This window comes from Lissotriton helveticus, chromosome 11 (genome assembly GCF_964261635.1).
Source record: "Lissotriton helveticus chromosome 11, aLisHel1.1, whole genome shotgun sequence".
Taxonomy (NCBI): domain Eukaryota; kingdom Metazoa; phylum Chordata; class Amphibia; order Caudata; family Salamandridae; genus Lissotriton; species Lissotriton helveticus.
In genome coordinates this window covers 1170337200-1170481378 of record NC_136072.1, presented here as the reverse complement: position 1 = coordinate 1170481378, position 144179 = coordinate 1170337200, and positions in this window count along the sequence as shown.

Here is a 144179-nt window from a genome sequence, read left to right as displayed (position 1 = left end):
GGTGGGGGCCATGTGCAAACCACTCCAACCTAAAATTCAGACAGTTCTGGTCTGGGAAGCGCCTAAGAAACAGACCCACGTCAGACACTTGCATGGCCAGACTAGGTACTACAGATGATTTGTTAAAGGTTGTGTTGCCATTGTGGCACCACTGAGAGCACTTACATCTAAGAAACAACCCAGAAAAGTCAGCTGGACTGAGCTGTATCGGAAGGCCTGTGCCACCCTCAAGAAAGCTTTGTGGTCAGTACTTGTCCTAAAGGCATTTGATTTCAGTCAAGTGTTCATGTCCAGATGGATGCCTCTTAACATAAGATTGGGGCAGTGATGTCAGAGGTGAAGGGTTTGGACCAGGCTCAGACATTTGCCTTCATCAGCAGGAGACTTCCCACCAGTGAGCAGCGTTGTAGTGCTTTTGAGAGGGGAGCATTGGCTGTGGTTTGGTCATCTGAAGAGGCTGAGACCACACCTGTTTGGGACTCACTTCAGACTGACCACAGACCTCTCAGGTGCCTTATCCAGATGAGAGGATAGAACCCTAAACTGTTGAGGTGGTGCATTCTCCTACATAGTATGGCCGTCACAGTGGAACACAGAGCTGAGACTGCCCATGCCAGCACAGATGGCCTTTCCAGGTTCTCCCACTCAGATGATAACTATCAAGGTGTAGGTTAGTTGCTTATCTCCTTTCGTCTTGAGTGGGGCCATGTAATGAAACAGCTCTTTTTTCATCCACATTCCTCACAGTGTGGCTGTGGGTGGGTGTGTCGCTGTGTGTCAGGGGTGTAACACAGGCCCCAGCGGTGAGGGGGGGTCCCTGAGCTGCACGGGCCTCCTCAGCACAACACTCAGGCCCAAGAGCTCTGTATAAGATCCGGAGTGGCGGCCCCTCCGTGTACGTGGCAGGGGGGCCCCCTCAACTTTACGTACGCCATTGCTGCGGGTGGGTCTGTTGCTGTTGTGCTGTGTGTCTTTAACTTTCAGTGTCTGCACTAGCAACCAGGGGACACTAACCCTAACGAGCTGCAGGGCCAGGAATGCCTGCCATGATGTTTCAGTGCCAAGTCTTGGCGAGATGCAGCGCCAATGAGGAGTGGAATGATGATGATGGGTCACCACAATTTGTAGCTATAAAGAAAATAGTCTGCCCATGAGGGTAAGATGTGTGTGTGGGCAGGGGTTCCATTACTCTGTACCTCTAAATGACTCCCCAAGTCTTCTAGTTCACGTTTCCATTGCTCCCGACCTCTAAATGACCACCGAGGTCTCCTGGTTTAGGAAGAGGCCACGTTAACCTCTCACCTTTTCTTTGATTTGTGGTTTTGGCTCACGATGGATGCTTCCCGCAATGCATTCTGGTCTCTGAATCCTGTGCAGTGATGGGGGCATATTAGCAAGGCGGGCGATATGGAATGATCGCCGCTTTTGCTGCCGTTTTCGGCCGAGATGCGGCGATAATTTCATCGCCCTATTATGTCGCTACCAGCAGTTAGCGACAGTTTGTAGGCGATAGCGAGCGGTTTGGGGCCCGCTTTGCATGTCAGCGATATTTATCGCTAATGACATGCAAAGTGGGCATACCCAACCTGTTAGCGACTGAAAGAAGTCGCTAACATCGCTATCGCCTATTATCAACGCAGGCGTAGTGATTGAAAGATTTGCGCTAAGTGCGAATATCGCTGAAAGCTAACACCTGCTCAGACCACTTCTTAACCTGTATATCCAATGGGAGGAGGATATTCAGGTTAAGACCCTATTGGCATTAATGCCTGAATATCGCTGGATTTCCGGCATTAAGCCGCTATCTCCAGATATTTTGTCACATTTTAGATAAACGTTGCTAATAGCACGTTATCTCTGCGATAAAATCCGGCGATGCGCAGCGATATAAAAATGTCGCTAAGCTTATTTAGCGATAAATATCGCTAGTTGTTGATAATATGCCCCATGTTTCGTGGCATCCTTTTCTGGACTTCTTCGTTGTTCTGTATTAGTAAATTTCCGCCTCCTTTTGTGCACAGCAGGACAGTTCCTTCTGCACTTGCACCGCTGGCCTCATGCCGCCGCACTTTGCCCAGCACTTAGCATTAGTTTGTGTCCAGTCAGCTCACACTCTTCTAGACATCAGGCAAGACTGTTTTCTAAACTCCTTAAATACTATTAAATGGTAGCTTCACTCTGCAGATAATACGCCAGATACACGTCAAAAACAGGACGAACGGCTCTGTCTGAGGCTACAATAACTGAAATGGGTCGTAAAGATTTTTAGGGGTGATTTAAATGTTACAGAAAGGATGAAAGTTCTCGAAGACATTTTAACGAGCTCTTCGCCCCCTCCGCTCTCTGTGAGCTGTGACCCCGGCTGCTGCATTAAAGAAAAGACTATCTTCAATGTTATGCCTTGGTTTCGTTACGCAGGAGTCGCCTCGGGGTCGGCCAGCCTCCAGTGTTTCAATAAGAGGCTTTTGCTGAATTTCACTCATTGTCGAATCCCGGCTGGAAATCCCGATAATTGCACCCCGCTGCTGCCTTTTAAAACTGTAAAACGTGGAAGAGGGGAGAGCCGAGTGCAGCGTCAGAGCTCGGCGCGTGATAGCTGTTGTGTCCTGTAGCGTGATTAGAACAACCCAGCTAATCGGCACTAGGCCTGACACGTGACCCTAGGAATAAAGGAATCGGACACTGGGAATTACTTTCTGGCTCTCCGTGCGCCCGTCTCAGAATACCGTACGTGCGTGCGGAGCCTCCCTTTATTATACCAGGTCACATGACTTCAACACTGCACGCCCCTTACGCCAGGGGCGGATCATGGGCCCAGAACATAACATTCCTCCTAAAACAAGAAAAATTCAAAGATAAACTCAAAACAGCTGCAACCCTGCAGTCTCGATAGACAGTCTATTGCAATAATCTTCATAGACCTCGAGTCCGCTTTCCGAAACCACTATCAACGAGTAGAACACATTACTGAACCCTGTGCTCAATACTGATACATAAAACAGTCTTACGTGAGGTAATCGCGTAGTCGGCAGGAAGGCGTCGGGTTTCTTCTCAGCCTTTGATCCACGCCCCTCTGGCTTGAACAGTCTGTTTCTGGGGCGGTGCTGGTCTCAGGCGCCTCCATGTCGGGCTCCTCCGGATCTGACACCCCTTCCTGGGCCTCCGCGCCGCCCTCTGTCTCCTTGATCACCGCCCTCGGAGTGTTACTCTGGGTGACCTCGAGACTAGGCGTCGGCTTCCTGCCTGGCAAGTCCTGTGCAGTTTCGGTTTCTGTCGACAGAGTTGGTGGATCAGAAGCTCTCAAACCCCCATGGAAATGTTTAAAGTGCGACACATTCCTGGTTACAGTCTCTCTTCCTCGGACCACAGTGATGCGGGTTCCTTTCACACCAATTACTCGCCATGGTCTTCTTTCATAGTTCAACCGGAACTTTCCACTGGTCACCCTGTTGCGGAGAAGTACCACATCTCCTCTGCTGAATTGTGTCACCATGGCTCTTCTCTTTTGGCTAATTTTAGCAAAGGCAGTCTTTCGTTTGCGTGCAATTATTTCTTCATTCGCGGTTGCTGGTGCCCATTGGGGATGGTGAGGAATTGAATCGGGTATGATCCGTCCCATCAAGAGATGCGCCGGGGCTATCCCCGTAGTTGAATGTGGGGTTTGCCGGTAGCTGCGGAGAAAGGTGAAGATGGCCATTTCCACGGACTGTCCTTTGTCATGGGCAATGCGAATCACTTTATTGAGGGTCCTCATGAAACGTTCCGCTTCTCCATTCGCTTGTGGCCATCGGGGAGTGATTCGTCGATGCCGAATGCCTAGGGATGATAGATAGGTGGCCAATTCCTGCCCTTGAAATGGGGGTCCATTGTCTGTGCGGATTTCACACATGGCCCCATGTGTGGCAATGATCTTTTCTACTTTCGGGATTACACACTCGGCACTGGTGCTGGCTATTATTTCTACTTCGGGATACTTAGAATGGTCATCAATCATGACCAGCGTGTACTTTCCATCCGGAAGACTGCCAAAGTCCATGCTGACCTTCTCCCACGGCTGTTGTGGGCGAGGTTCCACGGCAATCGGGGCTTCACGAGGAGCTTCCCCGGTCACTTGACACGCAGCGCATGTCTTCACCGCCTGCTCCACCATGTCATCCATCAGGGGAAACCACACCTTTGTCCGTAAGCGTGCCTTGGTTTTGACTATTCCTTGGTGGCCTACATGCGCTAGCTGTATTACTTGATCAGTGAGGGCTGAAGGTATCACCAAACGATGCCCCCGCAGAAGACATCCTGCTTCATCCTCATTGAGCTCCTCCCGGACATGATACAGGCTCTCCATTATTCTCTGAGCCTCAGACGTGAGCATCTTCCACCCCTCCTTGGCCCGATGCCAGTTCGTCATGTGAATAAGTTCTTTGGCCCTCTGGAGGCATGCATCCTGTGCTGTGGCACTCACAATGTCACTGATAGAGATGGGACGAGGGCAAGAGCGCGCCACCACCCACCTGACATAGGCCTCCGTTTCTTCAGCTTCCTCCATCTCCTCGGCCGAGGCTGGTCTGGGATGTCGGGACAGATAGTCTGCCGGGTTCCTTGCTCCAGGCTGATACTCAATGGTACAGTTGTACTCCTGCAGTTGGAGCAGCCACTTCTCTATGCGAGGCGGGGGTTTAGATGAGGTTCCCGCAAACAGAGACAGCAAGGGTTTATGGTCGGTCACCACAGTGAATGGCTTGCCATAGATGTATAGGTAAAAATGTCGGCACCCCCAATGAATGGCGATTGCTTCTTTCTCAATCTGCGAGTACCATTGTTCCGTGTCCGTGAGAGATCTGCTCGCAAAAGCAACAGGCGTCCAGTCGATGTCGTCCCTCTTCCTTTGCATGAGAACCGCTCCCAGTCCAGCAGGCCCAGCATCCACTGCAAGAAGCGTGAAGTTACGTGGGTCAAAGAAAGCGAGAGTGGTGTTGTTAGACAGAGAATCTTTGATGTCTCGGAAAGCTTTTTCTTGCTCAGGTCCCCAGTGCCAGGGAGTGGAGTCTTTGGTGAGATCCCGTAGGGGGAGAGTGAGATTAGCCAAGTCTCTGATGAACCGGCCACAATAGTTGACCATGCCCAGGAAGCTCCGGACTTCAGTGACGGTCTGCGGGGGTGGCGCATCTTTAATGTCTTTTACTTTGTCTGGATCCGGGTTGACGCCATCGGCTGAAAAGATGTATCCAAAAAACCCTATCCGGTCCCGCAGGAATTCACACTTTTCTCGGTGGAGCGTTAGCCCCGCGTCTTTGAGTCTTCGGAATACTTGGGCCAGCCTTTGATTGTGCTCCGGGATGGTGCGGGCATGTATCATTATGTCATCACTGACATTTATCACTCCAGGTATTCCGGCAATTAGCTCCTGGATGACATTCTGGAATACCTCCGCTGCACTGGAGATTCCGAAGCTGAGCCGAGTGTATCGTCGAAGGCCGATGTGGGTGGAGAAAGTAGTGATGTTGCGCGACTCCATGTCCAACACCAACTGGTGATACCCTGATCGTAAGTCCAGCTTGGAAAACCAGCGGGCACCTGCCATCTCTCCGATGAGGTCATCTATAGTGGGCGTAATGTGACGGTCCCGTTTTATGGCGGCATTCGGGAGGCGCATGTCCACGCAGATCCTGACCGCCCCGGGTTGCTTCGGTTTCCGGGTGACCACGATGGGCGAGACCCAGGGGGTGGGACCCGAAACCTTTTCGATTATGCCCGCCGCTTCCAGTTTGTGGAGTTCCTCTTCCACCAGCGGCCGTAGATGGAACGCAATGCGGCGGTGTCGCAGAGCCACCGGCTGTACCGTTGGATCAATGTGTAGATGAATCTCTCGACCTTTGAACTTGCCAATGCCCTCAAAAAGGTCCGGGTATTCCATGAGGAGATGTTGAACAGATTCCTCATGGACCCCAAAGGCAAATGTCACCACACCCAGGTCTTCGGCCGCTCTGCAACTCAGCAGCATACCTTGGCCTTCTTCCGACACAAAGATGTTGGTTTTGATGGTCTTGTTCCCATGGCGGATTACTGCTTTGAATTTCCCTCGAATCTTGAGAGGGGTGTCTTGCCCGTATGCGAAGACTGTAATGGGGGTGGGACGCAGCGCCGGAGGCGTGGTCATGGTCCTGTAGAGGGAAACACTCATGAGGGTTATGGATGCGCCCGTATCCACTACTGCTATTAGATCTTGATCCGCCACCTGTATGGCGCATTGAGGCAGTGGCCTGATCCGGCGGGCAGCGGTGCCGATCATGTGCACCTTGTGCACCGACCGTTCTTCTTCTTCATCGTCATCCATATCACTGTGACTCTGTTCCCCCTCCGTTATGGCCTGCACAGCGGGGCGTGGTTTTCGGAATTTCTTCGAACGGCACACCTTTTCAAAATGATTTTGCCTGCCACATCCCGAACACCGCTTACCCCGTGCTGGGCATTCTGCCATCTGGTGTCGCGGACCTCCACAATAACCACATGACTGTCCCGACGCTCCACCCTGAGTGGGCGGTCTCTTGTGCCACTTGGTGGGTGTGTGTGTCTGTATCTTGTTAACCGGTTCCACTTTGACCGATGCCTGCAAAGCAGCTTCCATGTGCGCAGCCCTAGCTTTGGAGAGTTCTTTCATGCGGCCGAGAGTCAGGATGTCCGTCAGCGGCTTGCCAGACTCCTCTAGAATCCGTTCCCTCAGTTTGGCCGACGCACATCCTTGTATAATTTGTCCCCGAATCTCCTCAGTGGTATCTTGAAACCCACACGTGAGCGCCAACCTTTTGAGCCTAGTGTGATATGTGTCCAGCGATTCCTCGGGCAGCTGGCGCGCTTGTCTGAACACAAATCGTTCATAATCTTGATTGGCCATGGGCTCAAAGTGGGCATTGAGGGCATTAATCAGCGTGTGATGAGTTCTGGGGGTCGCCTCCGGGAGGGTCCGAGCAATGGAATGGATGTCCTTGCCGCCGAGATGTAACACCATGGCCCGTTTCTGTTCCTTGTGCGTTTTCGTAGCTTCGAAGAATACAAGGAGTCTATCCACCCACTCCTTCCATTTGGGAGCGAGCGCTGAGGGCGCACCCTCCACCACAAAGGGTTCAATGGGTGGAATCGTCGCCATTCTCCCGGTCGTGCCGGACAGGCACTCCGCGCGACCACCTGATGCGTATGCTGAAACAGGGCACCGCCCGGATCACCGTGCAGATGTGAGCTGTGCGGCGCTAGGGTTGGAAGTACCTACTCGACGTTCATGCACCAGTCCACTCCTCCCGGCGGTCCGCGTGGGGGTGGGGTCCGCCGCACGGCACGAGCACCACGAGCCGAGGAACAGGCTCGCGGCCGCCACACGGGGCAGAAGGCAGATACCCTCACCCAGCGAAGATTCAGCAGCCACCCTCGTCGCCAATTGTTGTGTCCTGTAGCGTGATTAGAACAACCCAGCTAATCGGCACTAGGCCTGACACGTGACCCTAGGAATAAAGGAATCGGACACTGGGAATTACTTTCTGGCTCTCCGTGCGCCCGTCTCAGAATACCGTACGTGCGTGCGGAGCCTCCCTTTATTATACCAGGTCACATGACTTCAACACTGCACGCCCCTTACGCCAGGGGCGGATCATGGGCCCAGAACATAACATTAGCGTCCCATGGTGCAGCAGGTGCAGCGGCACCGGTGCCAAGAGGGCCGAGGGCCCCACTGAACCCTGATCATTGATATATTTTGTAATTCAAATGGCAGTCAATGGCTGATTCCCTTCCTTGCACCGGGGCCCAGGTCATACTGGCTACAAACTGCTGACAACAAACTCTTCTCTCTCTGAGGATTTCAGACAGAAAACGGTTTTTCGTGCCCCCTATACCCAATCAGAGGTGGACTGGCCCAAAGGCAACATGGGATACTTTCAGACCACGCAAGTGTTCCTTGAAATGCTGGCAGGGCTGGGGAAAAGGCAGTAATATCACACAGTCTCTGCCAGGCTTTTGCACACAGCCTGACATGCAATCTGATTCAACCCGACTGGCCTTCCAGTGGCGGGCTTGGCGAGTGACTGACTCTGCCCTAGCTCTGCTAGCCTTTCACAGGCAAGCCTGACATGGGAGTGACTTTACCAAACCTCCAGTGCCCTTCCTGAAAAGCGCCTGACGCGTGCCTAACTTCGCCACAGCTGTAATGACCTTTCAAAGGCATGTTTGACACCCGTCTGCTCTGCTGTCCTTCCATAGTTCAGTTTTATGTGTATCTGATGTTGTCACTGGCCCTTTTACTCATAACTTGCTGCCGTTTAGTTTGAAGGTGGCAGCTAGGATAACCAACTGGCATGGGTGCAAATTCAGGACAGTGAGTGCAAAAATTCAGGACAAAAGGTCAAAATTCAGGACAAAAATGCAGGACAGAAGGTCAGAATTCAGGACAAAAATTTGGTACGAACAGTGGTCGAAGTGGGGGGAAAAAAGTAGGGGAACTGTTGACGGACAATCAGAGGGCGGGAATAACCCATGGATTGGGTCAGTGGGTGGAGTCAGAGGTGTGGCAGAAAGAGCTAAATATCCCAATTTACTTGTTTCCCATTTCACTAACCGGTTACAGCTTATTACGTTATTTAATTTAACCAATTTTATTTAAGGTTTAATATTATTTATTGACATTAAAATACATTCACAAAGTTGGATACCTTTCCAATCACAGAATGTGCCAAATATCCTTAAAAGTGGAATCGCAAGCAATTTGTCTCCCAGCCATAGAGTTTCTGTCATCAGCTACTCCCTTTTTCCACAAGAGCAGTTCAAACATGAATGGCAAAATATTCTAGTTTGCAAACGTTTTCCACATAATTACGGCTCTGCCATATTTACCACATAATACATCATCTGCTGCATGATTTGACGCTTTTAACTAATAAATTGTTTAGAGCTCAAACGGATCAAAAGTTACTAAAAAATGTGACTTGTGCTGCTGTGAAGTGGAGGGCCCTTTGCAGAGGTTGACTGGTCACCTTTCTCACTGTTGCAGTTGTATGTTCCACTGGTACTAACAAGGAAACATCTCTGCAGAGACTGTTAGCATGTGTAAAAATGTCAAAATAATAAAGTATCATAAAATTTACAGCACCGCTAATACCAGTGTAGGGTGTCAGAGAACTTTACATCACACATATTACACAGAGACAAGCAATCATATGTGTGTAAATCACTGTATAGGAAATGTTACATAAGACAAAGGACTACAAGGTGTAGGAGTCACATGACAACCATACTAGTTAGCAGCATAGTTTAATAGAGATTGTTCTGGAGATATACAAACTCAGAATATAAAACGTAATACCATGGTTGGGGGTTCTCTTTAATAATCAGAATTGATTTCTACCCAAATGAACCCTATTTTGCAACATTAAGATAATCAAAGACTTGTGAAAAAAAACATAACGCTCTCATTTAGACCTTGTAGTTTGCATGCAGCTCTTACATGACACTTAATACCTCAATGTTCTATGTTAGGATTTTAACTTATTAACTGCAAGTAACAAAAGGGTCTCTCTTACAAAAGCTGTAACCTACTGACCTATTTACATTATGTACACTTTGTGATCTGCATGGTACATGTTCTTAGCAGCAGGCACATTAACAGTCTGTGCTTCCTTTCCAGGAGTTAAAACACCCACTAGACATAACACCATCTCACTCTACTAAGTACATAAAACACTGGAGTTATCATGAAATTGTTATTGTTGCCGAAAATTGTTGGAAGCCAGGTGGGAGTCAGCGAGTCCTTTTAAAACCATATTATACTTGCAAACACAACGCCCCTACCTGAAGTCGGCACCCAGTGCGGTCGCACTGCGCTGGAGCCTCCGTGCTCAAGGGACCTGTGACCTCAGTGACAGAGTCACTGTCGCTCTAAGGTGTGCTGCTTCATAGGCCTGCCTGCCAGACTGGAGGTGAACTTCAGAATGAATTGTGGTGGACAGGCCTTCAAGGTTACCCCACACTTGTCACTGCTAGGGTCCACCAGGTGGTGCTGAGACACCAGAGCTTTTAAGATCTTGCGGTGCCTTCTAAGGACTAGCATTGGAATGTGCTCCCCCATGGGGGAGTAGTCTGATGGACTGGTCGTGACGGCTGAACCTGGTTCCCCAGTTCCAAATTCAGCAGCTCTTACCATAATGCCACATCCTCTCCAATGAGAGAAACTTGAACTGCACTGACCCGCTATAAACACCTGGATGTGACTCAATTCAAATTACACACTATACAAGAGCAGTATGCTGCCTAAAAAAATTAACAACATCCTCAAAAAAGCAAACAGTCATAGGGAATGCAAGATTAGGTAAAGCATGTGAAATGTAAGCAGGAACAACAGGGTTACCTTTTTCCTTTTACACTCATTATTCAGAAATAAGTGAGTGCCTTTGCCTGAAAAGTTAAGGCCATGACTACAGGGCCCAGAAGGGACCCTTTTCAATGCCCATTGCTCATATCCTTACAAAACTATACAATAAATACAATATCCTTACAAAACATAAGCAGTATGGTTTAAAAATACCACATTTGTGAACACACAGCCACTGCACACATTTTGTTTTCCAATTCACCCATCAAGCAGATATTTCAGTACCTCCAGGTATAGTGCACTTGAGTGGGAAAGCAATGTTATTCAAAGAGAGACTAGAAAACAAAAGTAGCGCTTCACTGGCAAACACTGTAAAGTGGCGCTAATGTGTTTAGGTGTTAATGCCCTTTATTGAAGTCTCGGTCGAGACAGAAAGAGAGGGGACAAAGAGAGGGAGGGAGGTGGGGCAGCTGCCAGCGGCAATAGAACTGGACACTGTCCTTGTCTTTTCTAGGCACAAGGAAGGAAAAGACAGTCCTTTTCCTTTTCTGCGTGTCCTCAAGTGCCGAGTCTTGACTATCGGCCTTGGTGATTTCTGCCATCCGGGACGCATATTTGAAATAAGAAAGTAGGGGAACGGACTTGATAAAATTGAAGAAGTAGGGGCACGCCGTGCCCTGCCGATCCCGCCCACTTCAACCACTGGGTACGAAAGATACGTTTTGCATAAACATCAGAGGAAGTCGCGCAATAGTGCATAAGTAAATTAACAACCAACACGAGCACAAGTCAAAATAAGTTTATTTTAGGTTGAGAGAACCTTGCACTCACTGCGTCTGTTGTGTATGCGAGTGAAACACACCTGCGTTTGCATATAAAAAAAAAAAAGTGAATAAAAAGATCACAGCTGAAGGCTTCTCAAATCTTACATGCCACCTCACCCCCACTGGAAAAAAACACCCGACCGAAATGCTGTCACTGGGCAGAGAGGGCCATTATCATTCTGTATGTGATAATTAGGCCGACATACAGAATGATAATGGGCCTGATAGCAGTCTGTTCCAGGTCCAGGAGGGGCTGCTGCAGGCCACTGATCACAGCAGGAGCGTGAGCTGGCCCCTGCAGTGAGAGTTACAGGCTGCTCACGCCAATGTCAGAAATTACCGACAAAAGGCATCTGTGGAAGAAACCCTTATGGACAACAGACAAGAGGCCCAAATTACGGGCACTCTGTGAAATTTACGGACGGTTGGTCACCCTAGTGGCTGCTCGCATGGTGGACCCAACAAATAGGCGAGGTCTTCCCAGCTGGAGGGGGAGGGTGTCAATGGCAACCGTACAGGCGAACCCGTCGTTCACGGCGGAGTGGTCCCACCCTTCTACCGTTTTTCAAACTTAAAGAATGTCTGTCAGGCTGAGCAAAGGTCAGCCTGACAGACACGCTTCATGTTCCGGTCCGGTGCCCAGGTGCTTTTCATGTGCTAAATGCGAGCGTTCCTGGCTGCATGAGCCAAACTTTTCCAGGCTGAAGATTTCACAGCCCTGTGGGCGTGACTAACCCTGGGCGTAGTGGGCGTAGTGGGGCTTCGCGAAGCTACGCGAAGTGCGCGAGACACTACGTCCACCTACGCACTTCGCGTAGCCCCACTACGCGCCACCCGCCTCCCTCCCGCCCTCCCTAAATACTTAAATAACGTTTTAGAAAATGATTAAAAACCACTTACATTGTCCGCCGCGTCCCCGGGGCTCCCTCTCGTCATCGCGCGATTCGCGCCGCCATCTTGGATAGTAATGCGCATGCGCGGCCGCCCGGACAAGGTAAATGGTTTTTAATCATTTTCTAAAATGTTATTTAAGCATTTAGGGAGGGCGGGAGGCGGGCAACTGGCGGGCAACTTCGCTACGCCCGCGGGGTGGGCGAAGAGTTGCCTGCTACGCCTACTTTGCAAATGACGGAGTAGGCAACACTACGTCCACTCCGTGGGCGTAGCGAAGTGCTACGCCCAGGGTTAGGCGTGACCTGCTCAGCCCGGTAAAGGGTTTCCAAGTTCTCCACCTCATGGTGAGGGTCACTGAAGTATTCTGACATATGGGCTTCAGATATAAGTGATCAGGAGAGGAGTTGTCCTAATGGCTAAGGCGGTCGACCTTGAATCTGGGGAACTATGTTCGAGTCTCGGCAATGACGCTGAACATCCTGTGATTCTGGCAAATCACTGAATCTCCCCATGCCTAACAAAAACAAGCATTTACAATGCAATGGTTTCGGCATTGTTAAAGTTAGAGCTATTGGCATTGCTCATGACGTTATTTTTATTTATGTTTTTGTTTCTAAAACATATAAATAAATGGCATTGTCATTTACAATGCCAACAGCTTAATCGCTCGCAAATGCGAGACCTATTGCATTTGCACCCACACAGAGAGCCACACACACAAATCCACCCACACACACACACAAAGCCACCCACACACACACACACAGCCACACACACACACAGCCACACACACACACACACACAGAGCCACACACACACACAGCCACACACACAGAGCCACACACACACAGAGCCACACACACACAGAGCCACACACACACACAGCCACACACACACACACAGAGCCACACACACACACAGAGCCACACACACACAGAGCCACACACACACACACACACAGAGCCACACACACAGAACCACACACACAGAGCCACACACACACAGAGCCACACACACACACACAGAGCCACACACACACAGAGCCACACACACAGAGCCACACACACACAGAGCCACACACAGAGCCACACACAGAGCCACACACAGAGCCACACACACACACACAGAGCCACACACAGAGACACACACATACACAGAGCCACACACAGAGCCACACACACACACAGAGCCACACATACACACACAGAGCCACACACACACACAGAGCCCCACACACACACACACAGCCACACACACGCACACACACAGAGCCACACACACAGACAGAGCCACACACACACAGACAGAGCCACACACACACAGACTGAGCCACACACACACACAGACAGAGCCACACACACACAGACAGAGCCGCGCACACACATATCGTCTGGGGAGTATTGCCCTAAGGGAAAACGCAACAGCCAACACATTTTAAATCACATTTTCACCCCACTAGAAAATCACTTTAACCACTGGCTTAGAGAGACGGTGGGAGAGAGACAGAGAATACGGTTTAAAAAAAAAGTGGAATTTCATTTTAGCATGAATTTAAGTGAAACTGTGTGCTACTGACATATGAAGCCTAGGATGGAATTCACAAAGAAGTTTGCCCTTTCACATTAAATTGCAAAAGTTTAGAAGAGTTTAGGCTAAAGTAAGATGTGATTTCACTATTTACAATGATACAATTTCTAACAAAATGTTTAAAAAAAGAAATTAAAAAGTGATTTAGAGCGATAACAGCGACAGGACTGTTCATACTGAAATGTGAAATTAGAGTAAATGAGATAACATGAGGGTTGTGTGTTTTTGTTGGATTAGCCCGTAATCTTTATAAGGCTGTCTGGGTCCTTTTACTGGTTTATGGTAGAATTATAACACCTACTGCCAGCTATTACCACAAGTCATTTATAAAAATGGATGAGTTTACCACAAATCTAAACTATTCTATATCACACATATACTAGGCAGCCTCAAAACCACAGAGTACAACCCCATCAATTCAGAGAGTGCGCAAAAGTTCACAAATATCTTAATACAATGATTCTTGCTAACCCTATCTTATTTTCACAGACGTTTTGTTTTTAATAGGTAGGCATGCTTGAGGCCCAAAAGGAAGCTGCTATTCTACTCCTTCCAGAGCATCAGGCACGAAGTGAAGAGCATGAGAGGAGAGCAAGCACAACCAACGAGGGGGCAGGGGAGCAAGTACAAGCAACGAGGGGGCAGGACAGCAAGCACAATGAACGAGGGGGCAGGACAGCAAGCACAACGAACGAGGGGGCCGGACAGCACGCACAAGCAACGAGGGGGCAGGACAGCAAGAACAAGCAACGAGGGGGCAGGACAGCAAGCACAAGCAACGAAGGGGCAGGACAGCAAGCACAAGCAAAAAGGGGGGGCAGGACAGTAAGCACAACCAACGAGGGGGCAGGGGAGCAAGCACGAGCAACGAGGGGGCAGGACATCAAGCACGAGCAACAAGGGGGCAGGACAGTAAGCACAACCAATGAGGGGGGGCAGGACAGCAAGCACAACCAACGAGGGGGGGGCAGGACAGCAAGCACAAGCAACAAGGGGGGCAGGGGAGCAAGCACAAGCAACGAGGGGGCAGGGGAGCAAGCACAAGCAACGAGGGGGCATGGGAGCAAGCACAAGTAATGAGGGGGCAGGACAGCAAGCACAATGAACAAGGGGGCAGGACAGCAAGCACAACGAACGAGGGGGCAGGACAGCAAGCACAAGCAATGAGGGGAAAGGACAGCAAGCACAAGCAATGAGGGGGGGGCAGGACAGCAAGCACAAGCAACGAGGGGGGGCAGGACAGCAAGCACAACCAACGAGGGGGGGTCAGGACAGCAAGCACAACCAACGAGGGGGGGCAGGACAGCAAGCACAACCAACGAGGGGGGGCAGGACAGCAAGCACAACCAACGAGGGGGGGGCAGGACAGCAAGCACAATCAACGAGGGGGGGCAGGACAGCAAGCACAACCAATGATGGGGGGGCAGGACAGCAAGCATAACCAACCTATTCCACTCCCCGTAGAAGGAGCGAGTCAGTTGGTATCAGTTTATCTGTCTCCGAAGTCGGACGTGGGGATGCCACGAGACAGAGAGCCCGGCGGCAGCAGTGTGATGTATTCCTATAGGTTCTGTATCGATTCCCCTATTCCCGGCCCTGTACTGGTTAATACTTAACTAGCAGCCGACCCACGGTGCAAAAAAACGTTATCTGATTAAGCCACACCACGGCACAGAAACGTGTTATCTGATTAGGTAATAACGCATGCCATCTAATTAGACAAGCACTATTCCTCCAGCCCCTGATAAGGCATACGGAGTTCTCAAAACAAATCAAACCTATGACAACCTGGGAAAATCCCTGCGGCCATTGTTTTGATTTCACCGAGAACTTCAGCAAAAGAATGTGCGAACAAGCCCGTTCGTATGACATCCTTATTGACGTATCGATGTCCATCCTTACGTCAATCTCGACACCTTACAGGTATAAATATTACCGACATTGCCTTAAGCAAACACACGCGGTGGTGACGAGATCGGAGCAGCGAGACGCGCTGAGGAGCCCAGCAGAGAGCGAAGCCCACACGCGCTGCCCCGCCTTCCTGACGCGCTGAGAACGAGACGCTGTTTTTCTCCTGCCGAGAAATCCAGCTCCGGCGCTTCCAAGCAGCCCTCGCAGGCAGCTGGAATATCAAGACCAGAGACGAGAGATACCAGCCCTCAACCATTCTAGATCTCAGGTACAGAACTGAACAACCCCTTGCAGAGAATTCTTGAGTCAGTCACTTGGCAAAACAAACTTAACTTAAACTGCTACTTATCTACTCCCGCCAACGTATTAGGCTTAGGTCAGGTACACTGGGGTAGGCGTGGTTAGAAGCACCAGTTGAGTACGATTAGTCAAATGTATATATGTATGTATCTATTTTATCCATTTTAAAGTATCATATGGCTCAGAAACCATATCAATGCTTTTACAGTATTATTTTATAATTCTGTTTCTACTGTATGCACTTTACTTAACTACAAGTATTGCAATAATAGCGATTCATTTCTCTTGTATGAGAAAAGAGACTGATCAATAAATAACATCTTTTATTGAACCACGCCGATCTCTTATTTCTCTACAAACTGGTGAAACTAAGAATGCACGTACTGACTGAGTAAAATAAGTTGTCTTTTGTTTTCACACGACTCTAGAGATACACTCTTGATTGGGGGAGAGCAAAGTTGTCATGTTCTATGGTTGTCAGAAACTAAATCCCTTCTTGTCTATCCAGGGAAGTTAAACTCCTCCTTGTCTATTCGAGAAAGTTTCTAGTGAACTCTGAGCTAGCTGGCAAAACCAAAAACTTTAAGTCTAATATCGTCAGTAGAAGACCTAGTTAACCTCTGCCCTAGATCTATACTATTGAAGATATTATTCCAATGCGCAGAGCCTATTGGGATAATAGGAACTACACTACATGGCGCCCAACGTTTGGATAGGCGATAAAACTAACGCAAGACATTAGAGTAACTCAGTCGTGCTTTTTCACACAGAACCCCTTTTTTCCCATAATACTCCAAAGACGTCTGGAGTGGGTAAAAGGTCATATCCGCCAAACCTCACAGGAGGAGACTCCTATGTATGCTTCTTGGTTTATTCAACGTTGAAGGATACACTGTTCCAAAATATTGTGCATCTAATCTTTGTTTCCATAGAAACCTGATCTGCAAACAAACAGAATAACCTTCCTGTCAGTAAAATGGTAGACAGTGATGATGAAAGGGAGACAGCTAGACTAGCAGCTGAACTCGTAGCAGCTGATAATACTCTGCTACAAAATGACCCGGATATAAAACTCATCCCGGTCAACATAAGAAAATCTATAACTTTAAAACTTATAGAAAATGGACTGACATCGAGAGGTGGTACAGTCATATTCGTAATTGAGGCACACGAATATCGGCAGACAGAGGTATTCTATTCATGGATAAACTTTCCAGCAGCAAACGCTGTAACAAAAGAGTTCCACTATTATAAGATAGAGGAACCACCGGATACTTACACTCCTTTCGAGGAGGTAGAAGTACCACTCAAATTCCAAGAGCACCTGCTCTTGTTTGATGGCGCCCTAAAACATAATAATCACATCACCAGGCTCGGTCCACTAGGTAGACCAGGAGCAACGTGGCCGGTCCTAGCCGGATATACACCACATCCAGACATTGAAGAAAGGTCTGCACCAGATCTTTTAGCACAGCTAAAACAACTAATCAAAATACATAGACAATTAGTCCAATATGTAATGCGGACTTCAACAATCCAACCAGCAAATAAAATTCCACAGCTGACCACTCATCAGGTTAACACAAATAAAATTACACTACAGAACATACAGTCCTGTCTAGGTAAAGTACCCGCAAAACGGGAACAAATACCTTTCTGGCTAGCACAAAAAATCACTCAAATAGAGGCGGTGTTTCCAGACACCACCCCTGTAGATAAACACAGGATTCTGACTATCTGTCTTCCAATGGGAATCGCACCACACGTGGAGGACTGTGACACTTGGGGTACAGTCTTTGCTTCCATATACACAAAAACACATGGTGTACCATCCATGTCAGTAATACCAGATGTGCTAAAACAAATTCAAGATGAATATGGTCCAGAACCCGCTTTAACTCTCGGTATGAAATTACTGAAGGACTTCAAGCAGGTCTCGGCTATATTATTAGCCAACATAAAGGGAGAAGCAGCAAACGTGGCGATCCGCCAAAGGTTAAAAGAGACAGATATAGCAGACCAACCAACTGAAATTGCCAGAATCATAGAGAAATCCTATGAAGAACTAGGAAGAGATAGTCTGGGTGGAATACCGGTAAAACCTCAACTGATTGAAAGTCCTGAAAAGATATTTATTAAAAATAATTTAAACACTCAAAAAAAGAGCTGGGATGGAAACAAACAATCCAATCCTAAAGAAAAAAGATTCCAGTCCAGAGGAAGGTCTCCTCGGCGGAGAGAAAGATCTCCGAACCAAGGACGCAGGTCTCCCCAAAGTGAGCCCTCTGGGAATAAATACAACCTTAGAAATAGGGATAATCTGAAGAAACCTGATAGATATCAAGATAATGATACACGTCCCTCTCAATCTTTTCAGACTTCCTCGCAGAAATCGGAAAGAAGAGGACGATCCGAACACAGGGAAGAGCACGTCAAGTCCAAAGACAAGGAACCTGCTCATCCAAATAAAAAGTTACAATTTCCAAAAAAGAAGGTAGCCAGTATTTAAAGTAATCAAAGATGCCGAGAATACTGAGGACACAGCTGAAAAACGGAGAATGGGCTCAGACAATGCTAGACAGCGCAGCAGAAGTGAGCATAGCTCGCAAAGTCCTTATGAATCATCTGGAGACAGTGGACACGAATGAATATATTCAAGTGGAAACTGCCGACACCAGAGTTAGCAAACCTCACAAAATATATGAAATTACATTGCGTATAGAGGGGGATAAGACTAGAAAAATAAGGGGACTATTTTGGGATAATCTCTCCCAGTGCTATGACATCCTTCTAGCTGAGAAAGACTGGCCACCAGAGTTTGTCAGGGAGTGTCCTCATGGCGAAGAAATAATTATGCCTGCCTTCTCAAATCATATTCCAATTCATAAAAAATATACACTTGCTAGAAAGTGGGCAGTAGCTCAAGCTCCTGCTTTATATAAAAATCATGTGGGATGGGATGAGGACTCTCCTCCTCACAAAATCCAGTTAAAATCACAACCTACTGCACAGAGGCAGTACCCAATTAAGCAAGAAGCTAAAAAACAGGTAAAAGAGATCCTAGATCAACTTGAATACCAGGGGGTGATTGAAACTTGCACCTCACAAATGAACAATCCTTTGTTTCCTGTCTCCAAACCAGACAACTCATATCGTCTAGTTTTGGATTACAGACACCTTAACTCATGTTGCAAAACCTTTGCAGTGCAAATCTCGCATAGTGCTGCACTAATGAATAACATAGTGCGCAAATAATACAAAACGACATTAGACATCTCTAATGGATTCTTTTGTTAAAATATAGCACCAGAGAGCAGATATTTGACTGCGTTCTCGGTAAATGGCTCGCAAAAAAGTTTCTGCCGTTTACCCCAGGGGCACAAGAATAGCCCAGGATTATTCTCAAAGAGAGTAACAGAATTACTACAAACATACGATGACGAGGCATTATCATATGTCGACGACATTTACCTAACAGATGATGACTTGGATACTCACTTGAAGAGAGTGAACACCATAATACTTGGGTTCGCAGCAGAGGGTTACAAATTCAACTTTAAAAAATCAAGAATTGCCCATCTAACGGTCCTGTTTTTAGGATATGAATTATCAAGTGAAGGCAAAAGCCTGGCTGACAATTTCCTAGAGAAATGTGCTGTACTCCAAGCTCCTAGAACACTAAAAAACTTACAATCAATTCTAGGCTTCCTAAATTTCGGAAGAACATACATTGCAAATTACGCAGAAAGGATCAGACCCCTTTATGATCTAATAAAACCAGATTTTAAAAGAATCAATTGGACTCAAAAACACACAGAAATGTTGAGATCTTTACAAACAGACATGCTAATTAAAACAAAATTAGAAACACGTGATAACTCACGCAATCTTGTGATTCGAGTCATCCCAGGAAGATGCGGATTCACATACCTGACCTCTAATGAGGGAGAAAAGGTACCAATTGCATACAAATCACACTTGTACACAGAAGCTGAAAAGAAGTTCAGTATTAAAGACAACATTGTTCATGCAGTTCAAACGGCTATAGCAAGAGAAAAAGACAACGCCGACGGTAGACATATCACAGTCAGAACAACGGAGTCAGCCTTTGAGGCATTAACAACCCCATGTAATTTACCAAAAACAGCGTTGAATCCAGAATGGATACAATGGGTGAATTCAATTACAACGGACAAAGTAAAATACTACTTTGATCCATAATTAAAGGAATTAAAATATCTAGAATATGAAATAATATACCCTCTGCCAATCGACATTCTGCCTTTACGACAGTACGCCTGTGTAATACATACAGACGGGCATGCTCATCCCTCAGTTTGGGGAGAGCTGGCTTACAAGGCCACATGCGAAATTGTAAAAGAAGTGTGGCGCGGAGGTAAATTAAGACCTCTACTTACAAAAACACACTCAGTGGAAAATAATTCAGAACAACAAACTGAAATAATAGCGTTAAAAATGGCGCTAGATAATGCCGATCGCGAATTCCCGACACTTATTGTGTGCGATTCATATTACTGCGTCAAATCATACAATAATGATTTACAGAAATGGATTCAAAACGGTTACAAAGATGACACAGGTGCAACAATAAAGCAAAAAGTGCTTTGGGAACAAGTAGCTCTTTTACAGAAAGAACTACCAAAAACTCACGTGATACATTCAGTGAGTCATCAGCGTGATGGCGTTCACGTTGCAGGGAATTCATTGGCTGAGAAAGCCACAACGGCAGCAATTGAATCGGCTTCCGTAGTCAAGAAAAAGCGTACAGTAAAACACATTGACGGTGAAACTATGCTGGCGGTGAAAACGTCATCAAAAGGCGACTGCTCAGCACTACCGATCAACTATCCACTCAATTATACATACATAATCGATGCAACCTCCGTTACTTTTGCTCGAATCCCTGGAGTGGGGGATAGAGTGATTCCAAACACGGACAGGAGAGGCTTGTTAATAGCAGACGCGCATATGGGTGAGGGTCTCAGACACCTCAAACTAAAAGATTCCCTGGAAGAATTACAATCAGTGTACTGGTGGCCAGGTATGAGCCTGCATCATCACATCTTTGTAAAGAACTGCCCAGACTGCAATAGAGATCGCAGTGGCGAGAGAAACGGTATATTAGCATGGCGTTTCACTCCAGAATTGATCAACAATAAAAACTAATGCCTCCAATTAACATATAAAGACTAGTTTCCACTTGCGATGTAGACCCAAGCACTCGGCTGACGTCTGGACTGTTATATAAAGATTTGCGAGTCTATAATGGCATATACGCTAGAAGCATGCTACGTTTGGCTGAATGTTTTTTCTTCTTGCCCTAAAGCGTATGAAAAACATGGCCAAATGAGCATAGCATAGCGAGACTCTTCTCACTTCCTACCTGAGGGAACGGGATGGTGTAAAGAAAAAACCAAAGGCATAAAGCAATCTATAACAGCGAAGGTATTAGGTTCGGGAGCTGGGTGGGTCAAACATCTAATAAGTGTCCAACGTAGTCTAAATAACCTGCCAAGAAATTCTCTGAGGGGATTCAGTCCGTACGAACTATTGTTTGGAACTAGAATGATGGTCTTAGATCTTGACAGTCAGACTTCAGTGGTTAAAGAAAAAAGCTTTGATATCAAAGATCGTTTGGCTATTTTACAGGACTTAAACGTAACAAGGAAAGACCTGAGCAACATAAAGTTGGAACAACAGCCAAGGACCACTGAAGAAAAACCACCTGTCCCAGCAAGACCTGTCTGGATTCCAAAAGTCGGGGATCTAGTCAGAGAAAAGATCGCGGTAAAGAAGGAATTTGGGCCTTCTTACAGAAAATCAGTTCCTGTCTTGTCTATCAACGGGACAAGATCAGTAGTACTACCGCCCCTTGCTGGTAAAAAGGAGAACCGAGTTGTATCCATCGACCTGGTTAAACCACAATCATGTGGCCGATAACAAACAGTAGGCCAAGTGGACTCCCGATAAGTAGTAGAACACCAAGGTTTGCTACAAACACAGAGGTTCAATCTAAGAGGCTACTCACGTTTGAAATGCCAAAAGAACAACAAGGTCTATGCAACAATGCTATGGAACTTAAACCTCTAAAAACCCAAATAAAAACATTTAGCAGAGACACAACAATCTACAATGAAGTAATAAATGACTATGCTGCTGCAACAAAACACACGGATAAAGCAAATATCAATCCTGAAGCTATTGGAACAATAGACAGAACGGCATCCGGTTACTTCATCAACTTAAGCGATTCATCTGAAAACCTGAGTGAATCAAAGGAACAAACATCAACAAAAACCTTTAAAGACAAAGCTAAGGAACTTTTTCAACATCTGAAAGAAACCTATCTGATTTCTCCATGGATTGAATTCTGGGTGGCCTTAGGTGCACTTATCCTCATACTTTGGCTCATCATAGTACTATGTTTGGGACACTTCATTGAGGGAAAATATGCTAAAATGGACACAGCAAGCCAGAAAATCAACTTGGTCCTCAAACCACACGCGTCTTCACACATCGAGAAAAGGGAACTTTCTTCAGTCAACTTCACAGCCAATCCTATACCCGGTGGGGTAGCATGGGACAATACTGATTATGAAATCTATGGTCCGGTTGAAATCCTGAAATATCCACACCAAATCAAGATCTCATTGAGTGACTTTGTAAAACCAAGCTCAGTTGCTGATGATTGGGACGTTGAAAGTATTAATAATATGATGTCTGACCTAGTGATGTCTGCTACATTTACAAAACACGATTATTTGCAGGGTTCGTCTAATTATGATAAGATGTTCTGCTATAATCACTATAGTAATCATTATCTGCATAAATCTGCACAACCTAGAAATGTTTTAAATTATAATCAATGGGAACACTGTGCAACCCCTCCAAAAGGTAGCTCAAGAACTTTTTATGACAAATATTCATATTTTTCAGGGTTCAACACAAGTAATGCAGAAACATTTTAGTTCAAATTATCAAACAAGACAAGTACAAAGACCATGCTTACAAACACTAAATTGATATATTCAGACTCATTTTTTGAGCAAATGAGTACATTTGGTTTTGAATACTGGGACAAAAATGTTGAAGTAAAAAGTGTTTGGGGTACAAAGGAATGGCAAGTACAAGGTATAGAATCATTGTTTAGAGCCTGCATGATCCCAGAACAAATGATATTTTTGAATGACACTATTCAACAAACTACCTGTCTTGGCCTAGCCAAAATCAAAGATTTAAACAAACCGTCTATTCCAAAGCCAACGATAAACAGTAATAGCTCGACAGATGAGGAGATAGACGTAAACCATATATTAAGCCAAAACAGAACACATCCAGATTGGAAAGAGTGGTTGATCTGGCCCACAGATACTAATAACTGTCAAGACAGATTCCTGAACAAAATCCAGGGGTTCAAATTGACCAGGCCAGACCCTAGATATTCCCAAAGACAACACCCAGGGATAATTACCACGTACAGTGTGGGCAAGCTCTGCCTTCAATGGCTACAAACATCCACACTGGCAGAAATTAAGCAACACCTAACTTTACTTACTGATGGTGCTGACTTGCGTGATTTCATTATGAGACCACGCAAACAGCGTCAAAAACGCTTCATAGCAGCCTCTGTGTATGCAGCTTATAACGAAGCCTGGAAAATAACTCAAATTGAAACATCAGAGAAAATACGGGAAATTGACCGTATTCATTTGGAAAAATCACTTTCTGTGGTGGACAATGGGTTAATGACTCTGTCCTCCAGAATATACTCCTTGGACAGCATTGTGTCTTCAGCAATCGACATAATATCGCAAGACTTACTGTTATTACAACACGGTCAGTCCCAATTGCGTTCTATTGTACAACTTGGCTGGACGTTACAAAATCTGCGTTCAGGCTATGTGCCTTGGCGTTTAATCAACACAACGCCACTGTTCAATATCTTTAACCTTACTGATAAACAAATCAGTATGGCACAGAAGGGTGCTGATTATACAATCCTGAGCATTGAGAAACTCGAGAGATTACCATTGACAATGTCAGAACGACCTGTCAGTGAGTGGATAATACATGGAATAATTAATATTCCAATATCTACTTTCAGGTTTCAATACTGCCAAAAATATATACAGGCTGGCATGTACGAAAAATTGGGTAAAGGGTACATTAAGTCAACATGGAACTTGCCCTATTCACACGCGTGTGTCAGTAATAAAGGCCGGAAAGTGTTTCTTAGTGGCAATAATTGTGCCATGTCACTAAGCGGTACACTTCTGTGTAATGGTATTAGTTTACACGGAGCCTGTGAAGGGTCCTCAAATAACCTTTCATGTCACCAGCTAGGCACACCTGCGACACAAATAGAACCATTCTTTAGGAAACTATCGAACGGGAGTTACATTATAATCGTAGACCGCAGATGTTGTAGCTTGGTGTCTGGAGTAGCTTATCTCATAACTACGACTGCGAAGGTCATGTGCTGTGAACGAGTATTGTTCCCCAGCGCAATGCCAGTCAGGGAGGCAAGGTTATGGCCGAATTTGAAAATTTCTTCCATTAGAGTTGATACTTTAAGCAGAATGAAAACCGTGCTCCTTCAGACGCCTACACGGCTCACGTCATCAAAAGAAACGTATGATCTCCAAGTTGCAAGGACAACGGCAGAGATTCATTCATTGTTATCAACTAATTCCCCCATGCATTTCGCAGAAATCCTGAACGAAATCTTAAATATTTCTGATACCAGTGGAGTCTCAAATGTATTTAAGACAGTGTTTTCAGGGGCTCTAACACCATTTAAAGCCATTCTGGGTATTTTTCCAGACTTTGTCCATTCCGTCTTTGGTGGACTTCCTCTCCTTTTGGGACTAGTGGCAGGAATCCTATTTTTGATCCTGTTATTTCGCTATGGCAAACCGTGTCACAGACAAAACACCTGCGACAAGGGAAGAAACAATCCTAGCCATTGGATACCGGGACCAGATATCTAGAATCCTTGGACTGTCCCGGCTTAGAGACCTGAACATGACTTGGTTTCTTTCGTTTAGACCTATGTGGCAAAGCTGTGTTTTACCTGTATTAAGGTGCTTGCTATGCGGAGAAGAATGCGTGTTAGACACCTGTCTGACGCTACAATCGGATGCGCCAATGGATGCAGAAACTTTATTGGGTCCGGTTACGGCTCATGCATTGTGCTGTCCCCAGCGGCTACCAATCCTGATGACGGCATTGGTGGAGACTTCACCACTACGATTAAGGGGTAGTGAGGTTCAAGATGAAAGCAGCATCAATCAGGTACGACCTTCTGTCAGCTATGCTGATCCAAACATCAATGAAGGCAATCATGCTCACGAATGCATGGTAACATCTTTTTCCGAGTTAATGGAACTTTCACAGGAAGCTGTTGACAGCTTTTTCGAGAGTCTAAATGATATGATGTTCTCACCAGAGCAGAAATAATGACTTTTGAACAAGCCAGCACAAGGCGTTCCCAACACCCTGAATTTGGCCTTCAACTTTGATAATAAAGTATCATGAACAATTTTCTCCAGTTTACGGACAGCGGAACATTATTTTTCAGCGGGCCCAAAAATATTTTACAATTTTCGGGACACGTATATTCTGCTTAAAGTTGAAACTATTCTTAGAGAACTATATTTCTATTTTAGGAACTTTAGAGTCATTAGCTGCCCTCTGGCCTGTTCATAAATATATTTTATTTTGTGATGAAATGGTCTCGCATTTTTTTTTCTTCTGTATTAAGAGCCATTTCATGTGTAATTTTCATATTTTATTAATAATGATGTATGAATATGCGTAATTTATTTAGTATTGTTATACTGCTTGAGTGCATATAATGCATATATATATCTTTTCGTATATTTCATGTTTCAAAATGCATATGGATGTATTTTGGGGTGGTACGGTATACACATGCTCTACTAGTGTATTTGCTATGCCTAGATCTTGTAAATATGGACATAGTCAGCGTGGAGTGGGTGTGATGTATTCCTATAGGTTCTGTATCGATTCCCCTATTCCCGGCCCTGTTCTGGTTAATACTTAACTAGCAGCCGACCCACGGTGCAAAAAAACGTTATCTGATTAAGCCACACCACGGCACAGAAACGTGTTATCTGATTAGGTCATAACGCATGCCATCTAATTAGACAAGCACTATTCCTCCAGCCCCTGATAAGGCATACGGAGTTCTCAAAACAAATCAAACCTATGACAACCTGGGAAAATCCCTGCGGCCATTGTTTTGATTTCACCGAGAACTTCAGCAAAAGAATGTGCGAACAAGCCCGTTCGTATGACATCCTTATTGACGTATCCATGTCCATCCTTACGTCAATCTCGACACCTTACAGGTATAAACATTACCGACATTGCCTTAAGCAAACACACGCGGTGGTGACGAGATCGGAGCAGCGAGACGCGCTGAGGAGCCCAGCAGAGAGCGAAGCCCACACGCGCTGCCCCGCCTTCCTGACGCGCTGAGAACGAGACGCTGTTTTTCTCCTGCCGAGAAATCCAGCTCCGGCGCTTCCAAGCAGCCCTCGCAGGCAGCTGGAATATCAAGACCAGAGACGAGAGATACCAGCCCTCAACCATTCTAGATCTCAGGTACAGAACTGAACAACCCCTTGCAGAGAATTCTTGAGTCAGTCACTTGGCAAAACAAACTTAACTTAAACTGCTACTTATCTACTCCCGCCCACGTATTAGGCTTAGGTCAGGTACACTGGGGTAGGCGTGGTTAGAAGCACCAGTTGAGTACGATTAGTCAAATGTATATATGTATGTATCTATTTTATCCATTTTAAAGTATCATATGGCTCAGAAACCATATCAATGCTTTTACAGTATTATTTTATAATTCTGTTTCTACTGTATGCACTTTACTTAACTACAAGTATTGCAATAATAGCGATTCAGTTCTCTTGTATGAGAAAAGAGACTGATCAATAAATAACATCTTTTATTGAACCACGCCCATCTCTTATTTCTCTACAAACTGGTGAAACTAAGAATGCACGTACTGACTGAGTAAAATAAGTTGTCTTTTGTTTTCACACGACTCTAGAGATACACTCTTGATTGGGGGAGAGCAAAGTTGTCATGTTCTATGGTTGTCAGAAACTACATCCCTTCTTGTCTATCCAGGGAAGTTAAACTCCTCCTTGTCTATTCGAGAAAGTTTCTAGTGAACTCTGAGCTAGCTGGCAAAACCAAAAACTTTAAGTCTAATATCGTCAGTAGAAGACCTAGTTAACCTCTGCCCTAGATCTATACTATTGAAGATATTATTCCAATGCGCAGAGCCTATTGGGATAATAGGAACTACACTACAGCAGCAGCGACAGTCCCCAGTCCTTTAGAATGACTCGGAGTACGGGGCCGGTGATCTAGTGGACGGACCCTTCTGTCCAGCACCGTGAAATTGGTTCATAGCGGGACAGGGAGGGTAGTACTTCGGGACGACCACCTGCGGCCACCTTCCCACGCGTTCCCTTGGAAGCGGGCAGTGAGAGATGCGCTGAGCTGCGCAGAGAGGACGAGCGAAGAGCCGCCGACGGGCCACACACCCCGGGAGCTGAGGACGCACAGTAGGGCTGGGGGAGAGCAGGACCCGGAGACAGCAGCACCGCACAACCGAGGGACTCCGGGGCATTGGATGAGGACACTGGAAGATGGGGGCACCTGCACTGGAATATTTTAGCACCAGGAAACAGATTCCTTTAGATATAAAATGATCTCACGTCAGTGGGTCCAGTGAACAGTGGGACTCGGGCACACCCCTCTAGCAAGAAGTGCAGATGGGGTCACCGTGACTCGGGGGTACAGAGGAGTCGGACGCAGTCGGGGCCGGGGGACTGGAACAGCAGCACTCTGGGGACGGCCACTCTTCCCGTTGGTGGTGCTTAAACAGCCGGGCAGCGTTACACACGTGCTGAGCGTTTAAGAAAACAAACACATGAATGGTTTAGGCGCTAGGCTCTCTTTGGTAGCAAGGAGGTGCGCCCCCTATATGCGGTGTGGGCATTCACAGCCCTGGTGAGCACAAGCAACAAGGGGGCAGGACAGCAAGCACGAGCAACGAGGGGGCAGGACAGCAATCACGAGCAACGAGGGGGCAGGACAGCAAGCACAAGCAATGAGGTGGGGCAGGACTCCAAGCACAAGCAACGAGGGGGGGCAGGAGAGCAAGCACGAGCAACGAGGTGGCAGGACAGCAAGCACGAGCAACGAGGGGGCAAGACAGTAAGCACAAGCAACGAGGAGGGGCAGGACAGAAAGCACGAGCAACGAGGGGGGGGCAGGACAGCAAGCACGAGCAACGAGGGGGAAGGACAGCAAGCACTCACCGGAGGACTCGGCAGCTTCTCGACTTCTTCCGGCATCAGTCGGGCTGAAATGGCTTCAGCAAAGCGCCGACATTTTCAGATTCGGGGCGTGGTTTTCGTTCTCTCCTCTTCCCATTGGCTGGAAGCTAAAATTCCAGCCAATCGGAGGAGGAGAGAAAGAAAACAAGAAAGAAGCTAAAAAAACGCCCCCGAATCGGAAAAAGACGGGGCTTGAACGGAGTGACGCCTCTCTCCTCCAATGGCTGGCCTCCGTTTAGGAACCCAGCCAATGGAGAAGAGGGGCGGATTCAACCGCACTCTAGAAAACATTAAATCTCTGACGAGACTGTGCAAGCGCAGCCGACGGTCCTCGAGGCAATTTTCGGCGGCCCCCTCGAGGCAGAATCGGCGGTAACAGAACCTACCAGCGTCGGATGTTGTGAGGCTCCGGCGGAATGTATTTTGCTCTCTCGGGAGCGTCTGCACTGGCCTTTCTCTGCTGCAACTTCTCCGGGAAGAAAATCCAGCGAGGGCTAAGATGGCGGCCGGAGTCCACCTTCGACGAGAGACGGCTCGACCCCTCTGAACAGCGTGGACTCCACAGACGCTATGAACACACCGGCACCTTGAGGAACGCAGCGGTGAGCCCCACAAAGCGTGCTCGGGGTTTCTGGAGGCAGTGGGTTCTGCGGCGCTGTGCATCCTCATTGCCTGACCTCAACAATCCAGCGAGGGACAAGATGGCGGCCGGAGCCCGCCCGTGATGAGACAGCCCGACCCCTCTGAGAGACATCGCTGCTACTGACACTCCTGAACCTTGAGGATCCTAGAGGTGAGCCCCGCGAAGCGCGCTCGGGGTCCCTGGAGGCGGTGGAGTCTGCGGCGCTTTACATCCTTAAATGCCTGACTTTAATATGGCGGCCAAAATTGCCCTCAAATGCGCCTGGAACTGAAGCTCCGTGTCCACCCTGCTCTCCAGGCTACAGAAGGGATTTCTTCAGCACCACACTCCGGAATAGAGAGCGTGCTCCAGCGCCGGATTTTGGTTGGAGGTGCATGGGCATAATATCAATGCCCTAACTTGTGTAGCTGGCCCTAAATTGGAATTTTTGGTTGCAAACACCGGTGAGCAAGATAGCGACTGCCCCCGAACTGTCTGGTTGCGGATCACCCTTAATTTTAATTTGTGACTTTGCCAGCGGCTGGTTGCGGAACCTTTACAAGCACCCTTACAAGCAGGCATCAGGCCGGACAGGGTACTCCTATAAGACTTGGTGAATCATTTGACCATTTTGCGGCTGTTCTCAGCAGTTTTTTCCCTGGTCCCCGACCCGTCATCTTGTCCATTCCCTCGTCTTTTTACCCTTTTCCCTCTTTTCCCCCTTAAGGATCCTCAAATGTTTCTTCCCCTCTCTGTTTTGCCTTTTCTCCATACCCTTGAATCCCTCCCACCCTCCCTTGGTGTTGTGACTACTTCCCCCCTCCTACCGCACTTAATGGAACTCTGCCCGAGGAAATCTACTATGTTTGTATATTTATGTATATAGGGATAACTCTAATCACTAGTATAGGCAGTAGACCTTTGTACCATCTACCATTCTTAGAATATATCCATCCATATCCCTTCCCTATGTATATAGAGATAACTCTAATCACTAGTATATGCAGTAGACCGCTGTGCTCTCCACAATTCCTTTGTGACTCTTAGAGTATATCCATGTGTATCCCTTCCCTATGTATATAGAGATAACTCTAATCACTAGTATATGCGGTTGACCTTGGTACTACCTACCATTCCTATGTGACTCTTAGAGTATATCTAGTCATATCCCTTCCCTATGTATATAGAGATAACTCTAATCACTAGTATATGCAGTAGACCTTTGTACTATCTACCATTCCTATGTGAATCTTAGAGTATATCCATTCGTATCCCTTCCCTATGTACATAGAGATAACTCTAATCACTAGTATATGCAGTAGACCTTTGTACAATCTACCATTCCTATGTGACTCTTAGAGTATATCCATTTGTATCTCCTCCTTATGTGACTTTACATCTTGTACATTTGCAATTTTTTTCTGTTTGTATCCTTTATGTAACGCATGTAATCTAAAGTCCTTATGTTTCTCAACTGGTTCTTATGTAAAGCGCTCTGACACCTTCGGGTAAAGTTCGCGCTATAAAAAAATCGCATAAATAAAATGTAACGTAACTGATGCTATGTAAAGCGCCCCAATACCCTATTCGGGTCAAGTTCGCGCTATATAAAACTGCAAAAAAAAGTGCCCAGGGCTAACTGTCCATCAGTGACAATTCACAAAGATAGGGACAGGGAGCAGAAAAAGAAGGCCCAGTACCCGTGCTCCCAAGCTAGCATATCAAACACACAGAAAGGTAGCTGCTCCTAAGGAGGTAAACCGTCCCATTTGGCTACGAATTGTCTTGGAGAAGAGATAGAAGAGTGGAGTTGGCTCATCTAAGATGAATAGGTCTCAGGTTGGATATTATAGGTAATGGGGAAATTTCTCAAATTTGAAGGGTTGCCTTCACACACCTGTTAAGGTGTCATGCTTCATCATAGGGCGTTTGTGGTCCTCGTGGGGTTGGAACTGCAGTCCCCGACTGCCCCGCAAGGGGGCTCTTTAGCGGAGACCTTTTCAAAGGAGAATGCCTCACTGGTGAGTGCGAGTGTGTATGGAAAGTGCAAGAGAGGGTTAAAAATACTGTGATGATGACCCAAAAGGTAATTTATTCCCGGATCTGATCCGGTATGGTTAAAATCAGAAAAACAAACGTTTGACCTTCCACCAATGAGAAAGGGTAGTCTGATTCTAAAAAGGTGAATAGTGATAAAGGTCATGGGGTCGACATGTTTCACGCCCTGGTGGTCCAGACAGGATCCTTGCATTTCTTCAGGACTGAAAAAAGTTATGAAGTGATTGAGCATCAGAAAGATACAGGGATAAACGATAGATATATACCCTGTAGGACAAGCCTTAGTTAGACTAGTGGTGGTGTTGTCTGGAAATCGTATTCCACAAACACCTCAGATTAGTTATCCAACCTAAAAGAGACAATAGAGAGAGAGAATGCATTTGTAAGTATAATGAAATTAAAGGTAAAAGTGGCTGGGGGACAGTGCTTAATTTGCAACATAATAATTGCAAGGGCACTGACCAGGAGGCCACTTCAGATTGCACCACTATGGCTGCCAAAGACCGCACGGAAACAACTATTATCCATCTCTATTGTCTGCAAGTGCGACCGTTCAGATTATTCCAGGTCCCCAAAGTTAAAGGAATGGCTGGAGAGGCAGGTATTAGTAGTTTAAATGTATATTGTATCGATAAACAACCGTTGTTCTGCTCATCTGTAAAGCAAATGAGCAGCGCCACCATGTGGCAGAGTGTCATAAGTGTGGTGATGACAATTAAGTGCTGAGCTTCAGAAACCAATTAAGTGCTGGTGTCGAGTACCAGAAACCACAGGCTCAAATTAAGCACTGCTGGGGGAACTTCTTTAGCTGGGCATGAGCGAGTCCTTTCAGGTGGGCCAGGGTGTGTTCAGAGTGGGCAGCAGCCGCATTTCGCTCTGGTGTTTGGGACGTTGCTTAGCAGCGAGGGGGAGGAGTCATGTGTTACTTTAGCCTTCCTCAACCTCTGATCCTATTTAGCTCAATACGGAGCGTCAGCCTCGCAGACGGGCGTCACAGTTTTTTTCCAAATAATGCTATGTGATCATAACTGATATGCTGTTGATAAAATATAATTTATAATTATTTTTTAATATGTTTTTATATCGCTGGGAGCCTTCTGCTACACATCGCATGCTGGCTGGGACACCGCTGGGTGCGTGTCAAGGCATGCCATATGGCCGACAGGATTAGCTCGACACCGGCGGCCTACCTGCTGCCGCCGCCCCTCTCCAGCGAAGGAGGATGCCTTGTTTAGTGGGCTCCATCAGCAGACCAAGGCAGGCAGATGGCAACCTGCACCCCACCCAGCTGAAACCCTGCAAGACGCCATGCCCTATAGGCCTCAGAGTGGGCTATCCCCACCCTCAGGCACTAGCATCCCACATGGAAGGGGTCCTAGAGCATCCAATCAAGCCGCAGCCGCCAATTTTGTGTTCCGGGGACCCCAAATAGGAAAGAAAGACAACCGGAATACACAGTCCATGGCCAACCCTTGGAGGTGGTGTGGAGGACAAATTTCCCCACACAGGAAAATGTCCCACATTTGGTAAAAAGTGTTCAACCAGCAAAAAATTTAACAATTTCTCAGAGGTCTGCCAGTCCACCCAACCTTCAAGAAGGCCCTGAAAAAGGGTGTGATTATACTTGAAGTCCCAACCGAAGTGGCAGGAGGCAGCGATATGAACGATGTTGATGATGACAAGGAGGGAATCACCAACATCATCCATGAAGTCGGCCTGGGATGAAAACAAATCATAACCGCCCCCAAGTGCTGAATCCAAATCCAAGTGCAGTCAATTACTGTTTTAATAGATGCCGGCGCCTCTATCAACATCAAGTCCCATGAGCTGTACCGCTCACTGCAGGACCCATCAAAACGTATGGCGATGTGAACCAGAGTGTACGCCTTTGAAACAGACTGGCACTTCCAGTGGCCTTCCAACAGAATCCAGACACTCAACATGCACCAAGATATGTGTCACGGAGGAGAAAGGTCTGCTACTCAGCTGTCACACTGCCAATCAACTTCATCTGCTCCAGTTTGGCCTTAGCATCCACACGGCCGGAGTGGAGACCTTCGTGGAAGAATTTATGCAGCTGTTCTGCGGGATGGGGTCCCTAAAAGTGAAGATGGTACGCTTCCATATTGATCAGTCGATCAAGCTTGTGGCCCTCTGCCACAGACAAGTTGCGTTCCATCTGCGCCCCAAAATGGAGCAAGAATTGAAGAAACTGGAAGATGCAGACAACATTGAATAGGTCGATGGGCCAACAGTTTACCTAATCGCCATGGCCTGAAAGCCACAACAGCCTGGGGAAGTCAGAATTTGCATGGATATACACAAGCTAAACTTGGCAATTAAGAGGATACACCATCTGACCCCCCACAGTGGATCACATTATAAATGAGCTGGCCAGCTCACAGTGGTTCTCCAAGATGGGCCTGATGTCGGGATACCACCAGACCCAGCTAGTGCTGGGTCTGGTGGTACCCACATCAGACTACAACTTTTGCACTTGGCCATCTCTGCAGGGTCGCCCCCAAATTTTTTGCCTTCACCCCTCCTATTTTTCTGAATTTGTTTTTGTGTGCCCTAGGATTCTGTGCACCTTACCACTGCTAACCAGTGCTAAAGTGCTTGTGTTCACTTTCTAAAACAGGTAAATTGTCTTACAACTAATTGGCCTATTTCTTTTATTTATAAGTCACACGTATAATAGTATACCATATGCCCAGGGCCTGCAGATTAGTTGCTACAAGTGGGCCTGCAACACTCATTGTGCCACCCACTTAAGTAGCTCTGTAAACCAGCCCCGATTGAGTTTTAAACTGACAATTTGATTGGCAAAATGCCCCTTTGCCAAGTCTAAAACTCCCTTTTTATCACATATGTCACCTATACTGTAGCCCTATACAGCTCATAGGGCAGGGCGAATTGTAAATAGAAGGTTGGACTTTTACTTTTACGTTTTACATGTCCTGGTAGTGAAAAACCTTTCTCATTACTGTGAGGCCTACCTCTTCCACAGGATAACATTTGGTTGCCTTATTACATTTAATAGTGATATGTTTTGATTGCGAACGGGTAAGAAAGTCAAGTTTGGTGTCTGGGCAATTGTAATTTAAAATCCCCTTTAATGGTATAAACGGATTTTAAGTCAGAACTCTGTAAATGCCACTTTAAGAATCTCTCGACTGGGGGTGAATTTGCTCTGGATTCCATCCATTATCTGTGTGCCTTGTGCTTTCTCTCCTTAAGTGCGCCGGGTGTCCCCAGAAGTGGGTCCCGGCTTCACTGTGTCACTTGATTCATGTTAGCCTGCCTGACAAGGGGGAGGTCCCGAAACCGGTCCCAGGATGCTTGTTTCCGGTCCAGGGAAATGGGGAAAAGTGAAAAATTGTTATGCCCAAATCATAAAGTTGTGTGAGAAAATGTAAAGAAAGATAAAAGTATGGTGTCGTTGCTTATATCATCCATCAACCATCTGTACCCTGTAACCTGAAAAAAAGGGGAATGCTTTTCCAAGCTAAAATGAGTTGTGGCTCACAGGCAGTTATACATGCTTTATTCTTTGCAGTGACCGCACTCATATTAAAAAAATGGCATGTTTAGACCATTTTAATTGGAACATCCGACATGTTTCATTGCCTAGTAGTTTTAGGCAATTTCATCAGGGTTCGGGACATATCTCCACCTTGCTGATGCTTCTCACACAACTTTAAGATTTGGCCATAAAACCTTTTTACTTTTCCCCTTTTCTGTTTTGGTCATGAAAGTTACCAATGATGACAACTTGAGCCAACTGGTGAGTACCAACCAGTAGCTCCTTGGGTGATGCTTACCTGAGGTGATTTCTGACCTCTCACACCTTTTTTCTTTTCTATTTGTGATGTGAGTCTGTGTATGGTGCATTGACAAACTCTTAAATTTTATAATACAGAACACTCGGAGTTGGGCACGACTGTTTAAGTAGTGGAGCCTGCCTGCGGTAGAGATTGATTACAAAACTGCCCCTTTTACATTGAAAGTTTAAGATCAAACAAACTCACTAATTCAACCATGTACTGGGACCGGATCCATATTAATTCAATGGTTATGATGCATGATGCTTAAGAAGGGAGCATTAGTCAGCCATTTTGGGCAACAGCCATCAGAGGGAATATGAAAGGTGCTTGCTGGACCTTCAATGTGAAAACCTGTACATGGCAAGCTGGCACCTGCAAATTAAAAACAACTTCTCGTTCTCTGGAAACGTTGAGCACCCTGAATTCAAATATTTCAAGAAATAAAAAGATAAGTGGGGACGCAAATGAGTAACACCGAGAACAGGATGCTGGCCCTTCTCCTTCCATGTCATTAAAGGCTTTGACTTTTTGGGCAAACTTATATTCCAATCCGGACATTGCTAAGTCGCTATATAGTGGTTTCATCCATTGTTTTGTGGTAAATAAAATATTACCCTGGCTGAATTTCTAGGCATTAACAATTAGCATGCATCAAGTGAGAAGCAGAGTCCGTGGTATCTGAGTTAAAATGGGCTTTATTCCAATAACTCGAGTCAAAGGGAGAATATGTTCCATCACCACAGAGGTTCAGGAAGAGTCTTCTAACATTTAATAACAAAACATTATATTATATACTTTTCACTCCTTGTACATAGGAGCAGGCGCAAGACAGAAAATGAGATAAGAACATGTGGGTGTGCATGAGGGTGTGTACTTTGATGAGTCATAGGTAGGTGATAGGTAGGTGTCATAGGTGGGTGGGTACTTAGAGGAGGAGTTGGCATGACCAGCTCGAACTGTGCCCTAATTGTGCAACTTTGAGCATGACGTGCAATTGACGTGTAACTGGGTGGAGGCTGACTTCCAACCTAGCAGAGAGATCTTTTATGTCAAGGCGACCAGCACATCTAGTACAACTGATATCTAGAGTCAGCAAGCAAAAGAAGCAAAGGTTGTTCGTCACTAAAAGACAGAGAGGGCATATTTATTCGTTGCATGAGCTTTCTATGGGTGCAAGCACTGTGATTTACTTATATGGAGACAGAATGGCTAGGCCTATCTCCCTCGGACGGGTTCTGTGTACTTTTCCTCAGATAACTGTTATTCATAAATAATACTGTCTTGGCAGGCCTCTTGCGAGGTCGGAGGGACGTAACTGCAGCTTCAGTGTGTCAGGAGTCATGAAACACCCTTATTTCAGAAAAGTGGCTCGGGCTGCGCCACAAAATGGGTTCATTAGAATATTTATTTAACAGTGCACAATGCAATGCAAATACATGGGCCTTATGCTAACTTAATGTTTGGGAGACTTGATGACTTGACTTGCAGGACATGATTGCAGAGGCCTAGTGATTCAGGCCACTACGGGAAATATGCATGGGTGACATGCACATGACATGTAACATAGGGTATATGTAGTGGACATATTTGGTCATATTTGGTCAGGCAAAATATCATTTTCCTCAGTTTCAGCATCCCGGTGAAGTGGGTACCAGGCTCTAGGTTCTGCAAGAATCAACAAACTGTACCACTCAACAAAGGGGTAGCATGCAAAAAAATTGAGAAAGAGCGTGGTTGAGGAAGAGTGGTGGGCCACAATTTGATGATTTTGTATGCTCAACCTTAGGGTTAGGATCCAGGTGAATGCAGTCTGATTCATAACCTTTAAAGTCCCAAAGAAGGTTTGGCTAATTATGGCATTGATCCTGAACTGTGGTATGGAAAAATTGCATCCTTGGATCAGACACTTTTCAAGTTGAGATTTTTGGGCAAAGGGGACCCTGATGGCTAAAGGAGACATAGAGTCCACTTTTCATCTACTCCTAGTGCATCCAGGGGATTTTCACCTATTGGGGAATCAGTTTGAGGGCAATTTGTTTCTATGACAAGTGCATGCCCATGGGGTGCTCGGTGGCCTGTGCCTATTTTGAATAATTCACCTCTGACTTGGAATGGATATTTCGCCAGGTTGCAGGGACAATCATGATCATTCACTGTTTACATGATTTCCTGTTCTTCGGGGCAGAAAACTGTAATAAGTGTGCAAGTCACTGGCCTCCTTCTCAAAACTGATGAACAAGTCTAGAGTACTGCTATACGTGGGAAAGATTTTGGGGCAAGACACTTGCTGTGTATTCTTGGGGATTAAGAAAGATTCCCTAGTTGCGGTGTGTTGGATTCCGCAGGTTTTTAGGGACTCGTTGCCTTTATTCCCTTCCGCCTTCTGCCTGGCCTTTATGGAGCTTTTAGGGTATCCAAGTTGATAGCCATGTCAAAAATTGATATACATGGCGGGCTGCACATGACCCATGTTACTTGACCGGAGAATGGCCAGGTAATTCAATTACTCTTCTCCAAAACATATCATTGGGGGAGGGGGGAATCAAACAATTATAGGTGAGGCATGGGTTGGTAGCTCAATGTCAGCACAAAGGTATATATGTGAATCCAGCCAGACTGCCGGGTTCCGTCCTTGTTGATCCATCATGAGGCAGATTATGATGTCGGACGGACAATCACAGACAGCCTGTTGGTGGCGGTCTGTCCAACATAAGGTGCCACAGTACAACTACCGCTTTATGATGCTGGCGGTCAGAAGCAGCGGGTGGAGGTACCGACCCACGCGTCCGACATGCTCAAGGAACCCGTCGGACCATCGGTTGGAACTTAATACCCTACAATTGGGGTGTTGGCTGTTCAGACACCGCTGTAGGGATTAGGATGTCCTTTTCTGGCAACCTTTTTATGGTGGTCTGACTGCCTTCGAAACGCTGTCGGAAAGGGACTTTGGGTGCCCCAAGCAGGGCCCCTGTCCCACCCTTGGTGCCCCCTGAAACATCCCTACACCCTGTGCCAGGCACCACAGGGTGCCTGGCACACGGTGCAGGGATGTTTTCAAGCATTTTAATACAATGGATCAGCACTCACTAAATATTCCTTAAAAAAATGTTGTGCATTCCAAATAATGTATGAAGTCGGGTGCAGCACTCAAAATAATCAATTTTTGCAGTGTTAGTCGATATGTGTGTGCTGTGTCAGATTAGTGCCTGCACACTGACATGTATATCTGTATATGGCCTGGTGCCGAAAGGCCCCCAGGACTCTAACACGCACAACTAAGAACAAAATACTTCGCTTGTCAAGATACCAAATTTTTATCCATTCAGATTTAGTCAGAATTCATCACATTACAGTCATTGTATAGAAATACACATATTTAAATTCTCAAATTCATTATACAATTAGATAACATCAGTGATTCATTAACCACAGTAACAAATCAAAACAAAATTCACAAAAACACCCAATGCATTTCGGGGCTACGGCCCCTTCGTCAGGGGTCTGTAGGAAACAAACAAAGGAAACCTTATTACTTCTGACCAACAACTAGCGATAATTTTTGTCTCTAACTTGTTTAGAGACAAAAATTATCGCCGCACATCGGCGATTTTTATCGCAGATAAACCTTGCTATTAGCAAGGTTTATCGCAAATGCGATAAAAAACGGCCGCAATGCATGAATATCGCTGAAAAGTCAGCGATATTCATGCATTATCGAGCAAATGCTCTTAGCCATGTTATCCACCTCCCATTGGATAACATGGCTAAGAACTGCTCAGGGCAGGTGTTAGCTTTTGGAGATATTCGCGCTTAGCGCGAATATCTCCAAAAGTTGGTAATAGGAGATAGCGATGTTAGCGACTGTTTCCAGTCGCTAACATCTTGGCACGCCCACTTTGCATGTCATTAGTAATAAATATCACTGACATGCAAAGCGGGGCCCAAGATGGTCGCTATCTCCTATTAGCTGTCACTAACTGGTGTTAGCGACAGCTTGGTAATAGGGAGATAATTTTATCTCCGCTTTCTTGGCTTTTAAAGCCAAAAAAGCGGAGATAAACCCCTTGATAATATACCCCCTGGTGTCTAGAGGGAGAATCAACTCTAACGTGTATTCTTGAATTGTGCTTACCTCGTAATTGCGAATACTCAATACTACAGAGTGGTATGAATCATTATGCGGAATCTATTCTTCATTTACATGCGCAGAGTCTGTGAAAAAAGTCACAGGCTTTCAATAATAGGACTAAACGTAAACTCAAGATAATAGATCAAATCATGAATAATGACCCTTTACATCATAGATACTATTTAGAGCTCACCTGTTCTTATCCTCAATACGACTTCATTCAGTCATATCTGCAATGAGCAAATAAACAAAACTAAATGGCTCAAATTACGTTCTAGGAAAAATTCTTATCTTACAGGTTTTAGCGTTAAAGATATTCGTGTTACCTGCAAGGCTTCAATTAGTGCTTGACCTCGCTTTATCATTCGGATTATGCTACCTACAAAACAGTGAAGTTAAATCAGTAAATGTCCTGCTTTTATACCCAACATTAAGAGGCTATATCGTCCTGAACTGTTCACAAGCGGCTTACCTGCGGATTTCTATATTTAAAGCAGGTCCGCATCGAGTATTGAAAGGCGCCTCGTGTACTAATGGCTCTGCGCGGAAAAAGAAATCCACGCGTCAGTTAAATCAATGAACTTGCTCTCTGCGACTAAAGTCGCCGTATGAATGCTCGGGGAAAGGAGGTTCGGCTTACCTAGTGTAGCGTTAACGCCCGACTATCTACGCAACCGGAGGCTCAAGCATCAATGTGCTGTTCATGTTCTGCGGCTAATATAAAGTCCCTTCTCTTCTGCATTACTCTACATGGAAACGAAAACAGGACTGGCGAAGTGTAGGCGCCATCTTAACAGGGTGCTTAACATGTTGTAAATGTCACGTTTTGGGCATGAAATTTATGCACGACATCTTTAACTAAATAGCCTATTAACTCTAGCCTAAAATGCACGAAAATATAAAAAACAGAGGTGTAATTAACAAATTACTCACAATCCATATTTACAAGCAAGGAAATAAATGAAAAGATAATTATTCAACAACTAATCATCTGCCTATTTACAATCTAAAGTAAAGTGAATCTAGTCCACCATGTCATACTAAATTCAACTTATCATCTGCCTATTTACAATCTAAAGTAAAGTGAATCTAATCCACCATGCCATACTTAAGTCAACGTTGTGTCAACTATCTGTTAATACACATGTAAGTCCCACAGTGTGTTCAGTGTCCCATGGGGTGTTGCGCCCTGTGTGCATGTGCTACAGTATTTTGAGTGTTTACCAGGTTGCTATATAAAACAAACCATATCTAATTTATCATTTAGCCCAGTAGGGGCCAGAGTCTGACGTTTCCGAATCCAAAAAGCTTCCCTCTGGAGTAGGGCCTTTGAGTTATCGAAGCCTAATCGTTGGGGGATTGATTCAATGATTTGAAATCTCAGTTGTGCGATGGTATGGCCAGTTTCCAACCAATGTTTCGCAAGTGGTGATGTTAGGTTTTTATTTCTGATGCGGCTTTTGTGCTCTGAAAGCCGCAGTTTCAGCTTGCGCTCAGTCTTCCCGACGTATAGTAAGCCACAAGGGCATTTAATCGAATAGACTACGTACTCCGAATTGCAAGTTGTATTGTGTCTGAGTTGGATTTTTTCACCTGTCCGTGGATGTAGTAAGATGTTTCCAGGTATTACGCTATTGCAATTTTTACAGGGTTCATCAGCATCCACATCCAACCTTTTTTTAGAGAAGGGCCAGGCCCAGAGCAGACCGCCAGATACACCAATTGCAGTCAGCGAAAAAAAACGCGACGAGGAAAAGGAGAAGGAAAAGGAACGGGAAAGCAAGAAAACAGGTTTACGGAGCCAAACGAAAACCTTGTGATCAATATCTCTCACCATTCTTTGACGAAGTCTGAAGAAAAATTGCTTAATAAAGGTACTACTTTTGTCAATACCTACCATACGAATCAACTAGAAACTGAGATAGCTCTTTTCAAGTTTATGAGGATTTTGAGACTGAAACACTTCTTCACAATATTGAATCCCATTGAAAATGACGACAACACCACTGCCAAATTCAAACCCAAAAGCACGTTTATGCCTCCAATCTCTCATAAAAGTCTAGACACTTTTGAGCTGCTAGTCAAGGCTGATCTTAGTAAGATTCAATTCAAGAGAAAACTGAATAATTTAACAAGGTCTGAGTACAGTACTCTTCAGACATTGATTAAGAACAAAGAGATCGTCATCCAAAAAGCCGACAAAGGAGGAGGGCTAGTAATAATGGACCTGGAGTTTTATGTAAGAAAAGGATGTGAACACGTACAGGATGTGAATACTTATGTTAAACTTGCAGGAGATCCAACCAGTGATATCATTAAAAATCTTGACATAATATTGGACAAGTCAGAGGAATTAGGTTGGTTGAATAATACAACTAAACGCTACTTGAGACAAATCTATCCGAGGAGACCAAGAATATATTTCTTGCCAAAAATTCATAAGGATCTGAGTAATCCACCATTCAGGCCAATAGTGTCAGGCTGCTCGTCAATCTTTGAAAATTTGGGCATTTTTATAGACGCCCATATGCAATCATTTATTCGAAACTGGCCGACTTATCTGGAAGATACATCTGATTTTTTGCGAAGCCTATCCACCATCGACACAGAAGGAATTATGGATTGGACCTTATGTACAATTGATGTCACATCATTATACACATCCATTCCCCACAGACAAGGACTTGAAGCCATGGAATGGGCTTTACTACGGGATGATAAGCCTGAGGAGTTGAAATGTTTAATCCTACAACTGTTAGAATTCTGTCTAGAAAACAGTTACTTTTCATGGGCAAATGACTACTACTTACAGCTCACGGGGACAGCCATGGGCTTTCCAGGTGCCTGTATATATGCTAATATATTCATGGCTAAATTCGAACTGGACTACATTCTTGAAGACCATACTTGGGAAGAGGGGCTTGTTTATTACAAGCGATTCATCGACGACATTATTATCATATGGAAAAGACCAATTGCTGACTTAATTCAGAACATCAAGAGCCTAAATCTAGCAAATCCTAGAATTCAATTCACTCACGTAACCAGCAAGACAGCCTTACCATTTTTGGACGTCTGGATAGAACTCAAGGACAATTCAATCAGTACTACTCTCTATAAAAAACCTACGGATAAAAATACTGCTCTGCTATATGGAAGCTTTCATCCTGTGAACCTCATTAACAACTTGCCAGTGTCCCAATTTATGAGGATTAAAAGAATATCCTCATACATACAAAAGTCCTACTTGAAAACTGCCAATTTCCACCCAGGCTCACTCTGCAAAAGATCTCACCTAGACATCCTCTACAAAGCCACATCTTGACCTCCCCAAAGTCCTATCATGTCTTCTTCTGCGAAAACCCGCAAGTCTCCTATGTGGGGCCAGGCACTAGTCACGCAGTCATTAGAAAGCTCCATTCAGGGGCCACTCCACAAGAACTATTTACTTACATTTTCAATACCACATCCAGAACCCCTTCTCAAAACTGCATACAGATTTCCTGTAAAAGCCCTGTTCAACCCCTCTTCAAATATCCATCCAAAACACTTCTAAAAGTCCATCTGGGTACCTCTTTGAAACCAAACTCAGCCCCTAAGTCTGTGCTCCCACCCAAACTACTACAAACTGTAGTAATGCTTCATCTACAAAGTCCCATCCAAAAATTCTTTACATAGAACTTGCCTTACCCCTCCTATAAGGAACCGCCCAGACTTTCTCTCCAGACCCCCTTCAAGATCCCCTTTGTAAAGCCCAATCAATGTCACCTTTTGAAAGACCTATGCAGACAGCCTGTACTCTTCTTTGCCAGGCACAGTTGAGCTATCCTCTTTAAAGCCTGATATTTTCACCTCTGCGATGATTCATTCCGATAACCATTAAAACTGTGGGGCATATTACCAACAAGTAGCGAAAACTATCGCTAAATAGGCTAGGCGACAATTTTTTTATCGCCAAGCATCGCTGGATTTTATTGCTGAGATAACGTGCTATTAGCAACGTTTATCTCAAAAGCGATAAAATTTCCGGCGATAGCGGCGAAATCCGTGAATATCGCTGAGAATACAGCGATATTCACGCATTATCGCTAACAGGGTCTTAGCCATTATATCCACCTCACATTGGATATAATGGCTAAAAACTGGTCTGAGCAGGCGTTAGTTTTTGGAGATATTCCATTGCTACGCCTGCCTTGCTAATAGGCGACAGCGACGTTAGCGACTGCTTTCAGTCGCTAACAGGTTGGGTACGCCCACTTTGCATGCCATTAGCGATAAATATCGCTAACAAGCAAAGCGGGCCCCAAACCGCTCGCTATCGTCTCAAAGCTGTCGCTAACATCAGTTAGCGACAGGTTGCTAATAGGGCGATGATATTATCACCACTTAGCGGCCGAAAACGGCCGCTAAAGCGGGGATAATGTCATTTCGCCAGGCTTAGTAATATGCCCCTGTGTTACCCTCTACAAAACTAGGGGAACATTCCGCCTGCAGAATTGATGGAGTTGTGGTACCCTTTAACCTGGAGTTTAGGACAAACTCTGCCAATTACCACCTGGTGGAATTTTTCTTCCACAAGGCTACAGGGAATGCGAGATGGAGAGTGTGAGAAAGATTTGGCATCCCCTAGCACGATTTTCTAACATGGGCGGTCGTAGACAAAGGGCTGCCGCTCAAGAATATTTTCTGCGGCTCGAGTAGATTTTTCTACTCCAGCAGCAGCAAGATCAACCCGAATGGCTCCGGCTCGTGCACAATGCATGGTGCCGTTCATGCTGATTTTTCGGCGCTGCTCACACTACAGTGTTTTTGCAGCACGAGCAGCGCAGGCATCATATTTTACGCCTGTTGGTGGAACTCAGTGGACTCTCGCTGAGTTTTTATGCAAATCCACAGAATTCAACAGAGTGAAACTCTGCAAGTTCCGCCCACCCCTAGAAAAAATACAAATTAAAGTACTTTTCGAATACCAGTCCGTCTATTTCTGAAAGTTCAAATCCAGCCCTGTCTTCAAATCACAATCTTTCCACTCCTCTGGGAAGCCCCATCCAATGCCATTTAGAAAGGCTCATCCGTCTTCTGTCGAAAAACATATTATTCATTACTTCTCTTGAGCCCTTTAAAATTACTCTCCTGCTCCTGAAATCCCAATAAATATGCCTCTTGAATTTCTCTCTCATACCCTCTTAAAAATCCCTAACTAGTCTCTTCCTTGAGCGCTATAGTGTTCCCTAATAAAAGCCCCCTTGACGGCCCCCAGTACACACCCTCCATATTTCAAAAAGCAATGCCCCCACTTCAAGCCTCATCCAGAACCCCTTTAGCTTTTATCATTACACTGAATAGTGCTACCTTTAGTATGATCCCAGATGGCATTACAAATAAATCCAAAACACAATGACAGGAAAATACACACCATGAGCAGGTGAGGGCGCCAGAGAGCTAACCCTCCGTTCAAGCTTACTGTCGGCGTTTTTCTTCGGCTTCGGCTGCGGCGGTTGGAGAGAGGAGCGGTGAGGCTTTGGGACGACTTTTGGAGCCGTGAACCGTGAGCCGTTCAGCCGTTCAGCCGGACCACTGGTAATCCGGTCAGCAGGTCCAGGCGCAAACCTGCGGGACCGGTTCGGAGAGTGAAGCCGGTGGGGAGCCCCGGGGAGGCGGCCGTCTCGGACGCGGACGCAGCTGGGGCAGAACTAAAGGACAGCCTGCAGCTGGCTAAAGGCGGTAAAGGTGAGCAGGGCAGGCAGGCGGGCTGTGTGAGCGGTGGGGAGAGCAGAGAAAGGAGTGTGATAACGCCGCCTGCCATCACCACCACCATCTGCTAATCTGCTAATCTACTAACAGGGGCACTGTCACCGCCACGCTGTATCCCCAACGGCAGGTGAGTCCTGTGGTACGGTACCGCTACAGAGTCCCCACGGAGTCCCTAAAGGAGTGAGATAATCTGAAAAGGGTGACAGACTTTAAATCCCTGAAAATTTCACAAACACCAAAAAAAAAGACCAGCCACCCCTGTTTATAAACGACGGCAGAGGGGAGCAGCTCACAGGTGAGGAAGGGAGGAGAGTCAGGGGTGGGAGGGGGTGTGCATGTCAAGTGCTGAGCCCCGTGCACTGAGCGTACAACAACGACAACAACAGCAGTGTATCTACCATCACACCACTGCACCCACCATCGCACCCACCTTTCTGACCCCCAAATCCCTGTCAGCTCGAACAGGAACACTTGAAGAAGCAGCAAGAAGCCAGCAGCACCTTAGTCAAAGGAAAAATAACCAAAAAAAGGGTACCACTAGGGAGCAGAGCAAGACAAAATGAGATCTGGCACAAAGAGGCATACCAATCCCAGCAAAAAGCAAAAAAAAAAACCTAACCAGAATCTAACCCCCAAAGAGTTTTTATCTTCAGCATCAGACGTAGATAATGAGAGAACAACGGAAAGGGATAACCAGGGGAAATTAGGGTCTACACTGGTTAAGTTGGAGGCAATATCGGAGAAGCCTCGCTCAGAGACACGCAAAAACGGCCAGCATAAAATAAACAAATTCTTTTACTTGAAAGACCCGGTATCGGCGATCTTTTCAGCTACAGCAGAGTCACAAAACCTCCCAAGCCCAATACTTCCGGAGATATCAAAAACGCTCACATCATCAAAGGTTTATACCAAGGACAGAATGCAAACAAATCGAAGTGCACAGGAAAACGTAAAAGGCAATCCTGAACACAAGAATAAACTGACAGAAACAGTCCAGGTCCAAGTACACAACGCACTCAGTCCATCTGAGAAAATGGGCGTCAGACAAGAAGGCGATAACATACCTACTGCATGTTCATGCATTCATGAAACAAAGGAACAAAAGAACTCCAAAAACTACCTGTCATCAACACAAGACTTAGAATCACTGGAAAATCTCTTTGCACAATCAGGTTTACAAAACATTAGTTACAAAGAGCACATAAACATCAAGAAACCAGTAGAAGGAGTAGACACAGGAGTCACACTAAGACAAAAAACCGACCGGGAGAAAGAGCCCGATAAACCCGTTTCAAGTAATAATACAAGAAAATCGATCAGTATTACTAAGAAGAAAACAAATAGAGCACTAGATTTTGATCATTCGACAACTGAATCCCAGTCCTCAAAGGGGCATATACATGAGCAAAAGGCCTCTACTCCACGAAACACAAAGGACCACGACAACGGCCGAATTATTTCGATCGACGATACCATTACTGTCAGAAGCGAAGCAAAAATTCAAGGCCAACCGGACCCCATCCTAATTTCATCAACAAGTAGGAACGATCAGTCAAGTGCGAATTTAGGAAACAGAGCAGGTCCTCAATATACTCAAAACTGGGGGAAATCCCTAATCAGTACATTGGACCAAGCAATAAAGGCTTTAAACTTCCAGTCGGACAAAATGGAAGTACAAATAGACTTGATAAACATCATAGCTGAGCATATTTCTAAAATAAGCGCAAAAGTAGACGCAATATTAACAGCACTACCCAAGAAGGAAAACGGGGTTAACAGTGTGATCAAAAGTAGAAATAACTCAAACACAGGAAGTGGATCACAAATACATAACAACACAAAAACTAGTCGGTGCAAATGCGGTAGTATAATTGAAAAACTGGCAGCCCTCCCTGAGATTCTAACCGACATATTGGGAGCAGTCAAATCCTCCGGCGAACAAAACAGAAATTGGGAACACGTGATCGACACACAAAAGGAAGGAACTCTAAGAGGCCAATCTGGAAGCCACATTCAGGACCAATCACCCAATAGGGGAGAGAAGAAAGCAGTCAAAGGTCCTGATAAAGGGTCGTTGGAAAGCCATGAAGAGCAAATTAACGAAGGTTCGCCTACGCATTCGACCGAACAACAGGATAAACTTACAAAACGCCAACGAAAAAGAGCGAGGAAGGCCCGGCCTAAACAAAAGAAAAAACTCTTCTGCGTTCCGGATCACATCTTCCCAATGTTCAGAAAGAGACAAAGCCAAGACCCCCAAAAACCAAGGGACAGGCTCAATAATTCAGCCATCTTGCAGGACCAACAAGACCCGGAAAGGGTACGTTTTTCCTTTGAGAACTCCGCAAAGATGGAAGAATCACAAGAATCAGAATCAAAGGCCCCTCAAGGGCCAACGAAACCCAAACAACTAATAGAAGACAAAATTAAACCCAGATGTAACTTTAAGGATACCATTCGAGTAAGATCGGATGTAGACAATGTCCCACCGGCCAGGGATAAAGACAAGGTCATCCACACCATCAGTAGCAATCCACATCCAACTTTTTCACCACTTCAACCAAAAGAGGTAGAGGAAATTAATAACAAGGAAAAAAAGCCCCAAAGGAAAAATGCAAGCTTGCCTGTAAGAGAACAAATAACGACTCAACGTGATCATGACCTAAAAGCATTAAAGATCACGACCAATGCAATAGGTAGAAGTGTTATAACAAAGCAAGATCTCAACGAACAAGCGCAAATAGTCCAATGTACAGGAATTAGGTTTGGGATGCAAACTGTAACTGGAATGGAAATGCCACCTGCCACCGTAACAGAAAGCGATTCGAAAATTAGGCCTACCAGTACGAAAAATATTTCAAAACTAGAAACAGACAACACAAGAGTAATACCAGATGAAATCGAACCAATAGTTACATTTATTCCAGAGTTTGAAACATTGGGAAAACACGACATCCTCAATCGAGGAAACATCTTAAAATTGATCAAGGAAATCCCAGCACTTAAGGGAATTGTCTCCCAAGATATGGAAGTAGTAGAGTTTCAGCATAACAGAGCAAGGCCAGGAATAGAAAACTCAGTTACTACTTGGAAATCGAAAGAGATAGCAGCACAAATTTACGCACACAAAGAAATATTCAAGAACTGGGGAATTAAAATAATTCAACACAAACAACCGAAATATCCTTATCCTCTATATAACAGCTCGGAAAATCAAAACTACAAGGAGCCCCAAAGGCCCAAAACAAAATCGTGTTTATACTCAGCTCGAGCAACCTCCCCAGAGAAAGGAATAGCAACAAAATCTACACAGAAAAATCAGACACTTACTTATCGGGTTTACGGTAGTAACCAAGACTGGTCTTGGATCCCAACCGCACTAAACGAAAAGAGCTCCTAGAACTAATCATGCAAACGTATCCAGAAAACATGCAATTGGGAGACAAAACGACACAACACCAGGAGACCAAATCAAACTATGTTCTTGGAACGTGCATGGTTTTAACTCTCTAGAGCAGGATCACGAAACTCTAACTTTTTTTGACAACTCAGACATAATACTCTTGCAAGAAACATGGAACTTAACACAATTAGGAATTCTGGGTTTCTCGGATTATCACATACTTGCAGAAAAACACGCCAAATACGGTCACCCTCGTGGTGGTTTATCAATCTTCATCTCTCAGAAATACAACTGGACCCAAGAAACAATGGACCTTGGATTAAACTGGGTACAAGCAATAAAAATAACAATACAGCCTCTGCAACAACTGCTAATATTAAACATTTACATCCATCCAGACCAGAAAACTAAAATGGATAAACTGGAAACATTACTAACCCTTATCAAAGCTTTACAAAAAACAAATAAACAAACCTCCATGATAATCTCAGGAGACTTCAATCAAAACTTACTTAACGCAACTATGTCAAGTTTGCATAGAGTAAAAAGGGCAGCAGTCGCAACAACCCAAAACATTCGAAGGAACATAGAAAAAATGGGCCTAACAATACTAAAGAGTAAGAAACCGTGCTTCACCTACGCGAGCGGCAGTGTTAAATCAGTATTGGACTTCACACTGGTATCAACGAATCTAACAGCCGCAATAGTGGACTACACAATAGTTCAGCGTCCTGAAAGTGACCACTTTCCACAAATTCTCAGGCTTGACATCATTGTCCCTACAGCCGAGAGAATGAAACAACTAATTCAAGAAACAGAGAAATTTAACTTACGGAAATTGAAATGGAGGGGCGAGGACACTCAAAATATTATGATCACGGCCACCACTTTCATGCGCCAACACGAGAGTTTTGACAACGGCGAGACAATAAAAACTTGGGAAAATCTATTAGAGGTACTAATGGAAAACCACTCTGCACACCCGAGAAGAAACAAAGACCACACAAGAAAAGCAGTGCCCTGGTTTAACAAGGACTTAAAACTAGAAAAAAAGAAATTAGCCAGAGCCCAGCGATTGGCAGTAAAGAGCCAACACACAAACATCGCAGACCTCAGAATCATGAGAAAGGAATACCGAAAAAAACTGTGGGCAGCTAAAGGTCAATACAAAGAACAAGTATGGATAAAGCTACTGATCTCGACAAAAAAATCATCCCCCAGAGAGTTCTGGGCAATTATAAACGAAATAAACATGGGACCCACACTACAACAGGACCCCGGGATCAGCAACACGGAATGGGAGACACATGTTAAAAATCTTTATTTAAAAAAAGAACCCCAAATAACCAGAAAAAAAGAACAAGGAAGACCAATTGTAGGAAGGTGGCTACCTGACTATGGTTATCCCAGATTTTTTGCCTGTGTTTAGCTGGTTTTTTGACTTAGTTGACCTGGTTCCCTGCTAATCAGGGCCCCAGGCCATCTGCTCTCTCTGTAAAATGGATTCTATGTACCCTAGGTACATACCAATTGGAAATGGACTCCTTGTCAGCCCCTGTAGAATGCACTATAGGTGCACAGGGCACAGGAGCCACTAAGGCCTACCAGGGGCTGCAGCATATCTTTTGCCACCCCTGGCTGGTTCTTAAATTGACACAACTGGCTGATCACTCAGCTGGGGTAAGGTGGTGTACACACCCCTTGCTTAGATATAGTATACCTATGTCTAAACCTATATCTGGACACATGTAAACCTGTGAGCCACTCCTATAGACAGGCCTCACCAATCCTGGAGGCTGGGTGCATGGTTTTTATGTGAGATGGAGCTCTAGCATGAGCTGAGCCTGTCTGCAGCCGTCGGGAACAAATCCCTAAGCTGTTTCAGGATAATGCCATACCATATACTATTAAGTGCCTTATAATCCTCGCGGTTATTTAGCAACTCTGGTTTGGCTTTATCAAAACATGTCGTGTAAGGTGTCATACGCTTTGGAATACCATCCCCTCGCCAGTTCTGGCGACGGGGATGGCATTCCACCCCTCTAGAGGGGTAAGACATGTTACTTCACTTTAATGCGGTTGATTTCCCCAAAGGCCTTAAGATCCACAAAATGGATGCCTCTGCCACAGACAAATGTCTGGACCCCTGGAGCTGACCGAAACCCAGTCAAGGGGGTCCTGGACAAAGGGTTTCCTGTCACAGGAGGGTGTCACCGCCCTCCAGACAGGAGATAGTGTATTGTAGCAGGGAGGTTTGAAAGAAACCAGACACTGCCTGGGGCGCACAAGGCTGCCCCTTGCATAATCCGGCCAAACCGGTTCTGGGGCACTCCAGCCCTCGTGCCAGGGCGGCCTGGATCAAAGGAAGGGGGTGTATCCACCCACTTCCTGGGTCCCACCCATAGGAGGGGACCTAGCAGGTAATCACGCCCACCAGATTCGAATAAGAGTGGGAGCAGTGCCAATGCACATCAGATTTCCTGGAAGAAACATTTGAAACGATATTCTGGACCCTTCGCCCTCCATCTCAACGTGGAAGCCCGAAGAATCTCCCTTGTGGTCAAGGAGTGACCACCCTGCAGCAGCAGGCACCATCCAGCCCTCGACGTCTACTTAGTTGCAGTTCCCGCCGGAACTCGAGCGACTGAGATCGACGAGATCAAGCCTGCCCAGCTTCTAACAGCCCGATCCACAGTCCCTGCAAAGCTGAGACCCGTGGAGGCGACCGGAAGCGTGGGGCACGCCATCTTGAAGTGACCACGAGACGCTGACCGTGCAGCCCACGAGTGACCCTCGAAGCTGTACACCGGGGTTTGAGAAGCCCCCACCCTGAGCTACTCCTGAGCCGAAGTTCAGCCCTCCACACTCGACGAGTGCTGCGTGGGGCCCTTTGGCACGATTTGGCTCAACGCGTTGGCCCGGTCACTTGCCAGCTGGCTTGTGGTCCCTGTGCCGACGAACTACAAAAGAAGACTCGTGATTCTGGTTGCTCCAGATCCACACCAGCTCCCCTGAAAGGGAGCCCCGACTCTGACCTTCCTGGTCCGAGTGAGACGCCATCTTCCAATCCCGCGTGGATTGCTCTTACCAAGGCTTGTTTGCTCCAAACCGGAAGCCGACTGCACCGACGGTGAGAGCCTGCGTGGGACAGATCGTGACCTGCTCCTGGACGTCGCAGATGCCCCAGAGCCCACGTGACAGCGAAGAGAAGCGCCTCGACGACCACCTGATTGCGCCCGACATTGCCTGGTTCCGTCCTGGTTCCACCCTGGTCACTGCTGAGTGACCCAGACTCTGTCCCCTCTGCTTTCAGGTACTCTACAACTTGAGTCCACCCTTGGACTCCACCGGACACTTCGTCTTCACCCTGCCTGCAGCCCTTTCAGCTTCAAGCACCAAGAGCCTGCGTGTCAAAACCCGACGCCACTTCGACCCTGTGCACCCACTTCCTGTGGGTGAGGTAACTTTGCTCCGCCGGTGTTCCCACACTGGTGCACACCTCTAGGGTCTGTGTGTTAAGTTTTGTTCCTCTAGGTTCAGCGGAAGTGTCCTTAAACTTTAACTATTTGACTTTTACGCACCATTGGTTAACATTGGTGCATGCGTGCGCTTTCCGCACATCTCCCGAATCCCGAGGGCCATTCCCGACTTCAGCATTGCTTGTCCTGACTGCTCCCAGCGATTCCCTAGGCCCTAGGCCTAACCACTGTTCGAGTGGCCTCTCTTATACCACTTGTTTAGTATATGGTTTGAGTGGCCCCCTGCCCTCATCCATAATTGTGCAACTTTATATGTTTAAACAGTGCTTTTGATTTAACGCTTGTGCCCCTTTATTCATAAAGAATACTGGGGATTGTTTTTAGTAATAAACACATATATTTTTATAATATATACTTGTGTGGTGTCCTTTCATTTGGTATTACAGGATTGTATGTGGTAAAACAGCTCGCTTAACACGACCTCTTAAGTTAAGCCTTTAGGCTGCTTAGTCCATGCTACCACTAGGATAGCTTGTCTAATAAGGTTGACTTACAACCAGACACCATAAGGGGATTGTTTGGTCAGGTGGTAGGTGGTTCCAGAATTGGAAACATCCCCTACCAGGCCAACTTCTCACATTGGTGAGCAGCGGTGCGGATTTGAGCTTGCTGTTGTTTTACCATTGCAATCTTTATATCAAATTGAAAGATCACATCAAGTACCTCTAGGTACATATAAAATCAAAAGCTTAGCATATTAAGTTCTACTGAACTTAGTAGTTGTAGGTTGAAGGGAGTAGCACACCCCTGACTACAACTCACTAGCAAGGTCCAGTAGGAAAACACTTAGTGTAGGTAAGTGCACCACTTACACCTCACTAGTAACCATGTCCGACACAGGAAAGGCCTCAGGGTCTAGTCCTGTGACAGTTGACCCTACCCAGGCAACTTCTGGATATGACAAACTAACCCGCAGAGACTTGATTGTCTTGTGCAAAGCAAGAGGGTTAAAAAGGGGCAGAAGCCCCACCTGCCTAATCCTGATAGAACTCCTAGAACAGGATGACTTAGAGAAGGCAAAAGCAGCTTCCCTAGATACAGGAACTGGAGGGAACCCCCCTGCAGTTGATCCCCCTGAAGAGGAGGATGATGATGACTTGGATGAGGACTCAGAGGTTGAGGACTTAGAAGTACAGGATCAGGGTAGCCAGGTTCCAGTTGGTAGGCTTAGCCAGGCCAACTTGGACCTACTGGGGACTGGAGAGGGCCAGCACCTCCCCAGAACCCAACATATGATTCCCCCAGGCAACAGAAGAGTGAGATCTCCCTCAGGAGACTCTCATCTTTCTAGTGCCTCCAGAGAATCACAGAGGGGCATGAATGCTTCTCAAAAGTTAGAGCATAGGGCCAGAATGAGGGCTGTCAAACTCCAGATAGAGAGGGAGGAGGTAGCCTTGGCTCAAGCTAGACTTGCCTTGGCAAGAGAGCAGAAATTGTGTGGCTTAGATGCCACTGGTGGCAGCAATATTCCTAAAGAGAAACCCAGGTCCTATGATAGTAGAAACCTGACAAAGATTGTGCCCCCCTTCAAAGAAGGGGATGACATCCACAAATGGATGACTGCTCTTGAGAGAGCCTGCATGGTACAGCAGGTTCCTGAGGAACAGTGGGCAGCAATCTTATGGTACTCCTTTTCAGAGAAAGGGAGAGACAAGCTCCTCACTGTCAGACATGAGGATGCAAACAATTACAAAGTCCTGAAGAGTGTTCTGATAGATGGGTTTGGCTTAACCACTGAACAGTACAGGTTCAAGTTCAGAGACACCCAGAAGACACAGACTCAGGACTGGACTGATTTTGTAGATTGTGCTACTAAGGCTCTGGAGGGTTGGCTACATGGCAGCAAAGTACATGACTTTACAGGATTGTATAATTTGATTATGAGGGAGCAGATCCTAAGTAATTGTCAGAACCAGCTCTTACACCAGCACCTGGTAGACTCTGATCTGACCTCTCCCCAAGAATTGGGAAAGAAGGCAGACAAATGGGTCAGAACCAGGATTAGGCCTAAGAATCAGGACAGTAACCAGAAGAAGGAGTCTACCAAGCCTCAAGATAAGGGTGGGGATAAAAATAAAGAAAAGACTTCCCCAGGGCCCCAAAACTCCAAGGATGGGGGTGGGTCCCAAGACACTTCTTCAACTGAGAAAAAACCCTATTGTTATCCCTGTAAACAGGTGGGGCATTACAAAACAGACAGCTGTTGTCCCAAGAATAACAATAAAGAAAATATACCTCCAAAGCCAGCTTCAACACCTCCTGTTACTGTCAGCAGTAATCCCCCAGGAAGTGGAAGCACACCCAGGAATCTGGGTGGGTTTACTTTTGGAAATCAGGTGGACCCTGGCCTATCCAGGTCCCCATCACCCAATGATCTTGTTTATGAGGCTGGCATGGGGTTTGCCAACTTCTCTGCTTGCCCAAATACTTTGAGCAAGTATAGACAAGAACCCATCATCAATGGTTTAAGAGTTGAAGCTTTTAGAGACACAGGGGCTAGCATCACCATGGTGGCTGATGGCATAGTCCCCTCTAAGCAACTTTTACCTGGTGCCACATACCAGGTAATAAACATTGATGGCCTCCAAACAAATCATCCCATGGCAGTAGTAAGTCTCAGCTGGGGAGGTGTCACTGGCCCAAAGAGAGTGGCAGTGTCACCAAACTTGCCTGTGGACTGTCTACTGGGTAATGATTTAGAAATCTCAGCCTGGGCTGAGGTTGAACAGGAAACCCATTCTAGAATGGTGAATTCCCATGGAAAGGTTAGTGAGGCTGTACTGGCTACAGCCCCAATCCAAGATGTCCTTCCTGAAAAGGTTGGTAGGGCGGAGAAACTCTCTGCCCCATCTTTAGTAAAAGCTCTTCCTGAACAGAATAGCAAAGCTGTTATGATAACAGCAGAAACCCAAACTGAGTCTCCTCCTGAAAAGGTTGGTGGGGCTGTGATGGCCACAGCCCAAACTCAAACTGATATGTGTGTTGGGAAACCTGAAATGATGGATAACTCCACACAAACTGAGAGCATGGAGGAGGAAGAGAAATCTCCCCCTCACCAGACTTTAGAACAGGATCAGCCTCCTCAGGGAACTGATCTTACCCCTGATGAAGGAACTGCCCCAGAGGTTGTTAGGCCTGGCCTGACAGAGCCTCTGATGGCGGTGGACCCTTCTCAGGTGGGACCCAGTCTGGAGCAGGTAACCTGCCCCTCTCTCCCTTGCCTTAGCCAGCCCAGGGCTGCAGAGGACAAGAAGGACAGTGAGACCCAGAGGGCCCCCTGTCAAATAAAGCACCCCCATCAAAAGATTAGGTGCACCAAAACTAGTAGCCCTAGTAAGGTGAAAACTTTAAAAACTCCTAAGGGAGCCCCCTTAAAAACAGTTAGGGACCTCCCACAGGTGGATTCTGTTGGGCACAGCCAAACCTGGGACCCAAAGGGCCCAAACCTGAACTGTCCCTCCAGCAAGCCAAACAGAGGGACCCAGCCTCCAGCTTTAGGTAGCCAGAGGTTGACCCTGAGAGCACAGTGCAACTCAGTTAAAGAGAGAAAGGCACACATGGTGGAAGATAATTGGAGGAAGCTAAGCCCTAAATTAGTAGAGCCTCGCTTCAGTACTCCATATCCAAACCAGCCTTTAACTTTGCATAAACACACCCAAGGTAGTGATTCCCTATGGTGGAGACCCTCTGATACCCCAAGGGTGAGGGACTGCTTAGTGGACCATGAGACAGGGGGTACCCATGCTAGTGCAGGTACTTCCTTATATGGCCACTCAGGCAATATAGGCTTACCTGGCCAAGGATAGCCTTATCTCCTTTCGTTTGGGGGGGGGTTATGTAGGAAGGTGGCTACCTGACTATGGTTACCCCAGATTTTTTGCCTGTGTTTAGCTGGTTTTTTGACTTAGTTGACCTGGTTCCCTGCTAATCAGGGCCCCAGGCCATCTGCTCTCTCTGTAAAATGGATTCTATGTACCCTAGGTACATACCAATTGGAAATGGACTCCTTGTCAGCCCCTGTAGAATGCACTATAGGTGCACAGGGCACAGGAGCCACTAAGGCCTACCAGGGGCTGCAGCATATCTTTTGCCACCCCTGGCTGGTTCTTAAATTGACACAACTGGCTGATCACTCAGCTGGGGTAAGGTGGTGTACACACCCCTTGCTTAGATATAGTATACCTATGTCTAAACCTATATCTGGACACATGTAAACCTGTGAGCCACTCCTATAGACAGGCCTCACCAATCCTGGAGGCTGGGTGCATGGTTTTTATGTGAGATGGAGCTCTAGCATGAGCTGAGCCTGTCTGCAGCCGTCGGGAACAAATCCCTAAGCTGTTTCAGGATAATGCCATACCATATACTATTAAGTGCCTTATAATCCTCGCGGTTATTTAGCAACTCTGGTTTGGCTTTATCAAAACATGTCGTGTAAGGTGTCATACGCTTTGGAATACCATCCCCTCGCCAGTTCTGGCGACGGGGATGGCATTCCACCCCTCTAGAGGGGTAAGACATGTTACTTCACTTTAATGCGGTTGATTTCCCCAAAGGCCTTAAGATCCACAAAATGGATGCCTCTGCCACAGACAAATGTCTGGACCCCTGGAGCTGACCGAAACCCAGTCAAGGGGGTCCTGGACAAAGGGTTTCCTGTCACAGGAGGGTGTCACCGCCCTCCAGACAGGAGATAGTGTATTGTAGCAGGGAGGTTTGAAAGAAACCAGACACTGCCTGGGGCGCACAAGGCTGCCCCTTGCATAATCCGGCCAAACCGGTTCTGGGGCACTCCAGCCCTCGTGCCAGGGCGGCCTGGATCAAAGGAAGGGGGTGTATCCACCCACTTCCTGGGTCCCACCCATAGGAGGGGACCTAGCAGGTAATCACGCCCACCAGATTCGAATAAGAGTGGGAGCAGTGCCAATGCACATCAGATTTCCTGGAAGAAACATTTGAAATGATATTCTGGACCCTTCGCCCTCCATCTCAACGTGGAAGCCCGAAGAATCTCCCTTGTGGTCAAGGAGTGACCACCCTGCAGCAGCAGGCACCATCCAGCCCTCGACGTCTACTTAGTTGCAGTTCCCGCCGGAACTCGAGCGACTGAGATCGACGAGATCAAGCCTGCCCAGCTTCTAACAGCCCGATCCACAGTCCCTGCAAAGCTGAGACCCGTGGAGGCGACCGGAAGCGTGGGGCACGCCATCTTGAAGTGACCACGAGACGCTGACCGTGCAGCCCACGAGTGACCCTCGAAGCTGTACACCGGGGTTTGAGAAGCCCCCACCCTGAGCTACTCCTGAGCCGAAGTTCAGCCCTCCACACTCGACGAGTGCTGCGTGGGGCCCTTTGGCACGATTTGGCTCAACGCGTTGGCCCGGTCACTTGCCAGCTGGCTTGTGGTCCCTGTGCCGACGAACTACAAAAGAAGACTCGTGATTCTGGTTGCTCCAGATCCACACCAGCTCCCCTGAAAGGGAGCCCCGACTCTGACCTTCCTGGTCCGAGTGAGACGCCATCTTCCAATCCCGCGTGGATTGCTCTTACCAAGGCTTGTTTGCTCCAAACCGGAAGCCGACTGCACCGACGGTGAGAGCCTGCGTGGGACAGATCGTGACCTGCTCCTGGACGTCGCAGATGCCCCAGAGCCCACGTGACAGCGAAGAGAAGCGCCTCGACGACCACCTGATTGCGCCCGACATTGCCTGGTTCCGTCCTGGTTCCACCCTGGTCACTGCTGAGTGACCCAGACTCTGTCCCCTCTGCTTTCAGGTACTCTACAACTTGAGTCCACCCTTGGACTCCACCGGACACTTCGTCTTCACCCTGCCTGCAGCCCTTTCAGCTTCAAGCACCAAGAGCCTGCGTGTCAAAACCCGACGCCACTTCGACCCTGTGCACCCACTTCCTGTGGGTGAGGTAACTTTGCTCCGCCGGTGTTCCCACACTGGTGCACACCTCTAGGGTCTGTGTGTTAAGTTTTGTTCCTCTAGGTTCAGCGGAAGTGTCCTTAAACTTTAACTATTTGACTTTTACGCACCATTGGTTAACATTGGTGCATGCGTGCGCTTTCCGCACATCTCCCGAATCCCGAGGGCCATTCCCGACTTCAGCATTGCTTGTCCTGACTGCTCCCAGCGATTCCCTAGGCCCTAGGCCTAACCACTGTTCGAGTGGCCTCTCTTATACCACTTGTTTAGTATATGGTTTGAGTGGCCCCCTGCCCTCATCCATAATTGTGCAACTTTATATGTTTAAACAGTGCTTTTGATTTAACGCTTGTGCCCCTTTATTCATAAAGAATACTGGGGATTGTTTTTAGTAATAAACACATATATTTTTATAATATATACTTGTGTGGTGTCCTTTCATTTGGTATTACAGGATTGTATGTGGTAAAACAGCTCGCTTAACACGACCTCTTAAGTTAAGCCTTTAGGCTGCTTAGTCCATGCTACCACTAGGATAGCTTGTCTAATAAGGTTGACTTACAACCAGACACCATAAGGGGATTGTTTGGTCAGGTGGTAGGTGGTTCCAGAATTGGAAACATCCCCTACCAGGCCAACTTCTCACACCAATGGAGGATGAGGACTCTAGTTTAAATCCACATGACACCGTCATAACAGAATCATACCCTACCCAAGAAGAACTAAAGATAACACACGCACAATTAAAAAGACTAATACAGAAATTAAAATCAGAGGGGGCCCCGGGGCCAAACGGCATTCCAGCCGCAGTCTATAAATCAGACACGGACTTCTGGGCCAACCTACTATCCACACTTTTTAACGACATCTTAAAAAAAGGAACGCTCCCGGAAACTTGGAGAGGAAACATCATCCACCCAATTCACAAGAAAGGGGACCGGAAAGAGCCTGGAAACTACCGTTTAATTTCCTTAATAGATGTTGAAGCCAAGTTGTATGCATCTTGCCTATTGAAAGAGCTGCAGGACTGGGAAACCTTAAGGAAAATAATCCCAAGGTTTCAAATAGGATTCAGATCAGGGATGGGGACAACTACCAATCTGGTCAGTCTTTGCTTAATAACAGACAAGGCTAAAAAAAGAAAACAGAACCTATATGCCTGTTTTGTCGATATAAAATCAGCTTTCGACCATGTTAGCAGGCCCAGGCTGTGGAGCAAGCTAAGAGAGTGGAAGATGCCGGAATACCTAATAAATGCAATATCAACACTATATAGTGACACATGGGCCAGGGTTAAACAAGGAAACGGTCGCAGCCTGACCAACAAAATCGAAACACAGGACGGACTTAAACAAGGCTGCGTCCTTGCTCCAAGCCTCTTTAATCTATATCTTGCTGATATTGGAAGAAAAATTGAAGTAATAGAAAGCCACGCACCAAAACTAGGAAACACTCCGGTACCCATAATGCAGTATGCCGACGATATTGTCTTACTCAGCAAAACACCTGTCGGGCTGCAACGCCTAGTGAACACGCTGGTTACGTACCTATCAGAGGAAAACCTGGAGTTGAATAAAAACAAAACTAAAGTGCTGCGAATCACGGAGGGAAAGAAACTTAAATATACATGGACAATCAACAAATCTCCACTCGTAGAACAGGATTCGTACAAATATCTGGGGATGACCATCGAGAGCGGTATAAAAAAAAATAAGCACATCCAGGTACTAAGAGGAAAAGCGCAATCACTAATCTATGCATATAGACAATTGCATAAGACAGTGGGCGGCCCAAACTACACCCACTTACTAAAAGTCATGGCCGCCCAGATTATTCCAATCTTGTCTTATGGTCTAACTGGATGGCTCGGGAGCGAATCACCAATCTTAAACAGCTTACAAAATAAAATATACAAAGTGGTGTTTGGGTTGCCAAATGGAGCATCAGCAGCCCAAGTTCGATTAGAATTTGGTTTACAAAATCAAGACATTAGGTCAAATTCTACATTCGTAAAACTTTGTCACAAGCTCCGTCTCGCACCAGGTGACTCCTGGGACAAAATGTGCTGGGAGGATATAAACTTCCAAATAAACAAGCCGAATACCAACCATTGGGGAGAATTCCTTAACCAGAGCTTGTCAACCCTTGGACTCCACGAGGTGTGGAACAAAAACATTGACCACAAGCAGTTTTGCAAAATTGCAAATGGATCAGCAAAAAAGATCTCCTTGCTTACAGACAAAAAAACCCTAAGCAAACGGAGACACGCCTGGACAGTAATCAATACATACTCCACCCAAAAACCGCAAGCTTTTCTAGCCCAACATTACTGTCAACACTTAAAAAAAACTTATATATCGTACCGTATGGGCTCGCACTTTACAAAAGACTTAATGCCTTCCTGGAAGCGCAAAATAGACAGTGCCAACTGTAGACTATGTGGAGACAAGAACGAAACAGTGGCCCACATATTATGTGTATGTCCTATACTGCAAGGCCTAAGAATAAGACATCTTCGGGGAATTTTCAATACACTGAAAATCCGGACCTGCAGACAGGCGGTTATACGGTGGCTAAGCGGCGTTTCCCCCATTCTTACATGTCGAGGAATTAAGTTCATGTCCATGGCATTAAAACAGATACAAGAAAAGGAACAGGCAAATGAAATTACAAAGACTAAAGCAAAATAAATGGGCTCAATATCGTCGAATGAGGCATATGACAAACTGTAAAGACTATTGTTAGATAATTATTAGATTTAATGACAAGTTTTAAACCTGTATTTTAAATTTTGTGGACGTACATTGCTTACTGCTAGTAAAGATTGTAAAGATTTTAAATAATCATACAATAAAAACATTATGACACATTATGACAGGAATAGGTTACAAAATTACCAATAATGATGTACATTAATTTCAATGTTGTAGGGTTTTCACCCCACTGGGGTGGCTGTGGGTTAGCACCCCCTTTAGATATTTCCATGCCCCCTACAGGAGGACTGCACTGTATAGTTTGAATACCATTTCTTTAAGCACAGCATTGGAGTTCATATATCTCTTGCTCTCTCCCACGTGTGGTTATTTTCCTATATCTACCCCCTTTCTCTCCATGCTGCTTACCCATACTCCCTCACTACACTCATCTAATCCTTCCCATGCCTGGCTTTTTTTTTTTAATTGAAGCCCCCAACTCGTCTGTTCTCCCGCCCAACTCTCTTGCCTCATGGCTAGATTTACTTACCTCAACCCCTACCCAAACTACTGCTTCTCCCCCGCAATCCCCCTTCTGTCTTTTCTATTCTTCTTATTTTTATTTATATTCTTTAGAAAGACCGGTAGCTGCAAATCGCTTTTATGGCACTTCCCTCTTGAAATATGCTTGCAAGCACATTTTATTCTATTTCTTTAATTTATGATTTCTGTCCACCATCTTGGAATGTTACATTTAAAAACAAAACAAAATGGTAGGTGCTACATGATGCACATAGAAGCAAGCATCATCGTGCACGCCTCACAACACATGTATGCACAAGCATCATTCAGCACGACTCATGGTGTGTGCATCTTGACAAATGGCAGCCATCTTGGAATGGTTTTATTTTTAATAGGAAGTCCATTCCAAGATCGCCAGACATGCATGCATTCAAAGGCTAATCCAAACAAACAGCAGAAAAGCAATTAGCTCTGTTATTTAAAGGCAAAACCTGTTGACTTTGCCAGTGCCTGCATTTTTGTTGCAAACTTTTTAGGCCAAGCCTGCAGGCAGCGTGCATGCGCTGTTGCTTGGCATTATTATCACTTTTCTTTGCTGTCTTCTAATTCAGCACTCCCTGGTCTTTTGAATTTATTTAACTTAATTAGTGTCCGTCCACTGTGATTGAGGTACTATGTTTTTTTTTGGGTGCATTTTTATATAGCATAAACCTGACCTGAAGGTATTGGGGCGGTTCACATGAACACCAGGGGCCTGATTCACAGAACTAACTTAAGACAAAATCCTAAACTTACTACCATTTCGGTATTCACAGAAGGCACTTACTCATTTTGGTATTCACAGAAGCCACTCCTAACTTTACTTCTCCTAAACTGAGAAAAATCCTAACTTTAAGACTTTCGGTATTCACAGAAGGCATTTAGGAGTCCTAAAGTTAGGGGTCCTAACTTCTGTGAATACCAAAATCAGTAAGTGCCTTCTGTGAATACCAAAATGAGTAAGTGATTTCTGTGAATACCAAAATGGTAGTAAGTTTAGGATTTTGTCTTAAGTTAGTTCTGTCAATCAGGCCCGTGATATGTTACAAAAGTTCACATTTGTTAAGCGGGGGGATTGGCCCGTTATCGCCGAGACTCAAACCATATTGTTTTGCTTTCAACCCTGCTGCACATGTACAACATAGCACAAAAAATATTGACGAATCTAATTGATCTTGCACAGGCAAGACCTATTGGCTTTGCCAGTGTTTGTTTCTTTTTGACAAGCCGAGCATAAATTGTACTGTCTTCCCTGCACGTGGACTACCCTCCTCGAGCCAAATGGATCACTGATTGGAAAGGTTTAATTACAGCTGGCAGCAGTTAATTACAAGAAGCAACAGGCGAGACTCCCAGGAGGGTCCTGGGATAAACTGCGCTTATCCCGCCTGGAGAGCGGGGAATAGCTTCAGAAAGCCTTCCTCATTTGCAATAAAGCCTTGTTCAGGCAGGAGCCACCGCCAGCAATAAACAGATAGCGCGCAAATCTGCCGCGGCAGCTGCAAAAAGGTGTCCGTAAAGGCGCCTTTCCCGAAAAGCAATCAACATCTGAAGATCTGAACGGGTCCCTGGGTGTCTCGTGCCCTCACCCTGCGTATCGCGCCAGTGGTGGGCTGTGAGGGGCATATTTACAAGCTGCTTTCTACACTTGTGCGTATTTTTTTTTACGCTCTGGTGGAGTTGTGCCATTCCCCATATTTTTTAGGTGGCGCCGAGGCACTTAACGTGGCTTAACCCTGCCTTGTAAATATGCTCCTTTCCGACGCAGTCTGCTGCGGCAAAGGAACAGGCAATGAGTGTTGCCTTGGGCATTCCACCACAACACCCATTGCGTTTTGACGTTGCTACAAATTTACAAGGTTGCGGCAGCGCCAAAAACTAAGGCCAGGTAATATCTGGTCTTAGAATGGTAATACGAGGAGAAATGACTTTGGGCCATATGTATCAAGAAGGCATTTTGCGATTCCCAAATAGCGATTTTTAGGGAATCGCTATTTGGGAATCGCAAAATGCTATGTATGTAGGATTTGCAATAAATTTTGCGAATCCTATATATTCCTTAATTGCGAGTCTTAAATTGTGATTCGCAATTAAGGAATACCTCCCCATTCATTCCTATGGGCCTAGAGGCCCATAGGAATGAATGGGGAGACATTCTTAATTTGCGATTAGCAATTAGCGAATCGCAAATTGAGAATGCAATTTCAACGGTGTAAGGGTGTCAAAAGGATACCCTGTTGCACCCCTGAAATAAGCATGGGTGCACATGTGGCCACATACATGCCCTAAGGGCATGTATGTGTGTCACATGGCACTTTGAAAAATGCAAAAAAAGCATTTTTTAAAGAAATTGCAAATAACCACCAACTTGAAGTTGGTGGTAATTTGCTATTTCTTAAGGCCAAATTGCACTTTATTGGTGCTTCTTACATTTTTTGCGATTGCTTAAATGCAATCGCAAAAAAAGGAATCGCAAAATTTGTGATTCCTTTTTTTGCACGCAGATTTGCTTTATACATACCATTTGGCCAAATTGCATTCGCGAACGCCGAAATTCGGCGAATTTCGGCATTTGCGAATGCAATTTGGCTTGATACATATGGCCCTAATTACTCAGCATTTTTTGCTCTATCTATGTGTGCTGCATCCTGCAACACACATAGAAAGGGCAAAGCACCATTATTGATTGTTTATGTGCAGGAAGGTGTTCCTCCTGCACATAAACAATTGCTCCTGCAGCGCAGGCACCCTTGCCCCATGGCAGCAGGGTGTCTGTGCTGGCGCTAAGCAACTTTTTTTGTTCCAGCGCTAGGGGAAACACAGGGCTGCTCTTTATTTTTGTAAATACAGCACATTCCTGCATTTAGTAAATGTTGGAATGCGGCGCTGCCAAATTTGGTGTAGCACTGCGCTCCTGTATTTTCTTGTACATATACCCCTGTGTTTAATGAATACCAAACAATGAATCACCCTGGCCCTCTTTAAAATTTTTGACTTGGAATTATCTAAGCTGACCCCACTGTAGAGAAAATGATTTGCAGTGGCGGTGCGTCAAATTGGGGCGTTGCCCCACTAATGCCACATGGCCACAGCATGGCCACATTCTTCCTCGTTAAATTCACCGTCCTGACTCGAAATCAGTCTGGCCGAGTCAGTCAGGACGCTGAAGGGGGTGTGGCAGCACTGCAGGGTTGGGTTTGTTGTTGTTTGACTGACAGCAGCAGGGCAGGCCCAGTGCGCATGTTCAGGTTTGGGCTGGTCCTTTTTCTGGCCTGCCCGATCATGCGCACTAGTACTAGCCTGCAGTGCCCTGCATTAGGAGGGCAAGGGTTGCTACTGGCCAGAGGCCGCAGCCCCCGGTCTCCTATGGGCAGGGACAGTCCCTGCTCAAGCCAATCCTGGCGCTGCTGGAGCTGCGTCTGGATTGGCTGACAGGGGTTCCCACCAGCCACTCACGAAGGCACCAACACGGACACAGGACCACACAGCAGAGCAGACCCGGTCAGGTAAGTTATCAAGGTTTTTTAAACTTTATTTTTAACCCCAGGCCACCCCAACGAGTATTGCAAGCCACAACTGTAAAGTGTGTTCGAGTTTGTACATGCTTGTGTGAGCGAGGTAGAGAAAGTACGTACGTATGAGTGAGTGAGAGCAAGAGTGGGTTTTGTGACTTTGGAAGTACTACTGCGCATTTACATCTGGGTATTTGAAAACGAGCGAAGCATACGCTTGTTGTGTATTTCAGTGTGAGAGAGACAGTAAGGGTTTGCATGTATTTTCTGCGCCTGTACGCGCAAGAGGAAGACCCATGTCATGTGCTCCTGTGCGTGCTTGAGTAAGAGAGAGGGCTAGTAGAGAGAATTTGTTTGTGTAAGTTTGTACATGCATGTGCATGCTTGCGTTCTCGTGATTGTGTGATGAAGAATGATTGCATGTCGGTGTGTAAGAGATCGAGAGAGTGTGCTTGTATTCTTCAGCTAATACCCCATCAACCCCCACGCCACATTACAGCTGCGTAGAAGCATGTGGCAGAGCTCTTCAATCTTCAAAGTAAAACAGATTTAGCATTTCATGTAGTCAGAAATTCCCACTATCAGCCTGCCTTTACATTTATCTAACCCTGGGCGTAGGTCGCGAAGTAGCGCTACACGTAGTACCCGGTTTGTACTGTGCAAGATGCCGTTTTCAATGATTGCACAGTGCGGACAAGCATCCGGCACTGTGCAATCATTGAAAACGGCATCTTGTACAGTGCAAGTTGTAGTTTTCTGCCGCTTGAGTAGATTTTTACTCGAGCTGCAGCTTTCTCAACGCGGACTGGTAGTTTCTCATCTCAAGCGGTCGCGAGCATACACGACCATTCGCATTGAGAAACCTGACCTCCCGGCATTGATAATCTCGCCGGGAGGTTTCATTTCCACGCTCGCAATTGGGAACTTGATGTTGCTGATCGCGAACGAGGAAAAAGTCTTGCCAGGATGTCATTTTGCTTGCTTGTGGTCACCAACTTGACATTGAGGACCGCGAGCAAGCAAAAAATGACCGCTGCACTACGCTATGCTACGCGTGTTTACACTGTGCTACGTGCAATTCGCGTAGTACAAAGTAGCAGAAACTACGCAAACTACGCGAGCGTAGCGTAGTGCTTTGCCCAGGGTTACATTTAACTCGACATTGCTGATGACTTTACAGTGACTACAATAATCTACACACAAACACGCACCCAAATATACTTATTCAGACATGCCGTCACACATTCAGACTTACACATATCCAAACAGACATACACACCGAGAAACACTGACAAGCACACCCACGTACAAAAAACAGACAGTCTAATCTATGCACAAGTTCATAGTAGACCTCAGTTGGTGTTACATCATTTCTTGCTCTGTTTTTTTTTGCATGTGTTCTGTTTCCAGCATGCAGCCAGTTTGGATTGCAGGGTAGATGTTTAGGCTTTTGGGCTCCCTCTAGGCACTCCCTCCCACCTCAATACTACTAGTGGGGAAGCAACGGTAGGGGCAGTAGTAAAACATGTCACACAGTTTTGCACCACTGCAAACTACGTAGGCGTCGATTTAGCTCTGTTTGTGCCTCTTGCATGACAGCAGAAAGAGCAAAACATTTGCTAAAACCATGTACGTGTTTTGTTCCGTTCCTTATTCGTGACACAGTCAGGTAGGGAGATCGATGTAAAATGGACTCGCTCTCTTTTTTGCTCAGGTGCAAGAAACATTGTGTCGAGGAAACACCAGTTTGTCACAATATAATTATGTGCGCAGGGAGTAAAGCGCACGTACATTTTGCGCCATTTTGCCCAAGTGTAAAATCTTTAGCCAATACGTGGCACTTCAGCAAAACCCTTTTGTTCCCCTGTGTAATAACCAAGTGGCAAAAATGCTGCACATTCTAGTATTTGTCAAAGGCAGGCACAGCCCCGTCACCTCAGGGCAGGTCGAAGGAGCGTTAAGGATTCTGTCCAGACAGGAAGCGCACAGAAAACGTTCAGTACAGATGAACTTTGGGTGAATATTCGTTCTTTGGAGGAAAGTTAATCAGTTTTCAATGGGAGGTGGGTGCAGGGGTCTGGCTCGTACCAGGGCTGGACCGGCCATAGCGGGTACCGGGCAATCCCCCGGTGCGCCGCACGGGTGGGGGCCTGTTTTGGACCCCTGGGGGCCGTTTTTGTTCTGCAAAATCGGCCCTGTAACAAAATCGGCTGAAAACTGGCCCCGGCAAAGAGCTCGGCGGCACCACCAAGCCCCCCCCTCTGCCCTCCCCTCCCACGGAGTGGGGAGGGTGTCCAGCCGAGCACTTTGCCAGGGCTGGTTGTGGTTCCCAGTCCGGCCCGGCTCGTACCCATCCGAGGTATAGCGAGGACACACTAATCGGTGTAGCAACGGCATCGTGCAGTATCCAGTCCGTCCTGAGAGAGTGTTGAGTCTTCAGTTTATGGAGTAAGAGTGCTGTGTATTGTGTCCAAGAAGATAAGGTGCCGACTGAGTACTGATTAAAGGAGTGGGAGGAGTATGCAGGAGGGGTGAGAGAGCGACAAGAGAAACATTAGGGAGAGAATAGAGCGTGCAGAGGGAGAGAGAGAAAAGTAGTGGAAGAGGGGAGGAGGAGAAAAAGTGTGAACACTTGGAGGAGAGAGAAATATATGGAAAGAGTGACGGGGAGATACAGAGGGAAAAGAAAAGACAAACCACAAAGAAAGGAGGAAGGGGCCGACTCGAGTGAGGAAGCAGGGAGAGTAAGCAAGAGCAAGACAGGTAAATAATGGGAGGTGGAGAAAGAGAGAGAAAGAACGAAAGAGGAAGGAGGAAGAGAGGGGAGAGACAGAAGTGATAAAGAGAAAGAATGGAAGATGAAGATAGAGCAGGCAGGAGAGAGGAGCATAAAGAAAGAGGAGAGTTAGAAGGATAGGGGAAGAGAGAACAGGAGTCAGGGAAGACGAGAGTGAGCGAGAGACCAAGTGCTGCAATTTCGGTAATTAACACAAGAGGATGGACAGAGTGCTGAAACTTTTCAACTACTCACCCCCAGTCTAGACAGCAGGGTTTAATCCATTGTTTGTTTGCTCACCATGCCACCCTAGTTTGGACCCAGTCATATGCATGTCAGTCTTGACCGTGCTCCTCATGGGAACAGTCCAGCACAAACTGCCAGTTGTCCATGTTTGCCCTAAGTGGGACAGGTATGCCCAGACGTGGGTCCCACCAGATACAACCTAGCCTGGCCGATGAGGGATGATACCCCGAAACTGGTTCTAGGATGCTTGTTACAGGTCCAGGGAAGACCAGGACTGGCAGTGCGGGCTGGACTGTTCCCATGAGGTGCAGCGTCAAGACTGATTTGGAATGCCTGGAATGGCGAGGCATGCAAAAAAATGAATTTAACCGAGATCTGTGATTGGGAGTGAATGTTTGATTTGTTCAGCATGAAGACTGAAGGTGGGGAGCTGGTTGCTGGCGTGTTAAACATGTAATACTCCCCTGTGTTTGGTTTTCAGTTCCCTGGGCGAGGCAGGTATGCCCGTTAACCCAATGGATGCTGCTGAGCTCATGTCCTGAGCTGGGAAGCTTATGTTCAAGGCTATTTTTCAGCACCTTGATCCTTTTTCATGTTTTTCATGTTTCCATATTGCCTCTTGGAGTCTTGGTACAGCACTGTGGCTAATAAAAAAATCCTTCCTTTGATATTACTCAGCAATGCATTGTATCTCGAAATCTGTTATGAAGCTCTGTGGTTATACTGAATAAGCAGCTACCTATGTTATATGACAGCTCTTTAATAATGTAATAACTGCACTTTTACTATTGCTGTATCAACCTTCTTGCTTTCTCTTTCTCAAATTTGCTTAAAAATGCACCATTTGTCCACCCTTTTTTTCAAATTTTCTCGGGGGGTACCCCCTTCTTCCCCCCCCCCTCCCCAACTTCTCTTTGGTAGTTCGGGTTCGTTGGCTGTGGTGCAGTATGACAATAATTTTACGCCTCACCACTTTCAAATGTCACCAGCCGCCACTGATGAGGTGGTGTGGTACATGGGCAGTCACCATGAGCCACTAAATAAACCCAGCCAACACTAATGGGAATAAATAAAAGCACTTACTTTGCGCTCGCAACATCGCCGAGTCGGCGATGCTGCGAGCGCAAAGTAAGTGCTTTTATTTATTTCTTTACTCTCAACTTTCCCGTCGTATGTCACACTTCACTACCCCTACCCCACCCAGCCTCGCCCCACCTTCGCCTCACCGCCACATAGCGTTACCTGTGCGAGCCGCCACTGGCTTTTGGGGCTGCCTCCCGTGACATACCCACTGAAGTTACTAAGAGGCAAGCAAATGGCTTTGGCGTCAGGAGCAGCACACCAGTCAATCCTCTCTATATGGGGTTCAGACAAGGTCCCAGACTGCATGACATGGCTTTAGTGACTGTGGCATCCATGGCTCCAGCGAGGAATGTTTGCAGCTCGGCTCGCACAAGCCAATCTCCCAAGAAGTAAACTGAAGATTCCTCTCTGGCTAACACTTGTAAATCCAGGCTTACATACATTTTTCTATTTAGTTTGGAGAGTCAAACCTTGTGATGAATTATGAAAATGCAATAAGTAGAATATTAATTCAGTTTCACATTCAGTCAATTCTGTCACATGTTATATGATTAAACTGAATAACTGATGTGCTATCAAAGCATAATAAAGCAAATGTTATATGTTGTACATGTGCAATCAACACCAAATGCAGCTCTTATATACAAATGAAGAATGTGCTGTCAGATATATAAATATACGAATATGTGAGAGGCACTGGGCGTACACAAGCAGACAGTGCAAAGATAACGTCAGGCTGGCATGTGAACTGCCAGCAAGTCTGCTGCTGCTTCCTGGTCCTGTGGTTGGGAAGTGGAGGGGCGTCAGTACCTTAACATGGGCAGGGACAGCAGGGGTGTGGAATGTTGAAGAAGTGATTTCCTGCTGCAATTCTGCAACAATGTCCAGGGTCGCCTGTGGAGGGAAGTGGTATCTCCCCAAAACCAGTACCCAGACAAACTAAAGAGAGAGGGGTCTCAAGTACATAGGGCCATATGTATCAAGCCAAATTGAGTTCGCAAACGCCGAAATTAGCAGAATTTCGGCGTTTGCGAATGCAATTTGGACAAATGGTATGCATCAAGGTAATCTGCCTGAAAAATAAGGAATCGCAAAATATGTGATTCCTTATCTTGCGATTGCATTTAAGTAATCGCAAATTTTGCGATTCCTTAAATACAATGTAAGAAGCTAAAAAAATAGCAAATTGGCCTTAAGGAATCGCAAATTACCACCAACTTCTAGTTGGTGGTAAGTTGCGAATTCCTTTCAAAATGCATATTGTTTCATTCTTCAAAGTGCCATGTGACGCACATACATGCCCCTAGGGCATGTATGTGCGCCACATGTGCACCCATGCAGATTTTAGGGGTGCAACAGGGTGTCCTTTGGACACCCCTGCACCCTTGAAAATATTCTCAATTTGCGATTAGCAAATTGCGAATCACACATTTACCCTTCATTCCTATGGGCCTCGTGGCCCATAGAAATGAATGGGAAATTATTCCTTAATTGCGATGAGCAATTTGCTAATCGCAATTAAGTAATTTAAAGAAATCGCTAAAAAGAAGTAAATTTCTACATATATACCATTTTGCGATTTCTAAATAGCGATTCCTTAAAAATCGCTATTTAGGAATCGCAAAACGGAATGTTGATACATATGGCCCCAAGTTTTTTAACAGTCGCAAACCCACAAATTTGGCAAATCAGAGTGTTTGCAACCGCTTAAACACTTATATAATGTACTAAACCCATTTAACAATTCAGTAAAGGTTAAATGCATTTAGGAAACATTAAGGAATCGCTATTTGGAAGTGGCGGTTTAAGGGTGTTCGCTCAAAATACAGATTCTTTTAGCTATGCATTAATGTTTTGCTACCGAAATTCAGTTGCAAACCATTGTTATTTTACCACCAACTCCAAGGAGGTAGTAACCTATTCGCAATTGGAAGAGAACACTTCCCCTTTGCGAATGGTGAAAACATTTTTTTTTAACAATAATCAGTAGTACCACGGACCACTGGCTAATCTTGAAAAAGGTTTGTAACATATTAATTTTCTGTTTTTAAATGTATCTCGTTTTCCTTTTAGGGAAACAGGTTGCATTTCTTTTAGAAAAAGGGTTGCTTTCTTTAAAAGCATTCAAAGAAATGGCTGTCTGCGCATCCACCAGCAGGCCACCAGGCATGTTGTAGTCGATTGTAGTAGGCCATGAACTACTTCACTAATATTTATGAGGTAGGTCGCACTTCGACCCCCCACAGTTCTGTTTTTGTCAACAGACTTTTTAATACATAGGTCGGTTCACAAATAAGAAGGCATTTGATAAACATTGCTTCATGAGTTGCAATCCCTTTTACCTAATGCATTCTTCGTACATGAGGCTTGTGATCCTGGGTCTGCACACCCTGGACCTGGAGAAATCTGGGAAAGGAAATGAGAAATGTTGTTTCTGACCTGAGCGAACGGTTGGGGCAATACCACGAGAACTGCTGACGCATTAAAGATCAAAAGATACACAGATGATGGATGGAATGTAGAGCAAATCAAACATTCACCCACAGTCAAAAGATCTGGGTTATGTTTACTCACCATGTCACCCCAGTTTAGACCTGGCCATATGCAAATCAGTCTTGACCATATGCCTCGTGGGAACAGTCCAGCCCGAACTGCCAAGCCAAGTCTTCCTGGGACAGGTTTCGGGGTTTCACCCCTCATCAGCCAGCCTAGCTTGAAGCAAGTGGGACAGTGAGCCCGGGACCCACATCTGGGCATATCTGGTGCACTTAGGGCGAGGAAGAAAAAGACACATAGATGATGGACGAAATGCAGAACAAATCATAACATTCACCCCCAGTCAAAAGATCTGGGTTAAATCCATTGTTCTTTTGCTCACCGTGCCACCCCCAGTTTAGACCCAGCCATATGCAAATCAGTCTTGACCATGTGCCACATGGGAACAGTCCGCCCGAAGTGCCAAGCCAGGTCCTCCCTGGACCGGAAACAAGCATCCTAGGAACAGTTTCGGGGTTTCACCCCTCATCAGCCTGGATAGCTTGATTCCAGTGTCACAGTGCGCACAAGACCCACGTCTGGGCATACCTGGCGCACTTAGGGCAAGAAAGCAAAAGACAAAATTGATGGACGGAATGCAGAACAAATCAAAACATTCACCCCCAGTTAAGAGATCTGGGTTAAATCCATCATTCTTTTGCTCACTATGCGCCCCCAGTTTAGACCTGGCCATATGCAAATCAGTCTTGACCCTGTGCCTCATGGGAACAGTCCAGCCCGAACTGCCAAACCAGGTCCTCCCTGGACCGGCAACAAGCATCCTAGGAACGGTTTCAGGGTTTTACCCCTCTTCAGCCAAGATAGCTTGATTCCAGTGGCATAGTGAGCCAAGGTCCCACGTCTGGGCATATCTGGCGCACTTAGGGCGAGAAAGCAAAAGACACACAATTGATGGATGGAATGCAGAACAAATCAAAACATTCACCTGCAGTCAAAAGATCTGGGTTAAATCCATCGTTCTTTTGCTCACCATGCCACCCCCCAGTTTAGACCCAGCCATATGCAAATCAGTCTTGACCATGTGCCTCATGGGAACAGTCCGCTTGAACTGCCAAGCTAGGTCCTCATCTGTGTGTCTTTTGCTTTCTCGCCCTAAGTGCGCTGGTTATGCCCAGACATGGGTCCCTTGCTCACTTTGCCACTGGATTCAAGCTAATCTGGCTGATGAGGGGTGAAACCCCGAAACCGGTCTCAGGTTGCTTGTTTCCTGTCCAGGAAGGACCTGGCTTGGCAGTTCGGGCTGGACTGTTCCCATGAGGCACAGGGTAAAGATTGAATTGCATATGGCTGGGTCTGAACTGGGGTGGTGAAGTGAACTAAAGAACGATGATGGATTTAACCCAGATCTCTTGATTGGGGGTGAATGTGTTTGCGTATTTTGCTTTGACGCATAAGAATGAGAAAGGGGAGTAGGCAGCCTTATGCACCTAACACAAATACTTGAAAAAGACTCTCTCCTTAACAAGGAGCCAGGGTAGTACATATGATCTCTAGAACATAGATCTAGAGCCAGTCTGGCTGCAACATTTTGGATTAACTGTAGTCTCTCAATCTGATAATCTGGTAAATCAAGCTATGCAGAATGACAATAATCAATCAAGCTGATAAAAGGCATTAAAGATCTGGGGACACATGTACTATCATGTTTAGAGGTCTCTTACAGAGAATCGGGTCGTTGGCAAATGCTAAAACACCATCTATCATGTACCAGCTCTATTTTTTGAGTCAGTAACCTGTTACTGACTCGCAAAATAGGATTTGCGAGTCGCCTTTAGGAAGGGGCCTGCCAAAGGCGTCCCTTCCTAATAGTGAGTCGCAATGGCATGTACGATTGTTTTGCGACCGGAATGTAGTTGCAAAACAATTGCAGTTTACCACCGACTTCAATTAGGTGGTAAGCCAGTTGCAAACTTGAATGGGTCCCCAGGGGATCCTTCCCCCTTTGTTAATGGGAGCGAAATACTTTTTTAAGAGCAGGAGGTGGTCCCACAGACCACTCCCTGCCCTTAAATAATGAAATTGAAATGTTTAATTTCTCTTTTTGAAACGTATACCGTTTTCCTTAAAACAAGCTGAACTTCAAAAAGAAAGTTGCTTTATTTCAAATAAACATGGACATGGTAGTTAGCTGTCCCCAGCAGGCCACCATCCCTGTGTTATTGCCCATTCCCAACGGGTCGCAAAGTCTGACCCGCCATGCTAATATTAATGAGGGAGGCCATTTACGACCCAAATGGGAATCGCTAAATGTGTCTGAGACACATTAGTACATTTCATTTTGTGACTCACTAATTGTGAAAAATCGCAATTTGTGAGTCGCAAAATGAAATGGTCGTACATGTGGCCCCTCGTTCCTTAGGGGGGAAAAGACAGTAACTGAAAAATGTCCCTCCTTTGCATTCATTCCCTCTCCGTTCCTTTTATGTATCTACTCACTACTTTCAAGAGGCTGATAGTGATATATGCGCTTAATCAATTGCTTTAACATATTTCCTCCAACAGAATTTTGTAAAATGCCAACAAATGCCTACTTAACCCTTTTGCTGTCTTTGACTTCTTAGTGGATGCCATAATACTACGTCATTCACAATGCCATTGTTAACGCGGGATTTCTGGTCTATTGTTATAGATCCAGATCCCAACTCAGGTCGACTGAACCGTTGGTACCTGTCATAGAGTAAAAGGCAATCCACTACTAGGTCAATCAATTAATGACTTACACCACTCTAAAGAACCACTTACTCTTAATAAGTTTAAAAGTATATTACAAAGCCAAACTTAACTGAAGATACAAACATCTCAATATAAGGTTCAAAAGATATACGAGTATCAATACAAACATAAATTTTCTAAATGCTTTTAGTCGGCAGAAGAATATTACCAAAACCAATTCAAAATCATCAAAGTTGCAAGAATAGACACAAGCTGTAGCTTATGAGTCATTTACAGAAAGGAAGAAAATGCTGGTTAGACTGTCCCTACACTAGACTAAGTGACATCCCTACTTAGCAAAATCTTAACCTAAAAAAAAAGGTGTCAGCCGTGGTGACTTCCAAAGAAGATCACTCACTTCCCTTAGTCTTCGTTGTAAATCGGTATCTCACAGTTAACCTATCTGCCTACCCATCCGCTCTCTTAGGTTCCTCAGACCATCTCCCTTAACTCCACCCAGGGGTGCTGTCCCTAATACAAAATCACATTTACAATAGAAACGCCCTTTAGAGACGCCCCTCACGTGGTGTTGGTTCTGGTATTTTCCATGCTGATACTCCTCTGGGCCCATCGTTAGCGTTGACCTTGCTTCCCAGGCTCCTCTCCGACAGGACGGTACCCCCCAGAAATTCCTGAAGCCTCCTCCAGGCCTGTGCCTGGCGCCCTGAACAAAAGTCTATTCATCACTCTCTTGATTGGAACCTCCTCGCACCTGCAAACAGACACCTGTGCAGTGGGCCCCAAATTCCGGCCTCCACCATATCTTCTAAGTCGTAAACCATCGAGCAGTTTCTGCAATTTAAGCTTAGCGTGACATTCTTCTAACTAGCACATGCAGATCAAAAGAAATGACCTTCTCTATTCAGGCCTATTAGAGTTACATGAAACGGGCCTGTGCACTCTGCAAACCTTTAATTTCTTAGTTTAAACAGTATTCTAACTTATTACACACAATGATTATATGAAACATCTATAAAACATATATTTCAGTTCTATGATCAAAAATACCTTGAATTATAACAACATCAAAATCCATCGTCGTGTAAGAGTGTAACAGCATCTTGTACTCTATGTGAACTGCCATGTGGCCTACACATTTCTACATTAGCAGAATTACATTTTCCCCCACCACAGCCATACAACATGGGATTTCAACATCTTCTAACATCTCTATGAACATCTACATTAGTTCTTCACACTTGATATAAGTATTCTATTTTCAATTAAACACTCTTATATATTTTCTCTCTATAAATTCGACACTCTTATATAATGTGTACTAAACTAATACAACGTGCTTGTAAATATGGTGCACTTCTATATTTTCTTGATTTGCGCTCTCTCAATCCCCCCTTTGATGACTTTTAGTAGTCATCACCATCACAACACCATCCCTGAGGTATGGACTGAGTCAAAATGAAGTCGTTGCAGTACCCCCTCGTTTCATCATCTCTAGAGCCTTCAGACTCCTGTACTGATTATCCTGCATCGCAGTCAATCTCCTCTCCTGCTCTCTCATGGTTCTTTGCAACCTGTTTGATCTATACCATTGGTCCAGCCGCACCAATCCCCACAAGGTGATTATACAAATCACTATTATGATGATAGGTTTCAGTATGTACCAAATGAAACTCTTTCCTAAGTTGGCAAACCAACCTCCAACTTTACCCATTCCTTGACCTACTTTCTCCCACACTGTTACCTTTGTCAAATCCTCAATTTCATGATGTATTTCAGTAATGTTCCGAATGTACTTTTCTAAAGGTTTTGAATTGTCTGGAATGTAAGTGCAACATTCTTGGACCTTCAAAGCCTTACAGACTCCTCCCTCTTTGGCTAACAGAACATCTAGAGCAAGTCGGTTCTGAAGAACCATTGCCCTTATCGATTGCATCTCTCCCTCCACCAGCATTAATGATCTAGCAGTACTGGCGGACAACCTATCTACATCTGTTGCCAATCTTCTAATCTTGACATCATTTAGTGCTATCCCTAAAATAGGAAACATAGCACCAAAGACGTCTCCAACTACTTCCTCACTGCTTACATCCCTTCTTCCTCTAACTTGAGTTCCTCCCTCTATAATTTCCAAATCCTTAGCATGGTATATTTTGGGGAAGACAATTGCCAAATAACATGATCCATACCAATTATCCGGTAGTTTCACGTTTGCATTTCTTCCACACATAAAATATACATTTGGGATCACCTGCATATCCTTCAAGAAGTCTTTTGAGTAGTACTCTAATTGGAAAGCATGTTCACAACTTACTTTTCCCACAAACACATTTTCGTAATAGGTTTCACCCCTATGTATACACAGTTTCCCCCTTTTCTCTCGGTCTAAAGCTATTGGACCATTGCTACCCTTTCTTTGGTGTGCCCTTTCTTCCTCGGTCCAATCTGTTTTCCATTGACCTGAAGCTTTTAAGATCTTCTGTCTCCGGTATCGATCATCCACTTGTCCTACAAACTTTTTCTCAGTTTCTGACACTTTACAAGTCAAATTATTTCTTCTGGCGTGTGAAGTATCTAATGTTTTCCAAGGAAGGAAAAATTTCTGTAATCTGTCTTCACTCTTATAATAATCCCACTTATTTAAATGCTTGTAGTTCGGCACTTCTGGTAAAACAGCATCGAAGTTTGAAAAATAGTATTCAAACCCATCACGTTCATAGAATATACTAAGCAACAAACTACATGTAATTCCATAAGTCAATGGAAGATGATGATATCTGATACCTTCGTCTACAGAGGCTGGCAATTTCATGCAAACATAACAATTCTTGGCCTCCATAGCATCAATGTATTCATAAAGCAATTTAGCATATGCATTTGATTTAAAATTTCCCTGTGATTCATCTACATGTAACCTACGAGTCTCAGCTGCTAGTAAAGCTTTGTCTTTCTCTGTATTGTTCCCCTTTTGACCAGCAGTAGTAGGTTTCTGTATCGATGCAATCTTTGCTTCCTTTGATGCTTTCCCTTCATTTTCATGTCCCACTACATAAGATATAGTAACTACTAAAACTATAAGAAAAATCACTCCCACTAAAAGTGTGCCTACTATACATTTGGTCCTGCGGTTCGGGTTGCCAGCCTCCATGATCTCAAGTCAGTATAGCTCTGGTTTTCTTTCACAGCACAATGTCTCTTTCCTTTGTACAATGTCTCTTTTCGAACCACACCTGGAAGCTGATAATCTTCTCCGCAAGATCAGTCTTTGTCTTCTATAGCAACGGACTACCCTAGCCCTTCTCCGTCCACTAAATGGAAGTCCCTAGTTTCTTCTTCTTCCACTTGGCGCTAGGTTATCTCTCAATTTGTTTATTTACGAAATCTTTCACACAGTCTTTTAGCAATCCGTAATTATACGTGTTCCAGCAACTCTAATCACAGCTTCTAATATTTCCAAACGAAGAAGGACCTCCTCAAGTATTGACCTCCTTGGACAACAAATCGGAAATTCTATTCTGTTTAAAACCAGGTCTCTTATTCCGCTCAGGTAAGGAGGATAGGGGATATTGAGTGTCAGCAACCCTTCGACCTCCACTCCCGGTATCAGAAACACTATTTCCACTGTTATGATGGGGTCAGTACTGGTCAGGGTCATTTCCCTCACCCTCCCGGATCTCTGTACACTGGACATCTGCAGCGAGGTAGGTCCACTCAGGAGTAGCGTATCTTCTGCAAGGCACTCGCACCCTCCTCGATCTTCTCGGACCTTCCTGTTCCTGTCCTTGTGCACTTTCGTCCAAATCCGAGTCTTCAGATATAGGGGCAAAAGTTTTGTCTGGAGCTGGCTTCAAGCTCGGCCTCTTTCTTCTTTCACTTGGCCAACTAGCTTCTCCACGCCTCGCTCTCCTATATCTCGTCCTCACACTCGGTTCTTGATCACTCTGGACTTGATCTGTGTCTGAGCCGCATTCACAGCAACTTTCTCCTTCTGTGGCAACTTCAGTTTCACTGCCGTCCTGTCCTTCTTCTTCTTGTTCTGTAGCGCTCCCAACTTCTTCCGACACCCCCACAGCTTGACTGATCCCCTCTAGTGGTTCACCGTCTACAGCTGGATTTTCATCTGCGAGAGGAGCTGTTTCTTCTAAGGGTACTGGAACTCTTCGAGTATGGGAAGCGTGAATCCAGTTTGGCAGCCCTCCACACTTCACAGCAGTATTCGTTGTCAGGATAACTTGATAGGGGCCCTTCCAACGCACATCTAGGCAGTTCTTCCGGACGTGTTTCTTCAGCAGAATCCAGTCACCTGGGCACAAGTCGTGACATAGATCTCTTGAAGATGGAACTTCAGCAGCCTGCACCTGAAGAGACACAGAATGAATGGCGTCAGACAAACCCTTGCAGTAATCCAGGATCAGGTCATCTGTAATATTCAACAAAGCTGTAGTTGGTACAGACGGAAGTCTCATTGCCCTCCCCATTAAAACTTCATGTGGAGAGAGACCTGTCCTCCTGTCTGGTGTGCTACGCATACTCATGAGTACCAAAGGCAGAGCATCAGGCCAGCTTAAGGACGTCGATGAACATACTTTGGCTATTCGGGACTTGAGTGTGCCATTTATTTGCTCCACAATACCTGAAGCCTCTGGTCGATAGCTACAGTGCAACTTCTGATCAATGTTCAATGCAGAGCAAAGCATCTTCACAACTTCACTGTTGAAATGAGTTCCTCGATCTGATTCCAGGGAGGTCGGCACCCCGAAGCGCGGGATCAACTCTCTAAGCAACAACTTTGCTACTGTGAGTGTATCGCACCTGCGTGTAGGGTATGCTTCGACCCATCTGGAAAATATGCATACAACCACCAGAACATACCTGAGGCGGTTGCTTTTTGGCATCTCAATAAAATCTAATTGCATTCTGTTGAAAGGCCCCCCAGACCTCCCAATGTGACTCATTGTAACTGGTGTTCTTTTCCCTACATTCAATTGCTGACATGTAACACATCTCTTACACACTGCTTCTGCTGCAATCCTGAATTTAGGACAATACCAGGTCTGCCTGAATACCCTCAGCATAGCATCTCTTCCTAAATGTACTGGACCATGTATCTGTCGTGCCATTGGACTCGCCAATTCCTCAGGTAATACTGCCCTTCCATCTGCTGAAACCCAAAAATCCATTTCACTTTTCACGCAACCTGCTGTTTCCCATGCCTTTTTCTCAGAATCAGGTGCGTTCTCTTGCATGTTTTTTAAATCCTCCCAAGTAGCAACTGTTTCTAGCATCATGTTTAACTCGGTCCTTTCCTGAGCCCCACCCACTTCCACCTCCGTGAAAGAATATCCTTGCTCTGCACAGTAGCGGGCAACTTCGTCTGCATATCTATTACCTTGCGACACAAAATCTGTATTTTTGGTGTGGGCTACGCATTTGACAATTGCAATTGCTGCTGGACCTTGTAATGCTTCTAACAACAGTCGCACAAATTCCCCATTTCGAATAGGCGAACCAGAGGAGGTCATGTAACCTCTCTGAGACCACAACTGCCCAAAATCATGAACTACACCGAAACCATATTGGCTATCGGTATAAATGGTGACTCTAATTTTGTTTCCTGCTAAACAAGCACGTGTCAATGCAATGATCTCTGCTACCTGAGCAGAGTGTACTCCTTCCAGGCAAGCGGCTTCTACAACTCCAGTAATGGTGCAAACAGCATAATCTGCTCTCAACCGACCAGTATCGTCTCTTAAACATGAGCCATCAACAAAGAAAATTTCATCAGGGTCGATCAACGGCTCATCCACAATATCTGGTCTGGGCTTCGTGCATAGTTCAGTCACATCAAGGCAATCGTGATCTTCACATTCTTCGCCTTCTATATCATTAGGAAGTGGCATCAATGTAGCAGGATTCAAAACAGAGCACCTCTTAAGGGTCACTTTCTCCGCAGCAAGTATAACTTGCTCGTAGCGCGTGAGCCTACTACTAGTCAAGTGCTGTGTCTTGGTCCTGGTCATTAACAGTTCTACAGAATGAGGTACATACACCACTAACTGGTGTCCCATGACAATATTTTCACACTGCTCAATGCTGACACCTGTTGCATCAACGGATTTGAGACATCCGGGCAACGCTGCGGCTACCGGATCTAAAGTAGCCGAAAAGTATGCAACTGGTCTACGGGCATTTCCATGAATCTGTACCAAAACTGACAAAGCACAACCCTCTCTCTCGCAGCAGAAAAGTGAAAATGGTTTCTCATAGTCAGGCATCCCCAAAGCTGGAGCGCGACACAAGTCCTCTCTCAGCTGTAGAAACGCCATCAAACAGTCCTTGTCCCATGGTACTGGATCACTCACCTCCTTGTGCGTCAGTTTTTGTAAAGGTTTTGCTTTCAGTGAAAAGTTAGCTATCCACTGTCGGCAATAACCAACCATTCCTAGGAACATCCTGACTTCTCTCTGTGTCGTAGGCGCGTTCATCTTCATTATCGCCTCTATCCTATCTGGTGACACTTTGCGCTTTCCTTTCTCTATCCGGTGACCCAAGTACTGTACTTCTGTCAAACAGTACTGCAATTTGTTCGGAGATACCTTGTGTCCATTTTCAGCTAAATGGTTCAGCAAGGCAATAGTATCTATCTTACAAGCCTCTTCCGTTTCTGACGCAACAAGTAGGTCGTCTATGTACTGGACCAGAACCGAGTTCTGCGGCAGTACCAGACTTTCAAGATTTTTCTTCAACAGCTGGTTGAAAATTGATGGGCTTTCTGTATACCCCTGTGGGATACGACACCATGTTAAAACGCGATTTTCCAGCTTAAAAGCAAAAAGGTACTGGCTCTCCTCATCTAATGGGATTGAAAAGAACGCCTGACAAAGGTCTATCACTGTGAACCACTCAGCTTGGAATGGTATCTGAAACAATATCACTGATGGATTCGGTACCACTGGACAACATGAAACAACTATGTTATTAATCTTTCGAAGATCTTGTACTATTCTGAATTTCCCATTAGGTTTCTGCAAACCCATAATCGGGGAGTTGCATGGACTTCCCACGATTTCCTTCAGTATTCCCTGTTTTATCATAGAGTCGATTACAGGTTTTATTCCTGCGATCATCTCCGGGGTCAATTTATATTGAGGCGTTCTTGGATATTCAGCATTTGGTTTTACCATAATCTTCACTGGTTCCACTCCTTTGATCAGTCCTATCTCTTCTCCAGTAAAATCCCATACCTCTGATGACACTGCATCTCGTAAATCCCATGGGAGCTCCTCCACTGTCAGGGTAGGATACAGTTCTATGCATGTTCTCGAATTTGCAACTTTAAAGGTAGCATCATCGTCTGTAGTCTGTACCTCCACTCCCTGAGGTGTGCAGTATATTGTGCAGTTCAGTTTGCATAATAAGTCCCTTCCTAACAGACACACAGGACTAGAATCACATACCACAAACTGATGTTCATCGGTGTAGTTTCCTATTTTCACTGATACTGGTTCCGTCAAAGGGCTATTCATCCTTCTATTTGCAACCCCTACCACCTGAATCGTTTCCCCCGACATTGGTAGATCTGGAACCACTGCCGATCTCAAAGCTGATCGAGTAGCTCCAGTATCCACCAAGAATGTTGTAGGACACCCTGCCACTTCAGCCTCGACAAACGGTCCTCTTTGATCCACCTCTAGTACTGCCCCGAGGGTACAGTCCTCCTCTCTATTTACACGTCGTCCCGTCAATGGATCAACGTAGTAACACTCTTCTTCACCTGTGAAAAAAGGCATTTGTCTATAGACCTTTCCCCCTGTCGTAATCTTTGGTGGCTGCGGGAACTGAGCTCGTGGAGCCGAAGTCCCCCCTTTGGCCACCTTACTCTTTGTCACTGTCACCCTTTGGGCTGGAACTTCCTGAACTTCCTCCTCTAGAACTTCTAGTTCTCCATTTTCAGGGTTATAGGGACACTCACGTCTCCAATGTCCCACCTGGTGACACTGGTGGCACTTTGTCATTTTTTTCAATGTAGCAAAGTCTATTCTAGGTCTCAGATTTTCCTCGTTGTCCCTATTCTGACTATTTAATTTCCGTCCCATTGTCCCTGTTCCCTGTTGCTGCTGTCCTCCCTTTCCAGCTGACTGCATTTGCACCATCATCAGTTTCTCTTTTAGTTTCTTTGCTTTGGACTCTATTTCATCACTGCAATACCTTGCGTATCTCAAAATCTCATCCAATGGTTTGTTTTGCCAACAAATTAAATGTTGCTGAATCATCAAACAAATATCAGGTCTCAATCCCAAAACGAACTTCGATACAAACTGTCCTATATCCTTGGGATCCATTACATCTAGTCCACTATATTGTTTGAAAGTTTTCAGCAATCGTTCATAATACTCATGAACTGTCTCCTTGGGTTCCTGTCTTGTTCGGTCTATTTTTACCCAATCTATATCTTGCGGTGGCACCTTCTCCTTCAGCCATGTCATTACCCTATCATATTTTAACATTACCGTTTCTGACGGTCCATTAGTACGAGTATCCCTTTCTGGTTCTGCAGTTGGCCACTCGACACTAACCTTGCATGCTAGCCACAAATCTCCTGGGACCACAATATCAAACAAGGTGTTCAAATCAATCCACAATACTTTTGAAATCTTGACAAACCTCTCTTCCTGCTTGTACCACTCTACAGGATTCTCCCTTAACTTCGGAAATGAGTTTGTAAATGCAGCCAAATCTCCCCTACTCCAGGGCACGTGTACATAACTTCCATTCGCTATTTCTCGCAAAGGGAATGCCTCCATCTGCATTAGCCTTCCCTCCGGAGACATCACATTCGCACTCCGCCTAACAGTTCCCTTTTTGGACCACCTCTCTTCCCATTTGTCCAGATCTCTCCATGCTCTTATTCCTGTGATCAGCTCCCTTATGTGTGTTTTAAATCCAGTTGTCCTCCTCTCATCTAAGTCCTGATCTGAATAATGCAACCTGTGGTTACCCTGTAATGCCTTGGTTCTGGACAAATCTACCATATACTTGTCTGCCAGTTTAGACAGTTTCTCATGAGTTGCTCTTGCCTTCCGAGTAATATCCTTTGCTATAAGCAGCAGCTCATCTTGTTCGTACATGTCGATCCTTTCTAAAGACAATGTACCATCTATTATATCGTCCAGATCAGATATTAAGCTGGTCACATCGAGTCTTTTGGCTTTTATTACAGCTCTCAGTATGCCATCTCTAGGGAGTCTATTTACATCTCTCCCATCACAGCTCTGAGTCCTATGTCTAGGCTCAGGCGAGTTATGGGGAGTCCTCCCATGCTCCCATCTCTCCAGGTCCCATGCAGTTCCATCCTCTCTGGGTGTATGGTGAAACACTCCTCTATTTCCCATAGTCCCACATTTCCCATTCTGCCTGGTTTCTCTAGGTGCATGGTAAGACATTCCATTATTCCCCATATCTTCACAATTCGCCTGTGACCTCTGATCACTCGACGCATGGCAAGATCCTTCACTGTTCCCCGTGTTCTCACGATTCCAGTGCTGTACGTTATCATTAGGTGCGTGGTGAGTGCACCTAAACCTATCTCTGTATTCTTGGGTCCTTTGGTCTCCCTCACTTTGAATGAGACGAGATGTCTCTCCACACTCCGTAATTCTGCCTTTTTGCTCCTGCCCATTTCCACCGTCAATATGACGTGTAACTCCTCTACTCTCCTGACTTTTACCGTCCCACTCCTGACTGCTTTCGCTAGCCCCGCAGTGAGATAATGTCCCGTTGCCTCGACTTCCCCATCCAGCTTCTGCTCTTGACCTGTCGCTCGGTGCTTCTGTGGACCTATCCCATTCCCTCAAGTCAGCCCTCAACTCTTTGTAGGATTTCGGCCGTGGTCCCCTCAGGTCCATCGGTCCTCTCTGACCCCCCTGCTCTGCTACGGGACCCACTGCTGAATCCAATGGGTGCTCCACGTTATTGGTCCTGGCAATTTCCTCCAGGCATTTGTCGTGTTATTCCTTCTTTCCATCTCAACTCTTTCTCTGTCTAGCCGTACCTGTTCTTCCTCTGGGTGATAAACCGACACTATAGGACCTATGGTAACGGGTACTTGAAGAGCATCTGGCAATCCATAAGACTCAACCCTCTCTGTTGCTGGCATCTTCTGCACCACAACCCTTCCGACTACTCTCTGTACAGGACTATGTTGGGGTGTCTCCTCACCTTTGGTAGGTACCCAATCCGTTATAGGGAGTGGCCTGTTCTCTTCTATGTCAACCCTATCTTGCTTTGGGAGTTCAGTACCTTCTATCTCCCTATTGTCCGGAGGCGGTCTATCTATCAATATCCTATTTATTAGGTTATCCTCCGACTCGCTCTCATCATCTTCTTCTATTGGTCTCTTTTCTCCTGTAACCTCTCTCACTGGGTACAACTTATCCACTTCAATCTTCTGTACCCTCCATCTCTTAGCCTCCGCATCCCATTTGGCATCTTGCACTGCCCTTACTGATCGCCGTACCCTTCCTGATGACAATCCACCAATCTCAGTGCGGTTTTCGCTAACTGGCCTATCACTGCGCGGTTCTTTGCTGACGTCACACCAACCGCCCTATCACAGTGCGGCTTCACACCAACCGGCCTATCACAGCGCGGCTCTCTCTGACGTCACTCGTCCCCCTTCGCAGCAGTTCCCCTCCTTTCTCCGCTCGTCTCCCGGTAATGCATGCGTCCCATTCATACTCTGAAAAATGATTACTTCCGTCCAAGCGATCACTTTCCTTGACTGTACGCCCACAGTCTAACTGTAATTGTCACCTTAACTGACGAAATGTCTTTCCGTGTACGTCCAGACAATCGCCTTCTCTGATAGGTTACTTGCACACGGTAACTTTCGACCTGCGTCCGTTACCCACACACTCACTCTTGCATTCCCCCTATCTCGGTCCTGCGGGCGATCAATGGTACCTCATGACCCCCTTCTCTGGTCGACAACTACTCTGGATGTTCGATACACCCGAACCACTTAAGCTCTTCCCCGAACTTAAGATTTTCCCCAACCAGGTTGCGCGCGCTCACAACCCTCTCTCACTCACACTACAGGCATTCAACTCCGCATGACATTACAATACAAATACAACACAAAACACCGCAATCTGTCAATGCATGACCCTTGTTATACTCACTCTCGTCCGATTCTGCTGCTTTTCTCTCGCACGTCAGCACCTTCTTCGGCAGGCTATTCTTCCGCTGCTCATCTCTCGATCTCTAGGGACCTTGGGGTAATCTAACCTAGTCTAGATCACCTTCCTCTAGAAGGTAACCATCCTCTGCTACCAACTGTTAACGCGGGATTTCTGGTCTATTGTTATAGATCCAGATCCCAACTCAGGTCGACTGAACCGTTGGTACCTGTCATAGACTAAAAGGCAATCCACTACTAGGTCAATCAATTAATGACTTACACCACTCTAAAGAACCACTTACTCTTAATAAGTTTAAAAGTTTATTACAAAGCCAAACTTAACTGAAGATACAAACATCTCAATATAAGGTTCAAAAGATATAAGGGTATCAATACAAACATACATTTTCTAAATGCTCTTAGTCGGCAGAAGAATATTACCAAAACCAATTCAAAATCATCAAAGTTGCAAGAATAGACACAAGCTGTAGCTTATGAGTCATTTACAGAAAGGAAGAAAATGCTGGTTAGACTGTCCCTACACTAGACTAAGTGACATCCCTACTTAGCAAAATCTTAACCTAAAAAAAAAGGTGTCAGCCGTGGTGACTTCCAAAGAAGATCACTCACTTCCCTTAGTCTTCATTGTAAATCGGTATCTCACAGTTAACCTATCTGCCTACTGATCCAGCGGGCTATAGAAAATATATCATAAATTACGCTACCCAACTTCATAACCTATAAACAAAATTCTATACTAAACATGGACCCATTTATGAACATGATATATTTTTGGGCCTACTGAATCAGGTGGTCAGAATAAATCTATATACACATTATCTACACATTATATACATATTTATACATTTGCAGAAAGAATATTGTCATTAGAATAAAACCCAACCATTTAAACGACCACCATAGGCGACGTGATCTAACTAAAGGTAACCTATACTTCTAAATAACCAAGACCAGCTTGTTTGTCAAAAGTAAGATTTTATTTTCTAGATTATGGTATATAAGTTGTAAGTTTTATAAATGAAATTTTATTAGCATTAAAGCAAGCATGATGGTAAGAAATAAGAAAATTACAATTTAAGCAATTGAATCAATTTAAAGTAATTATATAAAGTTTAGCATTTCTAAAACCTATTTCCCTAACTGAGCTAAATAGACAGAAATTAAAGTAAAGTTCTTTGAGGATTCTTACGTGCTCCACGCAAAGTCCAGCAGCACATCACCCTCATCGGAAAGTCAGAAAGCAGCAGCCAGCCCAACCCTAAGGGCATGACTTTTTATACCTTTCTACGCTAACTAAACTAGCAAAGGAAAGTTTTCAGAAATACTCGACGTCCCATTGGCTGAAAGTGACAAGTGACATGTCACCCGATTCTTAAAAAGTTCCACAAAATCATGTCTTACAAAGACCATTGTCTCTTCCACGTGAAGCCAGAGGCTTCCTGCTATTGCAACTTTGTAACAGATCATCCTCGCAGCTTCCATAGCTTTTCAGAGCAACTTCCGCGGATGCCAAGTTAAGGACTGACAAAAAGTTCACTTTCGACCTTGGCCATGTCCGACAGAATGATGTCAGCTCATCAGTTTTTGCTTTGTGAATGCAGCTTCAATAAACGTTTTAATTCAGAATGGGCGTCTCGTGACTTTCTGCAGAAATATGAATTAGCTCTTTTTGTGCGGCTCAAATAATTAGGCCTCAAAAGCAGGCAACTTATGATTTCTAGTATAAAACAAACACAAGAAAAGTATTAATGTAAGAAATAAAGTATATTCTGTATCCACCCCATGGTTTACTAAATAATTAACCCACCCGATTAATCAAAATGTTACCTAGCCATTGCAAACAAATAAAGCAGCGTTTATATTTACCAGTCTCCGTTTTTCTATGAGACCCATATGCACCTAGAATAGTAGAAATGACATCATACAGACAAGAATAAGCAAAACAAGCACATGCTTATTTTAAATATGCAGCAGTTAGTAATGACAAAAACGAAAACAATAAATTATTTTATTATTTTGCACGAACAAAAAGATGCAACATTTATGCACGTTTATGAGCACACATGTTAGTCCCCCCACGTGTAAAGTTTAATCTAGGTTGTATTAGCACAACATATCACAAATCATTAATAATTTTATTCATGTTATGGAAATGTGACTTTGCGAGTTTAAACAAAATTTTGTTTTCTATCTCGCTCCATCAACTCCCTCATCTGGTGATTAACAAATCACCACACCAGCACTCAAAATTTTGGTAAATTTAATTTATAAGAAATCGATTCAAATTCATTGTATTAGTAAACCTAAAAGTCTGTTTCAGCATAATCCTTGCAATTAACATGACGCTCTCTATGTAACTCCTGCAACTCAATCTCCCTTTCCTCTTCTTTTCTGAGTTTATAAATTCTCTTCTTTTCTCTCAAATGCTTCTTTCTTTTATGCAACAAACAACCTACTTTAGTCAAAATAAAAATGAATATAATTATAATCAAAGGTGCCAGAATCTTGCCAAGAATTGAACTTCCGATATTATGAAACCAGTTTTTAATTGCTTGAAACCTATTTGAAAGTTTCCCAGTAAAATCTTCTTCTTCTAAAGGAATTATTTCAGAATGCATTTGTGTAATATTCTTAATATACATTTCAATATTTTTACTTTCATCCGGTATATATGTACAGCAATGTTGGACATGTAAAATGCCACAGACTCCTCCCTCTTTTGCTAAGAGTATGTCTAAAGCAAGACGGTCTTGAATTACCATGGATCTAATTGCAATAACTTCAACATTCACTAATTGAAATCCATCAGCAGTGTCAGTTGATAATCTATCAACTATAGTGGACAATTTTCTGATTCTCCCTGCATTTAGGGTTATACCAACAAAAGGTATTACAGCTTGAAAAATATCTCCCAGAACTTCAGTAAAAGTTTCTCTTTTAGCTCTATTTACATAATTATGGATTTTAAATAATCCTTCTGAATCTCTGTCAACATGAAACACTTTAGGAAAAACAATTCCCACATAACAAGTTCCATACCAATGGTCTGGAAGGTTGTAGTAGGCTTTGTCACCACAAACAAAATAAATTCCAGGAAAGATAGGATCTTTTCCACCTTTAAATCCCCAACCTCCCATAATCTGATAAGTATCTTCACAGTTGCTTGCACCTACAAAATAATTATCAAAAAGTGTGTTATCTCTTCTAATGCAAAGCTTTCCACTAACAGGTTTGTCTATGTGAATTGCAATATTTTCAAGCATTTTACCATTTAGTTTCTCATCCTCTTTTTGCCAGAATGATGACTTAGTCTGCTTGACTAATTCATTTCTCTTATAAATTGCTCTTCTCTCCTCAACCATATTCAGAAATTTCTTCCCTTCAGCACTTAATTTACATGTTAGATTATTCTTGTAAGCATACTCATAAGTGAGTTCATTAGTAACAAGGAAATATTCTCTCAATTGTTTAGCTTTCTTATGCTTATTTAAAGCATTATCAATCTTGATATTAGCAAAAATCTCATCATAATTTGAATAGTAATATTCTAAACGACCAGTTTGATAAAATAAACTAGTTAATACACTACATGTAACAGCATAAGTGAGAGGAAGCATATTATATGTTACTCCCTCAGAAACAGAAGCGGGTAACTTAACGCACACATAACAATCCTTTGCATCCATTACCTTTACATATTCACTCAAAAGCTTTGTGAATGTATTGCTTGAAAAATCACCTATTGATTTATCTTGATGAATGTTAGGTTGATGATCAATTACTTTAGCAGATGCACTATGTTTAGTTTGGCTAACTAGAGCTTTGCTTGTTAAGTTAACTTTGTGTAATTCTCTATTCATTTCTAAAGGTATAATCACAGCTAGTATCAACCAGAGCAGAACTAAAATGAGCAGACACACCAGAGTCATCTTACAGCATCTTTTAAAAACAGAGCATTTTGAAGTGCTCTCCTTAATGTAAGGCATTTTTAGGTTAGTTTTAGCCTCAAAAATAAAATTAAAAATAAAAATAAATTTTAAAATTTATATACACCCCCCTTTTAAAATATTTTTCTTTTTATAACCCTAAACAAGATTTCTTCGACCTTATGTCATACATAAGTTTTTCTTCTACTAGACAGTTTCTCTTCGACCTTGTGTCAACTAACAGGATTTCTTCAGCCTTATGCCAATTTAATAAATTTGTACTTCAATCATTGTCACTAATTTCTTGGATTTCGTTTTCTTCTTCACTACTATCATATATGTCTATAACAGGTGGAATTACTAAGTAAGTCCACTCAGGAGACTTGTATTTTTGGTTTGGTCTAATTATTCTCTTCCCTTTTCTCGATATCACTTCTATTTTCCTTCCAACTCCAACCTCTTTTCCAGGACTCTTTTGACTACTGATTTCTTCAATTTGTTCTATTGGCTTTTTAATCAATCTGACTCTCAATCTTCCACCAGGCCAGTAGTCTGCTTTTCTCACGTACTTTTTCTTTGGTTCAGAATTATTCGATTCTGATTTCCAAGTCCTTTTCTTTCTGTTTTCACTTCCACCTTCCACGTCACTTTCCTCAGTTTCGTAGTCTGAAATTTCAATTGACTCAGGAACTTCTCTATATGGCAATTTCACTCCTTCAGGAACTTCACTTTGTCTTCCATCACTGGTACTCGGTAATTCGTTCTCCTCCTCTTCCTCAATTACCTTTAGCTTCCCAGATTTCGGATTTTTGTTCCTTACTTCAGAGCTTGTTCTCTGCCTTTCGATACTCTCCTGGTCTGAAACTTCTTTTGGTTCAGCTTCTTTGTCTTCAATATAGACAACCGAATCCTCAGTTATCTTTCCTTTTAACAGATTCTCTTCACCTTCAGAATCTATTTCAATTATTTCTAAGTCTTTTCTTGCCAGATTTCCATTCACCGGCACAGTTTCCAGATGTCGACTTTCTTGTCGATCTTCAGAATCTGGAATTACTTCACCTTCTGTTCTGTCTTCTGCTTCAGAATCAGAGTCATCTGTGGTATCACTTTCAACATCAGAATTCTCAGGAGTTGGTATTGGAATAGTATGACTTGGATGAATCCAACGCTTCAATCCTCTGCACTTTACAGCATTAGTAGTGATCAAGATTACCTGCCTAGGTTTCTGCCATCTAGGAGATAGACAATTCCTCCTCCGATGTACTTTCGTTCTGACCCAGTCTCCAGGTCTCAGATCATGTGTCAAAACTTTGTCATTTGATTGTGCTTCAGTTCCCACCTGATTAGATACAGAAGTTACCATATCAGATAACCTTTTACAGTAATCCAAAATCGCACTGTCATTTATGCTCAACAGTTTACCTACAGGTACAAAAGCTTGCCTCATAACTCTTCCCATCAAAATTTCATGAGGACTCAAACCTGTCTTTTTATCTGGTGTACTTCTTATTGACATCAAAACAAGTGGAAGAGCATCAGTCCACTTCACTCCTGTCTCTAGACACATTTTCCCAATTCTGTTTTTAATAGTTCCATTTATTTGTTCAACTACACCTGATGCCTCTGGTCTGTATGCACAGTGTATTTTCTGCTCAATACTCATAGCTTCGCAAATTAATTTCAACAGTTTGTTATCAAAATGACTTCCTCCATCACTCTCAATAGTGACTGGAAAACCGTACCTTGGGATGATTTCTCTGAGCATTAGTTTTGCTACTGTAATTGAATCACAATGTCTTGTAGGAAAAGCCTCTACCCACCTTGAGAACAAGCATACAATTACAAGTACATATTTCAAACAGTTGTGTAAGGGCATTTCAATGAAATCTATTTGTAACCTGGTGAAGGGACCACCCTCTCGACCAATTATTCCTGTCCCCACCACTGATTTTCTGTTTGGATTCATTTGTTGGCATGACAAACACCTTTGACAAAAAGATTCTGCAATGGTTCTAAATTTGGTATTGAACCATGTTTCTTTAAACAGTCTGACCATAGAATCTCTTCCTAAATGTGCAGGACCATGATATAATCTGGCCATGTCAGAAATCATGCAATTTGGTAAAACTACTCTCCCATCTTTGTAAACCCACACTCCATCTTCATCACGTTGTCTACAATCTGATCTTAACCACTGGTCTTTTTCTTCATCATCTGCTTCGTTTTGTAAATCTCTAATCTCATTCCATGTTTCTACAATAGTTGTTAGCATTAATGAATTTGAATCAGTTTCTGTACTTCTATTCCGATTGTAAGAATAATTTTTCCTTGCGCAGTACTTTGCTGTTTCATCTGCGAAGGCATTTCCTTTGGAAATATAATCAGTCCCTCTAGTGTGTGCTGCACACTTGACTATGGCAATTTCTTTTGGCAATTGTATTGCTTCAATTAATCTTCTAATGAATACCGCATTTTTAATTGGTGACCCTGTTGATGTCATGTATCCTCTCTGTGACCAGAGTTGTCCATAATCATGCACAACTCCGTACCCATACTGACTATCAGTAATGATGGTAACTCTTATATCTTTTGATATTTCACATGCACGAATTAAAGCAATCAATTCAGCCACTTGTGCTGAACGAACTCCTTCAAGACATGATGCTTCTTCAACATCTTCGACTGTACAAACTGAGTATGAAGCTTTCAAGACACCACCTTCGGATCTTAAGCATGAGCCATCTACAAAATAGACAAAATCCGATTCAGGTAAAGGTCTGTCTTTGATGTCTTTTCTTGGTTTTGTGCAGAATTCCATGACATCTAAACATTCATGTTCTGTCTCGATGTCATCAACAATTTCAGAATCAGGCAGTAATGTAGAAGGATTCAGATTCAAACATCTTGAAATCGAAACATTATCTGCTCCCAGTATGATTTTCTCATACTTTGTCAATCTGCTACTTGTTAAATGTTGAGTCTTACCTCTTGTCAGTAATATTTCAACTGAATGAGGCACAAAAACTTTTACAGGAAATCCCATAATGATTCCTTCACTTTGTTCAAGACTGATACTTGTAGCTGCAACTGCTTTTAAACAACCTGGTAATGCTTTTGCAATTGGATCAAGAACTGTAGAGAAGTATGCAATAGGTTTCTTTAGGTTTCCATGTCTCTGAATTAACACAGATAATGCACATCCTTCTCTCTCACTGCAATACAGTTCAAAATCTTTCTCATAATTTGGCATACCCAAAGCAGGAGCTTGGCATAAGCTCTTTTTCAAGTTTTCAAAAGATTCCATTTCAACATCATTGAGAATAATTGGATCTTTTACATCTGATTTGGTCAGTCTTTGTAGTGGTTTCGCAATTACCGAAAATCCACTTATCCATTGTCGACAGTAACCTACCATTCCCAGGAACATTCTGACCTGTCTTTGTGTTCTTGGTGGTAACATTGCTTGAATCATTTTTATTCTCTCTATTGTTACTTGTCTTTTTCCTTTTGCAATTCTGTGACCAAGATATTTTACTTCCTGTTTGCAAAACTGTAGTTTTGCTGGGGACACTTTATGTCCTTCTTCTGCAAGGCGATTTAACAGAATTATTGTGTCTGTTACACAATTTTCTCTTGTCTTTGCAGCTATTAACAAATCATCAATATACTGCACCAGCGTAGACCTACCTGGTAAGTCTAAATCTTCTAATGATCTTTTTAACAGTTCGTTAAAGATTGAAGGACTTTCTGTATAGCCCTGAGGGATTCTTGTCCATCCAAGGGTCTTACCTTGGAATCTGAAAGCAAAGATTTCATAACTGTCTGGGTGTAGAGGAACAGTAAAGAATGCATTGCAAAGGTCAATGACTGTGTACCATTCAGCATCATATGGAATCTGAAATAGAATTACTGCTGGATTTGGAACCACAGGACAACATGGAATAACAATTTGATTAACCTTTCTCAGATCTTGTACGATCCTAAATGTTCCGTTAGCCTTTTTAACTCCCATAATTGGTGAATTACAAGAGCTACTCTTCATTTCTTTCAATACACCTTGCTTGATTAATTTTCCAATTACAGGTGTAATACCTTCAATTGTCTCAGTTTTCATTTTATATTGTGGAGTGTTTGGAAATTCTATTCCCTGCTTCAATGCAATTTTAACAGGATCTACGTTTTTCATCAGACCCATCTCATTCCCAGTAAAATCCCATATTTCAGATTTCACTGTTTCTTTTAGCTCTTCAGGTAAATCTTTTTCTTCAAATGCAGGAAACAATTTTGTTTCTTCTGCTTCCATCATCATCATTGTCATTCTGTACAAACCATCTTCCTCCATTGTTTGTAATTCAACTCCTTCAGGAGAACAATATATTCTGCAATTCATTTTACATAGGATGTCCCTACCTAATAGATTTACTGGACTACTATTACAAACCACAAATCTGTGTTTGTCTCTGTAATTTCCAATTTCAACTGGTACTGGATCAGTTAAGTCTGTTTTAATTTGCTGATTACTTACTCCGACAACTTGGATGGTATCCCCAGAGAGAGGTAGGTTTTCAATTTCCACTGATCTAACAGTAGAACGAGTAGCACCAGTGTCCACTAGAAAAGTGATGTCTACATCATTAACTTTCCCGTTTACATAAGGACCAGACTGGTCAACCTCAAGAGTGGCTCCAACAACACACTCTTCCTCCTCTCTCGGGCACCGTCAGCAATAATCATCAGAATCACTGTCTTGGCTTTCTGTTAATAAAAATTGTTGTGAAGCATTTTGCATTTGAACCCTTTGCTGCTTTTGCTGTTTTTGTGGTTTTATTACCTGTTCACATCCCTGAAATCCCACTTTTGGATTATATTTTTGAACTCCCCCACAATTCGGGAAAGGTGGTTGTGGCAACTGGTCCTGACGATTATTCACCTGTTGTTGTTGCTGTTGTTGTAATTGTCGCTGAATATTAAATTCATTTAACCCCTGTTGCATCTGTAGCTGTTGCTGCACGTTAACACCATTCTGCATCTGTGGATTCAATAAGGGATTCTTTAAGTTTCTAGGAGGATGAGGACACTCGTCCCTCCAATGTCCAATTTCGCCACAATTAAAACAAGGTAATCTTTGTTTCAGCTCTTCTATTTTTGGGCTAAATTTCTTTTGGAAATTATTACCTTTAAACTTTCCTTGTATTTGGTTCGTATTTCCAGTTTGTACAAAATTAGCGTTCTTATTTCCCATGCTGGCAATCTGTTGCTCAGCTACCTTTACCTGTGCCCACATGGCTTTCTCTTTTAGCTTCTTCTGTTTTACTTCTAATTCATCGCTACAATATTTTGCCTTTCTCAGAATATCATCAATAGATAGTGCTTGCCATCCGACAATACTAGTTCTGATCATTTCTCCAATTTCAGGTTTTAGTCCATAAACAAATCTATAGATAAAATGACTCATGTCTTTCTCATCTAATTTTTCATAACCACTGTATTGTTTAAAGATTAACAGTAGTCTTTCATAAAAAGAATGAACTGATTCTTTTGTTTCCTGCTCTGTTCTTTCTATTTTAACCCAATCAACTTCTTTGGGTGGAATTTTGTTTTTCATCCAAACAATTACTTTCTCATAAAAATCCATTACAAGTGGATTTGGGGCACCTGTTTCTTTAATTCGCTCAGGTTCTGTTTTTGGCCAACTAATAGATATTTTACATTCTGTCCAAAGATCAGATGGAACAACAATGTCAAAAAATCCATCCAAATCAATCCATAGAACTTTTGATACTTTGATAAATCTATCGACTTGCCTGTACCACTCAACAGGTTTCTCTCTTAATTTTGGAAAGTCATTTGTGAATAACAGAATGTCCTGTCTCGACCATGGGACATGAACATATCCTCCACCTGCAACTTCTCTCATTGGAAATTGTTTTGACATTCTTTCTAATCTTTCATCTTCCTTTCTTTTGGTCCATTTAACTCTCCATTTGTTCAGTTCTCCTAGCTTTTTGATATAGACAATTAAATCTTTAATGTGAACTATTCTTCCCATTGAGTTCAAACTCTCAATGTCGCTTTCTGAGAAATCTAATCTGTAATGTTTTGCAAAATTCTTTTGTTTACTCACATCGATTTCAAGTTCTGCAGCTAGATCCTCTAATTGATCATATTTATTTTTCGTTTTCCACTGAATACTTTTGCAAATGAATAGTAGTTCATCATCCCGATAGTAATTTAAACTATCTGGGCCAATTGTTCCAATTATTAATTCTTCTATATTTGCTTTTAATTTGGCCACATCAAGCTTTGGTGTAGTTACCCTGACTTCAGGACTTCCTACATCTGACATAGCACCCATTGGTGTTTTTGGAGATAAATCCTCATTGAAAGTTAAATCAGGCATTCTCGATCTAGAAGTGTTTAATTCTGTCAAATCTGAATAAAATTTTTCAGCAGGCTTTTGAATTTCTGTATTTAAAGGAATAGTTAATCCAGTTTTGTTTGTATTTCTTTGTTCAAATACAGGCTGAACAGGACCTATTGTTACTGGAACTGTAACATCTTCCATGCCTTTTGTCATTCTTTTAATTAATTCTTCTTTAGACCTTAAGTATTCATTATAATCATCATCCTCAACATTTCTTGTCTCTCTTGTATATTCTTTTGGAGGTTCCCTTGCTCTTGGAGTCATTGAAAAATGTCTACCCTCATTTCGAGCATTCTCAAATTCTGGTCTTCTAGGAGTTTCAGTGATTTCACAATTATTTGGATAAAGTTTAGGAGCTTCATTAATTGGAGGTGCACTCGGTGAAGTTTCAGTAGAAACCACCGGAGTAGACCATGATCTAGGAGGTCTCAAAGGCTGATTAGGCTGTTTATTTTTAGCAGTTGTATATATTTCTTCCATAATTGCATCCTCAGATTCACTTTCCATAGATTTTCCTGTAGGAGAACCCATTACCATTTCATGAATTAAATACAATCCTTCACTCATGTTTCCCTGTCTCCACATTCGTAATCTATCTTCATGAGTTTCTCTTTTCCATGATGGATTTTTAGAAGGTCTTTTAATTCCACTAGCTTCTCTTTGTAACTGATACATCTCATCTTCCCACTCAACTAAAGCTTCAAATTGAGTTGGTCTCGGTTTTGGAACAAGAGCATTCATTTTCTCTCGTAAGTTTCTTAAAACTCTTACATTAAATGAACCATCATCAGGCCAAGCTAAAACACCATCGTTTTTAGTATAACGTTTCCAACTGTCGAACCATAAGACAGTATGATATCCGTATTCACCTTCCATGTATGCTGCAGGTGTTTTATACTTATGAAGTAGTTTACCACCTCGCGTTTCGATTTTCTTGTCAGGTGAAAATAAATTCTTAAATTTCTGAAATAATGTTGTCTTTTTCTCAACATGTTTAAAATGATAACTCATTTTTAAAAGTTAAATTTAATTCACAAAATCGTTCGTAAAAATTTTCCGGGATGTTCCGCAAAACAACCAATCCGTGCGCGAAATACACTAACAAGCCAATGGCAGTTGAGCTGCGTCACTTTTCAGCTCGACCAATAATTTTGGAGATTTTCCTAAGGACCAATCAGCTCACAGGCCGTCAGAGACTCAGGAGCCAATCAGAATACAGCTTGTGACGTAGGTCACCCAATCCCAGCGCGGCTCTGTGACGTACACAGCAGCTGCGGTTTCTCGTTTCTCACTCCTGGCGCTTACCCCTCCTTCACAAAATCTTTTCACAGCGCCATTTTAAGAACACTTTTCGGTGTAAATTAATTCTTAACAATCACTTATAAAGACAACATCTGTTCGTTTCACTAATTAGGATAGTTTACATACATTCAAGTATCCACACTTCGGAATAGACGGCGCTATTCACACTAAGGATAATATTCAATTGTTAGTAGAGTAACCTTACCCCACCCTTCTAGCAAGTATAATTATGAACTCGCTTTGCTCTGAACCCACCGCGAAGTGAAAGTTCTAAGAGTTCCACTTGAACATAAAATACAACTCAAACTCGCACTTTTACACGGAAAATTCCCTAAATTCAAACACACACAAAATCCGTACAGGACTCTCACCTGTTTATAGAAATCATGCACCGTTAGCAAAATAACGACGTTATCCGTACAGGGCTCTCACCTGTTTATAGATATGAAACATGTACCCGTACAGGACTCTAACCTGTTTATAGATAATCATGCACCGACGTTAAATTTTACCCTTCACTCAAGCTCGGATATAACTAATACTCTCATCACAGTGAGTTTTATGGAAGGCGCTTTGTCCCTATTCTCATGCTGCTTTGATTTCTTAGAAAATCCTCACTATACAAGAATCAGACCTAGCCCTAAAACTGTGCTGCTCGGCGACAACACTATGGTACACGGCGATACCTCTTGTGATACTCGGCGATATCACTACAAACGAACAGATGGCTTGCGTGACTAATTTCTCGCCACACAATCTATACCGGTATAGCTTACAGATAGGCACGAAAAACGAACTTAACAAGTGTTAAAACATTAATCCTATTTGCATACCATGACGCAATCCTTAGCAACCAACATGTTACCTTGGTTACTCCTTAGCAACCATCAATTTCTGCTACCAGATAATTGATCCAGCGGGCTATAGAAAATATATCATAAATTACGCTACCCAACTTCATAACCTATAAACAAAATTCTATACTAAACATGGACCCATTTATGAACATGATATATTTTTGGGCCTACTGAATCAGGTGGTCAGAATAAATCTATATACACATTATCTACACATTATATACATATTTATACATTTGCAGAAAGAATATTGTCATTAGAATAAAACCCAACCATTTAAACGACCACCATAGGCGACGTGATCTAACTAAAGGTAACCTATACTTCTAAATAACCAAGACCAGCTTGTTTGTCAAAAGTAAGATTTTATTTTCTAGATTATGGTATATAAGTTGTAAGTTTTATAAATGAAATTTTATTAGCATTAAAGCAAGCATGATGGTAAGAAATAAGAAAATTACAATTTAAGCAATTGAATCAATTTAAAGTAATTATATAAAGTTTAGCATTTCTAAAACCTATTTCCCTAACTGAGCTAAATAGACAGAAATTAAAGTAAAGTTCTTTGAGGATTCTTACGTGCTCCACGCAAAGTCCAGCAGCACATCACCCTCATCGGAAAGTCAGAAAGCAGCAGCCAGCCCAACCCTAAGGGCATGACTTTTTATACCTTTCTACGCTAACTAAACTAGCAAAGGAAAGTTTTCAGAAATACTCGACGTCCCATTGGCTGAAAGTGACAAGTGACATGTCACCCGATTCTTAAAAAGTTCCACAAAATCATGTCTTACAAAGACCATTGTCTCTTCCACGTGAAGCCAGAGGCTTCCTGCTATTGCAACTTTGTAACAGATCATCCTCGCAGCTTCCATAGCTTTTCAGAGCAACTTCCGCGGATGCCAAGTTAAGGACTGACAAAAAGTTCACTTTCGACCTTGGCCATGTCCGACAGAATGATGTCAGCTCATCAGTTTTTGCTTTGTGAATGCAGCTTCAATAAACGTTTTAATTCAGAATGGGCGTCTCGTGACTTTCTGCAGAAATATGAATTAGCTCTTTTTGTGCGGCTCAAATAATTAGGCCTCAAAAGCAGGCAACTTATGATTTCTAGTATAAAACAAACACAAGAAAAGTATTAATGTAAGAAATAAAGTATATTCTGTATCCACCCCATGGTTTACTAAATAATTAACCCACCCGATTAATCAAAATGTTACCTAGCCATTGCAAACAAATAAAGCAGCGTTTATATTTACCAGTCTCCGTTTTTCTATGAGACCCATATGCACCTAGAATAGTAGAAATGACATCATACAGACAAGAATAAGCAAAACAAGCACATGCTTATTTTAAATATGCAGCAGTTAGTAATGACAAAAACGAAAACAATAAATTATTTTATTATTTTGCACGAACAAAAAGATGCAACATTTATGCACGTTTATGAGCACACATGTTAGTCCCCCCACGTGTAAAGTTTAATCTAGGTTGTATTAGCACAACATATCACAAATCATTAATAATTTTATTCATGTTATGGAAATGTGACTTTGCGAGTTTAAACAAAATTTTGTTTTCTATCTCGCTCCATCACTACCCATCCGCTCTCTTAGGTTCCTCAGACCATCTGCCTTAACTCCACCCAGGGGTGCCGTCCCTAATACAAAATCACATTTACAATAGAAACGCCCTTTAGAGATGCCCCTCACGTGGTGTTGGTTCTGGTATTTTCCATGCTGATACTCCTCTGGGCCCATCGTTAGCGTTGACCTTGCTTCCCAGGCTCCTCTCTGACAGGACGGTACCCCCCAGAAATTCCTGAAGCCTCCTCCAGGCCTGTGCCTGGCGCCCTGAACAAAAGTCTATTCATCACTCTCTTGATTGGAACCTCCTCGCACCTGCAAACGGACACTTGTGCAGTGGGCCCCAAATTCCGGCCTCCACCATATCTTCTAAGTCGTAAACCATCGAGCAGATTCTGCAATTTAAGCTTAGCGTGACATTCTTCTAACTAGCACATGCAGATCAAAAGAAATGACCTTCTCTATTCAGGCCTATTAGAGTTACATGAAACGGGCCTGTGCACTCTGCAAACCTTTAATTTCTTAGTTTAAACAGTATTCTAACTTATTACACAAAATGATTATATGAAACATCTATAAAACATATATTTCAGTTCTATGATAAAAAATACCTTGAATTATAACAACATCAAAATCCATCGTCGTGTAAGAGTGTAACAGCATCTTGTACTCTATGTGAACTGCCATGTGGCCTACACATTTCTACATTAGCAGAATTACATTTTCCCCCACCACAGCCATACAACATGGGATTTCAACATCTTCTAACATCTCTACGAACATCTACATTAGTTCTTCACACTTGATATAAGTATTCTATTTTCAATTAAACACTCTTATATATTTTCTCTCTATAAATTCGGCACTCTTATATAACGTTTACTAAACTAATACAACGTGCTTGTAAATATGGTGCACTTCTATATTTTCTTGATTTGCGCTCTCTCACCATTGTCAAGAAAATATTACCCACCACTCTCCTGTTCCATCTTCCATCCACCCCATACATGTATTCGCCACCTGTTCGCTTTGCCTTTTTATACTTTGTACCTAGAGGCACTAAAGCGACACTTCACCAAACTATTGAAGTGTGTGTTTCAGGAGATAGAAAGCTTGATGGGAAGTAGCTGGTAGATTTGTCAGAAATTCCTTTACTATACATCACTTTTCCCGCCAAATACATGCTTCCATTGCAATGCAAGGACAGTGAAGCAGCCATTTGCTACAGTGTGCGGTGATCATTGTCATACAAGTCCCACTTCTGGCTTCTTCCAAGGGTAACCAGACTATTGTGCAAAACTGTAATGATTGGCAGTTGCTCAGGACAGAAGTGATGCTGCCAGCATCTCTGGGATCACGCGTAGATATCGGCTGAGTGCTGGTCCGCCTCGCTGCTTCTCTATCCCAACTCCCGGAAGCATGCACGTCTGATGCTATGCTACACATGCTCTGAGTGGAAGGGAAGCTTGCACTGCATGTGCTCATTCTGTACATGTTTTGTAAGGGTGTGAACCCAGTAAAGCTAGTGTCCATTCTGTACCTAAACTCCCTCTCCCCTTGCTGGGGAAGGATCCAGTATTTATGCCCTGGAGTCTCAGAGACCCCTCTGAGAGAGTCGACAGCGTAAAGGGAGCCACACACAGGGGACGTCTGGGAATGACACCATTTCCACTGGGATCACAGCACTCCGGACGTTGGATACTGTTTTCTCTTGTCTCCTGGTTGCGTTTCCTTCACCCTGCACCTCTTTCCCCTTTCATTCTTTGTCTACCTCCCCTGCTCCTATCCTCTCTCCCCTGAATCTCTCCCCTTGCCTGCTTTTTCCCTTACGTATATGTTTTCTGCACATGTAACTACGCTCCAGCAAGTTGTAACTATGCTCTGAAACTGGTAACTTGTAACAATGTAACTGGTTACGAGGCTCTGAAACAATGCTCATCCTCATGTAGAGCGCTCTGATACCTCTGGGTCTAGCCAGCGCTATATAAAACTTTTCAAATAAAATAAAAATAAAATGAGTGAGGGAGAGAGAGAGAGAGAGAGAGAGAGAGAGAGAGAGAGAGAAGAGAGAGATAGAGAGAGAGTGTTTGTGTGTGAAGTAAGCTTGCACTGCTGATGTCCAGACTGTACACTTTCGGTGAGGTTGAGAAGCTTGCACTGCTGATGTCCAGACTGTACACTTTCGGTGAGGTTGAGAAGCTTGCACTGCTGATGTCCAGACTGTACACTTTCGGTGAGGTTGAGAAGCTTGCACTGCTGATATCCGGACTGCACACTTTCGGTGAGGTTGAGAAGCTTGCATGGCTGATATCCAGACTGTACACTTTCGGTGACGTTGAGAAGCTTGCACTGCTGATATCCAGACTGTACACTTTCGGTGAGGTTGAGAAGCTTGCACTGCTGCTGCTTTGTTCTTCCTGTTCGCACTGCTGGTGCTCACATGTATCTGTTCGACAGAGTGACGCTTTCACTCCTGATGCCCCTCCTGTACTTGTCATTTTAGGGAAGGGATTTGTCACGGATGAGCTGCATGCTGTAGCTCTTCCGTGTTGAAGTGAAGCTTGCCTGCTGATACCAATGCTACCTGTTCAGTGGGAGTGAGAAACTTGCAGCTGTAATGCCTGTTGGAGTGGAGTGTCGTAGAGTGGAGGTCGCTCATTCTCCTACATCACTTCCAAGACATGGAACAACCTCCATCAACACATCACAGCCTCCTCCTCATATCTGGAGTTCCGCAAGAAGCTGAAGACCTGGCTCTGCGTATAGGCCCCTTGCTTATACGAACAAGACACCTTCACAGCAGGCGACCAGACACCTTCACACTTGCCCAAGCACCTGGATACCCTGTCGGGTGATCAGTGCACTGTCCGAATCAACATAACATAACAAGTTTGCCCGTTTAAGTATCAAAATCAACAATTAAAACTGGCTCAGGAATTGCCACCTGCACACAAAACATTGGTGAAAAAGTGAAGAACCAATAGTTTTTTTTTAAAAACCCTCACCCACCTACCTAGTCAGTCAATCAATCAATCAATACATTTGTAGAGCGTGAGGGTCTCAAGACACTGGGGGGTAGGGGTGCTGCTACTGATCGAACAGCCAGGTCTTGAGGAGTCTCCTGAAGGTCCTGGGTCTGTCGTAGGCGGATGTGGAGGGTATTCCAGGTTTTTTGCGGCGAGGTGGGAGAACGACCTGCCGCCGGGAAGGTGTCCACATGTCACGTAACACCTGTAGACAAAAATATGACATGATAATTCACGGTTACTACTGTTCAACAGTGTTTTTGTAATGCAGTCTGGGATGTAAACCCCCCATCACACTTCATAACCGGTGCTGTGCATGCGCAAAGATCAATCATCCCAGCATGACACCAGTGAACGTGCTAGTTTTCATTGCTTTTTTAAAAGGCACTAAGAATGCGTCATCATTATCAATGAGTGTAAAATGGACATTTGTGCACAAGCTTTTCTCATTGTACATGCATTGGAAAATATGTACGGCAACTTGGAGTTAGTTCCGGCGCTCGTTAGTTCATCTCCGGCTCTCTTTTATCACTGTGTGGATGGTTTTGTTCCTTTATGTAGATATGTCTCATTGATCAGGACGTGCACATCTACACCTACACAACAGTGGATACTCTAATACAGAGGTCTTCAAACTGCGTGGCGCACCCCCCTGGGGGTCCCTAGCTGCATTCCCAAGGGGATGCAAATGCTTCAGCAAGCACTTATAAAGGAAGATGGCCTGGAAGCGCGATTTTGTTCATTTTTCAAATTTCCAGGCTGTTTTCATTTACATGAAGTGTTTCACTCCCAGGAAGAGGTACCTCAAGGTCCTCATTAACAATTCAGGGATTGTTGTTTGTAAGAACAAGCATTGGCAGAGCCAATTGGTTTGCCTGTGCAAGAGTTATTGGCTTGTCAATGTGTTTTAGCCATATTGCACACCAACATGGCTGTTGTTCAGCATTGTTCAAAGTTAGTGGCGTGGAGGAGGGAGGAGTGGAGGCGAGAATCAAAGAGTGGAGTGGTTAAGAGTGAAGTAGAATGTTGCAGAGTGGAGTTTCATGGAGTGTTGTGGAGTGGAGGGGTGTAGAGAGAGTGCTGTATAGTGACATAGAGTGGAGTGCCATCCAGTGGAGTAAAGTAGAGTAGGTTGGAGTCGAGTGGAATAGAGTTGAGTGGTGGTGTGTGGAGTAGAGGTGCCCCATTGCATATCTGGAATGTTCAATATCACTCTACAGTTAGCATTCGTGCCCATTGAAAGCATTCTTTCTCCTCTGAAACACAAGTAATACAGAGTACATTTCCGTAAAATCAGGTTTTTTTTTTTTGGTTAAAAACTTTTATTGAGCAATCAAATAAAAATTACAAAGATGGGCCTACAACCACACGGGCTGGCCGCTAATAGCAACGCACAACATAAGAAGCAAACGGTCACTTCCGTGGCCAGGCACAAAGCAGATACCATGTATTGCTCAAAACATAGGACAGGACATAGCGATTTTCTATATTAAACATAAAAAACAACAACAAACTCTAAACAAGACGAATGCACATTAATCAAGGTCAGCCCAGAAGGCGGAGGGGAAAGCCACTAATCAGGAAGACGAAAGCACAATCAATGGGACTCGGCAAGGCTGGGGGGGGGGGACAGCGGGGAGGACAGGAAAATCCTAGAACAGTAGGAAAAATTTCGGGAACGCCAGCCTAGGGAGATAGGGTAACATCGGGAGTGTCAACCAAGGGAGGGGTACAAATGTCTCCACGATATTCGTTCCACTGACCCCAAATCTTCGTCCACGCCCTGGGTCTGCCCCTAGCTACATAGACGGTCTTCTCTCGGAACATGGACCAGTCCATGTTATCCTCCCACACCGAGACGTCGGGAGGTCTGGACGCGCCCCAGAGCTGCGCAATGTCCCGCTTCGCGATCATGTATCCCAAGGTCGCCCATCTGGTCTGGGCCACAGAATAGTCGGTGGGTTCCCACACATTCAACAGGCATCGTCGGGCCTCAGGCCGCAGGGTAATACCAGTCACAACAGTCATCACCGCAAGCACATCAATCCAGTAGGCTGCTACCACCGGGCACTCCCAAAGAATATGCAAAAATGTAGCACTCATCCCACAACCACGTTTGCATAAGCCATCCGGGGAAAAACCCATTACTACCAGACGCGGACCAGTTACATACCCGGTGGAGGATCTTAAGTTGAACCAAACGAAGACGGGCGGGGATGGCGACCTCTTTCGGAGAAGAGAGTGCCGACTGCCAATCCTCGTCATCCAAGTCCAACCCATCACCGACCCAAACCTCCCTAAGTCGGAGCAGTAAGTCAGCGCGATTATTAATCAGTTTCTTATAAATCAGGGAGATAGTGCTATCGGGCAGGTGTCCATCCAGTATGCGATCTTCAAGGGGAGAGGACTCGGGTAGGGTCACATCAGGAGTCAGAACTGAGGTCAGAGCATGCCGGACCTGCAGATATCGAAAAAACTCTCTATCACTCAAGTCATATTCGGCCTTAAGGGCCTGGAAAGACTTCACTCTACCCTTCACACAGACATCACCCACTTTACATATCCCAATCACATCCCAGCGGTCAAAGCCCTTAGTAGACCAGAGACCTCCCAAACGTTCGGAAGCATAAAGCGGAGTCGCCAGTGTCAGTCGGTTCTCCCATCCCAAACTCACATTCGCAGCGCGCCACACATTGACTGCGGTCCTGGACGGGCCCGTAAGATGGCGCCCAGCCGATCTGGAATAAAGCGCTCTATTAAAATCCCCTCCCGGCAGCTGGAGTCTATCCATCTCAAAGGCCGGATCTCGACCCGGGGAATACATTGCGTGGTTAATGGCAGACAGCTGGGTAGCCCAGTAATATCTCTTGATATCGGGGAGCGCCATGCCCCCGTCGTACCAAGGGATAGTAAGTTTCGCAAGGGCGATACGTGGAGGGGCGCTAGGTGGCGCCAAACCAAGATGGCCGCACTGTAGTGAGGCTCTCGTCGGATCGAGCCGTTAATCCATCCTTCAGACCTTCCTGACCGGAAAAACGTGCCCAGACACCTCGGAACCGGGATCGCTGTGGCCCCCTGATCTCGGCGGTGGTACACACGTACGAAACGCCTGAGCGGGTGAGGAGATACCGACCCATCTTCTGGGACCGGACTGCGGCGCTGGACCGCGACCTGCTGGCTGGTCGGCTGCGTGAGCCAGGAAACTCCGGGGCTTTGAGGCCTGGTCGTGGCGGCATTCCCCGCGCTCTGCGGAGGCTACTGGCATAACTGGACATCCTGGGGAGACGACGGCGGAGCTGGCCAACACCTGCGTGATCGAGGTGAGCCCTGCCTGTGTGGAGACGGCAGCTTTGCAGCGCGTCTTTTGAATCCCTTGGCGGGAACGGCTGCGGGGCCTGTCCAGCCCGACAACGAGACTGTACACCGGCTTAAGCCCTATCACACAGCGGACTGCGCGGCAGGCCTCATAGTTCCCGAGCGCCCCAGAGACTTGCGCCTTGGTGCCGGCCCTCCCGCTGCTGGATCGCGGCCCCCCCGAACAACTCGCTGCCCTCCCCGCGGCTCGCTGCCCTCGTGAAGAGGCCGGCGCATCACCCAACGGAGAGAGGAGCTTACCCGCCCTTCAACTGCGGCCTTCCCGCCTCTCGGAGCCTGCGGACGGGGTGACTGAACCCGTGAGGTAGGAGGCGCAAGTACACCCTATCTAGAAGAGTGTCACCCGCAGGACGTGAACAGCTGGTACACTAGCCCCTAGCCGCCTGCGGAGTTGCCGGATTGTCGCTGGGACCGGGGACTGCGGGTGACTGCTCCGGCCGGCGGCCTTGCTTCTCTCCCCAACTGGAATCCGCCACGAGACAGTTGTGTCACTACCCTCTCTTCTGTGACCATTGACTGCTGCAGCCTGCACCCTACCTCCACTCACAGTGCACAGTATCAGCTCGCGCCATATTTTAAACTGCGGCCTTTCCCTGCCTGGGTTGCTGGTAGCGAGGAAGACTAAAGCTGATCCGCGCTCATTGCCGCTGCCGCAGTCGGACTCGCGCTCTGACTTCGGGGCCACGCGCAGCATAGGCCCGAGCTCACCCTTGCTGGACACACAGGGGCCGCTACACCACCCAACTCCAGCAACTTTAAGGCCAGCGACCCAGCGGCTTCCTCCAGGCGCCCGGGCCCCAGCCGCCACGTCGACCTCACGGACACCTAGACGCGACATGGGGCGCAACGACGCCAAGCAATCCAAGATACCTTTTGAGACTAAGCGACCCTCCAAAAACACACAGGACCCGGAGGGCAGTCCTGGGGCCTGTAGCCCCCCAGACGAAGAATGGAAAACCTTGCTGATTAATATGCAACAGAGTCTGTCCAAGATTGACTCCAAGATTGACAACATCAACACCCGAATGGACAGCGTGGTCTCCAAATTGGACAGCCATGACTCCAGACTCAACGAAGCGGAGGAAAGGATCTCTGTGCTGGAGGATGGGGCCACTGCGGCGGGCAGACATACGTCCCAAATGGACAAGCTCCTGAAAATCATTGCTGAGAAGAATGAGGATTTAGAAGCGAGGTCCCGCCGCAACAACGTCCGCATCACGGGCCTGGCGGAGACCACAAACACAGGAAGAATGGAGGTCTTTATCGAGAATCTGGTTATCGAGCTCTTTGGTAAAGAGTCGTTCTCCCCGCACCTAATAGTTGAACGAGCTCACAGGTCCCTGGCCGCGCGTCCTCCAACGGGGGCCCCTCCGCGCCCCATCATCGCGAGATTCCTAAACTATAGGGACCGGGATGCGGTGCTCAGGCGGGCGAGGGAGATCGGCACTGTGGGATACGGCAATACCACACTCTCCTTCTTCCCAGACTTCACCCCGGCAGTACAGGAGGCTAGAAAGAAATTCGTGGGAGTGAAGAAAAAACTTCAGGAACAAGAGATGCCATACGCTATGCTTTATCCGGCGAAACTAAAAATCTCTTACCAAGGCAAGCAACTTTTCTTTCACAACCCTCAGCAAGTGGAAGATTTCCTCAAGCAGCACAAGAAAGACAAAGAAAAGAGAAGTGCTGAAAAACAACGTTCCAGATCCGCATCGCCTATGAACCACCAAGACTGAACTGTTGCAATGGCGTCTACCGCATCCAAGATGAGTAAGAACGACTAAGACTTCAGTAACCTGGTGAGGTACACTTTCAGGCAATTACATGACCCGGTTTAAATAACTTTTGGTGCTCGGTCACCCACCTCCGTCCCACGTAGTGAGCCCGGGGGCATGCCTGGCTCCGTGTGGGTGCAAGTAAGGAGGTGGAGGACAGGTTGGGCGCCCCCTAGAGCAGATCCCCGATGGGCGAACCCCCAAATACCCCTTCTGCTTGCAGACTAGGGGAGACTTTGTCTTTTTTTTTGTTACCGAGTTGGGGAGAGGGAGGGATGTCTCTAACGGGAGGGTTTCTGTATACCCGGCGGGTTGGGGATGCCGGTGTGGGTGGGATAATGTTTCAACTAAGCATGGGCGGATTTTGCGGATTGGCAATCCGCGAACTTGCGTATTTACGGATTCGCAATCCGCGAAGATCCGCGAACTCTAGCGGACTTGCGGATTTTTCCGTTTTTTGTGTTGGCGCGTGTTCGCGCCGATTTTGGGACAAGTTCGCAATTGCGAACTTACTTTTCGGCTTGCAACGGCCGCGACTATGTTGTTTCTACGTCTGGTTTATCATCACAGGTTCACAGCACCCTCTGTTTCACCACTGCCACCCTCTGGGACACCCATGCCACCCTCTAGTACATCCTCACAGGCACCTATTAGGTTTATTTATTACTGTAGATTATGGTGGTTGAAAAAAGCTAGCACACCTGCCCTTCTTCAACTGCCATCAATTAATTTGTGTTTCATTAATGTGTCAGTAATTTTGAAAGTTCCAGTCTGGCTGGCACCTGCTTCCTTCCTTATCTGTAATTTGCTTTTTGTTGCAGTGAAATTTTTTTTTTACAGGACCTTTATGGTGCTATTCTATGAGCCTGCTGTTTGGGTCATAGCAGGGTCATAGAATTGTTGCAAACTCTGGAGGGGCCCATCAGGAAGCACTACCTTGAATGTTACTAATGTTAAGTTTGAACTTTTGCACCTGCTCATTGCTTTCATTTTAGCTAAAATCGTTTTTTTTGCAATTTCGCGCGTTATTTGGGGCGCGAATCCGTGCGAGATCGATTTCGGAAGCCGCGAATACGTGCGAATACAAAATTGTTTTTGTTGCGACGTGTATGTTCGCGTGATCTTGCGCGTGTTCGCGAGGCGCTTCTAGCTATTCGTTTGCCAAGTTACCCTATCGGTCGTACACGGGCGCGGCCATCTTGTTGGCGTGACGTAATTCCGTTTCCGCCCGCTATGTGTAATCTCGCAAAGTGTGCTGCTCGCGAGTACAAGTTCGCGCGTACTCGCAAGGAAAATCTCGCGCGAACTTACCCACGCGGTCGTGAACGGGCGCGGCCATCTTGTTTCTCATTCATTGCTATGGTTCTGGGCATGCTTTCTCTATCCTCTCTCAATCTCTGCCATCCTTTGCTTGTTTGAAGTTTTTTTGATCTAATTTTACTTATTATCTAACCCTCTATTTTTCTAGCTCTATATTTTTGTGTTTTCTGCAGCTTTTAGTTACTTTTAAACTACTTTTTTAAACTCTTTTATTTTCTTCTTCACTATTCTATTTCTTCTTTATCATTTAAGTTTATTTCTGCCCAGACCATGGTAAAGGGAGCCGGGAAGCACCCTGAGAAGGGGAAGGGTCCCGCACCCCGTGCCCGGCTCCCGTGCGGGCGTTTAAGGGGGGAGCAAGTGGTCCCGAGGGAGATCTTTAGCGCGGAGGAAGTGGCGGCACTGATCTTCCATGTCCAGCGCCGCCTCCCCAAGACGATCCTGGGAGGCGGCAAGATCGCGACCGGCTATGGCATCCGGGAGCGCCGCCAGCGGTGGGAGAAGGTGTGCCGGGCCATGTACAAGATCTCTGGGGTCCGGCGCACATATAACCAGGCCACCCACCGCTGGACCGATGTCATGGACCGGGAGCGGGACTTGCTGGACGCGCTCGGCGTAGAGGTCCCCGGGCTTGGTGAGTAGTAGTAGTAGTACATTTACTACTCTGTTTTATCCTGCTCTGTTATTTGCAAATCTTTGTTCTTTACCAAGAGCAATAATGCTGCCGATTACATTGAGGTAAATTATATTTCAAAATCTTCTATGCATTTCATTTTCAGGTGCACTGCTCTCCTTCTCAGTAGCCTTGCTTGCTACTATGCTTCTTTGTTTTGTATGTTGTGTTCAGAAGCATTTCATTGGCCTGAGAAATTATGTATCAGTGTACTGTAAAGAAAAGAACTGCGTAATGCTAGACAGGTCATATTTTCAATTACCGGCGCATCCCTGCAAAGTAGCAGGGATGCGGCAGTAATTGTGTGCCATGCCACCACCACCCATTGGCCCAAAACGTCACAGAAGCCTTACGCATCTGTGCCGTAAAGGCAGCGCATTGCTGGAGTTGCGTGCCAACGATGGCGCAGCTCCAGCAATGCTCTGGGGTACCCTATCTCCCCAATGCTGCATCAAGCCGTACGTCGGCTTCAAGCGCGCAGGGTTTGAGTCATGCATCATTGTCATAAAAATGACTGATTGACATCTTGTAGATTTCCCTCAGCCACTTTTAGGATTCGTTCCTGCGCAGGTACGCCCTCCCTTGCGCCGGAACGCCCCCTGATGGCGCAGGGCTTTACAACGTGATGCATCGCCCATATGCCCATATGTGTTTTTTTTTTTAATATATACGCCGCACCAACACCATGGCGAGTCTTTTGTTCTGCCGCTGCGTCAGAAAAGGCACGCAACAATGGAGGAAAATCAGCCGCAACTTCCGCAAGGGACTTATAAATCAGCCCCAACAGACTGAAGTCCAGTGTCCTTCCTTTAGACAGTCACATGGCTATCAGAAGAAATAGTGGCGGTGGTGGCGGGTGGATTGATAGTTTGAGTATTCACTGATCTGCAAGCAGGATGGACTTTGTCTGTCACGTGTTGTGCACTACTGCCTGCAGTGCCAGGCCTAGGCAAACCTCTTTAGTAGTCTGTTTATTGAGTTACATAGGAACTTTCTAAGTCAACGTTCCGCAAATCAGGCAATACGAATAACGTAGTATACCACATGAGATAGATCCCGTGGAATAGTTGTCTATCTATTTGCTATTTTTCCAAAATATGTTGTTATTGTTCTTTTGAAATGTTTGATTTGGTTGAAAAATCTCATCCATGTTTTATGGTTTTTCTTTCTTTCATGTTGTACATCAGCTCCCCCCAAGGGCAAGAGGACACAGGAGGAGGGTGCTGAGGATGCAGGCCAGGATCGGGCAGGCGAGGGCTCCTTTGCTGGCCCCAGTAAGTTTACATTTTACTAAACAGTACCTATTTTTTCCTAGCGTTCCTCATTCGATTTTTTCTAAATCGTCTTTGATCTTCTTGTAGACTGGATATAAATTCTTATCCTGCCTCGAATATGATGACTCCCTGTGGTATTACTAGACTATTCTTATTAGTCTGTCTGTGTAGCTAACTAAGATTGGACATTTGGCAATTCCATTGGACTCCCATTATATTCAGCAATACCTCTATGCACTGTCTCCTTACTGACTAGATAGTGTGGCAGAGTCATTCAGCTCCCGAAGTCACCGATTATAGATCCCCAATGATCTCTAGATTATCGTACGCAGGACAAGAGAGTAGTACGGAGTCACAGCACAGTCAAGAAGTGTCAGAGGCACTCATGCTTGCAAAAATTCCAAAACCTTTAGCTCATCCACTCTAGTCTAGAGGAACAAAAACCACAGAGTCTATTTAAGTGTAAAAGCTTTATTAAAAGTAAACACATTTATTGAAATCTACTTTGTCATAAAACTATTTAACTGTAAACGGAAAAGTGGTTAGTGCTGACGATTAATTGGACACATTTCTTGTGGTCGAGCCGAACTCTCACCTACTTTGAACTTGATCCTGGTCGTGTTCTTAGGACTCAGGAGTCAAGCTTCTGTCTGTTAGGAGAAAAAGTGGTGCGTGTTAAAAATCAAAAGCAAGCATTCATCAGTTGTGCATAAAAGTGCAGCAAGACAACAGCCTTCCCTGGAAAATGGGACATTTTTACTATGGAGTAGACAGTCACAAATTATTACATTGTATTCTGTTTTTTTAACATTTCTCCTAGACCAAATATTATATAGTAGTGAGTGGTGTATTCTAACTTTCTTAAATGTACTTTGTAGGTGTAACATCTGGTGACGGGGCCAGCGCGGAGGTGGCTGATGTGTTGGACTTGGACTCGGAGGCCTCTGGGGAGGATGCGGCGGTAGAAGAGCTGGTGGCCGTTCCTGTGGGGGATCAAACGGTGGTGGCGGAAACAGGTAAGCTATATATTCCTTACTTATTGAGATTGAAGACTGCATAGTGTGCTTTCTGCACGGGTGTATTACAATTACAAATCAACCAGGTAGTAGCCTCCTCGAAATGTACTTCGACTTAGCTGTGAAGTTTTTGGTGAGAAGAATCCCAATAAGTTCTTAGACGAACGTGATGGATGGGATGAACGAAAAGCGAAAGAAGGGTGTAAGTAAGTGGGACGCGAACTTGTATGATGGCTGGCAAAGAAGAACGATATGTGTTTGCTTGGACCCAGAGGTGGCTGGGAAGGAAAGAATATGGTATGGTGCATGGCTGGGTCAATGATGAAGCAAGGATGGGTGGAAGGACAGCAGCCTGGGTGGGTGAAACAGAAACTGTATGTGTGCGTATACTTTGAATGAATGGATGCCTGGAGCATGGTATTCTCTGACTCTTACATAGCAAATGTGTATCTAGAGAGAGTAGATGGTCGCCAGGTGAAGTAAGTGTTACCTTGAAGAGCATGTACCACCGCACCCGCACGTCCGTCCCAGTGCAGGGAAGGCAAGGAAAAGAAATTGTAAATGTGTCCAATACTACCATGAATAGTAGCAGTACTTTGTATTGCGTTTGCATTCACAGCATATATCTGGTTATTACGGTGGACACTCCGTACCTCTCTTAATAACTTTAGTTTACTTGTAGTACGTCATTCATGTGTGGGTGTATCACTGTGTTCACTCAATATTAAGCAAAGCACCTAAAGTCATCTCATCTGTCATTAAATACGTCCCATGTGAAGTGATAGATAATCAAATTAGTTAGCTTCTTCAGTTTCCTTTTCTAGTACTCATTTGCACTGTAGGGTGAAAGGTAAATTAATTAAGCAGTAGCCCTTGTAACAGAGTATTCTCAGTGCCACCCGTAATAGAAAAGTAATAGCTTCACCACCTGCATGTACTGGACCGGTACAGTAACGCAAGTCTGTCTCCATCATCATGGTGTGCAACTTTTTTTCTCGGGTGCAACTTCACTGTGCTGTGTCCATGTCATTCTGCCGGCTTGCATAAGATAACGTACCCATTTCCCTAAACAAGAGAGAAGAAGAAGAATAAGACTGGTGTACTGTCATAGTCGACTGTAATGGAAGTCCATAGTGGTCGTAGAATTAGTTCATTAAACTACCACTACTGTTAGAGCAAGGATGCAGAAGTGGGAGGGTTACATAGATACTGTCCTCAATAGTTATGTACTGTGCTTTCAATTTGCTACTTGTACTCTGTGACCCAACTTTCGGCTCAATCACTTTGTGTTATTAATAAGGAGCATTGGTTACAGACTATGTCTTTCTTTCTTCATATAGTTGCTCCTTCTTCCAAATCAACAACAAGGAGGGAGCAGGCTAGATTGGCCCGGCAACGGAGGCTGGAGGCCACAGTCGCCGAGTATCGGCGGCTGGTGGCCCTGGAGGAGGAGGAGGACACGCAGTCGAGCGGGGCAACATCTTCGACTGCATCCTCCTCCGTGACTAAACCAGCGGGACCGAGCCGGGCTAAGAAAGCCGACCGCCACCGCCAAGCACCCGAAACACCAGCTGCCCCCCACAGGAGCTGCAAGGAACGCCAACACCGCCTACGAGTCCGCATGTCCAACCTGGAGCAGGAGGTCCTGAGGTATAAGACCTTGGTTAAGGGCCTCCGCTCCGAGCTTGCCACCCTCCGCAAGGAGTATGATGCCCATGCCGCATCATGCACCAGCACCAGCACCCTCCAGTAGTGGAGTGTCCCTTGCCCTTTTTTTATAGACTTTTGGGGGGTGGGATTTGGGAGTTGGGATCGTTTTGGGACGTTTCAGAGACAATCGTTGGGGTTAGGGTGGGTGAGGGAGATTATTTTGTTAGGGATAAATAAATATATTTTTCAACTACTTTATCTGACCATACCTGTTTTTTACTGCTTTTCAGTCTGGTGGGTGGGGGGCGGGGGTGTAACAGTAACTTTGTTTTCCTGAACAGTCGTAGGACTTTAGTAGTACAACCGTCAAACTCTTGTCTACTCCGAAATAATACTCCATTATACTACCTCCCACCAAACGCTTATCTTACCTGTAATTTGTGTTAGAAATTAGGGCTAGGCCCAGGGCTGGCTCCAGGTGAAATGGGGATTAACGTTGTCATTCCTGGGCGGGTGACATTTCCTCATTGCGGTGTTACTAGTGGTGTGACACAGTGGCAGTTGCATGCCTATGGAAAAAAAGAAAACGAAACCTTGTTTGTACTCCTTACTGTAGCATTACAACGGTTACGGTACGATCGAGAAAATAGCAGGTGACAGTACACTAGAACAGTGCCATAATGTAGCCTAACAAATGGTAAAGTATTGCAAGTATAACTAGTACTTGCGTTGAATTTATTTGACATTGGCTACTACTACTAGAAGATATAGTACTGAAGCTGAGTAAGTCTAGAAGATATCCTCGTATTCCTTCACCAGCCTGTTGCTGCTATCACCTTATCCTCCCCAGCAAGTGTGTGGAATTATTGATGTCATTTTAGTCAGACATCAAGCAAAACAACACAGCCCGGGGGAAGAGGGTTAGGGTTTGTAAAATGGATGGGAATGGGGGTTTCTTTTTGGGTAGGTTTTGTTGAGAGAAGAAAAAAAAAGCAGAGCATGGACAAACAATAATTGAAGATACAGAGTTTACAGACAATCTTTGGTTACAAAGTAAAGGTAAGCACATGCAGTCACACTCATAGAATAAAAGACAACAATGGATACTGTATCTGTATTGCGTATGTTGTTGGAGTTGTCCTGTTGAAATTGGTAAGTAAGTTGCATGCAGCAAACAATTCCTCTTATTGGCGGCACTCCTCCATTCCAGCTGACGCTTCGTCCATCAATGTGGTGGTGACCACTGACAGAAGAGACACCCTGTCCACTGCCTGCCTGGCGGATGTTGACTGAAACCCGGCCTGTAATTATTGAACGGAAAACAGGAAGTGCTATTACAATACCACTGATAAATAAATAAAAGGTATGTACGCTGTGTGGTTCAAAAAGTCACACTTTGATGATGCCTAGCAGAAAAATGGTTACAAAACGTACTTTGAAAGTAACAGTAGACCCAAATACAGACCGTGGATTGTATTCAAACCACTTGCCTGCAAGCAAAAGTATCCATAGCCAGCATCGCTCCAACAGTGCTCTACAACAACAGAACCGCGTTGCAATAGAACCCCCCTAAACACATGCAATCCTGCTGCTAGGGCTAACCCTAACGAACCCTAACTTACAAAGTGCCAAAACTGGTGTTTCCTTATGGATTTTGTCCAACTAACTTCTAGCCGGTATTAGACCTTCCCAGGAATGCCCCAGGCAAGACCCGCCAACCCACCCGCAAAAAAACACCCGACACAACACCACCAAACAGCGAAAAAGCTAAATCTCATACTTACAATGTCTCTCGGCCTTCGGTCCAAACGCGGCGCTGTGCAGCTAGGTCGTCATCATCATCATCAATCATCATAACTCCTGTTTTCCACCACGGATTTCCTGAAAAGCAAATGCAATCAAGATTAGACTGTCGCAGCAGTGCTTCGACAGAGACCCCGGCCGCAACCCACCCACGAACAGCAGGAAGCCCCCCAAAACGCTACATTGAGCAAGATGTCTGAAGAAATGGCAAACAAAAGGCTGTTCCTTATGGATTTTGTCCAAAACACTTGTATCCGGTATTAGACCTTCCCAGGAATGCCCCAGGCAAGACCCGCCGGCGCCAACCCACCCGCAAAAAAACACGCGACACAACACCACCAAACAGCGAAAAAGCTAAATCTCATACTTACAATGTCTCTCGGCCTTCGGTCCAAACGCGGCGCTGTGCAGCTAGGTCGTCATCATCATCAATCATCATAACTCCTGTTTTCCACCACGGATTTCCTGAAAAGCAAATGCAATCAAGATTAGACTGTCGCAGCAGTGCTTCGACAGAGACCCCGGCCGCAACCCACCCACGAACAGCAGGAAGCCCCCCAAAACGCTACATTGAGCAAGATGTCTGAAGAAATGGCAAAAAAAAGGCTGTTCCTTATGGATTTTGTCCAAAACACTTGTATCCGGTATTAGACCTTCCCAGGAATGCCCCAGGCAAGACCCGCCGGCGCCAACCCACCCGCAAAAAAACACCCGACAACACCCCCAAACAGCGAAAAAGCTAAATCTCATACTTACAATATCTCTCGGCCTTCGGTCCAAAGTAACGCGCTGTGCAGCTAGGTCATCATCAATCATCATAACTCCTGTTTTCCACCACGGATTTCCTGAAAAGCAAATGCAATCAAGATTAGACTGTCGCAGCAGTGCTTCGACAGACACCAAAAATTACACACAAACCCCCGGAACCCCGCCAAAGAGCACCTCAAAGGCAAGCAAGTCAGCAAAAACGGCAAGAAATTTCCACCTCATATTTGGTCCAAAACACTTTTGTCCATTATTAGAGCTTCACAGCAATGGGCCCAAAACCGTCAACTCACCCGCAAAGAAGTACAACACCCCCACAAGTGCTGAGTCTTTCTTCATTGTGCGTAATCCAGCACTCTGCTTGGAGGGAAATCGCAGTCTGGAGGAGGAGGATAGAGGAGCATGTTCTTCAGAACTTGTGAACCTGAGGAATGTAGACTGCGGCACCTTCAAATCAATAAGCAAACAAGTGAAGACAGTTCTGATGATGGTCTTGTTTTTGGGATTAGGTGATTAAAGTTTGAATTAAATTAACTGTGCAAAACAAAGAAAGAGAGACACAAAGCACACAGGAATAAAAGTGAATAAGGACGAAAAAGAAAGTTCTTGATTGATTGTCTCATTTTCAGGGCTCGGTGTCAGGGAATAAGAACAAGATTTCGTCATCATACTCTGCGAATTCAGGCTGGATGAGGTCAGTGGCACCGAACAGAGAAAAAATCCCCTCATCTACGTTGCTGTCCTCATCGTCTTCATGTGGCGTGCTTTCTCGCACTTTGTAATCTGGTGGTATGAGGTGCTGATTCATCTTGATCATTGTCAGCCGCTCCACATTTTTGGGCGATAGGCGGCTCCGTTTGGCAGTTACAATGCCACCAGCAGCACTGAAAACACGTTCAGAAGACACACTTGCGAGTGGGCAAGACAAATAGTTTATAGCCAGGTTGTAGAGCTGTGGCCACAATTGTTTTTTGCCATGCCAATACTGCAATGGCTCCTCATTAAGAAAGACCACTGTTGAGTCATTCAGATAGTCCTGCACCATCGACTCAAGGTCATCAACTGTTCCTCCACTTTGCTTACTTTTTGCTGTGCCTGTGACATTTTTTAGAGAACCATACCCCATCAAACTTAGCCAATCCTCCTCCCCAGCCACTGTTAGTGTTGTCATTGTGTGTGGTGCAGATGATCCAGTTGCCGGTGTCTTTAACGGCTGAGAGGTCACTTGTGCCCCAGCCACAGGTGCAGAAGTGGATTCTTGTGACTGCGGATGGCCTGCTGATGCTGATGCTGATGTACTGGCTTCTCCTTCAATAACCTGCCGTTCTTTTTCAAACCTCTTGGCTGACCAGGCTAACCAATGTTTGTACTTTTGAACATCTGCATCAGCGAAAGGAAAGAATGCGTTGTCTGCCAGCGCCTTTTTGTAGCGTGGATCCAGAATAGTAGCACAAATGTAATGCTGATCTGAGTTGATGTTTTTAAGACGTTCATCACCACGTAGGCGATGTAATAATTTCTCAGACAAAATGAAATGGTTTTTTTTTTTTTCATCTTTTTCAAACTCAGAAGAAACCGCCATCAGTTGGTGCTCCAGTATGCACAACAATGGGATAGCTTTTCCCAAATTACAGTCCTCCTGGCTGACTGCACGCGTGAAGAACTCAAAAGGACGAAGCATGTCTGTCAGGCTTTTAACTATGGCCCATTGCGCCTTACTCATCCGCAGGTCCTCCTTCTGAGATGTAGCCTCTGTCAAGAAATAGTGATCGAGTACCGTATACTGCTCATGCAGACGCTCAAGCATGTAGAAGGTTGAGTTCCAACGTGTTGCCACCTCCTGGATGAGTGCTTTCACTGGCATTCCACGTTGAAGTAGCAGTCTCCGCAGATGCTTCCGGGCCTTAAAAGAATGGCTGAAATGGTTGCACATTTTGCGGCAGGTGGCCATTACCTCGAACGCTGGACTCTCTTTATCACTCAAGAATTTTTGAACTACCAGGTTGATACAGTGCGCCAAACACGGCACTCTAACATGGTGACCCTGTGACATGGCCTTAACTACATTGGCGCCATTATCCGTGGAAACATAACCAATCTTGCGTTTTAGGGGGGATAGCATTGACAACACCTTTTTGTCAAACTCTTCCAAAAGGTTTTCTGCTGTGTGACTTTTCTCCAAGGCAAACATGGCTAGTGTTGCATGTTTCCGAGCAGCTTTGAAAACTTGGTCCGGGTCAACACCTGCGTTTAGCTTTGCTATAACACCTGAAAAAGAGACCCAGTGTGCAGTGATGCACATGTAATCATCGCCTGGGCCACTGGTCCACATGTCTGTTGTCAGATGTATTGTGTGAACAGCACTCTTCTGCAAAGCTGCCCCAATCGCCTGCAGCACATCTTCATGTAGTGCTGGAACCGCAACTCTGGCAAAATAGAACCGGCTCGGAACCTTCCATTTAGGGCAGAGCGTTGCAACTAATTCAAGAAAACCTACCGCTTCTACAAAAGAAAAAGGTAGAAGGTCCACAGCTAGCATTTTAGCCAGCTTAGTGTTATACAGACGCGTCAGTGGGTGGTTGCGTTCATATGGCACGTCTGAAGTAAGCATTGTTCTAATGTTGGCCTGGACCAAGCATTTACGGGCTGATAATGACTTCGTTGACCCAATTTTGCTCGCTGGTGAACTTTTGTGCGTTGGTGTCTCACTCGCTCCAACACTCTTAGTGTGCCTCACATTGGGTGTGCTGCTGAGAGGGGTACTGGGTGTAAGGGAAGTGTTTGACACGTCTTCTTCCTGCTCGTCAACATCAGATGAAACATCAACGTTTCCTTGATTTTGGCCTTTCTTGATCGCAGCTAGGTGCGCAAACCATTGGACACCGTGCTTTCTGTCAAGATGACCACTCTGGCCGCCGGTACCATAGTTGCTACCTGGCTTACCACGACTAACTGCAAGCTTACAAAGGGTACAAATGGCAAACCTTGGATTTTTGGGACAAACAGTAAAGAAGTCCCAAACTGGGGACTTGAAGTGTCTGTGGGACCTGGAGGAGGCGGCGATACTGGTGGTGGTGGTGGTCATGAAGCTAATGCCAGATGAAGTGGAGGATCTGGATTGGCCAACTTTTGTACGTTTTCCACTTTCACCGCCACTAATTAAGGTCGAGGTTGACGCAGGTCTCTTCTTGCCAGAAAGAAATATGGAAGCGGGACGAGTTGGTGTACTACTTAACTCCAATGATTGTGGTGTTTCCACTGCCTCCTCATCGACAACATCATCATCATCATCATCACGCGCAGCAGCTCTTCGGGCTAGGGTCAAAATGTCTGTTTGCTGCATGCCCGCTGGGGCTGCAGTGACCTTTATGATGACTGGGTCGTCGTTGGCAGAGTCTTCATCAGCAGCAGTATCCGCCACTTCTTGTTGAGCCTCATCACACTCCATAAGTCTGAGACTTTGGACGAGCTTCCTTTTACGCTTAAGTACCTTTGTTGGATCATGGTGTGCCTCACTCTCAGACGGCTGTGGTGCTGGTTCCCAAGTTTGATCCGTATCATCAGAAGGAGGTGTGCTTGAAGAGGATGTAGACACCACCCTTGATCTCTTCCTTGCTAGGGTTGTGGAAGACAATGAAGGATCATCAGGAGGAGTGGCTTCCTCAAATGATACCTCGCCTTGATTGTCGATTTCCTGATGTGCCCCTACTTCGGGAGGAACAACTATTGTGGGCACTTGTTGTGACCCTCCATGCACCTCTGCATGCGCATCTCCTTGCGCTGCCTCTCCTTCCACATGTACTTGGGCTTGTACTTGCACATGTGATTGTTGTTGCCGCTGTGGTTGTTCAACACTCGTCAGATGAGCTACAACAACCTGTGTTGATTGAGGGACATTGCTGCTGCTTTCTTGCGATGAGCCAACATCACTGGTCGATGGTGATTGAAGAAGTATACTGGCTGCCTCTGCAGCACTCAAGGGCTTGGACTTAAGTTGGCGTGGTGGTGGTGGTGGCACTGAGCCCAATGGAGCGGGGGTGCTGCTGCCAGCTTGGTCCCCAGCAGATCCCGCTGCAGCTGCTGCAGGCATACTTTTTTTTTTACTCACAAAAAAAGGGGCGGGCGGCACACCAGTGTCCTTGGTAACTTGCTTCTTCTGCTCCTTACTGGCACCTTTCTTGCTAGAGGAGCTACGGGTTACTTTTTTTGGGGCCATCTTCTTCAGAGCAGGTCAGCAGGCAGCAGTTGCACGAGTTGCAGAGGGTTCTGTGTCCAGACGTGACGTCGCGTGACGTTATGCTGCACACACCGCTGCAGGACTTCTTCCTGGCACTGGTGGGTCTATTGAGTCTTCTTGTGCACCTAAAAGCAATGGAAGACAGAGGAACATCAGTTCAGTTATACACCCCAAAAAATCGACAAAACACAGAAAAATGAGCACAATCCCATGCCATCCATGATGTTTACATTGAAGACACCCCACAGAAAGACTAGGGACATGCAAGTATGCAACACTCACTACCCCTGGGCATAAGGGATGAAAAGTAGGCAAAATAAGTGCAGGCCTCAGACACTGCCTCTCCTCAAAATGGCCCCCTTACACCCCAAGCACATGTTGCCTGTACCAGCCAGCACTCAAGATGGCCACCACCACCACCCACATGGCCAGTCCACATCAACAGTACACCCCCAAAAAACAGAAAAACAGCCAGAAATCACCACAATCCAATGCCATCCATGATGTTTACATCAAAGAGAGTGAGACAACACCACAGGCACACTCAGTCCATGCACCACCACCACCCCTGGGCAAGCAAAAGGCCACACCAGCAGCCCCCCAAAAACGACAAAAAACAATAAAATAAGCACAATCCCAGCCCATCCATGGCCTCAATTATGTTTAAATTCAAGAAGACACCCCACAGAAAGACTAGGCCCATGCAACACTCACCACCCCTGGGCAAAGGGCCACACCAGCAGGCCCAAAAAAACGACAAAAAACAATAAAATCTGCACAATCCCAGCCCATCCATGGCCTCAATTATGTTTAAATTCAAGAAGACACCCCACAGAAAGACTAGGCCCATGCAACACTCACCACCCCTGGGCAAAGGGCCACACCAGCAGGCCCAAAAAAACGACAAAAAACAATAAAATCTGCACAATCCCAGCCCATCCATGGCCTCAATGGTGTTTAAATTCAAGAAGACACCCCACAGAAAGACTAGGCCCATGCAACACTCACCACCCCTGGGCAAAGGGCCACACCAGCAGGCCCAAAAAAACGACAAAAACCAATAAAATCTGCACATTCCCAGTCCATCCATGACCTCAATGGTGTTTAAATTCAAGAAGACACCCCTCAGAAACACTAGGCCCATGCAACACTCACTACCCCTGGGCATAAGGGATGAAAAGTAGGCAAAATAAGTGCAGGCCTCAGACACTGCCTCTCCTCAAAATGGCCCCCTTACACCCCAAGCACATGTTGCCTGTACCAGCCAGCACTCAAGATGGCCACCACCACCACCCACATGGCCAGTCCACATCAACAGTACACCCCCAAAAAACAGAAAAACTGCCAGAAATCACCACAATCCAATGCCATCCATGATGTTTACATCAAAAAGAGTGAGACAACACCACAGGCACACTCAGTCCATGCACCACCACCACCCCTGGGCAAGCAAAAGGCCACACCAGCAGCCCCCCAAAAACGACAAAAAACAATAAAATAAGCACAATCCCAGCCCATCCATGGCCTCAATTATGTTTAAATTCAAGAAGACACCCCACAGAAAGACTAGGCCCATGCAACACTCACCACCCCTGGGCAAAGGGCCACACCAGCAGGCCCAAAAAAACGACAAAAAACAATAAAATCTGCACAATCCCAGCCCATCCATGGCCTCAATGGTGTTTAAATTCAAGAAGACACCCCACAGAAAGACTAGGCCCATGCAACACTCACCACCCCTGGGCAAAGGGCCACACCAGCAGGCCCAAAAAAACGACAAAAAACAATAAAATCTGCACAATCCCAGCCCATCCATGGCCTCAATGGTGTTTAAATTCAAGAAGACACCCCACAGAAAGACTAGGCCCATGCAACACTCACCACCCCTGGGCAAAGGGCCACACCAGCAGGCCCAAAAAAACGACAAAAAACAATAAAATCTGCACAATCCCAGCCCATCCATGGCCTCAATGGTGTTTAAATTCAAGAAGACACCCCTCAGAAACACTAGGCCCATGCAACACTCACTACCCCTGGGCATAAGGGATGAAAAGTAGGCAAAATAAGTGCAGGCCTCAGACACTGCCTCTCCTCAAAATGGCCCCCTTACACCCCAAGCACATGTTGCCTGTACCAGCCAGCACTCAAGATGGCCACCACCACCACCCACATGGCCAGTCCACATCAACAGTACACCCCCAAAAAACAGAAAAACAGCCAGAAATCACCACAATCCAATGCCATCCATGATGTTTACATCAAAGAGAGTGAGACAACACCACAGGCACACTCAGTCCATGCACCACCACCACCCCTGGGCAAGCAAAAGGCCACACCAGCAGCCCCCCAAAAACGACAAAAAACAATAAAATAAGCACAATCCCAGCCCATCCATGGCCTCAATTATGTTTAAATTCAAGAAGACACCCCACAGAAAGACTAGGCCCATGCAACACTCACCACCCCTGGGCAAAGGGCCACACCAGCAGGCCCAAAAAAACGACAAAAAACAATAAAATCTGCACAATCCCAGCCCATCCATGGCCTCAATGGTGTTTAAATTCAAGAAGACACCCCACAGAAAGACTAGGCCCATGCAACACTCACCACCCCTGGGCAAAGGGCCACACCAGCAGGCCCAAAAAAACGACAAAAAACAATAAAATCTGCACAATCCCAGCCCATCCATGGCCTCAATGGTGTTTAAATTCAAGAAGACACCCCTCAGAAACACTAGGCCCATGCAACACTCACTACCCCTGGGCATAAGGGATGAAAAGTAGGCAAAATAAGTGCAGGCCTCAGACACTGCCTCTCCTCAAAATGGCCCCCTTACACCCCAAGCACATGTTGCCTGTACCAGCCAGCACTCAAGATGGCCACCACCACCACCCACATGGCCAGACCACATCAACAGTACACCCCCAAAAAACAGAAAAACAGCCAGAAATCACCACAATCCAATGCCATCCATGATGTTTACATCAAAGAGAGTGAGACAACACCACAGGCACACTCAGTCCATGCACCACCACCACCCCTGGGCAAGCAAAAGGCCACACCAGCAGCCCCCCAAAAACGACAAAAAACAATAAAATAAGCACAATCCCAGCCCATCCATGGCCTCAATTATGTTTAAATTCAAGAAGACACCCCACAGAAAGACTAGGCCCATGCAACACTCACCACCCCTGGGCAAAGGGCCACACCAGCAGGCCCAAAAAAACGACAAAAAACAATAAAATCTGCACAATCCCAGCCCATCCATGGCCTCAATGGTGTTTAAATTCAACAAAACAGTTGTATCATGCACCCATAACCAACCCTGGTCCTACTGGATACTGTGGCTACCCACAATATAATTTATTTAATTTTCTGAAAAAGTTCCAAAATTGTACTTGCAGCAACTGTAATGCCCCAAACAAACTTACTTGTGAAAGTTGATTTCTAATCCAAAAGTGATCCAAAGACAGTCAAAAAGGCCTCAAATCCAAATATCCAGCAGCACCCACAAAAAGTAATCCTTCCAGCTCCAGATCCAAATGAAAGTGACCAGGAGATGGACAAAGCACTGGGAGGAGCCTGCTGGACAGGAACAGGAAGTTGGAGACTGTGGGGCACTTCCTTCCTCCCCCCCCCCCCAAAATGGACTCCTTGCAAAAAAAAAGGCCATGCAAATGTCAACCTGAGGAGTGATTCTGATAAAAATCATAATTTTCTGAAGGTTTATCCTGTTTGCTGGTGATTTTCTTGTGCGAAATTGCAAAATCTCTATTTCGCAAGTGCGAGATTGTTCCTTTCCGCCGCAACTACATGTTCGCAATTGCGAACTCTCGCGAGGTGTGCTGTGCAAGGTGGCAAGCCGCGAGTACGTATTCGCGGGCGACAAACTCCCGCGGGAACACGCAGCAAGATCTAAAATGGCGCGTCACTCGCAAAGAAAAACAACTCGGCAAACGCTAAAATGACGGAAAGTGAACGCCGTGCACCACGCCGCGCGCCGCAACCAAGCAAAAAATCCGCCGCGAGCGGATTCACGGATTTTCGACAAATTCGCGAGCGTTCGCGGATTGCGGATTTGCCGAAAATCCGAAAAATCCGCGAGCGGAGCGGATTTTACGCCCATGCTTAGTTTCAACATGTTGCATACTTGAACGTGCTCATTGACAGTCATTCTAGATGTTGGGCAAGTCACGGTAGAAGTTCAGGATCGTATCACACACTCGTTGCCGTATGTTATACACACACAGTTGTTGTAGACCATAGGTATTTACATTTTCTGATTGTACCATGGGAGATTTAACTGCAACGCAACCAGCCATGCAGTTCAATGTGGTCTCCTGGAACATACGTGGATTGAATAACCCGAGGAAGAAAAGACAGATTCTGGGGTATTTGGACAGACATGGGATTGCCATTGCCATGCTACAAGAGACACATCTACTCCCGCAAGGTTCCCCTTCGTTCGCCTCAAAGTGGTCCTCGTGCAAGGCGTTTTCATCCTATTCTAACTATGCAAGAGGGGTGGCGGTCCTGGTTCGGAGGGGGACTAATTTCACTCTTGCCGGGACTGAGATGGATTCTGAGGGTCGTTACTGTATGGTATGGGGGAAACTTCACGCACATACGATATTGATTGCATGTTATTATGGTCCTAACACTGATGATCCTAATGCTCTTCTCACGATGTGGGGGAAAATACAGGCCCTGGGGATTGATCACGTGATGCTAGGAGGAGACTTCAATACTGCCTTAATTCCTGAGATGGATAGGTCATGTCCGCATTCCTCTCATTACACGAATACCCAACGTTCACTGTTGGGAATAGTGAGAGATCACCGTTTGGTAGATGGGTGGCGACACCTGCACCCCTCTGCCAGGCAAGGTACTCACCACTCAGCTTTCCACTCCACATGGGCCCGATTGGACTATATATTCTTGTCAATAGGACTGGCCCCATGGTTAATCAGAGCACAACACCTGGCGAGAACATTTTCGGACCATTCGCCGGTCCTTCTCTCACTGCAGGTGTCCATCACTGTAGCCCCTTACCTAAACTGGCGCCTTAACCCCGCACACCTCACTGATACTGCCTTTGCTGCTGAACTAGAGCAAGAGGTCACTGAGTTCTTCGAACGTAATATCAACTCAGTCTCTAGTCTCACTACTGTGTGGGAGGCCTTTAAGGTAACGATTAGGGGGACATGCATAGCCAAAGGGGGGGGAGTTCTAAAGACACTGCGACAAGACATACGCACACTGGAAACTGAGATTAAACTGCTAGAACGGGACTTGGCGCGAGGGGGTGGGGATGGCGCCACCCAGGCCCAGCTTAGGGGAAAACTGAATGAATACTCGGAGGCGGCAGAGAAAGAATGTAAATTCCTGGGTAGGCCCTTCACTGCTAGGATCTTTGGGGAGGGGGACAGACCTGGCAAAGCGCTGGCGGCTGCGACTAGGACCCCTCGGTACCCCTCGTTACTAGACAGGCATGACATACCACAAAGGGACCTCCCGGAACAGCTCCGAGTGTTAACTGACCACTACACATCGCTCTACGCCTCACACAGCACTGGCACGATTAACCTCCAGGACTACCTGGAAGATACCGCCATTGCCTGGTTGGGGCCATCCCAACAGAAATTCCTCCACCATGAGCTGGAACTCGATGAGATTAGGGATGCGATCATGGCCATGAAGTCTGGTAAGGCGCCCGGATCGGATGGCCTGCCGATCGAATTTTATAAACACTTCATACACATACTAGCGCCCATACTGAAACAACTCTTCTATGCAGCACTGGAGGAAGGCTCACTCCCGCACACGATGCGGGAGGCATTAATAACATCACTGCTGAAACCAGGCAAACCGTCAGAACACTGTGATTCCTACAGGCCCCTATCCCTGTTAAACACAGATTGTAAGATCTTAGCAAAAATACTCGCGACGCGTCTCAATCTCCTAATGGAAAGGCTCGTACTACCAGATCAGGCAGGGTTCGTTCCTAACCGTTCCACATCACATAACTTACGCACCCTCCACGCAGTGTTGCAGGATATCAACCCCCGTTGCGAGGCAGCTGCCGTATTCCTAGACGCCACAAAGGCGTTCGACTACCTGGAATGGGACTACCTTTTTGCACTACTCGCACGGATGGGAGTCCCTTTTAACTTTATTGACTGGATTCGGTTATTGTATCATAAACCCCAAGCAACGGTGCTCCTTAATGGGGCCCGTTCTGCTCCATTTGAAATTCGTAGGGGAACCAGGCAGGGCTGCCCCTTGTCCCCAATACTTTTTGCGATTGCCATCGAACCCCTAGCTGCTAAACTCCGCCAGCACCACAACCATCGCTCCCTTATTTACCCGACACGACAACTGCTGGTTGCGTTATACGCAGATGACATAACCCTTTATGTCAACAAACCTCAGGAAAATCTAAATCCCTTGCTTCGGGAGATAACTAAGTTTGGGGCAATAGCGGGAGTGCAAATAAACTGGGCGAAATCGGCCTTGTTCCCCTTGACTGACAAGACTACGACATTTCCCCTAGACTACCCTCTGGTGTGGGAATCCGAAGAAGTCAAATACTTAGGAATCACCATCTCCCGAAACCGCGAGGCTCTTATCAGGGCCAATTATGGAACTACCTTAGATAAACTGACAGATTCCATAACTAAATGGATACACCTCCCGCTGTCCATGGCGGGTCGCATATCCCTGATTAAAATGGTGGTCCTCCCCAAATTATTGTACCTCTTCACCAACATACCCTATCACCCTGGCTCGTGTTTTTTCCGCGCCCTCGACTCACAACTGTCTCGCCTCATCTGGGGCGGCAAACAGGCCAGGCTAAGTTTGAAGACGCTGATGCTACCCTATCACCAGGGGGGATTCGAGGTCCCCGACCTACGCAAATACTATGACTGTGCCCAGGGGCACTTTGCGTCATATTGGTTCCACCCCCCACCATTCATGGCCCACCTAGCGGTTGAAGACGGTTACATGAGACCGGGTCAGCCTTCAGGATACCTTTACACTACTGTCAGTAAGGGAGAAAAAGACCCCACTACTGTAGACTGCACTGTCATGGCCTGGAATCGTATAGCAAAACATATGGAAGTACACTTCTTCTACTCACCATTGATGGCCCTAGCGAACGATCCCCGTGTGAGTGTTGCACAGGAAGAAATAGGGCACAAGCTCCTAGCGAAACTAGCTATCCATACCTGGGGTGAACTGTACCTCCAGGGTACATTTCGCACTGCACAGCAGTTCTTTGGAGTTCACACTCCTGCAATCATGGACACCTTCCTGTATGTTCGGCTTCGGCTTCGGCAAAGCATTAAATCCATTACACCCAACTTTCCAGACGAACCGGAGACCATGGCCCCACTTCATTCCCTACTTCAGACGGATGCTCCAAAACACGTGGTCTCTATGCTATATAAACATGTTCAGGTAGCTCCATCCCCTCCTCCGCTCAGGGCTAGACGTGACTGGGATGAGGATCTTGATTGCTCCATGACGGACGAACAATGGGAACTGAGCTGCTCTCATACCCAAGCAGTGACAGGAAACGCCCGTCTTCGGTTAGTACATTATAAATTCCTGCATAGACTCTACTTCACCCCTGCTAAGTTGCACCGCCTGGGGCTCAGAGACAATGATCGCTGTCTCAGATGTGGCAGACCTGGTGCGGACTTCATGCACTTAGCATGGAGGTGCCGTGCTGTGGCCCTCTACTGGATAGAGGTGTTTGAGGCTGTCTCTGCGATGATCGGCATACCCACAGACCCCTGTCCCAAATTAGCTCTGCTAGGACACGCTATTCCAACATTAAAAACGCATAAACTTTTTTTCGCACTGAGCCTCCTGTTGGCTAAACGGCAGGTGGAATGTCGATGGGGTAGGGGGAGAGCTCCTAAATTTAAGGACTGGCTACATAACATGACCACGTGGCAGGAGCAACTCCAGTACTACGCTGAGCTGCTACCACGTAACTCGCGTCCTAAGGACCTGTGGGGCCCCCTGGTTGCGTATCTACTCCACACACGACATACTGAGGAATCCGAGGAGGAATGTGCCGGTGGAACAAATGATAAAGCCCGCGCCGTCACCCCCCCTCTCTGTAGCGCTTCCCTGCGTAATGCGGTAGACTAACCCCAGCGCATTCCCGCTAAACCTGTCCCCCCCTCCTCAAAACTGCGACCCTCACCACCCCCCATGACTGAGCACATAGCACACCTTTCATGATACCCATGCACTAAAGCCGGAACCTGCAGGGGAGACATGGACCGTGATGCTCCCAGACACCCCCCAGATCTGTTGCTCCACATACTGTATGACTACATGACACACTACCTACAACATACCTATGGCACGACACAACATTGAACTTTTCGGACGGCAAGAAGTACACGCCCCCTAAGAATACACAACATCTATGGAGTACGCCTCTATACCGTTAAGAGAACTTAGCACTTCATCCTGCTGCGTTATACTTTACTGGTACTCCATACTGTATGATCCTTCACACCACATACTGTGTATGGTGGGCCTATCAGGGGAAGTTAATGTGATTTAGACGTTATGAAAGTTGAAAGTTAAGTGAAAAAGTAACCTCAAGATTCCTTTGCCTACACTACTGCAATGTAATTATGCTGATTAAATATGGACTCCCAAATAGACCACGGTTAGTTGCAACGCGGCCGGCCCGAACGGGTTGTAGGCGGCATGCTGTGTTAAATGTCCACCCCTTGCTAGATATGCATAAGCATCATTATTTGGTATGACACTGCTTCTGACTTTGTAGAGGAGGATGGGAGTAGTAGGCAATGTACTTTATACTAATGACCAATAAAGGTTTTTCAAAAAAAAAAAAAAAAAAAGGGCGATACGTGGACGCCCGTCCCAGATCAGTTGCCTTTGAAGACTCTCGATCTCTCGAAAATAGGTAGCGGGAACGTCGTCAAAAGAATTTTGAAGTGCGTATAGGAATCGTGGCAAAGACATCATTTTAAAAAGGGCAGCCCTGCCCAGAGGAGACAGGGGTAGTTTACGCCAGCGGGCCACATCCAGTCGCAGTCTAAGAAGCGGGGGGAGGAGATTACGCTCGAACCGGAGTGAAGAGTCCAGCGCAATAAAGATCCCCAAATACTTGAAGCCAGACTGGACAACCTGGATAGGAAATCTGTCCGGTAATGGGGGCAAAACACCCGAGAGAACATACACACAGGACTTAGCCCAATTAATAACCAGACCTGAGTTAGCACCAAACGAAGTAAGAACGTCAAATAAGACATTTAAAGATTTACGCGGGGAAGTAAGATACAGAAGAATGTCATCCGCGTAAAGCGAGACGCGGTCTTCAAAATCCGGTGACCAACGGATCCCTTTGAGTGAAGGTTCCCATCGAAGCCACGCAGCTAACGGTTCCAGGGCAAGCGCGAAAAGCAACGGAGACAAGGGGCATCCCTGACGGGTCCCTCTACCAAGGCAGAAGGGGACAGAAACCCGACTGTTTACCACTACCTGTGCCAAGGGTTCGGCGTATAACAATTTCACCCAACCAATAAACTCAGGTCCGAAACCAAATTTCTCAAGAGCTGCCCAAAGATAGGGCCACTCTACCGTATCAAAGGCCATCGAAGCGTCTAGCGAAGCCAAAATGGCCGGCTCCGTCAGAAGCCCCGCCCTCGCAACAGCACCGTGGAGACGACGTAGGTTAAGAGCCGTGTTGCGATGCGGAATAAATCCGGATTGATCCGGATGAACCAAGCCACCGATGACCGTCAAGAGGCGGATAGCCAGAAGCTTAGCCAGAACCTTGGGTTCAGCATTCAACAGGGAAATGGGCCTATAGGACGAACAAAGGTCCCGAGGTTTACCTTCTTTGGGAATAACAACAATCGTAGCCAGACGCTGATCATATGGGAGCATACCCTGCTCCCGGGATTCCAAAAACATGGTGCGAAGATAGGGCGCCACCTTATCAGGACGTAGCTTGTACAATTCAATTGGCAATCCATTCGGGCCCAAAGCTTTGCCCGAACGGAGTGAGCGAATGGCCGTCGCTATCTCGTCCGTAGTGAAAGGGGACTCCAAAGAGACTCGGTCTAAATCGGAAACACTGGGCAGAGCTATATCACGCAACAAAAGGCGAGAGTCATCAACATCCCGTTCAGACACAGGGGAATAAACCACACGAAAATAGTCCGCAAAACATTCAACTATTCCAACCGGGTCGGTCACTCTCACACCACTCAAAGTCTGAATCACAGGCACCACACGATTCGCCCTCTCCTTCTTATCCAACCATGCCAGCAACTTACCCGCTTTGTCCCCTACATCATACAAGCGACCCTGTTGCTCTCGAAACATCAGTTTAGCCGCATCTGTAACCAAAGACCTATAAGCAAATTGTTTCAGACCCAGGGCGTGGAGCTTACCAGGTGTAACATCCGACTCCAGGTCAGCCTCTATCTCAGCAATCTCCCTCTCAAGGTCCACCACCTCCCGATTCCTCGCCTTTTTAGATTCAGCAATAAGGGAAAGGGCCTGCCCGCGAATCACTGTCTTAAAGGCCTCCCACAGGGATATCGCAGAGGAGACGGACCCCTCGTTGTCTAGAAAGTAGTTGTCCAAAGACTTAATCAAGAGACTGCGGGTCTCGGGGGAGGTGAGGTACCATGGGTTGATAGGAGCCACCCGACCCGCCGCCTCCACCCCCACCTCAAAACAAAGCCAGAGCGGTGAATGATCAGAGATGCCCCGGGGGAGGTGTCTAATCTCGCGAACCGCCGGCGACTGCGCCGCAGGCATCAGGAAATAATCCAGTCTAGACAAACTCCCATGGGCCCCAGAATGGAAAGTGTATTGAAGCTGAGTAGGATGCATAAGCCTCCAGCAATCCACCAAGCCAAACGTATCCAGAAACCCGCCCAACCACTGTTGGGCCGAAGGAGTGTCCCTAGGGGGTGACGATCACGTGGACCGGAGAACACAGAATTAAAGTCCCCTGCTATGAAAAGAGTACTATCAGGGAGGTTCAACAACACCCGGCCCAAATCGGAAAAGGTAGAGGTCTGTAGACCGGGGGGCACATAAACTGCAAACAGGGAAAGGGTCCGACCCTCATAGCGTCCCACGAGGACGGCATAACGCCCCCGATCATCAAGGAGCACATCATCAATAGCCAGGGGGAGGGAAGCCCGAACAAGGATACCCACCCCCCTGGAACCCGTGGTAAACCCCGAGTGTGCTGCGAGGCGATAGCCCCACCTATTCAATGCACGACATGTATTGCCCACCAAGTGAGTCTCCTGTAGAAAAACAATATCCGGGGACAAACGTCGTAGACATCGCAACACCACACCCCGCTTAATACGATCCCCCAGACCATTGACATTCCACGAAATAAACCTCAACCCGCTACCCCCCACCCCACACAGCAACGCCGAAACCCCCCCCAATGAGCATGACTTCAACAACATCATTAGCAAGATAGAATCGCCTTGATAAAACAAAACACAAACATCAAACTTCCCATCCACCCACCCCCCAACAATCAAGGAAACACCCCCCACCCTGCACCCCTGCAAGAAGCTAAAAAGCCACCCCAACATGCAGTGTGCCTGTCGCCCAAGAACCCCCATTCTACAAAAAGACCCCGGAGGAGGAAAGGCCCTGGCCCACCCGCCACCCCGATCAAGACAAATAACGAGGAGAATACACAGACAGTAGAGGTACTTAGGCATAAAATCCCAGAAGAAGTTACTCTAGACGAAGACCCGGGCATAGACAAGTAGTTCAGCTCTCTACACCACCCTCAGCACCACCCGGGTGGTCGGCGGGCTCAGTCGCAGGAGGTCGGTCCGGCAGAGAGTCCAGCCAGTCATTCACTGAATCAGGCCGATCAAAGAAAAAGGTTCGGTCATTGTACTCAACTCTCAGCCTGGTCGGAAAAAGCATAGCATAGCGCAATCCCATGTCCCGGAGGCGCTTCTTGACTCCACGGAAGCCCATACGCTGTTTCTGCACCTGTTGAGAAAAGTCCGGGTAAAAGTTCACCGTGGCATTCTCAAAGGCCACCGGGCCCTTCACGCGCGATGCCTGCAGGATAGCGTCCCGATCCCTATAGTGGAAGAGTTTCGCCACAATAGGCCTCAGCGGGGCGCCCGGCTTACCCTGGCCTCCCGGAACACGATGGGCACGTTCCACAGCAAAGAATTTACTCAACCCAGACTGAGAGGTAGTTCCGGATCAGGTCCTCGACCAGGAGATCAACAGAGTGCGGGTCTGGATTCTCCGGAACGCCAACCACACGCACATTACAGCGACGTGCCCTGTTCTCAAAGTCCTCCAGGCGCCGGGTCATGAAATCGTTCACCCTACGGAGATTGCCAATCTCCGTCTGTATCTCCGAGACGTCTGCCGTGAGGCTGGATGACTTGAGATCCAATGACTTCACCTTCTCATTAGTTTTGGATAAATCGGCCCGAATCAAGTTCACATCCATGGCCACGGTGTCGATTTTGTGGGCCAAAGCTTCGTATTGTTGGCCTATTGTTTCCTTCATGCCAGAAATGGCGCCCATGATGTCCTGCAAGGACGGCTCCGTTGATGCGTCCACAATGTGGTCAACCACACTTGGGACAGGCAGGGCGGCTCCAGGGGACCCCTTCGAATGGGTGTAACGGTCCATAACATTGGACTGGACCGGGCCCCCACGCAGGGGCGTCTTGGTCTTCCGAGTCTCTCGGTCCCCTCTGCCCGCCATGTCGGAGACTGCGTCACCAGGAGACTCACTCAACCCGATGGAAATGGCCGCAGGAAAGTAGGGCGTCGGGACCAAAAAGCAGCGGCGAGGGTACCACTAGGAGTGAACTAGCCTGGAAGGAGAATAAGCTAGCCAAAGGCCCGACAGCCGTCTCGTGCGCCGGACCCAGCAAAGGCCAGACTCCCCTGCCAGTTGTCTCAGTCTGAGGCAGAATCGAAACCGAAACTTAAGAGGGGGACCCACAAGTCCAATCCCCCTGCCGCTGTTGTTCAACTCCAAGACGGCCACAGTGCCGCACCCAGTCCCGGGCGCACCTCAAGGGCGGACCCCGAAAGTTCGAGTCGTCGTATCTTCGGCGCCCCGGGTCCAAATCAAATTCCAAAAATCCCAGGAAGATCAGCCCAGCGTCCTCTACACAAATCCTCGTGAAGAATCAGGATATGTTCAGGATATCATGCCGGGAGTGGCGGGGGTCCGGAGAGCGCTGTGCTCACGCGGCCATCACGGATGCCCGCCAAGCTCCTCCTCCGTAAAATCAGGGGTTGACCTTTCCCTTATAGCCAAGGGTATCGACCCACATTGGTATCCGAGATTTTCTGGCATGGGTTAGCCATACTTTCATTGAATCCTTTCCATGCAGCTCATTCCGCTTTTTATCCCCTATCTAGAGAGCCCTACACACAAACTCAATATCAGGAGGCCACTTTTTGTTAAAGAAGACCACCCCAGACACGGTTGGTCAACAGATGGATGCAGGAGTGGACATGTTTGTGCACTGAATTGAGAGTTTTGCTACCTCCAAGAATGTCTTCTCTGGGAAGTCTCGGGTCAGGCAGTATCTTCCCCTATGGTACCCTTTCTGCGCATCCTCTCCAGCTCAGTTTGGATATCATTGGGTTCAGTGAAGAGGTGTAATGCTGTTGGGTTGGTGTCAGATCGGGTCAGGTTTAACTGTGGGGTTCTATCTTGTTGGGTTGGATCTTGGCCCGTATCCAACATAGGTAGAGGTGAATAAGGTACCTTGTTTTTTCGGGGACTGCCTCTTGAGATAGGTAAAGCCTATCTGTGCCTACCGCATGTGCGAACTGCGAACAGACATAACATCACCTGGCCGATGCTTGGGAGCCGACTGAGGTCATGCGTTGAGACCAAGTGTTATGTAAGAGGGCGCTATATAGTGCTTGCGGGATGCTAGTGTTTGGGTTAGTGTAATTGTGGGTGACATACAAGAGCTCCCCAATGCAGGCGCTGTAGTTCCCCATTTGTGAATCCCTTTTGATCCGTCAGTTCCTCAATGGTAAGTAAGTGTGGGATTACCCATAGCAGACAGAGGGTACATATGCACAGAAATATACATAACTTTTGTTGTGATATTGTAGTTCGAGGTGCGATTCCCTTTGGAGGCTTCTGTGCTCCTCTGGTGGCTGTGTTTCTTCTGACCATTTTGAAAATGTTTGCTGTATTTAGTTCATGGGTGTCATCGCCATGGAAGGACTTGATTACACAAAGGAACGGTGCATCCACTCGGGTGTTAACCATTACACATGCTTTGTAATTAATGGTTTTCGGAGTAGCTGTATTATTTTCCTAGGGCTGTAATCTCCACTCTACACTAGTCGCGATCTCGTGTGGCACCGGAAGGTGACCCCTGTTGGTATGTTTTAGTATTTTCGGGAGTAAATGTGATTATAGTTATTTAGATGGATCAAATAATTTTATAAGCCATTGAGTCTCCTCTCCAGTCCTAAGGGGCTGCTTAGATTTGTGCTAAATATGTTTGTTGGGTGGTCACAGGAGTCCTAAGGTGACGCTAATTTTTATCATATGTACTTTACCAGGTGGCTACGAGTCAGGTTGCTGTGCGACCCCTTCCAGGACTTATTTCTCCGCTGGGGCTATATCTTTTGATACTACCCTCTGTTGCATTTGTTATGCCCTGTTTAGCTTAGTACCGCTAAAGGTGAGTAGATCATTTAGGAATAGGGTGTATCCCCACTGGTGTTGCTAATGTCTGTCACGTGCCGTATACACATTTTGGTACATGTGCACCTTATTGTTCCCGGCTCGTGGTGTGTAATGTGGCGTGGCTGTCCCTCATGGCTTTTAGGTACCTGGTTTTGGCTGATCTTGACCACGCCTGTGGGCTAGCTTTGGGCGTTTTTTATTTGTTTTTTAGTGTCTCCCTAAATCACGTGTAATCTATTGCTTCACTTGTCATGCAGTGGAGAGGGTCAGGGGCTGGTCTGTGTCCCCCTTTTCTCCCACCTATGCTGCCTAGTGATGTCTGAGGTTGGGCCATTTGCTTTCCCTGGATGGTGCCTGCAAGGTTGGAGCACTGTTAGTCACTATGCTTTGTATAGAGGTGAGCGCACCTGGAACCCTTCGTTCATCTGGAGCCGGAGTGGAGATTCAAAATACTCCCCCTCCCGGGCACCCCCCTCTCCCTCGGACCACACCTCGCTTCATCTCAGCGTATTGGTGGGCCCACTGTCCCTAGCTGGTGGCTGGGGTCTCTACGTTTGTGCGTTGCCCATATGAACTGGTGCAGCTCTTGTTGATTTTTAAAAGGGTGTGGCAGGGTGACCGGACTTTGGAAACCCCCCCAAAAAGGGGCAGTTCCCAAAACATAGAAGCAGGCTAGCTAAGATAGTATTTGCCCTGTAACATCAAAAAATTTGATCATACCGAAAACATAGTACTTAGACCAAACAAATTGCACAGTCTGCAGTATGGTGATATAAAACCGGGACTTTCCCAGCAAATTTGGGGTGCCTGGTCACCCTGATGAACCCTTCAACTGGAGGCTTGGACTCAACATCATGCTGAGGCCTCAGAGCTTATTGATAATCCCAGGCGCAGGAAGAGAACATGGTTACCGACTCGAGGATGGCTTCTTTTAACTGAAAGGGAGGCCACCATTTGGTTCAGAGAATTCTAGTTTTTCTGGGGTGCTGTTGAGACTATACGCTATGAAGGAACGGGGACCCTTTAATGACCGGAACTCGTCGCTTTTGACTTTGGCATAGGGACCTGGGTATCTCTTTTTTTAGTTCTCGGTCAGGTCCCCTCGTTGGACTGCTCTGCCCGTGGGGTGAGGACAGCCAATCCCACCCTGGGGGATCAGCAGCCGAATGAGGTCCCATGAGATCATCCCTTGATGATGAACTTGGTGTGGGCCCCTGATCGACACAGCTCTCAGCCGCTCTGAATTTCTGAACACAAGTAAAAAAAAAAATCAAACTCCCACTGGTGTCTTTTAGTCCATTTTTGCTCTGGTAATAGGATTGGGGGAAGAGGGTAAGTGGGTGCTAGTTATTAACCACTGGGTGTTAAGTTGTTGAGGTAATTCCTACTTGTGCTGGGGGGTTTATTTTACTGTGCATTTTGGCTCTGTGATTGTGTGAAGGCTCTACCTCCCCACACTGTCACCCTTCATCCAGGTGTTGTGGCACCGGTGCCTGTCTGTGTCTGCTACTGCCACTTCCTCACCCAATTGCTGGATCCCTGCTATGGCTGTGTGGTGCCCGGGCAGCCTCTACTGCCATAGGCTGTTTGGAACCCTATGGAGAATTGCGGTGGACCCCATTGAGACTGGTCCATCTGCATGGTTGCGGCCATCACTGCCCCCTCAAGGGCAGTCTTTTTCAACTTGTATTGAACCAGTTCTGCTGTGTCTCTATGGGCCTGCTCCTGCTTTTCTATATCCTTTTCTTGCTTCTTTTTGTGGTAGTGGAGTATGTGAGCTTATACCTCCCGCCAGGGTTTGGTATCTAAACAAACTACACTGTGCAGCCCACCCTGTATTTCGGTGGGTAACTCCTTTTTAGGTCTCGGCCTGCGAAAGACTGCGCACATGCGCAGTCGAGCTGGCGAGATTTAATGATATTCAGTATTTTCCACTAGCGAGGTTAAGCCCCGCCCATTGGCTGGCATCACCGTTCATGCAACACGGTGGCCAGCCATTAGAGAAGAGGTCCTGGTGACGTTCTTCTTTCTCTTTTAGCTCTGTCCTTTTCAGACTGGGTTCCTTGACTTACTCTTGGCGTAAAAGGTTTCTTATCTTCTTTATGGGGCCATCTGTTTCGCCCCATAAAGAAGATAAGGAACCTTTTACGCCACCAGTAAGTCATGCCGAGTCCGTCTGAAAAGGACAGGGCTAAAAGAGTGCCCACCCCGCCAGGGACTTTGTGCTATTCTCATACCCTAGTGGGTGCCCACCCCGCCAGGGGCTTTGTATTTAAACGGGTGCCCACTCCGCATTGAGGGAAGGAAAAAAGACGAGCCCAAGCTGGCGCCAACCGCCTGACGGTGGGCGGGGCTGGCCGAGACAAGAGAGGAGCCTTGCGGGCTCCATATCGGCTTCCCCTGGGCGGGAGGAAGCAGTGCAGCGTCTTGCAGGCGTCCCTGCGCAGTCCCGGTCCCAGGAAGACGGACCGGGCAGAAGGAAACAGGCAGCATCGAGCGGGAAGCAAAGCGGGGCTCCCATGTGGTGAGGAGAACCCCGCGTACCTTCGACAGCTGCCAGAGAAGCCCCGGTAAGGAGGGCTCCAACGAGCAGCACACGCACCAGGAGCAGCGCCGGGGGGGGGAGTCCCCACAACAGTCCTCTGGGGTAACCTGGGTCCTAACCTCAACCATATACATACTTATTTCGACGTAATGTATTCTGCCCTAAGGCACCACTTACTCCATTACTTCTACGCATAATCTACGTTCACTCCCAGCCATGACAACTAACACTCAAACTGAGCACATCCTTCCCTTCAGGAAAGAGAAGCGAGTTAACTTAGCAGATTCAGGCTGCCCAGGATAAACGGGATTAGCTACTCAGCCCATGCCTTTTTACTGGGGGTTTTTAGCCTCACATGGTATATCCATGTCCACAAAAATAAGGGAAGAGTTTCCTCCTCGAACCCTGCGCAGCCCAGTCTGAAGCAGCCTGGGGTTTTCCAGAGGCGTTTGCACCAGTGTTTTGAGTGTGTCCATACCCTGTCCCGCCCACCGCAAACAAGAAACACGCTGGTTTACTATAGAGCTAGATCTGTATTTCTGGGGGGTGGCTTAGCAATACTACAGTTTTCGTACACTTAAAAATCCTCCCACATGCACCATCAGAAGGCAACATAATATATTTTATAATGTTTATGATTTTTGGTGAAGTGGCAAAGCTGGCTTTGATTTCTTGAACCTCAATTTCCTGAGTTGGTGCATCAAATAAAATATATACAAAACAAACTTCCTCGTTTCCTGGTTCCTGAGCCTTTGCATGCTTACTGCTACTCAAGCAAGCACCCCAGGGGTGGCATGATGGCACTATATAAAATGCCTAATCCAAGCGTTAAATAAAATGGCGCCAGGCGTGTCCGAGAAGCGACAATGCATTTCCGTCACAGTCTTCACCCAAGAAAGCAAACGAGGCGTTCAAGTAAAAATATAATAGCAGTACTATGCCCAATTAAGGACTGGTTGGGAGAGAAGAATTTGGAGCACTATGGTTGGGGGTGAGTGAAGAGGTGCTAAAGATGCTGCGTATAACGTTCAGACTTGTTTCATTTTGAAGTAACTTCTTTAAGAAAGAATAAAATACAGTGAAAATAAAGACAACTACCCAGGCACGTAGTGTATGTATCCGTCCAGCTGAGAGGTAGGCCGGATGTGGTAGGGACCCATCCCTCTCTCAGAGCATTATGACTAGGGCTCCCGGTTTTATGGCATTTATTTTTTCTACATTTCCGTCTGTATTTATCCATATTTATTTTTTGCCAATTTTTTCTTTATTTATCCATTTCTATTTTGTGTTTTCTGTATAAATGAAGCTGCCATGGGTATTTTTCCACATTTATTTGACTGATAAATGTATTCTCACCTTTGAATGCCCAAAACGTTTCAACAGTATACCGTGCAATAGCGTTATCTGAAAACACTTGCATTGTAGAATAGCATCAATAACTGTAAATCTGCACTTAATTAAGCTTAACTAGGAAATCTGTTGCCTTTTTTCATCTCCCCTAACTCTCAATCTGTAAACCTACTGACCTGGCACTCTTGATTGACAGCAGAAAAAAACATCCTTTGAAGACATATTTTCCATATTTTTCTGTATTTAAAAATAAATACAGACAGGAAAAAAATAGTTTTCTGTCTGTATTTATCTGTAAAAATCAGTAAAAACGGAAAACTGGGAGCCCTAATTATGACCTCTTTTGGGTATATGGAATATACGTATGGAAATGAACCCTTCACATCCAAAGGTTATCAGTAGTAAAGTAGCGCTTATAAAAAGCCAAAGTCAAACAAGTGCATAGAAATCAACCACATTAGGTAAACGTTGAGAATGGTGCATAAAGGTTGGTCAGATTCCTGGCTCTGCTCGAGGTCATCTTGGTCCTCGAGCCCATAACAAGCGGAGCTTCCGTGTGCTTTGTGCCTACCACCCGCTTCAACCTCACGTGCCAAGAAATAAAAAGAGATAAACATTCGATGTAAAGCTGGAGAAATGAAACGCTCTAGTGGCTAAATTAAACAATGTGACACAAAAAATGGGATAAATCCAGGGCTCCTCACTTGACCAAATTGTGTGATTCACGAGTATTTTATTTTACACTGCGTGCTTTCTGTACGAATTGATTGTATGCGTATTTGCTAGTGAGTTTTGTGAATGGGTATGTGAGAGTGGGTGCGTGTAGCTCTTCCCCTGCCCTGGTAAAATTACCTGCTGCCACTGTGGGCGAGCCACAGAAAGCACGAGCCCGAAGCCTGGCTCTGGCTCAGCTCAAGGTCCAGTTTCGAGCCTCGAGCCCATACAGAGCTTAGTGTTTTCATGTGGCTTCTGCCTGTCAGCCTCGCTCAAACCTCATGCAGAGAGGTAAAAACAAAGTATTAACATCGGAGGTTAAAAGAAGTGGCAAATAGATCACCATACAGTGGCTGATTTGTACTGAGTCAAATAAGAGAACAAAGCTTCCACATGATAAAGAAATGCACTTTTTTAAATTTTGAACAGACTTTATATTTTACATTATGTCTGTTGTAAGATTTACATGAGAATCATGTTCAGAGGGCACGGAATTTGTTGGCTCCCCCACCTCTAGGATATGTAATTGTTCTGACCAAAATGGTTCGGTGAGGCAGGAAAGCAAAGTCAGTATGTATCGGAGTGGGAGACAGCGTGAAGTAGCCTCAAGAAAGAGAGAGCGGAGGACCCTTGTTCTCTGATATTCTTGGGGATGGAGGAGTTAAGTTCCAACCCGCCTTTATTTCTTCATGCCCCCACCCAGTTCTCACTGTTGAAGACGGGTTGTAAAGTTCACCGTCCAGTGTTGTGATTTCACACATATTCCCTCCCCCGCCACTCCCCGCTGCTTTCCTTCGCCCACTGGGCAGACAGATACAATCGATGATGCAGGCGTGTTAATTAGCTCTTTGGGGTGACCTGCCAGCCATTCCAGTGTGGGCTCGGGACACAGAAACAGAGCCCCATTTGTGTGTGGCTGTGTGTGTGTGTGTGTGTGTGTGTGTGTGGCTCTGTGTGTGTGTGTGTGGCTCTGTGTGTGTGTGTGTGTGGCTGTGTGTGTGTGTGTGTGTGTGTGTGTGTGTGGCTGTGTGTGTGTGTGTGTGGCTCTCTGTGTGTGGGTGTGTGGCTCTGTGTTTGTGTGTGTGGGGCTGTGTGTGTGTGTGTGTGTGTGGCTGTGTGTGTGTGTGTGTGTGTGTGGCTCTGTGTGTGTGTGGGGGGCTCTGTGTGTGTATGGCTCTGTGTATGTGTCTGTGTGTGTGTGTGGCTCTGTGTGTGTGTGTGGGGGGGGCTCTGTGTGTGTGTGGCTCTGTGTGTGTGTGTGTGTGTGTGAGCAAATGCAATAGGTACTACTCTCACTACTCACTACTACTCACTCTACTGCTCTACTACTTACTCTACAACTCTCTAATACACCCTACTCAGTCTACTACTCACACTCTACTACTATCTATTACTCACTCTACTCCTCTCTACTCACTCTCTACTACTAACTACTCACTACTACTCACTCTAGTACTCTCTACCACTCTCTACTACTCACTACTACTCGCTCTCTATTAATAACTGTTACTCTCTAGTACTCACTCTACTACTCTACTACACACTCTCTACTCATCTACTACGCACTCTCTACTACTCACTTTCTACTACTCACTATTACTCACTCTATTACTCACTCTCTACTACTCATTCTCTACTACTCACTTTCTACTACTCTCTACTCACACTTTACTAATCACTATCTACTATCTACTACTCACTATCTACAACTCTACTAACTCTAAACTACTCACTCTACTACTCTCTAATACACTACTCACTACTACTCTCTACTACTCTACTCACTACAACTCATTCTCTACTACTCACTTTCTGCTACTCTCTACTCTCAAATCACTATACTACTCACTCTCTACTACTAACTCTACTACAACTCTATACAACTCACTCTATACTACTATCTACTACTCACTCATTACTACTCACTCTAATACTCTCTATTACTCGCTGTCTACTACTCTCTAGTACACTTTACTAACTACTACTCACTCTCTACTACTACTCTCTGCTTCTCACACTCTACTCCTCTCTACTCACTCTCTACTACTCTCTAGTACTCTCTATTCACTCTCTACTACTCACTCTCTACTACACATTCTAACTACTCTCTACTATCTACTACTCACACTACTCACAACTCACTCAATTACTCTGTCCACTATCTGCTACTCACTTTCTACTACTCTACTACTCTCTACTACACTCTAGTACTCACTAACTACTGCTCTCTAATCTCTACTCAGTTTTACTACTCATTCTCTACTACTCACTCTACTAAATCTATCTACTACTCACTCTACTATCTACTACTCACTCTACTACCCTCTATTACTATCTAGTACTCTTCATTACTCTCTACTACTCACTCTCTATTACTCACTATCTCCTACACACTATCTCCTACTCACTCTATACTACTCCCTACTAATCTATACTACTCACTCTCTATTACTGCCTACAACTCACTACTACTCTACTCTCTACAACTCTACTCTCTATTAGTCTACTACCCACTCTCTACTAACCACTACTCACTACGACTACTCTCTACTACTCTCTACTGCTCAGCTATTGCCATTGTAAATGACAATGCCATGTATTTATCTGTTTTCAAAACCAACACATAAATAAAAAAATTGTCATTTACAATGCCAATAGCTCTAACTTTTGCAAAGGCGAGACCGTTGCATTGTAAATGCTTGTTAAGAATATTGTAGAAAAATGTGTTGTGGGCCCATATCGGTCCACAGCTGTCCTGTCTCTTGACCCCATCGTTCCCTCATCCTATTCAGGAACTCACTAATGCTATCCTCTGCCTTCATGGTTTCTGCCATTAGCCCCCCTACATCTGGGTGGTCAGGGAATATTTCTCTCAGGGAGGTCCATATCCGGTGCCAGTACAAATTGAATGCGGCGCTGTCATGCTGGGTCTCCGTTAGCGTTATTGCTGGAATGCGAAGACCATGTTTGTCTGTTCCCCAATGAGGCTGCTTAGTAGACCCTAAATGTGGTCTAGCTCTAGATTAATAACTGCAGTGTTATTCTCAGATCATGCCCCATCCAGCAACAACGGTAACTTTGTTCTTAGTTCTTTTATGTCCATCTGGGCCCATGGGAGTATATAACCCCCACCGCACCCTTCTGCAATAGTGGGCACATTCTCGACCTGGACGACCCTACGGGGTTATCCTCAACATAGCGTTCCCACCTTGTGAGGCATTGCTGCATGTAGGGAAAGTTCCAGTAAGTATTTCCTCGTTCATGTCTGATGCAATCATCCGCTACTGCCATGTCCTCAGGCTCAAAGGATCCTTCCCTATGCCAAGATTGGTCATATCGGTCCTCCTCCTCAGTCTAGTCTGGTAGCAGGTCGCAGAACGGATATATAAAACTCTTGCCTTCCTCTTTTGCTATTATCTCTCTGGGGGTAGGTCTATCTTTGCCACGCACCCGTGTGGAACAGGGCATGTCCTCATCGCGGCTCACCCCGTGTGCACCCAAAGGTGCCGTGTTGTTTTTACATTGTTGCGGGTAGGTGAGGATCAGACTGCCTGGCTCCCTGATTTCTTGGTCAGCCCTTCTCCTTCGACGACTGAACAGTGGGACTCCATGCTAGTAGCCTTTCATCTACCTCCAGTTTCATTCCTGCAATGCCCCCTGTACCTATCTTCGCTTCCCTCACGTGGGGAGCGCGATGTTCTTTGCCCTTGGACTAATTCCTGGTTGGGTGTCCTCTCTCTCTTTCGAGCAGGAACGTATGCCTCTCTTCCTCATGCCGTCTTGCCCGACTCTTTTGCTCTGAACTATGTACTATTTATATTGTCCTGGCTTCGCTTTCGAGTTCACCCTCCATGCCTTCCTCAACTACCTGGGAAAACCCTGTAGCCCCACCCTCGTCTTTGGTTTCCTGGGGACTGGTACTCCCTTGCTCTTCCGAGCTCGCGGAATCACTGTCGAGAACCACCACAAACTTCCCTGTTACATGCTTATGCTCACCTGGCCCAGTGGGAATGCATATCCCAGCCGCTTTTGAGGTGACATGTGTCGGGGACGGGGAGTCCAGCTTTTTTGGGGGGAAGTTCATTTGGAACTTGGACTGTGCATGAGGAGTCTAAGCTCGCTTGGTTTTGGTTCTCTTGGGCTTAGATTTGACTGACCTTCTTTGGGTGAGGGGCTTATCAGCTTCTATCCCTGCTGGGTTTGAGTAACCTTACGCCGGGGGAGCGGGTGTGAGCACGTCCATCCCTGCATATGGTGGGGGTAGGTACTGGCGGTTTATTTGCTAATGGTATTGAGGGGTCTCGCTTTTGGCCTCCTAGAATATAACCTATAATTATAATAGTGCCTCTCTCTTGTCTCTCTTTTTACCTGCATATTTGTTTTTTATATGTGTTTTAATGTGCTCAATTATGTTCATGTCAAATGTTCCCTCCTTAGGCTGGGGAAATGTGTGTGCCTTCATGTGTGAATGCCACTATTGGCAAAACTTATTTAGTCTTTTTATCTGCTTGGGCAACCTAGTGGGGAACCCATGGCAGTTTTTTAATTTGGCTAATAGAATTCAAATGACATTTTCCTAGTTTGGTTTGTCGAATCGTAGGTACAATTCATACGTGGTGTACTCTTACACTTTTACTTACTATGAGCTCAGCGCTTGCAATTTCTTACATAGAACAATTCAAACAATCTTTTAAATGAAACAAGATAAGACTGCATACGTAGCATTGTAACACAAGGGGAATATGCAATGGTTTAGAACAAAACCTGCCCACAATACAGTTTTCGATGACAATCAATGTAATAACATGACATACAATAGTATATCTGTATTTCACCAATAGTTGACAGAATAAAATTCTTTTCTCAAAAATGGATATGTTTCATCACATATTATCCTCTAGCAAGAGAAGACTAGCTTGGGTCAAGTTCTTAAGTGAACTGGATTGTCTGCCACCATACACTCCCGGACAAAGGTGGTAGTC